We start from the raw sequence: 143776 nt of genomic DNA, 5'->3' as shown, positions 1-143776 counted from the left end.
TAAACATATATCTTTGGCCTCATTCAGACGTCTGTTTTTCATGTTTGTGTCCTCTCCATATTTGTTACGGATAGATCACATACACAATATAATCTGTGGAGTCGTCCACATGTCATTTTTTTTTTGAAAACCGCGTAGTGTCCGTTTTTTATCCTAGTGGTTGATGAAAATTCTCCCGTCAGATCTATGGGTCCATGACATCGCTGACAGCTGGCATTGCCATCCATGTGCTGTCTGGGATAACCCTGTTACCAGAGGAGAAGCTTCTCAATTTATGGATTTATTTTGCATACAAGAAAAGCTGATGAAACGCTGAAGATAAAAACTGACCACTTTCAGACATTTTTTGCATATACGATAAGTCACTGACATCTGATTAAGGTCTAAGGCCCCGTTCACATGTCAGGTTTTAATCAGTGTTTTTTTCTCATTTTCATCTGATTTTGGTCAGTGTGGCAGTTTTTCTCCTCAGTGGGGCATATTTTTTTATATGTAAAGTAAAAAGCTAAAGGTTTCCTAGCCTCGCTTGCCCGGCCTATAGACACTGGAGAACAGGCAGTACAGGCAACATGGTTGGTTCTGGCCATTTTTCTGACAGACTCATTGACTTCAATAGATGATCTTTATCTACAAATCGGATGAAAATCGGACCGGTCTCAGTTCTGATTTGCAGATCAATCGTCCACAATAAATAGAGCTGTAAACCTGTCCCCGGTCTATAACGGAGCATTTTCTACCTGTTAGAGAAATAACCAGACGTGAAAAGAGCCATGTGCTATTCTTACAGGGAAGGGGCCACCATTTTATGTTTTGTATTAATAATTATGTAATCAATTATTTTTAATACAAAATTAAATGTACCACTTTATTAGTTTTTTATTTATTTATTTTTACATTGGCCACTAGGGGCTGCCATTTTTATTTGGGGGGGGGTGTAAGAAGCGCTCTTACACACCTCATTTACGGCAGCCCTGGCCATAAGAGAGAGTAGTCTGTCACCGACCCTATCTCTAACATTACAGGCCGCTCCTCCTGCCTCTAGCTATGACCTGGGCACGCCCCCTTGGCTGTTCAGGCCGCAGCCGTGGGAGGAGATTGCAGCCATCTTTGTGGAGCCTGCAGTGTAAGCTGTACATTCCCCCTGTCGTTGCACGCACTGCTCAGTCAGAGCGTGCCATGACAGGAGCTGCCGGGGAGGAAATGCCTGGGAGTGGAGGCCCCGAGTGAGTATCTGCGGCGGCGCCGTGCGGTGATCTCAGCTTCTCTGCTGTTATCACCGCCGACATCTTCAGGCAACACAGACACAGCGCTGCGTGGAAACGTGGAAGGTGAGTAGAAGCGTTTATTGTTTTGATTTTTTTTTCCTTTGCATTGAATATATGGGGGCATAAAACCATAAGGATGGAGGAGGAGTCATAAACCCACCAGGATGGAGGAGGAGGCATAAACCCACCAGGATGTAGGGGGCATATACACACCAGGATGGATGGAGGGGAGGCATATACCCACCAGGATGGATGGAGGGGGCATATACCCACCAGTATGGAGGGGGGGTATATACCCACCAGGATGGATGGAGGGGGGGGCATATACCCACCATGATGGATGTAGGGACATGAAGGACATGTGACATACACTGCCAATGACACATGCCCTTGCTTGTGTGAAAAAAATCACTTCGCTCCGTGTGTGCGCTGCTGATAGGCTGACAGATTACACCTCCCCACTGTAAATGCGGGAAAGAGAAAAAAAAATGGAGATCTTCATTGTTCCTGCAGAGATCCATCCCCTGCCCCTCCCCCCGCCCCTCTGTACACTCAAACTGCGTATTAACATTAATTTTCATCATTACTGAGAAAAAATCCAGTTATGATTTTGGAGCACGAACAGTTATCGAACATAACCTCGAACAGCCGAATTTTTCTCAAATCGTTCGTGTTCGCCGAACGGCTCAAACACCGCCCAAAACAGCTCGAATTTGAGATTGGCGAACAGTTCGAGTAGAACAACGCTCATCTCTAGTTGTCTCCGTCTGGTGGAACACTGACTTCTTTCATTTAACGCCTGCAGACTATAAAAAATAACCCAACCCAAAAAGTTTGGTTGATTAGTCTGTGGCATTCTTTTAAACAGTTGCTTATGGCAGTCTCTGTGAGCTTGTCAGTGCCGTTCAACCAGCCAGGTATCCTGCCTGCAGTAGATGGAATGTGGCAATGGAACACTGGCTGCGCGTGTCATAATAGGCTCTGAGCCTTTATATACCAGCGCACGGCAGCAGCCACCTTCAGTCTGCTGCTGGACAGCCAGCAGCAGCAGGAGAGGTAAGTAATCAGCAACACTCCTGCTAAGGGTAGACAGCTGCTCGTCCCCCCCTTAATTGGTTCTCCTCCCTTCCACCGGTGTTGAGGCGGGTGGGAACAGCAGGGGGTGAGGGTGCTGTTGTAAAATAGTTGGAGTCATGCAGATCTAAAACGCGTGGATTGCTGCAGCAGCAAGCCGAAAAGTGCAGGCATGTAAGGGATCTAGAGGTTGACAACATGTCTTCTTAACGGGAGTCCAGGTGGCCATCTCCACAAATGCACTTTTCAGGATCCGAGGGTGGCACCGTAGGCCGAAACCAATTCTGGTTATCGCTTCTCGGCCTTTTGGCTAAGATTAAGTGTAGTATCTGTTCTTATCAGTTTAATATCTGATACGTCCCCTGTCTGGGGACCATATATTAAATGGATTTTTAGAACAGGGAGATGGTAAAAGAGCTTGCTCTGTCCACTCCACGCATTGACCTGGTATTGCAGCATTTCCAGGACCAGTGCACTCATTCTTTAATGCAGTTTCTAAAATCAGAAAGAATTGAATTCAATGGTTTTTTGTTGCTTTTGCTTGTTTGTCGGATTTTTGGATGGACTTTTTGGCTTTGCTTTTCTTCTCCTCATTGTATTTTTCATGTTAAAAGTTGCAGAAGCCAGATGACAAACTCATTTTGGTTCAACTTCAGCAACTCTGCATTGCATAGCCATGTACTGTAATGCAATGCTATCTATCTAGCTCTCCCTCTTTACTTCCTTTTGGATAAACAGCCATATTAGGCAAGCATTTAGGAGCTTTCACCTAACTAATTACAGGTGGTGAGATAAGCTGCACAATATAATTGTTCTTTCAGTATATTGTTGCACACACACCATCTATTTAGCAAATGCCCTTGTTATCAACAGCAGCCATTTAAACTCACCTGAGCTAACAGGTATGTGCGCTGGTTACTCTGCTGCACTTAAAATGTCTTTTTTGGCTTGCTCCAATGCCTTTTCTGAAACGTTGTCTCCCTCTGGTGGAACACTGACTTCTTTCATTTAACGCCTGCAGACTATAAAAAATAACCCAACCCAAAAAGTTTGGTTGATTAGTCTGTGGCATTCTTTTAAACTGTTGCTTATGGCGGTCTCTGTGAGCTTCTCAGTGCCGTTCAACCAGTCAGGTATCCTGCCTGCAGTAGATGGAATGTGGCAATGGAACACTGGCTGCGCGTGTCATAATAGGCTCTGAGCCTTTATATACCAGCGCACGGCAGCAGCCACCTTCAGTCTGCTGCTGGACAGCCAGCAGCAGCAGGAAAGGTAAGTAATCAGCAACACTCCTGCTAAGGGTAGACAGCTGCTCGTCCCCCCCTTAATTGGTTCTCCTCCCTTCCACCGGTGTTGAGGCGGGTGGGAACAGCAGGGGTTGAGGGTGCTGTGCTAAAATAGTTGGAGTCATGCAGATCTAAAATGCGTGGATTGCTGCAGCAGCAAGCCGAAAAGTGCAGTCATGTAAGGGATCTAGAGGTTGACAACATGTCTTCTTAACGGGAGTCCAGGTGGCCATCTCCACAAATGGACTTTTCAGGATCCGAGGGTGGCACCGTAGGCCGAAACCAATTCTGGTTATCGCTTCTCGGCCTTTTGGCTAAGATCATGTGTAGTATCTGTTCTTATCAGTTTAATATCTGATACGTCCCCTATCTGGGGACCATATATTAAATGGATTTTTAGAACAGGGAGATGGTAAAAGAGCTTGCTCTGTCCACTCCACGCATTGACCTGGTATTGCAGCATTTCCAGGACCAGTGCACTCATTCTTTAATGCAGTTTCTAAAATCAGAAAGAATTGAATTCAATGCTTTTTGTTGCTTTTGCTTGTTTGTCGGATTTTTGGATGGACTTTTTGGCTTTGCTTTTCTTCTCCTCATTGTATTTTTCATGTTAAAAGTTGCAGAAGCCAGATGACAAACTCATTTTGGTTCAACTTCAGCAACTCTGCATTGCATAGCCATGTACTGTAATGCAATGCTATCTATCTAGCTCTCCCTCTTTACTTCCTTTTGGATAAACAGCCATATTAGGCAAGCATTTTGGAGCTTTCACCTAACTAATTACAAGTGGTGAGATAAGCTGCACAATATAATTGTTCTTTCAGTATATTGTTGCACACACACCATCTATTTAGCAAATGCCCTTGTTATCAACAGCAGCCATTTAAACTCACCTGAGCTAACAGGTATGTGCGCTGGTTACTCTGCTGCACTTAAAATGTCTTTTTTGGCTTGCTCCAATGCCTTTTCTGAAACGTTGTCTCCCTCTGGTGGAACACTGACTTCTTTCATTTAACGCCTGCAGACTATAAAAAATAACCCAACCCAAAAAGTTTGGTTGATTAGTCTGTGGCATTCTTTTAAACTGTTGCTTATGGCGGTCTCTGTGAGCTTCTCAGTGCCGTTCAACCAGTCAGGTATCCTGCCTGCAGTAGATGGAATGTGGCAATGGAACACTGGCTGCGCATGTCATAATAGGCTCTGAGCCTTTATATACCAGCGCACGGCAGCAGCCACCTTCAGTCTGCTGCTGGACAGCCAGCAGCAGCAGGAAAGGTAAGTAATCAGCAACACTCCTGCTAAGGGTAGACAGCTGCTCGTCCCCCCCTTAATTGGTTCTCCTCCCTTCCACCAGTGTTGAGGCGGGTGGGAACAGCAGGGGGTGAGGGTGCTGTGCTAAAATAGTTGGAGTCATGCAGATCTAAAACGCGTGGATTGCTGCAGCAGCAAGCCGAAAAGTGCAGGCATGTAAGGGATCTAGAGGTTGACAACATGTCTTCTTAACGGGAGTCCAGGTGGCCATCTCCACAAATGGACTTTTCAGGATCCGAGGGTGGCACCGTAGGCCGAAACCAATTCTGGTTATCGCTTCTCGGCCTTTTGGCACGATCTATCAGGTTTACCTGTGTGGTCTTGCCTGTGAGGTGCTCTTGGTACCCTTTCTCTCGGCCTGGGGGGATCGTTCCTCTTCGGAGGGACTTAACCCCCCTGCTGCTATTGGGAGGAAGGATTAGTCCGGGAGCAACGGGAAGGGATCCCATGAAGGCTTGCGCCTTTCAGAGAGAAGAGTCGGTACGTTCCTGAGTGAAGGATGCCGGCAACGCTCACATATTCATCGGGTGATGCCCGGAAGCGGAACACCGTGAGGATTGAAGTTGGAGCAGGATCGAGGACGGAGAAGAATTTGGACTACATCTGCCATAGGATTCTGCTTGGAGTCCTGGAGTTTCGGCGGGAAGACATATTCTGCTTCCAGGACAATGAGTACAAGGGGACTTACACCATCACCTTCAAGAGCCAGGGATGCTGTCACCAACTCGTACAAAAGGTAAATGAGAAAAACTACTTAGATGAATTGGATGGACTAACCTTTTGTCTCTTGTATGCCTATGACGAGATCCCTATCGTGGTGCATTTCCCGAACCCCTTTGTGGAAGCTGCAGACATCTCGACCTACCTTATCCGTTATTGTGACGATCTGAGATACCTGGGCACTGTGAAGAACGCGGTAGGCTTCTGGTGCGGCAAGAGGAGGTACATAGCCCGTCTAAAGAGGGACCCAAGCGGAGTGGGAGGAATGCTACACCCTCCCTCAACATTTGTGATCGGTAAGAGCAGAGGCTACTTATTTTACCCTGGAATGCCGGTATGTTGCAGGAACTGTGGACAAATGGGTCATACCCAAACGTCCTGCACGGGCAGGAAAGTAGACCGCTGCAATAATTGCAGCTGTTACGAACATTTAATGAAGGACTGTCCCGCTGGGAGGAAATGCAATCTCTGTGGTGAGGTGGGGCACATGTTCCGAGGATGCCCCAACAGGACCAGGACCAGGACCTACGCAGAAGCTGCATCTTCTGCAGCTGAGCCGATGCGCCCGCCGGTCTTCACTGGCGGGCCGGCGTCAGAGGGCGGTTCGAAGGGTGAGAAGGCTGGGATGGAGCAGGGAGCCGGAGGCCCCTCTGGGGCGGCCCCTGCATCGAAGTCCCTTAACGATGGGCGGACCTCGCATGGACCGGAGCGGAGGGGTCCTCCTTCTGGGAGGGTATCCTCCGTGTCGATGGTTCCCGATACCGATCCTGTTGGGCTGGAGGGTGGTGCCCCTGTGCGGTTGGCTACAGGGGACCACGCAGCGATGGCCTCAGGATCTTCCAGGGCGATTAGCCAGCCAGATGAGGGGGCTTTGCTTCTAGGTGGCGAACATCAGGGAATCTGTGTTGGTGATCTTATCCTGATGGACCAGTCTCTCCCCCTGGAGGAGGTGGAGGAAGAGGAGGACTGCACCAGTGACCTAGTGGAGTCTGCCCCGAAAAAGAGACGGAATGTCGAAGCCCCAGCGTCTCCTGGAATGTGGCTGGGAACCGTGACCTACGAGGGGGCAACCGCCGGCTCACAGAATATCGAGTCGTTTGGGTCCTCTAGCCCGGATGTCCTGGAGCAATTTGACATACAGGGCTTTGAGTCAGGTGTCCTCATGGAAGATCCACCACCCTGACCTATGAATGCCCACATTAAGACTTGTCTCACTGAATGTGAGGTCATTAAAGAGCCCAGTTCGTAGGGCTGCTCTATTTAAGTACTTAGAAACCACTGACTTTGACATATGTTTATTACAAGAATGCGGGATACAACATGCACTAAATTATAATGACATCAAGACAGATTGGAGACTGGGGCCCTCCATCTGGTCTGGCTCCAATGACAACAAGTCAGCGGGGGTGGGCTTCCTCTGTCGTGGGAGAAATATTACTATAAATACTGTCACAGAAATAGTACCAGGCAGAGTGGTTTTAGTGCATTTTAAATTTAATGGTTTTACCCTACGTGTAATGAATGTTTATGCTTCCCCTGATAAGCAAGAGAGAATTAATTTATTTGGGATATTGCCATTGTACTGTACTGGGTCATCTCCCCTGATCGTAGGGGGTGATTTTAATTGTCTTTGTGCTAGTGAACAACGAGCGGGGGGTGACCCTTTACGCAAATTGGATAAATCATGTCATCTATTGAAAGATTTTATAACTGATTTTAAATTATGCGATGCGTGGAGGTCACTTCTGCCGACGGACCCTGGTTATACGTGGTCCGGAAGAGGGGTGTCTTCCAGGATCGATTTTATTTTCCTATCAGATGATTTTAACCCTGTAAAATGTGTTTTAACATCAAATATATTTTCTGACCATAAGGGCTTGGAGGTGCACCTAGAACACCGGGATGAACAGAGGGTCAACAGGGGCCTCTGGCGTCTAAGTACTTACCTGCTGGAGGACCCTCTGATTCGACAAGACTTTGGTAAAGCCTATCAAGCCTGGCGGCGACAAAAACCTTCTGATGCCCCTATGGTAACCTGGTGGGAAAATTTGAAAAAAAAAGTCAGAATGTTTTTTATAAAAGCAGGGAGACGTAAAGCTAGAGAGAAAAAAAGATGTTTTAGTGATCTTAACACCAAACTACAAACACTTTTTAAATTCAAAGAGCTAGGGGTGGAGGTGGGAGATGATATTGCTGGCCTAAAAGCTGAAATCCAGAACTGCATAGACACAAAGGGGAAAGAGATTATTTTTAACTCTAGAGTGCAGCACTTGGAGGAGGGGGAGAAGTGCTCTCGCTTCTTCTTCAAAAAAGTCATGGATAAAAGAGAAGTGATCACAAATCTAGAGGGTGAAACATCTATGCAGGGAATGTTGAATGCTACTTTTAACTTTTATAAGCATCTTTTTAGTAAAAAGTGTATAGATGAGTCCTTTTTATCTGAAGCTCTTAACCCCTTAATAACATCTGACGTACTAATACGCGTCTGTGCCCTGGGACTTAAGAGCCAGACCCGTATTAGTACGTCATCGCGATCGCGCGCGCACACAGGCTGTGCGGGCGCGATCGCCGCCGGGTGTCAGCTGATTGTCACAGCTGACACCCGGTACTATGTGCAGGGAGCGGTCCTGCACCGCTCCCAGCACATTAACCCCCGCGATGCTGCGATCGAAGTCGATCGCGGCATTGCGGGGGCAAGGGGAGGTGATCGGCGATACTCACCTCCTCTTCCGGCTTCCAGCGCAGTCTGCAAAGGCTTCCCGGGTGTTGCCATGACGACCCGATGTCGTCATGACAACATCCGGGTCACCAGACAGCAGGAAGATTGCTTGGACATGCGCAGTGCATCTCCAAGCAATCTTCACACTGTGCACTTCTGACAGCCTTCATGGCATAGGGATGGTGCTCCATTCCTGTGCCATGCAGGCGATCAGAAAAAAAAAAGTGAAAGTCCCAGAGTGGGACAAAGTAATAAAGTGTATAAACTGTGTGAAAGTGGGAAAAAAAAAAAAAAAAAAGTGCAAAAATATTATAAAAAAATAAAAAAAATAATACACCAAAAATAAAAATATAATGTACCCATCAATAAATATTATTATAAAAAAAATAAAAAAAAAACAATAAAAGTACACATATTTGGTATCGCCGCGTCCGGAACAACCTGACCTATAAAACTGTCCCACTAGTTAACCCCTTCAGTGAACACGGTAAAAAAAAAAAAAAAAAAACGAAGCAAAAAACAATGCTTTATCACCATACCGCCAAACAAAAAGTGGAATAACACGCGATCAAAAAGACGCATATAAATAAAAATGATACCGCTGAAAACGTCATCTCGTCCCGCAAAAAACAAGCCAACACACAGCTCCATCAGCCGAAAAATAAAAAAGTTATAGCTCTCAGAATAAAGTGATACTAAAAAATATTTTTTTCTATAAAATAGCTTTTATTGTGTATAAGCGCCAAAACATAGAAAAATGATACAAATGTGGTACCGCTGTAAACGTACTGACCCGAAGAATAAAGCTACCTCATCAATTTTACCACACGCGGAACAGAATAATAAAAAAAAAAAAAACAATTCCTGAATTGTTGGTTTTTGTTTATTCTGCCTCCCAAAAATCGGAATAGAAAGCGATCAAAAAATGTCACGTGCCTGAAAATGGCACCAATAACAACGTCAAGTCATCCCGCAAAAAACGAGCCGTCACATGACTGTCTGCCAAAATCTGGAAAAATTATAGCTCTCAAAATATGGCGATGCAAAAACTAGATTTTACAAAAAATGCGTCTTTTAGTGTGTGACAGCTGTCAGTCATAAAAACCCCATATGATTCTGGCATTGCTGTAATCACACCGACCTGAAGAATAAAGTCGTCTAATCACTTATACCGCACAAGGAACGGCGTCAAAAATAAACTCTTGGGTTAGGATTGGGCTATGGTTAGGGCTGGGTTTGGGGCTAGGGTTGTGCTGGGGCTAGGGTTGTGCTGGGGCTAGGGTTGTGCTGGGGCTAGGGTTGTGCTGGGGCTAGGGTTGTGCTAGGGCTAGGGCTGGGGTTGGGATTTTTTTCAAAAGTAAGAAAAAAAGATGACGATATGGCGACTAGTGTTGAGAGCAAGTGCTCGCTACTTGAGTTTGCATCGGGTGCTCTGGTATGCATTGAGTATCGTGGGTATTTGAGTGACATGCTCGAGTCTCTGTCCCATATGCTTTGCGGCCAAAAAACTTTACGGGGATTGCCTGCCATGCACGAGCGATCCCCGCATGGTTTTTTTTGGGTGTCTAATAACCGTGAAACATGCGGAGCAGGGACTCGAGCATGTCACTCGAGCACACGCTGTACATGGTGCATACCTGAGTACCCGATGCAAACTCAAGTAGCGAACACTTGCGCTCAAGAATAATGACAACTTATTCAATATGATGACCTAATGTAAACAAATTCTGTGCCGTACCTCTGGGTTCAAAATGTTCACTATACACCTTAATAAAATCCTTGAGGGGTATAGTTTCCAAAATGGGGACACTTGTGGGGGAGCTCCACTGTTTAGGCACATCACGGGCTCTCCAAACGCGACATGGTGTCCGCTAACAAATTGAATGGAAAATCGGCTCAAATTGTTAGCGGACGCCATGTTGCGTTTGGAGAGCCCCTGTGTGCCCAAACATTGGAGCTCCCCCACAAGTGACCCCATTTTGGAAACTAGACGCCCCAAGGCACCTATCTAGATGCATAGTGAGCACTTGGAACCCCCAGGTGCTTCACAAATTGATTCGTAAAAATGAAAAAGTGAAAAAAAAACACTTTTTCATTTTTATGAATCAATTTGTGAAGCACCTGGGGTTCCAAGTGCTCACTATGAATCTAGATGGGTGCCTTGGGGGGTCTAGTTTCCAAAATGGGGTCACTTGTGGGGGAGCTCCAATGTTTGGGCACACAGGGACTCTCTAAATGCAACATGGTATCCGCTAACAAATTGAATGGAAAATCGGCTCAAATTGTTAACGGACACCACATTGCGTTTGGAGAGCCCCTCTGTGCCCAAACTTTGGAGCTCCCCCACAAGTGACCCCATTTTGGAAACTAGACCCCCCAAGGCACCTTTCTAGATGCATAGTGAGCACTTGGAACCCCCAGGTGCTTCACAAATTGATTCGTAATAATGAAAAAGTGAAAAAAAAAACACTTTTTCATTTTTATGAATCAATTTGTGAAGCACCTGGGGTTCCAAGTGCTCACTGTGAATCTAGATAGGTGCCTTGGGGGGTCTAGTTTCCAAAATGGGGTCACTTGTGGGGGAGCTCCAATGTTTGGGCACACAGGGACTCTCCAAATGCAACATGATATCCGCTAACAAATTGTCGGCTCAAATTGTTAGCGGATATCATGTTGCATTTGGAGAGTCCCTGTGTGCCCAAACATTGGAGCTCCCCCACAAGTGACCCCATTTTGGAAACTAGACCCCCCAAGGCACCTATCTAGATGCATAGTGAGCACTTGGAACCCCAGGTGCTTCACAAATTGATTCATAAAAATGGAAAAGTGTTTTTTTTTTCACTTTTTCATTATTACGAATCAATTTGTGAAGCACCTGGGGGTTCCAAGTGCTCACTATGCATCTAGAAAGGTGCCTTGGGGGGTCTAGTTTCCAAAATGGGGTCACGTGTGGGGGAGCTCCAAAGTGTGGGCACAGAGGGGCTCTCCAAACGCAATGTGGTGTCCACTAACAATTTGAGCCGATTTTCCATTCAATTTGTTAGCGGATACCATGTTGCATTTAGAGAGTCCCTGTGTGCCCAAACATTGGAGCTCCCCCACAAGTGACCCCATTTTGGAAACTAGACCCCCCAAGGCACCTATCTAGATGCATAGTGAGCACTTGGAACCCCTAGGTGCTTCACAAATTGATTCGTAAAAATTAAAAAGTGTTTCTTTTTTCACTTTTTCATTATTACGAATCAATTTGTGAAGCACCTGGGGGTTCCAAGTGCTCACTATGCATCTAGAAAGGTGCCTTGGGGGGTCTAGTTTCCAAAATGGGGTCACTTGTGGGGGAGCTCCAAAGTTTGGGCACAGAGGGGCTCTCCAAACGCAATGTGGTGTCCGCTAACAATTTGAGCCGATTTTCCATTCAATTTGTAAGCGGATACCATGTTGCATTTAGAGAGTCCCTGTGTGCCCAAACATTGGAGCTCCCCCACAAGTGACCCCATTTTGGAAACTAGACCCCCCAAGGCACCTATCTAGATGCATAGTGAGCACTTGGAACCCCTAGGTGCTTCACAAATTGATTCGTAAAAATTAAAAAGTGTTTTTTTTTTCACTTTTTCATTATTACGAATCAATTTGTGAAGCACCTGGGGGTTCCAAGTGCTCACTATGCATCTAGAAAGGTGCCTTGGGGGGTCTAGTTTCTAAAATGGGGTCACTTGTGGGGGAGCTCCAAAGTTTGGGCACAGAGGGGCTCTCCAAACGCAATGTGGTGTCCGCTAACAATTTGAGCCGATTTTCCATTCAATTTGTTAGCGGATACCATGTTGCATTTAGAGAGTCCCTGTGTGCCCAAACATTGGAGCTCCCCCACAAGTGACCCCATTTTGGAAACTAGACCCCCCAAGGCACCTATCTAGATGCATAGTGAGCACTTGGAACCCCTAGGTGCTTCACAAATTGATTCGTAAAAATGAAAAAGTGTTTTTTTTTCACTTTTTCATTATTACGAATCAATTTGTGAAGCACCTGGGGGTTCCAAGTGCTCACTATGCATCTATAAAGGTGCCTTGGGGGGTCTAGTTTCCAAAATGGGGTCACTTGTGGGGGAGCTCCAAAGTGTGGGCACAGAGGGGCTCTCCAAACGCAATGTGGTGTCCACTAACAATTTGAGCCGATTTTCCATTCAATTTGTTAGCGGATACCATGTTGCATTTAGAGAGTCCCTGTGTGCCCAAACATTGGAGCTCCCCCACAAGTGACCCCATTTTGGAAACTAGACCCCCCAAGGCACCTATCTAGATGCATAGTGAGCACTTGGAACCCCTAGGTGCTTCACAAATTGATTCGTAAAAATGAAAAAGTGTTTTTTTTTCACTTTTTCATTATTACGAATCAATTTGTGAAGCACCTGGGGGTTCCAAGTGCTCACTATGCATCTATAAAGGTGCCTTGGGGGGTCTAGTTTCCAAAATGGGGTCACTTGTGGGGGAGCTCCAAAGTGTGGGCACAGAGGGGCTCTCCAAACGCAATGTGGTGTCCACTAACAATTTGAGCCGATTTTCCATTCAATTTGTTAGCGGATACCATGTTGCATTTAGAGAGTCCCTGTGTGCCCAAACATTGGAGCTCCCCCACAAGTGACCCCATTTTGGAAACTAGACCCCCCAAGGCACCTATCTAGATGCATAGTGTGCACTTGAAACCCCTAGGTGCTTCACAAATTGATTCGTAAAAATGAAAAAGTGTTTTTTTTTTCACTTTTTCATTATTACGAATCAATTTGTGAAGCACCTGGGGGTTCCAAGTGCTCACTATGCATCTAGAAAGGTGCCTTGGGGGGTCTAGTTTCCAAAATGGGGTCACTTGTGGGGGAGCTCCAAAGTTTGGGCACACAGGGGCTCTCCAAACACAACATGGCATCCGCTAATTATTCAAGCAAATTTTACAATCAAAAAGTCAAATGGCGCTCCTTCCCTTCCGAGCCCTGCCGTGCGCCCAAACAGTGTTTCTTCCCCAAATATTGGGTATCTGCGTGCCCAGGGGAAATTGCACAACAAATTTTGGGGTCCATTTTTTCTTGTTACCCCTGTGAAAATAAAAAAAATTGGGTCTAAAGTAACATTTTTGTGAAAAAAGTTAAATGTTCATTTTTTTCTTCCACATTCAAAAAATTCCTGTGAAGCACCTGAAGGGTTAATAAAGTTCTTGAATGCGGTTTTGAGCACCTTGAGGGGTGCAGTTTTTAGAATGGTGTCACTTTTGGGTATTTTCTGTCATAAAGACCTCTCCAAGTGACTTCAAATGTGATGTGGTCCCTAAAAAAAATGGTTTTATAAATTTTGTTGGAAAAATGAGAAATCACTGGTCAACTTTTAACCCTTATAGCTCCCTAACAAAAAAAAATTTTGGTTCCAAAATTGTGCTGATGTAAAGTAGACATGTGGGAAATGTTATTTATTAACTCTTTTGTGTGACATATCGCTCTGATTTCAGGGCTTAAAAATTCAAATTTTGAAAATTGCTAAATTTTCAAAATTTTCGCCAAATTTCCGTTTTTTTCACAAATAAACGCAAGTGATATCGAAGAAATTTTTCCACAATCATGAAGTACAATATGTCACGAAAAAATAATCTCAGAATCAGGGAGATCCGTTGAAGCGTTCCAGAGTAATTACCTCATAAAGTGACAGTGGTCAGAATAGTAAAAATTGGCCCGGTCATTAACGTGCAAACCACCCGCGGGGCTTAAGGGGTTAATGATCTCGATTTTAAGTTAAATTTTACAGACCAGGAGTTTTTAGAACGCGATATTGTTTTAGAGGAATTATTTTATGTTTTTAAAAGTTTCTCTAAGGGTAAAGCACCTGGGTGTGACGGACTACCTGTAGAATTTTACCTTACTTTTTGGGACATTTTAAAAGAGGACCTTTTTATGCTTTTTAAAGAAGTTTTTATTTGTGAACAGTTGCCATTTTCGTGGAGGAGAGGAGTGGTGTCTTTGATATATAAAAAAGGTGACCGCAGTACTCTAGCGAATTGGAGACCCATAACTCTCCTAAATGTTGATTACAAGGTACTTGCTAAGGTGGTTGCTGACCGGCTCAGGAGTGTCATTGCCAAACTAATCCAGCCTGAGCAGGTTTGTAGTGTACCAGGCAGAAGTATTTCAGAGGTTTTAAACGTATTAAGGGATGTAATTTGGTATTCCAGAGACCGGGGTCAAAATGTAGCTCTTTTAGCCCTAGATTTTGAAAAAGCTTTCGATAGAGTCTCTCATAGATTTCTTTTTAGAGTTTTAAAAAGAATGGGTATCCCTAATATGCTTTTAAATTGTATTAAGATTTTATATAAAAATTGTTTTAGTCAAATTTCTCTTAATGGCTTTTTAACAGATGGAGCTCCCCTTGAGTCCGGAGTGAAGCAGGGATGCCCCTTGTCGCCCATCCTGTTCATCTGCGCCATGGAGCCCCTGCTGAGCGCAATAAGGAAAGACAAAGTGATTAGAGGGGTTCCTGTTCCTGGCGGAGGTGGCAGTGATGTGAGGGTCTTTGGCTACATGGATGACGTGACGGTTGTGTGCGTGGACCCTGCTTCCCTCCGGAGGGCGGTGTTGCGCATTGATTTTTTTTCCCAGGCATCCGGTTTTAAACTTAATTTAAATAAATCTGAATGTCTGACTTTGGGATCCTGGGACACCGCCCAACTCCCGCAGCTCACTATAAAACGAGACAATGTAAAAATTCTTGGAGTTGTTTTTAACGAGGAGAATGTGGGAACTCAAAGCTGGGAGAATGTCATAGAAAAAATGTCAAAGAAAATATCATTTTGGGGTTTGAGGTCCCTAACAATGGAGGGGAAAATTTTAATTATAAAATCAGTGTTGTTACCCCTCATACTGTATATAGCTATGGTGTACCCCCCCTCTGATGTTTTAATTAAAAAAATGACTAGGATGATCTTTATGTTTTTATGGAACTCCAAAATGGAAAAATTAAGGCGAGAAATAATGAGGAAGAATAAAATGAACGGCGGAAGGGATGTCCCCGACTTACATATTTATTTGTATTTAAATTATTTCTGCTTTTGTTTCAAACATTTTAATGGTAATAGTGCGCTAAGTTATTTTTTAAAATATACTTGTGGGATGATTTTTAAAAGATGGTTTAAGTTGTCGTTGAATTCCCCTGTTTTACTATGCCCCCCCAAACACCAAGCAATCTTAGAAAAGACTGTTCGATTTTATAGCCTTGGTGATTTTAATATGGACATTTTTAAAGACCGCAAGAAGCTTTTATCTTTTCTGAGGAGGAATGAAGATGTGACCCCCATAGTAAATTTCTCAGAAGAGAGATCGAAGCAAGTTTGGAAGAATGTCTTCGGGAAATTCTTAGCAAATGGACATAAGGACATCGCATGGATGGTGGTCCACCAGTGCCTCCCCACCAGAGAGTTTCAACACAGGAGAGGCCTGGTGGCCAGAGCAAAATGCCCCAGAGACTCATGTGTTTATGACGAAACCACCTTGCACCTTATGTGGAATTGCCCATTTGCACAGGAACTTTGGCACAAAGTTGGGATTCTTTTAAAATGGACTTGCGGTTTAAGAGATTTTAACCATGAATATGTTTTATATGGCCTTTTTAAATGTCCGACCCCTCAACAGTATTGTATATGTTGGTGTATGATTAACTGTTTTAAAGACGCCCTTTGGAAGGCACGCAATATTTTACTTTTTAAACGTGATGCTATTTCTGTGAAGGATTGTCTTAAAATTGCTTTTAGCCAGATGTATATTTATTACTTGAGTGATGTCAAATGTATTGGGAGGAGGGATGCTAATCGTATATGGGGTTTTTATGGTTGGAATTCTGTGTTTTAATAATGTACTGTTTGTGTTGTTGTTTTTGATTGTAAACCATCTTTTACGCACTTAATAAAATATGTTGAAACCTGATCTGTTCTTATCAGTTTAATATCTGATACGTCCCCTATCTGGGGACCATATATTAAATGGATTTTTAGAACAGGGAGATGGTAAAAGAGCTTGCTCTGTCCACTCCACGCATTGACCTGGTATTGCAGCATTTCCAGGACCAGTGCACTCATTCTTTAATGCAGTTTCTAAAATCAGAAAGAATTGAATTCAATGCTTTTTGTTGCTTTTGCTTGTTTGTCGGATTTTTGGATGGACTTTTTGGCTTTGCTTTTCTTCTCCTCATTGTATTTTTCATGTTAAAAGTTGCAGAAGCCAGATGACAAACTCATTTTGGTTCAACTTCAGCAACTCTGCATTGCATAGCCATGTACTGTAATGCAATGCTATCTATCTAGCTCTCCCTCTTTACTTCCTTTTGGATAAACAGCCATATTAGGCAAGCATTTTGGAGCTTTCACCTAACTAATTACAGGTGGTGAGATAAGCTGCACAATATAATTGTTCTTTCAGTATATTGTTGCACATACACCATCTATTTAGCAAATGCCCTTGTTATTAGTGTTGAGCCACCCCCGTAGTGTTCGAGTTCGGTTCGGTTCGTCGAACACCCGTGTGTTCGTCGAACTGTTCGTCGAACACCTTCGAACACCGTTAAAACCAATGGCAGGCAAACAAAAACACATAGAAACACATAGAAAACACCTTCAAAGGTGTCCAAAAGCTGACAAACTGCTCAGAAGACACAACTAACACATGGAAAAGTGACAAGTACATATAGTCATGCGAAAAGAAAAGAGGTGGAGGAGTAAAAGGAGGGGGAGACACAGATATAGGCATGTCATGCCCTTCTAAAATCCAAAAAGTGAGAAGCCGACACGTTCAGTCCGCTCCTGCCCGTGCCACCTCCGTGTCGCCGGGTTTGTGCCAGAGCCGCGGTGAACCCTGACGGCCAGCCCCCCTCTCCCAATACTGGTGCCTGTCCGCTGGTGGGTCGAGCGAGCCCCCCTGTGGTGGAGGCAGCTCTAAGCTTTTTAATTTAAATTGTCTCTCTAATTTGAATGAATACACTTTAAATCCATTTACAAGGATCTATTGGAGGGCAAGTCTCATGCCAGCAGCCGCGTAATTCCAGCTCCAGTAGCGTCTACTAAAGCTGCTGCAGTTAAAAAGCTTTTATAAGGATCGAGCTCGGCTGTCCACCGCAAGGCATCCTACTGCCAGTCCCAGCCCCTATGCCTTGGGGTGCCTCCTGATGCTCTTCACTGAGTATCCCGTGGTCCCGAAGCATTTCCTTTGAAAAAATTAAGTGTCCAAACTACAGGTGGTGTAGCTTGCTTAACAGCCGGGATAATCCGCTGACTAGCAGACACTGCTACTAGGCACAAAGTATTTCCTGGGCTAGATGCAGTTAAAAATTTGTAATTAGATACTCTCGTTGGATGCTGAGAAAGCATTCCATAGAGTCTCCTGGCACGCCATATATGATTCTCTTAAAAAGCTTGGGGTAGGGGTCTAGGGGACCCTTTTATAGCCAAAATCACGGCCCTGTATCACAATACGTCACCTAGGCTGAAGATAAATGGAACTGTAGCACCCTGAGGGCTCGGTTGCTACAGAGGTATTGCACCTCACCCAGAGGTGTGATATCTCACTCTCAGGTAAGGATGGAGTGTGGATCAGGACCCGACACCTGCATGCATTACACCACATTGCCGTGGGGCAGGGCGACCAATATGCCTCTGAGATGGGCACGACAGTCACTGTCCCTGGCTGGAGTGGGGGGAGGGAACACTGAGGAAGGGGAACCCTGTAGTGCAGGAGCAGGGAGGAAGCAGTTCCTGGGTGCATTGAGAAGGGAGTATAAAAGGTGGGCACCATCTTAGTTCAGTGCAGAGAAGTCTGAGCAGAAGTGGCAGGGAGCAGGGGCTCTGTATGAGCTCTGCTCCGGAGGCGGGCCTAGTAACAGAGGCCCAGGCCTGGAAGAGGGAGAAGGAAGGAAGAGGAGCGGAGAAGGCTCCAGGAACGAGGAATGAAGGGATCCCAGGGGTGCGGACGGGCAAGTCGCCACCGCACGCCCGAATCCACCTGCGTGGAGGGGTCAGGCCAAAGGGGGAGACCGGTCCCCGAAACTAGTGGAGGCAGGAAACGACCCTCAGCTAGAAACCGGAGGCTGTGACATTTTATGTGGCGCAGCCCCTCGCTACACCCGCTAGGAAGGCACCACATAGGGTCAGGGAAACTGGCGCCAAGTTTACCAAGAGGAGGCCCGAGGCAGCCGGACAGAAGGTTTGGTAAGAAAGGCCAGACAAAGGACACACAAAGGGGGTCCTGTGAAGCGCTCCAAAGTTATCTGGGAGTTGTCTGAGCCCCTCACCTGGTGAGCACAGTACGACGTGGGCAGCCGTTACCTGCAGACGTGGTCTGGATAATAAGAACTGTGAGTAAAGGCCCTGGACTGCATCACTGACTCCGTGTCGTTACTGCTGCTGCCCTGCACCATCACCCCCATCCTCCGCATACACTGCCCTGAGGCTATACTCCTCCCGTGGGGAGTTATGCTATGCTCTGCTGCACCCACAACACCAGCCTCAGCGGTCTGCCCTGCAGCGGCGGTTCACTCTGACCGCAATCCACGGGTGGCGTAGTCGGACATTTAAACATCAAAACCACATAAATAGTTCCGCCACTGGTTTGACCACCCTGAGCCACGGAACCGGGTCGCCGCCACGAAGACTACAACCACCAGCATCCACCAAAAAGGGACCGGCTCCGGGTGTCCCAAGGCCCAGGGGGTGCATCAGAACATTTTCATCACCTTTCACAATCACCAATGGGACAAGGCAGGGATGTCCTCTGTCCCCTCTCTTATACATCCTAGTGACGGAGCACCTGCTCTCATCAATTCGCCATAACCCCAATATTAGGTGGATTGAGGTGGGAGGCACCGAGTACAAGTGCTCTCTATTTGCTGATGATGTCCTAGTATATATCACTCAATCACATATATCCATCCATGCTGTTATGGCTGAAATAGATCACTTTCTTACATGGTGAAATTTTAAAATCAATGCAGCGAAGTCTGAGGCCCTCGATGTCTCCCTCCCCAAATCCATATAGGATTCCATCCAGTCCAACTTTCCCTTTGCCTGGCCCTCACAGGGTATCAAATACTTAGGAATTCCTATTCATAGAGACCTCTACCATCTATGTTATCTTAATTTTGGACCCTTTATTGAACAACTCCATACAGACCACGGTTGGCAAGTTAGAACTGTAAGATTCACTACGTGAACCACTGGTGTTTTGTGGAAAAGCACATGTACACTGTGTTCCAAATTATTATGCAAAAAGTGTTTAGGAGTGATAAGGGAAGAATTTGTTTGTTTGTCAGTTAAACTCATTGATGGTGATGTGTGTCAGGGCTCTTTATATCACTGTAAGCAATTGCAGACACCTGTGCTAATTAGTTTGGCAGGTGTGTCCAATGAAAGGCAAGACTACTTAAGAAGGCTGTCTCACATTATTAAGCAGCCTACATTTTCTGCCAAAATGGGAAAGAAAAAGGATGTGTTGGCTGCTGAGAAGCAACAAATTGTGGAGTGTTTAGGTCAAGGCATGACTACAATCAACATTGTGCGATGATCAGGATGAAGTGTCTTGGCAATCAAGAAGTATGTAGCTGATTCACAGTACACACGTGTGCGTGCTGATAAGGGCAAATTGAGGACTCTTTCCTACAGGCAGTTACGTCAGGTTAAAAGAGCAGCGGCAAAAAAGCCTTGTCATAGCAGCAGACAAGTTTTTGAAGCTGCTGGTGCCTCCAACGTCCCCCGAACAACAAGATGCAGGGTCCTTCAGAGGTTTGCAGCTGTGCATACGCCATCCTGTCGACCTCCTCTATCCACTTCACACAAGCAGAAACGGCTCCAGTGGGCCAAACATTACATGAAGACTGATTTCAAAACTGTTTTGTTCACGGATGAGTGCCGTGCAGCGCTCGATGGTCCAGATGGATGGAGTGGAGGATGGCTGGTTGATGGACACCCCACGCAAACACGGCTACAGCGCCAACAAGGAGGAGGTGGAGTAATGTTTTGGGCTGGAATCATGGGGAGAGAGATTGTCGGCCCCTTTAGGATCCCTGAAGGCGCTAAAGATGAACTCCATAATGTATGTGGATTTTCTCAAACAGCACTTCCTGCCATGGTTCAAGAAGAAGAACCGTGTATTTCACAGCAAGATCATTTTTTTGCATGATAATGCACCATCTCATGCTGCACATAAAACATCTGCATCTCTGGCTGATATGGGCATAAAAGGGGACAAACTTATGGTGTGACCCCCATGCTCCCCTGACCTCTACCCAATACAGAACCTCTGGAGCATCATCAAAAGGAGTGTCTATGATGGCGGGAGGCAATTCACATCTAAGCAACAGCTCTGGGAGGGTATTCTGTCCTCATGCAAAACAATTGAAGCAGAAACCATCCAAAACCTGACAAATTCAATGGACGAGAGAGTTCAGAAGCTCCTTTCGAACAAGGGGTCCTATGTGAAAATGTAACATCACCTAGAATAAATTTTTGAGTTGAAAACTGTTTGATTTCAGTTTCTAATAACCTGCTAATGCTTATAATTTCAAAAATGACCATTTTTTTGGTCTTTATTAAAATGAAAAGGTTGATCGAAAAGTTTGGGGGATCTAAGAGTGTGGCAACCCAGTAGTCATGATTACTTCGAATTCTGACAATATGAAGGTCATGTTGCAGGTAGTGCAGCAAGAAGGCACTTATGTGTCTTGCGCATCTCAGAGCCCCAAAATTATTTTCCAGGCTAGATGCAGCTAAAAATTATTATTAATTTTAAATCTGGTGGAGCTTAGTATAGATGGCCTAATAGGATCAGTGCTGCACACTGCTACAAAGCCCAAATTATTTTCCAGCCAAGATACAGATAAACATGATTAGTAATTTTAAATCTGGTGGAGCTTATTATAGATGGCCTAATAGAATCAGTGCTGCACACTGCTACAAAGCCCAAATTATTTTCCAGCCAAGATACAGATAAACATGATTAGTAATTTGAAAGCTTAAAACGGTTGGTAGGGTGATTTTAACCAATCATCAAGCTTTTACTCTCCCCAGGATGACACAGGGGTAGAAAAGTCGTTTCGGATCCATGATTTGTTCATCTTTATGAACGTGAGTCTGTCTACATTATCAGTGGAGAGCCGCTTATCTGTCAGCACACCACCAGCAGCGCTGAACACACGTTCAGACAGAACGCTGGCTGCGGGGCATGACAAGATCTCCAAGGCGTAAGTGGCTAGCTCCGGCCATTTATCCAGATTGGAAGCCCAAAAAGAGCAAGGGTCCAGTGACACAGTCATGGCTTCAATGTTTACTTGGAGATACTCCTGTACCATCGTCTCTAGGCGTTGATTATGTGTCAGACTTCTTGTCTCCTGTGGCCTTGCAAAGGATGGGCTAAAAAAGTGGTGAAATGATTCCGCAAAATTGATGTTACCAGCAGATACTGTGGTTCTGTTACGGTTTGAGTGCTGAACACTTGACGGTCCCACGGTTGGCAAGTTGGAACTGTGAGATTCACTACGTGCACCACTGGTGTTTTGTGGAAAAGCACATGTAAGATTCTGCAACAGTCTCTGCTGATACTCCTGCATGCGTGCATCCCTTTCTATGGCAGGAATAATTTCTGCAAATTTACTTTTGTACCGGGGATCTAACAGTGTGGCAACCCAGTAGTCAGGATTATTTCTAATTCTCACAATACGAGGGTCATGTTGCAGGTAGTGCAGCAAGAAGGCACTCATGTGTGTTGCGCATCCAGGAGCACCAAGTCCCTGTTGTGTTGGTGGCAAGGTAACAATCATGCTTCCTTCCTCTGTCCTCTCCCCCCAACCTCGCACAACAGAAATGTGATCAAGGTCTCCCTCATCTGATGAGTCTTCCATCAGTTCGTCCTCCACTTCTTCCTGGGCTCCTGCACCTTCCTCACTAGTTTGGCTGCTCCCATGCGCCCTGGTAAAACCATCTCCCCCACCCTCACATGCCTGCCGCCTTGGTGCTGCCGACCGTCTGGACCTTGCAGATGTTAGCCCTTCCGCATACAACTCCTCCTCTTCTACTTCCTCCACCTCCTCTTGTGCCACCACCTGACTCCGAATTCTGTTTAACATGTGCTCCAGCATGTAAATCACCGGAATAGTCATGCTGATAATGGCATCGTCAGCACTAAACATCTTTGTCGCCATTTCAAAACTGTGCAGAAGGGTGCATAGGTCCCTGATCTGAGACCACTCCTCCAGCGTGATTTGCCCCACCTCTGGATCTCGTTGGCCCAGGCTATACGTCAGAACGTATTGCACCAGGGCTTGTCGGTGCTGCCACAGTCGCTGCAACATGTGCAGAGTTGAATTCCACCGGATAGGCACATCGCATTTTAGCCGGTGAAGTGGCAGGCCCAACGACTTCTGTAGAGATGTAAGTTGCTGAGATGCGGGATGCGAACGGCGGAAGTGAGCACACAGTGACCGTGCCCTCTGCAGAAGGCCATCTAGTCTGGGATAGTGGGCTAAAAATTGCTGGACAACCAGGTTCAACACGTGAGCCATACAAGGCACGTGTGTGACATTGCCCCGGCGAAGGGCCGCACCCAGGTTTGCAGCATTGTCGCACACGGCCTTCCCTGGTTTCAGGTCCAGTGGAGACAACCATTCATGAAATTGGTTCTCCAGAGCTGACCACAACTCCTCAGCTGTGTGACTCACATTTCCCAGACATTTCAAAGTAAAAACCGCCTGATGACGTTGAGCCCTACTGCCAGCATAGTAAGGAGGTGTGCAGGATCCCTTCTGCGCAGTTAGAAAGCTTGTGGCATGACCACACAGGCTTTGGGTGCAGGTGGAAGACCGAGAGGAGGTTGAGGAGGCAGAAGCAGTGGAGGAACTTTGACATAAAGAGGATTGACGCACAACTCGTGGGGACGGCAAGACTTGGACAGCAGCCCCTTGTCCTGCTGTCACCATAGTTACCCAGTGCCCAGTCAGCGACATGTAACGCCCCTGTCCATGCCTACTCGTCCAAGTGTCTGTGGTGAAATGCAACCTGTCACACACAGAGTTTCTCAAAGAAGCGATGATGTTGTGTGCGACATGCTGGTGGAGCGCAGGCACACCTTTCTTTGAGAAGTAGTGCCGACTGGGCATCTGGTACTGGGGCATTGCGACGGACATAAGGTCTCGAATATCCTCTGTGTCCACCAGGCGGAAAGGCAGCATTTCTGTAGCCAAGAGCTTGCAGATGGTGAAATTCAACCTCTTAGCTTTCTCATGGCTAGGAGGAAATGGTCTTTTACTTGTCCACATCTGAGGGACCGAGGGCTGGCTATTGTGCTTAGACGGGGTTGATACGGGTGTCCCCGGCAAACTGCCGGTCTGTGAGGAAGATGCAGGTGGACATGTTAGGTTGCCTTGATCCAAAGGTGGTGCTATCGATGTCGGACAGCGCTCAACACCAGCTGGTGTTACCACCTCCAAAGAAAATGATGACCTGCCAATCACGCTGGCTGTTGCGGGTAAAGAGGTGGCAGGTCTGCGCCCCAAAACAGGTGTGACTGCTGTCCCCCCAGTCACAGAGGATGAAGAGGCCGCGGATGCACAAGATATGGCAGACGGTGGTTGGCCCGGCCGGCTAGGCCGCATTGTAGCACACTGAGCTTCCCACTGCAACTTATGCTTCATGTCCATGTGCCGGTTCATGCATGAAGTACTCAAACTATGTATTTTTTGGCCTCTACTTAGCTTTTGCTGACAAATGTTACAGATAACACGAGTTGGGTCATCTTTATCGATCTGAAAAAATGCCCAGGCTATGCAAGGCTTAGCACCCATGCGACCTGAAGAGCCACCACGACTTGTGGTGAGAGGCAGAGTTGTGTTTGAGGATGCAGTTGTTGACGTGCTTCCAGTACTACGTCTCTGTCCAGGAAGGCGCAACCTGACCTCGTCGTCACTAGCATCTTCCTCCACCTCCTCTGCTGACCTCATCTCTTGGCTGACTGTGGGTTGACAGTAAGTGGGATCTCCAACCTCATCATCATCACCCTGTGCGTTATCACACCCGTCGTCCTCAGAGCCAACCTGTTCCTGCCCTGACAAAAAACTAAAGTTGTCGCTCCAATCAGGTATTTGAGTCTCATCATCGTCTTCCTCATTGTCTCCACCAACAGGAGTTACAGTTTGGGAATGAGGGTCTACATTATGGTCAGAACCTTCTGCGTCTGGTCCTGGATCCGACTCATAAAGATTCTGGGCATCAGTGCAGATCATTTCTTCGTCTGGATTCACAGAAGCGCTGGAGTCGACCTCTGATTCCCAGGCTATAGTATGAGTAAACAGCTCTGCAGACTCAACCATCTGTTCTACCTCATACTCAGACGGGCAGCTGGAGATTTGGGAGCTGTGAGGAAGCAAGTGCGATTGGGGTGACACCTTTGAGGACTGGAGTATTTGTGATGTTGAAGTTGATGTGGAGGAGAGCTCACTTAAAGGAGCACTTGATATCCGTTGAAGCAACTGCTGTTTTTGTGCCTCATCTGGAATTCGTAGCGATTGGCGTGGCCGTAAGAAAGGGATCTTATCACATTGTCCGCTAAAAGAAGTAGACATTTTAGTTTGGCTGGAAGATGGTCTTTCTTCTGCAGATGTTACTGTTGCTTTAACACCTACCCCACGGACACAACCTTTTTTCCCCTTCCCAACACGCCTATTCCCCTTTCCACCAGCAGCAGGCCTTTTTCCACTCATTTTGGTGGTTAACTAATTCACAACTCTGGAGTTGTTTGCACAAAAAAACAATGGATGGGAACCGAGCAGAGCTGAGTGGCCAAACTGTGGTATTAGGCCAAAACTATTGGCTGGGTTAGATGCAGAAAAAAATTATATTCAATTTGCAACCTGATGGAGGTCAGTATAGATGGACTAATAGAACAAGTCCCAGACACAGCTAGAAGCCCAAATATTTTTTCAGAGGTAGATGCAGAAAAAAATTGTATTCAGTTTGCAAACTGATGGAGGTCAGTATAGATGGACTAATAGAACAAGTCCTACACACAGCTAGAAGCCCAAATATTTTTTCAGAGGTAGATGCAAAAAAAAAATATATTCAGTTTGCAACCTGATGGAGGTCAGTATAGATGGACTAATAGAGAAAGTCCCACACACTGCTAGAAGGCCAAATATTTTTTCAGAGCTAGATGCAGACAAAAAATTATTTTTAATTTGCAACCTGATGGAGGTCAGTATAGATGGACTAATAGAGAAAGTCCCACACACTGCTAGAAGGCCAAATATTTTTTCAGAGCTAGATGCAGAAAAAAATTATATTTAGTTTGCAACCTGATGGATGTCAGTATAGATGGACTAATAGAACAAGTCCCACACACAGCTAGAAGCCCAAATATTTTTTCAGAGGTAGATGCAGAAAAAAATTATATTCAGTTTGCAACCTGATGGAGGTCTGTATAGATGGATTAATAGAACAAGTCCCACACACAGCTAGAAGCCCAATATTTTTTCAGAGGTAGATGCAGAAAAAAAATATATTCAGTTTGCAACCTGATGGAGGTCAGTATAGATGGACTAATAGAGAAAGTCCCACACACTGCTAGAAGGCCAAATATTTTTTCAGAGCTAGATGCAGATATAAATTATTTTTAATTTGCAATCTGATGGAGGTCAGTATAGATGGACTAATAGGGAAAGTCCCACACACTGCTAGAAGGCCAAATATTTTTTCAGAGCTAGATGCAGAAAAAAATTATATTCAGTTTGCAACCTGATGGAGGTCAGTATAGATGGACTAATAGAACAAGTCCCACACACTGCTAGAAGGCCAAATATTTTTTCAGAGCTAGATGCAGACAAAAAATTATTTTGAATTTGCAACCTGATGGAGGTCAGTATAGATGGACTAATAGAGAAAGTCCCACACACTGCTAGAAGGCCAAATATTTTTCAGAGCTAGATGCAGACAAAAAATTATTTTTAATTTGCAACCTGATGGAGGTCAGTATAGATGGACTAATAGAGAAAGTCCCACACACTGCTAGAAGGCCAAATATTTTTTCAGAGCTAGATGCAGATAAAAATTATTTTTAATTTGCAACCTGATGGAGGTCAGTATAGATGGACTAATAGAGAAAGTCCCACACACTGCTAGAAGGCCAAATATTTTTTCAGAGCTAGATGCAGAAAAAAATTATATTCAGTTTGCAACCTGATGGAGGTCAGTATAGATGGACTAATAGAAGAAGTCCCACACACAGCTAGAAGGCCAAATATTTTTTCAGAGGTAGATGCAGATAAAAATTATTTTTAATTTGCAGCCTGATGGAGGTCGGTATAGATGGACTAATAGAGAAAGTCCCACACACTGCTAGAAGGCCAAATATTTTTTCAGAGCTAGATGCAGACAAAAAATTATTTTGAATTTGCAACCTGATGGAGGTCAGTATAGATGGACTAATAGAGAAAGTCCCACACACTGCTAGAAGGCCAAACATTTTTCAGAGCTAGATGCAGACAAAAAATTATTTTTAATTTGCAACCTGATGGAGGTCAGTATAGATGGACTAATAGAGAAAGTCCCACACACTGCTAGAAGGCCAAATATTTTTTCAGAGCTAGATGCAGATAAAAATTATTTTTAATTTGCAACCTGATGGAGGTCAGTATAGATGGACTAATAGAGAAAGTCCCACACACTGCTAGAAGGCCAAATATTTTTTCAGAGTTAGATGCAGATAAAAATTATTTTTAATTTGCAACCTGATGGAGGTCAGTATAGATGGACTAATAGAGAAAGTCCCACACACTGCTAGAAGGCCAAATATTTTTTCAGAGCTAGATGCAGAAAAAAATTATATTCAGTTTGCAACCTGGTGGAGGTCAGTATAGATGGACTAATAGAACAAGTCCCACACACAGCTAGAAGCCCAAATATTTTTTCAGAGGTAGATGCAGATAAAAATTATTTTTAATTTGCAACCTGATGGAGGTCAGTATAGATGGACTAATAGAGAAAGTCCCACACACTGCTAGAAGGCCAAATATTTTTTCAGAGCTAGATGCAGACAAAAAATTATTTTGAATTTGCAACCTGATGGAGGTCAGTATAGATGGACTAATAGAGAAAGTCCCACACACTGCTAGAAGGCCAAATATTTTTTCAGAGGTAGATGCAGACAAAAAATTATTTTTAATTTGCAACCTGATGGAGGTCAGTATAGATGGACTAATAGAGAAAGTCCCACACACTGCTAGAAGGCCAAATATTTTTTCAGAGCTACATGCAGATAAAAATTATTTTTAATTTGCAACCTGATGGAGGTCAGTATAGATGGACTAATAGAGAAAGTCCCACACACTGCTAGAAGGCCAAATATTTTTTTCAGAGGTAGATGCAGATAAAAATTATTTTTAATTTGCAACCTGATGGAGGTCAGTATAGATGGACTAATAGAGAAAGTCCCACACACTGCTAGAAGGCCAAATATTTTTTCAGAGCTAGATGCAGAAAAAAATTATATTCAGTTTGCAACCTGATGGAGGTCAGTATAGATGGACTAATAGAACAAGTCCCACACACAGTTAGAAGCCCAAATATTTTTTCAGAGGTAGATGCAGATAAAAATTATTTTTAATTTGCAACCTGATGGAGGTCAATATAGATGGACTAATAGAGAAAGTCCCACACACTGCTAGAAGGCCAAATATTTTTTCAGAGCTAGATGCAGAAAAAAATTATATTCAGTTTTCAACCTGATGAAGGTCAGTATAGATGGACTAATAGAACAAGTCCCACACACTGCTAGAAGCCCAAATATTTTTTCAGAGCTAGATGCAGAAAAAAATTATATTCAATTTGCAATCTTATGGAGGTCAGTATAGATGGACTAATAGAATGATGCTATGCCCAAAAGATTTTACTTCACTAGGTGCAGTAAAAAAATTGGTATTCTATACACAGGTGGTATATCTTGCAACACAGATAGGCTACTCCACTGACTAACACACTCTGCAATAGGCCAAAAAGGATTAGCTTTGCTAGATTCAGCCAAATGCTGCGAAAAAAACTTGCACAGCACTGGCACAGACCTGCCTGGCAAAAACTGATAGGAACTGATGTAACCTAGTCCTGAAAAGGACTGCAATTACAATTAGTCTTTACTCCCACAATCTATCTATTTAAGAGCACAGACCTGCCTGATAAAAGTCGTAGGAAATGCTGTAACCTAGTCCTTAAAAGGACTGCAATCACAACTATTCCCTACTCCCAAGCTATCTGTATATTTGTGCGAAAATTGGCTTGAAATTAACAAGGTATAGCGCACACAGCAACAGCGGTGCCGTCTAACACGCAGCTGCAGCAGTGAGAAAATGGTGGCGACGGGGAAAATGGCTTGGTCTTATAGGGCAAGGACATGTGACATACACTGCCAATCACACATGCCCTTGCTTGTGTGAAAAAAAGCACTTCGCTCCGTGTGTGCGCTGCTGATAGGCTGACAGATTGCACCTCCCCACTGTAAATGCGGGAAAGAGAAAAAAAAAATGGAGATCTTCATTGTTCCTGCAGAGATCCATCCCCTGCCCCTCCCCCCACCCCGCTGTACACTCAAACTGCGTATTAACATTAATTTTCATCATTACTGAGAAAAAATCCAGTTATGATTTTGGTGCACGAACAGTTATCGAACATAACCTCGAACAGCCGAATTTTTCTCAAATCGTTCGTGTTCGCCGAACGGCTCGAACACCGCCCAAAACAGCTCGAATTTGAGATTGGCGAACAGTTCGAGTCGAACAACGCTCATCTCTACTTGTTATCAACAGCTGCCATTTAAACTCACCTGAGCTAACAGGTATGTGCGCTGGTTACTCTGCTGCACTTAAAATGTCTTTTTTGGCTTGCTCCAATGCCTTTTCTGAAACGTTGTCTCCCTCTGGTGGAACACTGACTTCTTTCATTTAACGCCTGCAGACTATAAAAAATAACCCAACCCAAAAAGTTTGGTTGATTAGTCTGTGGCATTCTTTTAAACTGTTGCTTATGGCGGTCTCTGTGAGCTTCTCAGTGCCGTTCAACCAGCCAGGTATCCTGCCTGCAGCAGATGGAATGTGGCAATGGAACACTGGCTGCGCGTGTCATAATAGGCTCTGAGCCTTTATATACCAGCGCACGGCAGCAGCCACCTTCAGTCTGCTGCTGGACAGCCAGCAGCAGCAGGAAAGGTAAGTAATCAGCAACACTCCTGCTAAGGGTAGACAGCTGCTCGTCCCCCCCTTAATTGGTTCTCCTCCCTTCCACCGGCGTTGAGGCGGGTGGGAACAGCAGGGGGTGAGGGTGCTGTGCTAAAATAGTTGGAGTCATGCAGATCTAAAACGCGTAGATTTCTGCAGCAGCAAGCCGAAAAGTGCAGGCATGTAAGGGATCTAGAGGTTGACAACATGTCTTCTTAACGGGAGTCCAGGTGGCCATCTCCACAAATGGACTTTTCAGGATCCGAGGGTGGCACCGTAGGCCGAAACCAATTCTGGTTATCGCTTCTCGGCCTTTTGGCTAAGATGAAGTGTAGTATCTGTTCTTATCAGTTTAATATCTGATACGTCCCCTATCTGGGGACCATATATTAAATGGATTTTTAGAACAGGGAGATGGTAAAAGAGCTTGCTCTGTCCACTCCACGCATTGACCTGGTATTGCAGCATTTCCAGGACCAGTGCACTCATTCTTTAATGCAGTTTCTAAAATCAGAAAGAATTGAATTCAATGCTTTTTGTTGCTTTTGCTTGTTTGTCGGATTTTTGGATGGACTTTTTGGCTTTGCTTTTCTTCTCCTCATTGTATTTTTCATGTTAAAAGTTGCAGAAGCCAGATGACAAACTCATTTTGGTTCAACTTCAGCAACTCTGCATTGCATAGCCATGTACTGTAATGCAATGCTATCTATCTAGCTCTCCCTCTTTACTTCCTTTTGAATAAACAGCCATATTAGGCAAGCATTTTGGAGCTTTCACCTAACTAATTACAGGTGGTGAGATAAGCTGCACAATATAATTGTTCTTTCAGTATATTGTTGCACACACACCATCTATTTAGCAAATGCCCTTGTTATCAACAGCAGCCATTTAAACTCACCTGAGCTAACAGGTATGTGCGCTGGTTACTCTGCTGCACTTAAAATGTCTTTTTTGGCTTGCTCCAATGCCTTTGCTGAAACGTTGTCTCCCTCTGGTGGAACACTGACTTCTTTCATTTAACGCCTGCAGACTATAAAAAATAACCCAACCCAAAAAGTTTGGTTGATTAGTCTGTGGCATTCTTTTAAACTGTTGCTTATGGCGGTCTCTGTGAGCTTCTCAGTGCCATTCAACCAGCCAGGTATCCTGCCTGCAGTAGATGGAATGTGGCAATGGAACACTGGCTGCGCGTGTCATAATAGGCTCTGAGCCTTTATATACCAGCGCACGGCAGCAGCAGGAAAGGTAAGTAATCATCAACACTCCTGCTAAGGGTAGACAGCTGCTCGTCCCCCCCTTAATTGGTTCTCCTCCCTTCCACCGGTGTTGAGGCAGGTGGGAACAGCAGGGGGTGAGGGTGCTGTGCTAAAATAGTTGGAGTCATGCAGATCTAAAACGCGTGGATTGCTGCAACAGCAAGCCGAAAAGTGCAGGCATGTAAGGGATCTAGAGGTTGACAACATGTCTTCTTAACAGGAGTCCAGGTGGCCATCTCCACAAATGGACTTTGTAGGATCCGAGGGTGGCACCGCAGGCCGAAACCAATTCTGGTTATCGCTTCTCGGCCTTTTGGCTAAGATCAAGTGTAGTATCTGTTCTTACCAGTTTAATATCGGATACGTCCCCTATCTGGGGACCATATATTAAATGGATTTTTAGAACAGGGAGATGGTAAAAGAGCTTGCTCTGTCCACTCCACGCATTGACCTGGTATTGCAGCATTTCCAGGACCAGTGCACTCATTCTTTATTGCAGTTTCTAAAATCAGAAAGAATTGAATTCAATGCTTTTTGTTGCTTTTGCTTGTTTGTCGGATTTTTGGATGGACTTTTTGGCTTTGCTTTTCTTCTCCTCATTGTATTTTTCATGTTAAAAGTTGCAGAAGCCAGATGACAAACTCATTTTGGTTCAACTTCAGCAACTCTGCATTGCATAGCCATGTACTGTAATGCAATGTTATCTATCTAGCTCTCCCTCTTTACTTCCTTTTGGATAAACAGCCATATTAGGCAAGCATTTTGGAGCTTTCACCTCACTAATTACAGGTGGTGAGATAAGCTGCACAATATAATTGTTCTTTCAGTATATTGTTGCACACACACCATCTATTTAGCAAATGCCCTTGCTATCAACAGCAGCCATTTAAACTCACCTGATCTAATAGGTATGTGCGCTGGTTACTTTGCTGCACTTAAAATGTCTTTTTTGGCTTGCTCCAATGCCTTTTCTGAAATGTTGTCTCCCTCTGGTGGAACACTGACTTCTTTCATTTAACGCCTGCAGACTATAAAAAATAACCCAACCCAAAAAGTTTGGTTGATTAGTCTGTGGCATTCTTTTAAACTGTTGCTTATGGCGGTCTCTGTGAGCTTCTCAGTGCCGTTCAACCAGCCAGGTATCCTGCCTGCAGTAGATGGAATGTGGCAATGGAACACTGGCTGCGCGTGTCATAATAGGCTCTGAGCCCTTATATACCAGCGCACGGCAGCCGCCACCTTCAGTCTGCTGCTGGACAGCCAGCAGCAGCAGGAAAGGTAAGTAATCAGCAACACTCCTGCTAAGGGTAGACAGCTGCTCGTCCCCCCCTTAATTGGTTCTCCTCCCTTCCACCGGTGTTGAGGCGGGTGGGAACAGCAGGGTGTGACGGTGGTGTGCTAAAATAGTTGGAGTCATGCAGATCTAAAACGCGTGGATTGCTGCAGCAGCAAGCCGAAAAGTGCAGGCATGTAAGGGATCTAGAGGTTGACAACATGTCTTCTTAACGGGAGTCCAGGTGGCCATCTCCACAAATGGACTTTTCAGGATCCGAGGGTGGCACCGTAGGCCGAAACCAATTCTGGTTATCGCTTCTCGGCCTTTTGGCTAAGATCAAGTGTAGTATCTGTTCTTATCAGTTTAATATCTGATACGTCCCCTATCTGGGGACCATATATTAAATGGATTTTTAGAACAGGGAGATAGTAAAAGAGCTTGCTCTGTCCACTCCACGCATTGACCTGGTATTGCAGCATTTCCAGGACCAGTGCACTCATTCTTTAATGCAGTTTCTAAAATCAGAAAGAATTGAATTCAATGCTTTTTGTTGCTTTTGCTTGTTTGTCGGATTTTTGGATGGACTTTTTGGCTTTGCTTTTCTTCTCCTCATTGTATTTTTCATGTTAAAAGTTGCAGAAGCCAGATGACAAACTCATTTTGGTTCAACTTCAGCAACTCTGCATTGCATAGCCATGTACTGTAATGCAATGCTATCTATCTAGCTCTCCCTCTTTACTTCCTTTTGGATAAACAGCCATATTAGGCAGCATTTTGGAGCTTTCAACTAACTAATTACAGGTGGTGAGATAAGCTGCACAATATAATTGTTCTTTCAGTATATTGTTGCACACACACCATCTATTTAGCAAATGCCCTTGTTATCAACAGCAGCCATTTAAACTCACCTGAGCTAACAGGTATGTGCGCTGGTTACTCTGCTGCACTTAAAATGTCTTTTTTGGCTTGCTCCAATGCCTTTTCTGAAACGTTGTCTCCCTCTGGTGGAACACTGACTTCTTTCATTTAACGCCTGCAGACTATAAAAGAGAACCCAACCCAAAAAGTTTGGTTGATTAGTCTGTGGCATTCTTTTAAACTGTTGCTTATGGCGGTCTCTGTGAGCTTCTCAGTGCCGTTCAACCAGCCAGGTATCCTGCCTGCAGTAGATGGAATGTGGCAATGGAACACTGGCTGCGCGTGTCATAATAGGCTCTGAGCCTTTATATACCAGCACACGGCAGCAGCCACCTTCAGTCTGCTGCTGGACAGCCAATGCGTGGAGTGGACAGAGCAAGATGTTTTACCATCTCCCTGTTCTTAAAATCTATTTAATATATGGTCCCCAGATAGGGGACGTATCAGATATTAAACTGATAAGAACAGATACTACACTTGATCTTAGCCAAAAGGCCGAGAAGCGATAACCAGAATTGGATTCGGCCTACGGTGCCACCCTCGGATCCTGAAAAGTCCATTTGTGGAGATGGCCACCTGGACTCCCGTTAAGAAGACATGTTGTCAACCTCTAGATCCCTTACATGCCTGCACTTTTCGGCTTGCTGCTGCAGCAATCCACGCGTTTTAGATCTGCATGACTCCAACTATTTTAGCACAGCACCCTCACCCCCTGCTGTTCCCACCCGCCTCAACACCGGTGGAAGGGAGGAGAACCAATTAAGGCGGGGACGAGCAGCTATCTACCCTTAGCAGGAGTGTTGCTGATTACTTACCTTTCCTGCTGCTGCTGGCTGTCCAGCAGCAGACTGAAGGTGGCTACTGCCGTGCGCTGGTATATAAAGGCTCAGAGCCTATTATGACACGCGCAGCCAGTGTTCCATTGCCACATTCCATCTACTGCAGGCAGGATACCTGGCTGGTTGAACGGCACTGAGAAGCTCACAGAGACCGCCATAAGCAACAGTTTAAAAGAATGCCACAGACTAATCAACCAAACTTTTTGGGTTGGGTTATTTTTTATAGTCTGCAGGCGTTAAATGAAAGAAGTCAGTGTTCCACCAGAGGGAGACAACGTTTCAGAAAAGGCATTGGAGCAAGCCAAAAAAGACATTTTAAGTGCAGCAGAGTAACCAGCGCACATACCTGTTAGCTCAGGTGAGTTTAAATGGCTGCTGTTGATAACAAGGGCATTTGCTAAATAGATGGTGTGTGTGCAACAATATACTGAAAGAACAATTATATTGTGCAGCTTATCTCACCACCTGTAATTAGTTAGGTGAAAGCTCCAAAATGCTTACCTAATATGGCTGTTTATCCAAAGGTTAGTAAAGAGGGAGAGCTAGATAGATAGCATTGCATTACAGTACATGGCTACGCAATGCAGAGTTGCTGAAGTTGAACCAAAATGAGTTTGTCATCTGGCTTCTGCAACTTTTAACATGAAAAATTCAATGAGGAGAAGAAAAGCAAAGCCAAAAAGTCCATCCAAAAATCCGACAAACAAGCAAAAGCAACAAAAAGCATTGAATTCAATTCTTTCTGATTTTAGAAACTGCATTAAAGAATGAGTGCACTGGTCCTGGAAATGCTGCAATACCAGGTCAATGCGTGGAGTGGACAGAGCAAGCTCTTTTACCATCTCCCTGTTCTAAAAATCCATTTAATATATGGTCCCCAGATAGGGGACGTATTAGATATTAAACTGATAAGAACAGATACTACACTTGATCTTAGCCAAAAGGCCGAGAAGCGATAACCAGAATTGGTTTCGGCCTACGGTGCCACCCTCGGATCCTGAAAAGTCCATTTGTGGAGATGGCCACCTGGACTCCCGTTAAGAAGACATGTTGTCAACCTCTAGATCCCTTACATGCCTGCACTTTTGGGCTTGCTGCTGCAGCAATCCACGCGTTTTAGATCTGCATGACTCCAACTATTTTAGCACAGCACCCTCACCCCCTGCTGTTCCCACCCGCCTCAACACCGGTGGAAGGGAGGAGAACCAATTAAGGGGGGGACGAGCAGCTGTCTACCCTTAGCAGGAGTGTTGCTGATTACTTACCTTTCCTGCTGCTGCTGGCTGTCCAGCAGCAGACTGAAGGTGGCTGCTGCCGTGCGCTGGTATATAAAGGCTCAGAGCCTATTATGACACGCACAGCCAGTGTTCCATTGCCACATTCCATCTACTGCAGGCAGGATACCTGGCTGGTTGAACGGCACTGAGAAGCTCACAGAGACCGCCATAAGCAACAGTTTAAAAGAATGCCACAGACTAATCAACCAAACTTTTTGGGTTGGGTTATTTTTTATAGTCTGCAGGCGTTAAATGAAAGAAGTCAGTGTTCCACCAGAGGGAGACAATGTTTCAGAAAAGGCATTGGAGCAAGCCAAAAAAGACATTTTAAGTGCCGGAGAGTAACCAGCGCACATACCTGTTAGCTCAGGTGAGTTTAAATGGCTGCTGTTGATAACAAGGGCATTTGCTAAATAGATGGTGTGTGTGAAACAATATACTGAAAGAACAATTATATTGTGCAGCTTATCTCACCACCTATAATTAGTTAGGTGAAAGCTCCAAAATGCTTGACTAATATGGCTGTTTATCCAAAAGGAAGTAAAGAGGGAGAGCTAGATAGATAGCATTGCATTACAGTACATGGCTATGCAATGCAGAGTTGCTGAAGTTGAACCAAAATGAGTTTGTCATCTGGCTTCTGCAACTTTTAACATGAAAAATACAATGAGGAGAAGAAAAGCAAAGCCAAAAAGTCCATCCAAAAATCCGACAAACAAGCAAAAGCAACAAAAAGCATTGAATTCATTTCTTTCTAATTTTAGAAACTACATTAAAGAATGAGTGCACTGGTCCTGGAAATGCTGCAATACCAGGTCAATGCGTGGAGTGGACAGAGCAAGCTCTTTTACCATCTCCCTGTTCTAAAAATCCATTTAATATATGGTCCCCAGATAAGGGACGTATCAGATATTAAACTGATAAGAACAGATACTACACTTGATCTTAGCCAAAAGGCCAAGAAGCGATAACCAGAATTGGTTTCGGCCTACGGTGCCACCCTCAGATCCTGAAAAGTCCATTTGTGGAGATGGCCACCTGGACTCCCGTTAAGAAGACATGTTGTCAACCTCTAGATCCCTTACATGCCTGCACTTTTCGGCTTGCTGCTGCAGCAATCCACGTGTTTTAGATCTGCATGACTAACTATTTTAGCACAGCACCCTCACCCCCTGCTGTTCCCACCCGCCTCAACACTGGTGGAAGGGAGGAGAACCAATTAAGGGGGGGACGAGAAGCTGTCTACCCTTAGCAGGAGTGTTGCTGATTACTTACCTTTCCTGCTGCTGCTGGCTGTCCAGCAGCAGACTGAAGGTGGCTGCTGCCGTGCGCTGGTATATAAAGGCTCAGAGCCTATTATGACACGCACAGCCAGTGTTCCATTGCCACATTCCATCTACTGCAGGCAGGATACCTGGCTGGTTGAACGGCACTGAGAAGCTCACAGAGACCGCTATAAGCAACAGTTTAAAAGAATGCTACAGACTAATCAACCAAACTTTTTGGGTTGGGTTATTTTTTATAGTCTGCAGGCGTTAAATGAAAGAAGTCAGTGTTCCACCAGAGGGAGACAATGTTTCAGAAAAGGCATTGGAGCAAGCCAAAAAAGACATTTTAAGTGCCGCAGAGTAACCAGCGCACATACCTGTTAGCTCAGGTGAGTTTAAATGGCTGCTGTTGATAACAAGGGCATTTGCTAAATAGATGGTGTGTGTGTGAAACAATATACTGAAAGAACAATTATATTGTGCAGCTTATCTCACCACCTATAATTAGTTAGGTGAAAGCTCCAAAATGCTTGCCTAATATGGCTGTTTATCCAAAAGGAAGTAAAGAGGGAGAGCTAGAGAGATAGCATTGCATTACAGTACATGGCTATGCAATGCAGAGTTGCTGAAGTTGAACCAAAATGAGTTTGTCATCTGGCTTCTGCAACTTTTAACATGAAAAATACAATGAGGAGAAGAAAAGCAAAGCCAAAAAGTCCATCCAAAAATCCGACAAACAAGCAAAAGCAACAAAAAGCATTGAATTCATTTCTTTCTAATTTTAGAAACTACATTAAAGAATGAGTGCACTGGTCCTGGAAATGCTGCAATACCAGGTCAATGCGTGGAGTGGACAGAGCAAGCTCTTTTACCATCTCCCTGTTCTAAAAATCCATTTAATATATGGTCCCCAGATAAGGGACGTATCAGATATTAAACTGATAAGAACAGATACTACACTTGATCTTAGCCAAAAGGCCGAGAAGCGATAACCAGAATTAGTTTCGGCCTACGTTGCCACCCTCAGATCCTGAAAAGTCCATTTGTGGAGATGGCCACCTGGACTCCCGTTAAGAAGACATGTTGTCAACCTCTAGATCCCTTACATGCCTGCACTTTTCGGCTTGCTGCTGCAGCAATCCACGCGTTTTAGATCTGCATGACTAACTATTTTAGCACAGCACCCTCACCCCCTGCTGTTCCCACCCGCCTCAACACTGGTGGAAGGGAGGAGAACCAATTAAGGGGGGGACGAGAAGCTGTCTACCCTTAGCAGGAGTGTTGCTGATTACTTACCTTTCCTGCTGCTGCTGGCTGTCCAGCAGCAGACTGAAGGTGGCTGCTGCCGTGCGCTGGTATATAAAGGCTCAGAGCCTATTATGACACGCGCAGCAAGTGTTCCATTGCCACATTCCATCTACTGCAGGCAGGATACCTGGCTGGTTGAACGGCACTGAGAAGCTCACAGAGACCGCTACAAGCAACAGTTTAAAAGAATGCGACAGACTAATCAACCAAACTTTTTGGGTTGGGTTATTTTTTATAGTCTGCAGGCGTTAAATGAAAGAAGTCAGTGTTCCACCAGAGGGAGACAATGTTTCAGAAATGGCATTGGAGCAAGCCAAAAAAGACATTTTAAGTGCAGCAGAGTAACCAGCGCACATACCTGTTAGCTCAGGTGAGTTTAAATGGCTGCTGTTGATAACAAGGGCATTTGCTAAATAGATGGTGTGTGTGCAACAATATACTGAAAGAACAATTATATTGTGCAGCTTATCTCACCACCTGTAATTAGTTAGGTGAAAGCTCCAAAATGCTTGCCTAATATGGCTGTTTATCCAAAAGGAAGTAAAGAGGGAGAGCTAGATAGATAGCATTGCATTACAGTACATGGCTATGCAATGCAGAGTTGCTGAAGTTGAACCAAAATGAGTTTGTCATCTGGCTTCTGCAACTTTTAACATGAAAAATACAATGAGGAGGAGAAAAGCAAAGCCAAAAAGTCCATCCAAAAATCCGACAAACAAGCAAAAGCAACAAAAAGCATTGAATTCAATTCTTTCTGATTTTAGAAACTGCATTAAAGAATGAGTGCACTGGTCCTGGAAATGCTGCAATACCAGGTCAATGCGTGGAGTGGACAGAGCAAGCTCTTTTACCATCTCCCTGTTCTAAAAATCCATTTAATATATGGTCCCCAGATAGGGGACATATCAGATATTAAACTGATAAGAACAGATACTACACTTAATCTTAGCCAAAAGGCCGAGAAGCGATAACCAGAATTGGTTTCGGCCTACGGTGCCACCCTCTGATCCTGAAAAGTCCATTTGTGGAGATGGCCACCTGGACTCCCGTTAAGAAGACATGTTGTCAACCTCTAGATCCCTTACATGCCTGCACTTTTCGGCTTGCTGCTGCAGCAATCCACGCGTTTTAGATCTGCATGACTCCAACTATTTTAGCACAGCACCCTCACCCCCTGCTGTTCCCACCCGCCTCAACACCGGTGGAAGGGAGGAGAACCAATTAAGGGGGGGACGAGCAGCTGTCTACCCTTAGCAGGAGTGTTGCTGATTACTTACCTATCCTGCTGCTGCTGGCTGTCCAGCAGCAGACTGAAGGTGGCTGATGCCGTGCGCTGGTATATAAAGGCTCAGAGCCTATTATGACATGCGCAGCCAGTGTTCCATTGCCACATTCCATCTACTGCAGGCAGGATGCCTGGCTGGTTGAACGGCACTGAGAAGCTCACAGAGACCGCCATAAGCAACAGTTTAAAAGAATGCCACAGACTAATCAACCAAACTTTTTGGGTTGGGTTATTTTTTATAGTCTGCAGGCGTTAAATGAAAGAAGTCAGTGTTCCACCAGAGGGAGACAACGTTTCAGAAAAGGCATTGGAGCAAGCCAAAAAAGACATTTTCAGTGCAGCAGAGTAACCAGCGCACATACCTGTTAGCTCAGGTGAGTTTAAATGTCTGCTGTTGATAACAAAGGCATTTGCTAAATAGATGGTGTGTGTGCAACAATATACTGAAAGAACAATTATATTGTGCAGCTTATCTCACCACCTGTAATTAGTTAGGTGAAAGCTCCAAAATGCTTGCCTAATATGGCTGTTTATCCAAAAGGAAGTAAAGAGGGAGAGCTAGATAGATAGCATTGCATTACAGTACATGGCTATGCAATGCAGAGTTGCTGAAGTTGAACCAAAATGAGTTTGTCATCTGGCTTCTGCAACTTTTAACATGAAAAATACAATGAGGAGAAGAAAAGCAAAGCCAAAAAGTCCATCCAAAAATCCGACAAACAAGCAAAAGCAACAAAAAGCATTGAATTTAATTCTTTCTGATTTTAGAAACTGCATTAAAGAATGAGTGCACTGGTCCTGGAAATGCTGCAATACCAGGTCAATGCGTGAAGTGGACAGAGCAAGATCTTTTACCATCTCCCTGTTCTAAAAATCCATTTAATATATGGTCCCCAGATAGGGGACGTATCAGATATTAAACTGATAAGAACAGATACTACACTTGATCTTAGCCAAAAGGCCGAGAAGCGATAACCAGAATTGGTTTCGGCCTACGGTGCCACCCTCGGATCCTGAAAAGTCCATTTGTGGAGATGGCCACCTGGACTCCCGTTAAGAAGACATGTTGTCAACCTCTAGATCCCTTACATGCCTGCACTTTTCGGCTTGCTGCTGCAGCAATCCACGCGTTTTAGATCTGCATGGCTCCAACTATTTTAGCGCAGCACCCTCACTCCCTGCTATTCCCACCCGCCTCAACACCGGTGGAAGGGAGGAGAACCAATTAAGGGGGGGACGAGCAGCTGTCTACCCTTAGCAGGAGTGTTGCTGATTACTTACCTTTCCTGCTGCTGCTGGCTGTCCAGCAGCAGACTGAAGGTGGCTGCTGCCGTGCGCTGGTATATAAAGGCTCAGAGCCTATTATGACACGCGCAGCAAGTGTTCCATTGCCACATTCCATCTACTGCAGGCAGGATACCTGGCTGGTTGAACGGCACTGAGAAGCTCACAGAGACCGCCATAAGAAACAGTTTAAAAGAATGCCACAGACTAATCAACCAAACTTTTTGGGTTGGGTTATTTTTTATAGTCTGCAGGCGTTAAATGAAAGAAGTCAGTGTTCCACCAGAGGGAGACAACATTTCAGAAAAGGAATTGGAGCAAGCCAAAAAAGACATTGTAAGTGCAGCAGAGTAACCAGCGCACATACCTGTTAGCTCAGGTGAGTTTAAATGGCTGCTGTTAATAACAAGGGCATTTGCTAAATAGATGGTGTGTGTGCAACAATATACTGAAAGAACAATTATATTGTGCAGCTTATCTCACCACCTGTAATTAGTTAGGTGAAAGCTCCAAAATGCTTGCTAAATATGGCTATTTATCCAAAAGGAAGTAAAGAGGGAGAGCTAGATAGATAGCATTGCATTACAGTACATGGCTATGCAATGCAGAGTTGCTGAAGTTGAACCAAAATGAGTTTGTCATCTGGCTTCTGCAACTTTTAACATGAAAAATACAATGAGGAGAAGAAAAGCAAAGCCAAACAGTCCATCCAAAAATCCGACAAACAAGCAAAAGCAACAAAAAGCATTGAGTTCAATTCTTTCTGATTTTAGAAACTGCATTAAAGAATGAGTGCACTGGTCCTGGAAATGCTGCAATACCAGGTCAATGCGTGGAGTGGACAGAGCAAGCTCTTTTACCATCTCCCTGTTCTAAAAATCCATTTAATATATGGTCCCCAGACAGGGGACGTATCAGATATTAAACTCATAAGAACAGATACTACACTTGATCTTTGCCAAAAGGCCGAGAAGCGATAACCAGAATTGGTTTTGGCCTACGGTGCCACCCTCGGATCCTGAAAAGTCCATTTGTGGAGATGGCCACCTGGACTCCCGTTAAGATGACATGTTGTCAACCTCTAGATCCCTTACATGCCTGCACTTTTCGGCTTGCTGCTGCAGCAATCCACGCGTTTTAGATCTGCATGACTCCAACTATTTTAGCACAGCACCCTCACCCCCTGCTGTTCCCACCCGCCTCAACACCGGTGGAAGGGAGGAGAACCAATTAAGGGGGGGACGAGCAGCTGTCTACCCTTAGCAGGAGTGTTGCTGATTACTTACCTTTCCTGCTGCTGCTGGCTGTCCAGCAGCAGACTGAAGGTGGCTGCTGCCATGCGCTGGTATATAAAGGCTCAGAGCCTATTATGACACGCGCAGCCAGTGTGTTATGTTCTGCTACCAGAGCTAAGGAAAGAGAGGAGATCTGTCCCTACGATAGAACTCAGCTGAATCCCTACGATGTAACAGGGGACCTGATCCTGCGATCAGACCTGCTAAAGTCCTAAGCTAGTCTGTACGGAGACCTATAGATGTGGGGATGGAATCCCTACAAGTACTAAGGACTGGGAGGAAAATGGACACCTCCTACAGAAATAGTAGCAGACAGACGAACATACAAAATACATAGAACATAGAGGTCCGTAGACCAAGCAAACTAACAGAGCAAGACACAGAGCACAGGCTAGCTAGAAAGTAGATATACAATGAAGTCCAGCAAAGCCAGAAGGGCGGAGCAGGATTAAATAGGCCAACAAGGTCATGTGACCAGCAAAGGAAAAAAAACCTAAGAGCAAGGTTCTAACAGTACTCCCCCTTCTAAGAGGATCCTCCGGATCCCCTAGGACCAGGCTTATCAGGAAATCTCCTGTGAAACGCTCTGATAAGTCTGGACGCGGAAACATCATCCGACCTCACCCAAGAGTTATCCTCGGGACCGAAACCTTTCCAGGCCACAAGATACTGCAAACTACCTCTATACCGTCTAGAGTTAAGGATGCGAGAAATTTCATATTCCCCGTCCTCCACCACCGGAGGAACAGAGGCAGAGGCGTCACAATCCGATGCAACAGCTTTTTTCAACAGAGAGACATGAAATACCGGATTAATTCTCCAGGAGGTAGGAACCTCCAACCTAACAGCAGATTGGTTGACAACCTGAAGCACCTTAAAGGGCCCTACAAACTTGGGACCCAATTTCTTTGAAGGAATCCTCAACCGCAGATTCCTAGAGGACAACCAAACCATGTCACCAACAGCGAACAAAACCTCCTGTCGTTTCCTATCAAAGTAGTCTTTAGATTTTCTGTTGGCCTCCTGAAGATTACCACGCACATCCGTCCAAACTCTCTCCAAATCACCGGAAAAATTCTCCTCCTCAGGCACGGCAGATCCCAACTTGGAGAACGACCCAAACGACGGATGTCTCCCAGAACAACAAAAAAAAGGCGAACAACCAGCAGAAGAAGATGCATGATTGTTCAGAGCAAATTCAGCAAGTGGCAGAAACTCAGACCACCCCTCTTGATTGTCTGCCACAAAACAACGCAAGAACTGCTCAACATCCTGGTTTTTCCTTTCTGTCTGGCCATTAGATTCAGGATGATATCCGGACGAGAACGACAAATGAACTCCCAACCTATCACAAAAGGCACGCCAAAAACGAGCCACGAACTGAGGACCCCTATCAGAAACAATGTCAGTAGGAACGCCATGAAGTCTGACAATTTCCTTGACAAAGGCCTTAGCGAGAGTTTTAGCGCAGGGCAGTTTGACGAAAGGAACCAAGTGACACATCTTGCTAAAACGGTCCACGACCACCCAGATGACAGTAAAACCCTCAGAGGGGGGAAGGTCAGTTATAAAGTCCATAGCCAAATGTGTCCAAGGAGCACTGGGAACCTCCAAAGGACAAAGCAACCCCGCAGCAGGAGTATGTGAGGACTTAGATCTAGCACATATAGTACATTGACGCACCCACTTAATGACTTCCTTCTGCCATCCAGGCCACCAAAAACTGCGACCCACCAGTCTCTTGGTCTCAGAGATTCCGGGATGACCTGCCAACCGAGATTCGTGACACTCAACAAACAAATCTCTCCTAAAGGTCCCAGGCACAAACAACCTCCCATGAGGAGTGTTAGAAGGGGCATTCACCTGTGCTTTAAGAATCTCATTTTCCAAAACGGAGTCCAAAGCAGCTATCACAACACCTTCTTGTAAAATGTTCTCCTCTTTCTCAGCACCGACTATGGGAGAAAAACTGCGAGACAAGGCATCCGCCTTAACATTCTTAGTACCAGGGATGTAAGTAACGGAGAAATTAAACCGCGAGAAAAACAGTGCCCACCTAGCCTGACGGGCATTCAGGCGCTTGGCAGCATCAAGATATATCAGATTTTTATGATCCGTAAGAACCTGAACGGGAAATTCCGCACCTTCCAAGAAGTGGCGCCAGTGTTCAAATGCGAGTTTAATAGCCAATAATTCCCGATTACCAATATCGTAATTCAGTTCAGTCTCCGAAAATTTTTTTGAAAAAAAGGCACAGGGATGTAATCCATCCCCGTTATCCTGAGACAATACTGCGCCAACCCCCACAGAGGAAGCATCAACCTCAACCAAAAACGGCCTAGTAACATCAGGCTGCATAAGGATGGGAGCAGAGGTGAACCTCTCCTTGAGATACACAAAAGCTTCAATGGCCTCAGAAGACCACTGAACCGCATCAGCACCTTTCCTGGTGAGATCAGTCAGAGGTTTGACAATACTAGAAAAATTTTTTATGAATTTTCTATAGTAATTGGCGAAACCCAAAAACCTCTGTATCGATTTCAAACCAATAGGCCTAGGCCATTCCTGCACAGCCTGAACCTTAACCGGATCCATCTCAAAACCTTTGCTGGAGATAATGTAGCCCAAAAAACTAATTCTCTGTACAGCGAACTCACATTTCTCCAGCTTAGCAAAAAGCGAATTGTCCATTAATAACTGTAATACCTCACGCACGCTCCGCCAATGAGACTCCAGATCCGGCGAATAAATCAAAATGTCATCCAAATACACAACCACATTTTTACTGATCAAAGGTCTAAGGATGTCATTAATCAGATTCTGAAAAAATGCCGGAGCATTAGTAAGACCAAAAGGCATAACCAGATTCTCAAAATGACCCACAGGAGTGTTAAAAGCAGTCTTCCATTCGTCACCCTCCTTCATGCGCAACAGATTGTATGCCCCCTTAAGGTCAATTTTAGAGAACCACTTGGCCCCCATTAACTGGTTAAACAGATCAGGAATCAATGGCAGTGGGTAAGGATTGCGTACAGTAATTTTGTTAATCTCACGAAAATCCAGACAAGGACGTAAACCGCCGTCCTTTTTTTTTTACAAAAAAAAATCCAACCGCCACAGGAGACTTAGAGGGCCTAATGTGACCGGCGGCCAAACTTGTCTGTATGTATTCCTCCAAAGCCTTCCTCTCAGGAATAGTAAGGTTAAATAAACGACTTTTAGGAAGAGTCGCTCCAGGGACAAATTCAATAGAACAATCATAGTCTCTATGGGGAGGCAAAACCTGCGATTCCTTCTCAGAAAAAACTCTCCAAAAATCCTGAATAGGAACAGGCAATTCTCCCCTATCCAAAGCTGCAATACGCCCGTTACAACACTTGTCATAACATTTATGGCTCCAGGATTTAATTTCACTGGTAGACCAATCCAGTACAGGATTGTGAAATTTTAACCAGGGCAATCCCAATATTACTGGAGAAGGCAAGTTATTCAACACTACCAAATCCAATTTCTCATGGTGAACACCATTAATAGTGAGAGGAAATTCACAGACCTTGAGAGTAATATTCTTCAAAGGGGAACCATCCACAGAAATCACAGCAATGGGGGATGATAAAGGTTCAGGTTTTAAATTGAGTCTTTCCACGAATCCCCCATCAATAACATTCAGAGTAGACCCACAATCGACAAACACCCGAAATTCCATTAATTTTTCCTGAGCAATCGTGGAAGCAGCTAAAAATACACCCTTGGAATTTAAACAGGCAATACGGGCATGACTGACCATTTTTTTTTCTTTCTTCATACGAAGCTCACAGCTTTTAATCAAATGACCAGATGTTCCGCAATAGAAACACAAGCCTTCAAAAAATCGACGGTCTTTTTCTTGAGAGCGAGGTGCCACCGATCCAATCTCCATCGGTTCACCACTGTTAGTACACTCATTCTCATAACCAAAAACTGACATAGCAGAGGATTTGCTCTCATTAACCCTAGCACGCAGTCTTCTATCCACCCGTATAGCTAATTGCATAGCCTGTTGCAAATCTTCAGGTGTAGGATAAGCAATTAGCAGGTCTTTAACCCTTTCACTGAGCCCAGCAAGAAATAGACTTTTCAGAGCAGAATCGTTCCACCCTGTTTGAGTAGACCATCGACGGAAATGAGTACAATATTTTTCCACATTACCTGATCCCTGTTTTAAACGTCTCAACTCAGTCTCAGCTGATGCGACACGGTCAGGATCATCATATAATAGTCCCAAAGCAGAAAAAAAACTATCCACTGATCTGAAGCATGTATCACTAGGTTGCATAGAAAAGGCCCACTCCTGAGGCTCTTTGCGCAAAAGTGACATTATGAACCCTACGCGCTGGGATTCATCCCCAGAGGACTTAGGTCTCAAACGAAAATACAATAAGCAAGCATTTTTGAATGAAAAAAATTCTCGGTGTTCACCAAAAAATAAATCCGGCAAACATACCTTAGGCTCCAAGAAATGTGCTCCAGGACAGTTACTCACGTGCTGACGGAGCTCGGCCACCTCCAGAGAGAGTCCCTGCAGGCGATGAACCAAATCCTGAACCGACACCATGATGGAACAGAAAAATCTTTCCTTAGAGAATTTGCTGGCTGGACTTACTGTTATGTTCTGCTACCAGAGCTAAGGAAAGAGAGGAGATCTGTCCCTACGATAGAACTCAGCTGAATCCCTACGATGTAACAGGGGACCTGATCCTGCGATCAGACCTGCTAAAGTCCTAAGCTAGTCTGTACGGAGACCTATAGATGTGGGGATGGAATCCCTACAAGTACTAAGGACTGGGAGGAAAATGGACACCTCCTAACAGAAATAGTAGCAGACAGACGAACATACAAAATACATAGAACATAGAGGTCCGTAGACCAAGCAAACTAACAGAGCAAGACACAGAGCACAGGCTAGCTAGAAAGTAGATATACAATGAAGTCCAGCAAAGCCAGAAGGGCGGAGCAGGATTAAATAGGCCAACAAGGTCATGTGACCAGCAAAGGAAAAAAAACCTAAGAGCAAGGTTCTAACACAGTGTTCCATTGCCACATTTCATCTACTGCAGGCAGGATACCTGGCTGGTTGAACGGCAGTGAGAAGCTCACAGAGACCGCCATAAGCAACAGTTTAAAAGAATGCCACAGACTAATCAACCAAACTTTTTGGGTTGGGTTATTTTTTATAGTCTGCAGGCGGTAAATGAAAGAAATCAGTGTTCCACCAGAGGGAGACAACGTTTCAGAAAAGGCATTGGAGCAAGCCAAAAAATACATTTTTAGTGCAGCAGAGTAACCAGCGCACATACCTGTTAGCTCAGGTGAGTATAAATGGCTGCTGTTGATAACAAGGGCATTTGCTAAATAGATGGTGTGTGTGCAACAATATACTGAAAGAACAATTATATTGTGCAGCTTATCTCACCACCTGTAATTAGTTAGGTGAAAGCTCCAAAATGCTTGCCTAATATGGCTGTTTATACAAAAGGAAGTAAAGAGGGAGAGCTAGATAGATAGCATTGCATTACAGTACATGGCTATGCAATGCAGAGTTGCTGAAGTTGAACCAAAATGAGTTTGTCATCCGGCTTCTGCAACTTTTAACATGAAAAATACAATGAGGAGAAGAAAAGCAAAGCCAAAAAGTCCATCCAAAAATCCGACAAACAAGCAAAAGCAACAAAAAGCATTGAATTCAATTCTTTCTGATTTTAGAAACTGCATTAAAGAATGAGTGCACTGGTCCTGGAAATGATGCAATACCTGGTCAATGCGTGGAGTGGACAGAGCAAGCTCTTTTACCATCTCCCTGTTCTAAAAATCCATTTAATATATGGTCCCCAGATAGGGGACGTATCAGATATTAAACTGATAAGAACAGATACTACACTTGATCTTAGCCAAAAGGCCGAGAAGCGATAACCAGAATTGGTTTCGGCCTACGGTGCCACCCTCGGATCCTGAAAAGTCCATTTGTGGAGATGGCCACCTGGACTCCCGTTAAGAAGACATGTTGTCAACCTCTAGATCCCTTACATGCCTGCACTTTTCGGCTTGCTGCTGCAGCAATCCACGCGTTTTAGATCTGCATGACTCCAACTATTTTAGCACAGCACCCTCACCCCCTGCTGTTCCCACCCGCCTCAACACCGGTGGAAGGGAGGAGAACCAATTAAGGGGGGGACGAGCAGCTGTCTACCCTTAGCAGGAGTGTTGCTGATTACTTACCTTTCCTGCTGCTGCTGGCTGTCCAGCAGCAGACTAAAGGTGGCTGCTGCCGTGCGCTGGTATATAAAGGCTCAGAGCCTATTATGACACGCGCAGCCAGTGTTCCATTGCCACATTCCATCTACTGCAGGCAGGATACCTGGCTGGTTGAACGGCACTGAGAAGCTCACAGAGACCGCCATAAGCAACATTTTAAAAGAATGCCACAGACTAATCAACCAAACTTTTTGGGTTGGGTTATTTTTTATAGTCTGCAGGCATTAAATGAAAGAAGTCAGTGTTCCACCAGAGGGAGACAACGTTTCAGAAAAGGCATTGGAGCAAGCCAAAAAAGACATTTTAAGTGCAGCAGAGTAACCAGCGCACATACCTGTTAGCTCAGGTGAGTTTAAATGGCTGCTGTTGATAACAAGGGCATTTGCTAAATAGATGGTGTGTGTGCAACAATATACTGAAAGAACAATTATATTGTGCAGCTTATCTCACCACCTGTAATTAGTTAGGTGAAAGCTCCAAAATGCTTGCCTAATATGGCTGTTTATCCAAAAGGAAGTAAAGAGGGAGAGCTAGATAGATAGCATTGCATTACAGTACATGGCTATGCAATGCAGAGTTGCTGAAGTTGAACCAAAATGAGTTTGTCATCTGGCTTCTGCACCTTTTAACATGAAAAATACAATGAGGAGAAGAAAAGCAAAGCCAAAAAGTCCATCCAAAAATCCGACAAACAAGCAAAAGCAACAAAAAGCATTGAATTCAATTCTTTCTGATTTTAGAAACTGCATTAAAGAATGAGTGCACTGGTCCTGGAAATGCTGCAATACCAGGTCAATGCGTGGAGTGGACAGAGCAAGCTTTTTTACCATCTCCCTGTTCTAAAAATCCATTTAATATATGGTCCCCAGATAGGGGACGTATCAGATATTAAACTGATAAGAACAGATACTACACTTGATCTTAGCCAAAAGGCCGAGAAGCGATAACCAGAATTGGTTTCGGCCTACGGTGACAGCCTCGGACCCTGAAAAGTCCATTTGTGGAGATGGCCACCTGGACTCCCGTTAAGAAGACATGTTGTCAACCTCTAGATCCCTTACATGCCTGCACTTTTCGGCTTGCTGCTGCAGCAATCCACGCGTTTTAGATCTGCATGACTCCAACTATTTTAGCACAGCACCCTCACCCCCTGCTGTTCCCACCCGCCTCAACACCGGTGGAAGGGAGGAGAACCAATTAAGGGGGGGACGAGCAGCTGTCTACCCTTAGCAGGAGAGTTGCTGATTACTTACCTTTCCTGCTGCTGCTGGCTGTCCAGCAGCAAACTGAAGGTGGCTGCTGCCGTGCGCTGGTATATAAAGGCTCAGAGCCTATTTTGACACGCGCAGCCAGTGTTCCATTGCCACATTCCATCTACTGCAGGCAGGATACCTGGCTGGTTGAACGGCACTGAGAAGCTCACAGAGACCGCCATAAGCAACAGTTTAAAAGAATGCCACAGACTAATCAACCAAACTTTTTGGGTTGGGTTATTTTTTATAGTCTGCAGGCGTTAAATGAAAGAAGTCAGTGTTCCACGAGATGGAGACAACGTTTCAGAAAAGGCATTGGAGCAAGCCAAAAAAGACAATTTAAGTGCAGCAGAGTAACCAGCGCACATACCTGTTAGCTCAGGTGAGTTTAAATGGCTGCTGTTGATAACAAGGGCATTTGCTAAATAGATGGTATGTGTGCAACAATATACTGAAAGAACAATTATATTGTGCAGCTTATCTAACCACCTGTAATTAGTTAGGTGAAAGCTCCAAAATGCTTGCCTAATATGGCTGTTTATCCAAAAGGAAGTAAAGAGGGAGAGCTAGATAGATAGCATTGCATTACAGTACATGGCTATGCAATGCAGAGTTGCTGAAGTTGAACCAAAATGAGTTTGTCATCTGGCTTCTGCAACTTTTAACATGAAAAATACAATGAGGAGAAGAAAAGCAAAGCCAAAAAGTCCATCCAAAAATCCGACAAACAAGCAAAAGCAACAAAAAGCATTGAATTCAATTCTTTCTGATTTTAGAAACTGCATTAAAGAATGAGTGCACTGGTCCTGGAAATGCTGCAATACCAGGTCAATGCGTGGAGTGGACAGAGCAAGCTCTTTTACCATCTCCCTGTTCTAAAAATCCATTTAATATATGGTCCCCAGATAGGGGACGTATCAGATATTAAACTGATAAGAACAGATACTACACTTGATCTTAGCCAAAAGGCCGAGAAGCGATAACCAGAATTGGTTTCGGCCTACGGTGCCACCCTCGAATCCTGAAAAGTCCATTTGTGGAGATGGCCACCTGGACTCCCGTTAAGAAGAAATGTTGTCAACCTCTAGATCCCTTACATGCCTGCACTTTTTGGCTTGTTGCTGCAGCAATCCACGCGTTTTAGATCTGCATGACTCCAACTATTTTAGCACAGCACCCTCACCCCCTGCTGTTCCCACCCGCCTCAACACCGGTGGAAGGGAGGAGAACCAATTAAGGGGGGGACGAGCAGCTGTCTACCCTTAGCAGGAGTGTTGCTGATTACTTACCTTTCCTGCTGCTGCTGGCTGTCCAGCAGCAGACTGAAGGTGGCTGCTGCCGTGCGCTGGTATATAAAGGCTCAGAGCCTATTATGACACGCGCAGCCAGTGTTCCATTGCCACATTCCATCTACTGCAGGCAGGATACCTGGCTGGTTGAACGGCACTGAGAAGCTCACAGAGACCGCCATAAGCAACAGTTTAAAAGAATGCCACAGACTAATCAACCAAACTTTTTGGGTTGGGTTATTTTTTATAGTCTGCAGGCGTTAAATGAAAGAAGTCAGTGTTCCACCAGAGGGAGACAACGTTTCAGAAAAGGCATTGGAGCAAGCCAAAAAAGACATTTTAAGTGCAGCAGAGTAACCAGCGCACATACCTGTTAGCTCAGGTGAATTTAAATGGCTGCTGTTGATAACAAGGGCATTTGCTAAATAGATGGTGTGTGTGCAACAATATACTGAAAGAACAATTATATTGTGCAGCTTATCTCACCACCTGTAATTAGTTAGGTGAAAGCTCCAAAATGCTTGCCTAATATGGCTGTTTATCCAAAAGGAAGTAAAGAGGGAGAGCTAGATAGATAGCATTGCATTACAGTACATGGCTATGCAATGCAGAGTTGCTGAAGTTGAACCAAAATGAGTTTGTCATCTGGCTTCTGCAACTTTTAACATGAAAAATACAATGAGGAGAAGAAAAGCAAAGCCAAAAAGTCCATCCAAAAATCCGACAAACAAGCAAAAGCAACAAAAAGCATTGAATTCAATTCTTTTTGATTTTAGAAACTGCATTAAAGAATGAGTGCACTGGTCCTGGAAATGCTGCAATACCAGGTCAATGCGTGGAGTGGACAGAGCAAGCTCTTTTACCATCTCCCTGTTCTAAAAATCCATTTAATATATGGTCCCCAGATAGGGGATGTATCAGATATTAAACTGATAAGAACACATACTACACTTGATCTTAGCCAAAAGGCCGAGAAGCGATAACCAGAATTGGTTTCGGCCTACGGTGCCACCCTCGGATCCTGAAAAGTCCATTTGTGGAGATGGCCACCTGGACTCCCGTTAAGAAGACATGTTGTCAACCTCTAGATCCCTTACATGCCTGCACTTTTCGGCTTGCTGCTGCAGCAATCCACGCGTTTTAGATCTGCATGACTCCAACTATTTTAGCACAGCACCCTCACCCCCTGCTGTTCCCACCCGCCTCAACACCGGTGGAAGGGAGGAGAACCAATTAAGGGGGGGACGAGCAGCTGTCTACCCTTAGCAGGAGTGTTGCTGATTACTTACCTTTCCTGCTGCTGCTGGCTGTCCAGCAGCAGACTGAAGGTGGCTGCTGCTGTGCACAGGTATATAAAGGCTCAGAGCCTATTATGACACGCCCAGCCAGTGTTCCATTGCCACATTCCATCTACTGCAGGCAGGATACCTGGCTGGTTGAACGGCACTGAGAAGCTCACAGAGACCGCCATAAGCAACAGTTTAAAAGAATGCCACAGACTAATCAACCAAACTTTTTGGATTGGGTTATTTTTTATAGTCTGCAGGCGTTAAATGAAAAAAGTCAGTGTTCCACCAGAGGGAGACAACGTTTCAGAAAAGGCATTGGAGCAAGCCAAAAAAGACATTTTAGGTGCAGCAGAGTAACCAGCGCACATACCTGTTAGCTCAGGTGAGTTTAAATGGCTGCTGTTGATAACAAGGGCATTTGCTAAATAGATGGTGTGTGTGCAACAATATACTGAAAGAACAATTATATTGTGCAGCTTATCTCACCACCTGTAATTAGTTAGGTGAAAGCTCCAAAATGCTTGCCTAATATGGCTGTTTATCCAAAAGGAAGTAAAGAGGGAGAGCTAGATAGATAGCATTGCATTACAGTACATGGCTATGCAATGCAGAGTTGCTGAAGTTGAACCAAAATGAGTTTGTCATCTGGCTTCTGCAACTTTTAACATGAAAAATACAATGAGGAGAAGAAAAGCAAAGCCAAAAAGTCCATCCAAAAATCCGACAAACAAGCAAAAGCAACAAAAAGCATTGAATTCAATTCTTTCTGATTTTAGAAACTGCATTAAAGAATGAGTGCACTGGTCCAGGAAATGCTGCAATACCAGGTCAATGCGTGGAGTGGACAGAGCAAGCTCTTTTACCATCTCCCTGTTCTAAAAATCCATTTAATATATGGTCCCTAGATAGGGGACGTATCAGATATTAAACTGATAAGAACAGATACTACACTTGATCTTAGCCAAAAGGCCGAGAAGCGATAACCAGAATTGGTTTCGGCCTACGGTGCCACCCTCGAATCCTGAAAAGTCCATTTGTGGAGATGGCCAACTGGATAGTGTTGAGCCACCCCCGTAGTGTTCGAGTTCGGTTCGGTTCGTCGAACACCCGTGTGTTCGCCGAACTGTTCGTCGAACTGTTCGTCGAACACCTTCGAACACCGTTAAAACCAATGGCAGGCAAACAAAAACACATAGAAACACATAGAAAACACCTTCAAAGGTGTCCAAAAGCTGACAAACTGCTCAGAAGACATAACTAACACATGGAAAAGTGACAAGTACATATAGTCATGCGAAAATAAAAGAGGTGGAGGAGTAAAAGGAGGGGGAGACACAGATATAGGCATGTCATGCCCTTCTAAAATCCAAAAAGTGAGAAGCCGACACGGTCAGTCCGCTCCTGCCCGTGCCACCTCCGTGTCGCCGGGTTTGTGCCAGAGCCGCGGTGAACCCTGACGGCCAGCCCCCCTCTCCCAATACTGGTGCCTGTCCGCTGGTGGGTCGAGCGAGCCCCCCTGTGGTGGAGGCAGCTCTAAGCTTTTTAATTTAAATTGTCTCTCTAATTTGAATGAATACACTTTAAATCCATTTACAAGGATCTATTGGAGGGCAAGTCTCATGCCAGCAGCCGCGGTAATTCCAGCTCCAGTAGCGTCCACTAAAGCTGCTGCAGTTAAAAAGCTTTTATAAGGATCGAGCTCGGCTGTCCACCGCAAGGCACCCTACTGCCAGTCCCAGCCCCTATGCCTTGGGGTGCCTCCTGATGCTCTTCACTAGGTATCCCGTGGTCCCGAAGCATTTCCTTTGAAAAAATTAAGTGTCTAAACTACAGGTGGTGCAGCTTGCTTAACAGCCGGGATAATCCGCTCACTAGCAGACACTGCTACTAGGCACAAAGTATTTCCTGGGCTAGATGCAGTTAAAAATTTGTAATTAGATACTCTCGTTGAATGCTGAGAAAGCATTCCATAGAGTCTCCTGGCACGCCATATATGATTCTCTTAAAAAGCTTGGGGTAGGGGTCTAGGGGACCCTTTTATAGCCAAAATCACGGCCCTGTATCGCAATACGTCACCTAGGCTGAAGATAAATGGAACTGTAGCACCCTGAGGGCTCGGTTGCTACAGACGTATTGCACCTCACCCAGAGGTGTGATATCTCACTCTCAGGTGAGGATGGAGTGTGGATCAGGACCCGACACCTGCATGCATTACACCACATTGCCGTGGGGCAGGGCGACCAATATGCCCCTGAGATGGGCACGACAGTCCCTGTCCCTGGCTGGAGTGGGGGGAGGGAACACTGAGGAAGGGGAACCCTGTAGTGCAGGAGCAGGGAGGAAGCAGTTCCTGGGTGCATTGAGAAGGGAGTATAAAAGGTGGGCACCATCTTAGTTCAGTGCAGAGAAGTCTGAGCAGAAGTGGCAGGGAGCAGGGGCTCTGCATGAGCTCTGCTCCGGAGGCGGGCCTAGTAACAGAGGCCCAGGCCTGGAAGAGGGAGAAGGAAGGAAGAGGAGCGGAGAAGGCTCCAGGAACGAGGAATGAAGGGATCCCAGGGGTGCGGATGGGCGAGTCGCCACCGCACGCCCGAATCCACCTGCGTGGAGGGGTCAGGCCAAAGGGGGAGACCGGTCCCCGAACTAGTGGAGGCAGGAAACGACCCTCAGCTAGAAACCGGAGGCTCTGACATTTTATGTGGCGCAGCCCCTCGCTACACCCGCTAGGAAGGCACCACATAGGGTCAGGGAAACTGGCGCCAAGTTTACCAAGAGGAGGCCCGAGGCAGCCGGACAGAAGTGTTGGTAAGAAAGGCCAGACAAAGGACACACAAAGGGGGTCCTGTGAAGTGCTCCAAAGTTATCTGGGAGTTGTCTGAGCCCCTCACCTGGTGAGCACAGTACGACGTGGGCAGCCGTTACCTGCAGACGTGGTCTGGATAATAAGAACTGTGAGTAAAGGCCCTGAACTGCATCACTGACTCCGTGTCGTTACTGCTGCTGCCCTGCACCATCACCCCCATCCTCCGCATACACTGCCCTGAGGCTATACTCCTCCCGTGGGGAGTTATGCTACGCTCTGCTGCACCCACAACACCAGCCTCAGTGGTCTGCCCTGTAGCGGCGGTTCACTCTGACCGCAATCCACGGGTGGCGTAGTCGGACATTTAAACATGAAAACCACATAAATAGTTCCGCCACTGGTTTGACCGCCCTGAGCCACGGAACTGGGTCGCCGCCACGAAGACTACAACCACCAGCATCCACCAAAAAGGGTCCGGCTCCGGGTGTCCCAAGGCCCAGGGGGTGCGTCAGAACATTTTCATCACCTTTCACAATCACCAATGGGACAAGGCAGTGATGTCCTCTGTCCCCTCTCTTATACATCCTAGTGACGGAGCACCTGCTCTCATCAATTCGCCATAACCCCAATATTAGGTGGATTGAGGTGGGAGGCACCGAGTACAAGTGCTCTCTATTTGCTGATGATGTCCTAGTATATATCACTCAATCACATATATCCATCCATGCTGTTATGGCTGAAATAGATCACTTTGTTACATGGTAAAATTTTAAAATCAATGCAGCGAAGTCTGAGGCCCTCGATGTCTCCCTCCCCAAATCCATATAGGATTCCATCCAGTCCAACTTTCCCTTTGCCTGGCCCTCACAGGGTATCAAATACTTAGGAATTCCTATTCATAGAGACCTCTCCCATCTATGTTATCTTAATTTTGGGCCCTTTATTGAACAACTCCATACAGACCACGGTTGGCAAGTTAGAACTGTAAGATTCACTACGTGAACCACTGGTGTTTTGTGGAAAAGCACATGTACACCGCGTTCCAAATTATTATGCAAAAAGTGTTTAGGAGTGATAAGGGAAGAATTTGTTTGTTTGTCAGTTAAACTCATTGATGGTGATGTGTGTCAGGGCTGTTTATATCACTGTAAGCAATTGCAGACACCTGTGCTAATTAGTTTGGCAGGTGTGTCCAATGAAAGGCAAGACTACTTAAGAAGGCTCTCTCACATTATTAAGCAGCCTACATTTTCTGCCAAAATGGGAAAGAAAAAGGATGTGTCGGCTGCTGAGAAGCAACAAATTGTGGAGTGTTTAGGTCAAGGCATGACTACAATCAACATTGTGCGATGATCAGGATGAAGTGTCTTGGCAATCAAGAAGTATGTAGCTGATTCACAGTACACACGTGTGCGTGCTGATAAGGGCAAATTGAGGACTCTTTCCTACAGGCAATTACGTCAGGTTGAAAGAGCAGCGGCAAAAAAGCCTTGTCATAGCAGCAGACAAGTTTTTGAAGCTGCTTGTGCCTCCAACGTCCCCCGAACAACAAGATGCAGGGTCCTTCAGAGGTTTGCAGCTGTGCATGCGCCATCCTGTCGACCTCCTCTATCCACTTCACACAAGCAGAAACGGCTCCAGTGGGCCAAACATTACATGAAGACTGATTTCAAAACTGTTTTGTTCACGGATGAGTGCCGTGCAGCGCTCGATGGTCCAGATGGATGGAGTGGAGGATGGCTGGTTGATGGACACCCCACGCAAACACGGCTACAGCGCCAACAAGGAGGAGGTGGAGTAATGTTTTGGGCTGGAATCATGGGGAGAGAGATTGTCGGCCCCTTTAGGATCCCTGAAGGCGCTAAAGATGAACTCCATAATGTATGTGGATTTTCTCAAACAGCACTTCCTGCCATGGTTCAAGAAGAAGAACCGTGTATTTCACAGCAAGATCATTTTTCTGCATGATAATGCACCATCTCATGCTGCACATAAAACATCTGCATCTCTGGCTGATATGGGCATAAAAGGGGACAAACTTATGGTGTGACCCCCATGCTCCCCTGACCTCTACCCCATTCAGAACCTTTGGAGCATCATTAAAAGGAGTGTCTATGATGGCGGGAGGCAGTTCACATCTAAGCAACAGCTCTGGGAGGGTATTCTGTCCTCATGCAAAACAATTGAAGCAGAAACCATCCAAAATCTGACAAATTCAATGGACGAGAGAGTTCAGAAGCTCCTTTCGAACAAGGGGTCCTATGTGAAAATGTAACATCACCTAGAATAAAGTTTTGAGTTGAAAACTGTTTGATTTCAGTTTCTAACAACCTGCTAATGCTTATAATTTCAAAAATGACCATTTTTTTGGTCTTTATTAAAATGAAAAGGTTGATCGAAAAGTTTGGGGGATCTAAGAGTGTGGCAACCCAGTAGTCATGATTACTTCGAATTCTGACAATATGAGGGTCATGCTGCAGGTAGTGCAGCAAGAAGGCACTTATGTGCCTTGCGCATCTCGGAGCCCCAAAATTATTTTCCGGGCTAGATGCAGCTAAAAATTATTTTTAATTTTAAATCTGGTGAAGCTTTAGTATAGATGGCCTAATAGGATCAGTGCTGCACACTGCTACAAAGCCCAAATTATTTTCCAGTCAAGATACAGATAAACATGATTAGTAATTTGAAAGCTTAAAACGGTTGGTAGGGTGATTTTAACCAATCATCAAGCTTTTACTCTCCCCAGGATGACACAGGGGTAGAAAAGTCGTTTCGGATCCATGATTTGTTCATCTTTATGAACGTGAGTCTGTCTACATTATCAGTGGAGAGCCGCGTGCGCTTATCTGTCAGCACACCACCAGCAGCGCTGAACACACGTTCAGACAGAACGCTGGCTGCGGGGCATGACAAGATCTCCAAGGCGTAAGTGGCTAGCTCCGGCCATTTATCCAGATTGGAAGCCCAAAAAGAGCAAGGGTCCAGTGACACAGTCGTGGCTTCAATGTTTACTTGGAGATACTCCTGTACCATCGTCTCTAGGCGTTGACTATGTGTCAGACTTCTTGTCTCCTGTGGCCTTGCAAAGGATGGGCTAAAAAAGTGGTGAAATGATTCCACAAAATTGATGTTACCAGCAGATACTGTGGTTCTGTTACGGTTTGAGTGCTGAACACTTGACGGTCCCACGGTTGGCAAGTTGGAACTGTGAGATTCACTACGTGCACCACTGGTATTTTGTGGAAAAGCACATGTAAGATTCTGCAACAGTCTCTGCTGATACTCCTGCATGCGTGCATCCCTTTCTATGGCAGGAATAATTTCTGCAAATTTACTTTTGTACTGGGGATATAACAGTGTGGCAACCCAGTAGTCAGGATTATTTCTAATTCTCACAATTCGAGGGTCATGTTGCAGGTAGTGCAGCAAGAAGGCACTCATGTGTGTTGCGCATCCAGGAGCACCAAGTCCCTGTTGTGTTGGTGGCGAGGTAACAATCATGCTTCCTTCCTCTGTCCTCTCCCCCCAACCTCGCACAACAGAAATGTGATCAAGGTCTCCCTCATCTGATGAGTCTTCCATCAGTTCGTCCTCCACTTCTTCCTGGGCTCCTGCACCTTCCTCACTAGTTTGGCTGCTACCATGCGCCCTGGTAAAACCATCTCCCCCACCCTCACATGCCTGCCGCCTTGGTGCTGCCGAACGTCTGGACCTTGCAGATGTTAGCCCTTCCGCATACAACTCCTCCTCCTCTACTTCCTCCACCTCCTCTTGTGCCACCACCTGACTCCGAATTCTGTTTAACATGTGCTCCAGCATGTAAATCACCGGAATAGTCATGCTGATAATGGCATCGTCAGCACTAAACATCTTCGTCGCCATTTCAAAACTGTGCAGAAGGGTACATAGGTCCCTGATCTGAGACCACTCCTCCAGCGTGATTTGCCCCACCTCTGAATCTCGTTGGCCCAGGCTATACGTCAGAACGTATTGCACCAGGGCTTGTCGGTGCTGCCACAGTCGCTGCAACATGTGCAGAGTTGAATTCCACCGGGTAGGCACATCGCATTTTAGCCGGTGAAGTGGCAGGCCCAACGACTTCTGTAGAGATGTAAGTCGCTGAGCTGCGGGATGCGAACGGCGGAAGTGAGCACACAGCGACCGTGCCCTCTGCAGAAGGCCATCTAGTCTGGGATAGTGGGCTAAAAATTGCTGGACAACCAGGTTCAACACGTGAGCCATACAAGGCACGTGTGTGACATTGCCCCGGCGAAGGGCCGCACCCAGGTTTGCAGCATTGTCGCACACGGCCTTCCCTGGTTTCAGGTCCAGTGGAGACAACCATTCATGAAATTGGTTCTCCAGAGCTGACCACAACTCCTCAGCTGTGTGACTCACATTTCCCAGACATTTCAATGTAAAAACCGCCTGATGACGTTGAGCCCTACTGCCAGCATAGTAAGGAGGTGTGCAGGATCCCTTCTGCGCAGTTAGAAAGCTTGTGGCATGACCAGACAGGCTTTGGGTGCAGGTGGAAGACCGAGAGGAGGTTGAGGAGGCAGAAGCAGTGGAGGAACTTTGACATAAAGAGAATTGACGCACAACTCGTGGGGACGGCAAGACTTGGACAGCAGCCCCTTGTCCTGCTGTCACCATAGTTACCCAGTGCCCAGTCAGCGACATGTAACGCCCCTGTCCATGCCTACTCGTCCAAGTGTCTGTGGTGAAATGCACCCTGTCACACACAGAGTTTCTCAAAGAAGCGGTGATGTTGTGTGCGACATGCTGGTGGAGCGCAGGCACACCTTTCTTTGAGAAGTAGTGCCGACTGGGCATCTGGTACTGGGGCACTGCGACGGACATAAGGTCTCGAAAATCCTCTGTGTCCACCAGGCGGAAAGGCAGCATTTCTGTAGCCAAGAGCTTGCAGATGGTGAAATTCAACCTCTTAGCTTTCTCATGGCTAGGAGGAAATGGTCTTTTACTTGTCCACATCTGAGGGACCGAGGGCTGGCTATTGTGCTTAGACGGGGTTGATAAGGGTGTCCCCGGCAAACTGCCGGTCTGTGAGGAAGATGCAGGCGGACATGTTAGGTTGCCTTGATCCAAAGGTGGTGCTATCGATGTCGGACAGCGCTCAACACCAGCTGGTGTTACCACCTCCAAAGAAAATGATGACCTGCCAATCACGCTGGCTGTTGCGGGTAAAGAGGTGGCAGGTCTGCGCCCCAAAACAGGTGTGACTGCTGTCCCCCCAGTCACAGAGGATGAAGAGGCCGCGGATGCACAAGATATGGCAGACGGTGATTGGCCCGGCCGGCTAGGCCGCATTGTAGCACACTGAGCTTCCCACTGCAACTTATGCTTCATGTCCATGTGCCGGTTCATGCATGAAGTACTCAAACTATGTATTTTTTGGCCTCTACTTAGCTTTTGCTGACAAATGTTACAGATAACACGAGTTGGGTCATCTTTATCGATCTGAAAAAATGCCCAGGCTATGCAAGGCTTAGCACCCATGCGACCTGAAGAGCCACCACGACTTGTGGTGAGAGGCAGAGTTGTGTTTGAGGATGCAGTTGTTGACGTGCTTCCAGTACTACGTCTCTGTCCAGGAAGGCGCAACCTGACCTCGTCGTCACTAGCATCTTCCTCCACCTCCTCTGCTGACCTCATCTCTTGGCTGACTGTGGGTTGACAGTAAGTGGGATCTCCGACCTCATCATCATCACCCTGTGCGTTATCACACCTGTCGTCCTCAGAGCCAACCTGTTCCTGCCCTGACAAAAAACTAAAGTTGTCGCTCCAATCAGGTATTTGAGTCTTATCATCATCTTCCTCATTGTCTCCACCAACAGGAGTTACAGTTTGGGAATGAGGGTCTACATTATGGTCAGAACCTTCTGCGTCTGGTCCTGGATCCGACTCATAAAGATTCTGGGCATCAGTGCAGATCATTTCCTCGTCTGGATTCACAGAAGCGCTGGAGTCGACCTCTGATTCCCAGGCTATAGTATGAGTAAACAGCTCTGCAGACTCAACCATCTGTTCTACCTCATACTCAGAAGGGCAGCTGGAGATTTGGGAGCTGTGAGGAAGCAAGTGCGATTTGGGTGACACCTTTGAGGACTGGAGTATTTGTGATGTTGAAGTTGATGTGGAGGAGAGCCCACTTAAAGGAGCACTTGATATCCGTTGAAGCACCTGCTGTTTTTGTGCCTCATCTGGAATTTGTAGCGATTGGCGTGGCCGTAAGAAAGGGATCTTATCACATTGTCCGCTAAAAGAAGTAGACATTTTAGTTTGGCTGGAAGATGGTCTTTCTTCTGCAGATGTTACTGTTGCTTTAACACCTACCCCACGGACACAACCTTTTTTCCCCTTCCCAACACGCCTATTCCCCTTTCCACCAGCAGCAGGCCTTTTTCCACTCATTTTGGTGGTTAACTAATTCACAACTCTGGAGTTGTTTGCACAAAAAAACAATGGATGGTAACCGAGCAGAGCTGAGTGGCCAAACTGTGGTATTAGGCCAAAACTATTGGCTGGGTTAGATGCAGAAAAAAATTATATTCGATTTGCAACCTGATGGAGGTCAGTATAGATGGACTAATACAAATAGTCCCACACACTGCTAGAAGCCCAAATATTTTTTCAGAGGTACTGTAGATGCAGATAAAAATTATTTTTAATTTGCAACCTGATGGAGGTCAGTATAGATGGACTAATAGACCAAGTCCCACACACTGCTAGAAGCCCAAATATTTTTTCAGAGCTAGATGCAGAAAAAAATTATTTTTAATTTGCAACCTGATGGAGGTCAGTATAGATGGACTAATAGACAAAGTCCCACACACCGCTAGAAGCCCAACTATTTTTTCAGAGCTAGATGCAGAAAAAAATTATATTCAATTTGCAACCTGCTGGAGGTCAGTATAGAAGGACTAATAGAACAAGTCCCACACACTGCTAGAAGCCCAAATATTTTTTCAGAGCTAAATGAAGAAAAAAATTATTTTTAATTTGCAACCTGATGGAGGTCAGTATAGATGGACTAATAGACCAAGTCCCACACACTGCTAGAAGCCCAAATATTTTTTCAGAGCTAGATGCAGAAAAAAATTATTTTTAATTTGCAACCTGATGGAGGTCAGTATAGATGGACTAATAGACCAAGTCCCACACACCGCTAGAAGCCCAAATATTTTTTCAGAGCTAGATGCAGAAAAAAATTATTTTTAATTTGCAACCTGATGGAGGTCAGTATAGATGGACTAATAGACCAAGTCCCACACACTGCTAGAAGCCGAAATATTTTTTCAGAGCTAGATGCAGAAAAAAAATATTTTTAATTTGCAACCTGATGGAGGTCAGTATAGATGGAGTAATAGAGAAAGTCCCACACACCGCTAGAAGCCCAAATATTTTTTCAGAGCTAGATGCAGAAAAAAATTATTTTTAATTTGCAACCTGATGGAGGTCAGTATAGATGGACTAATAGACCAAGTCCCACACACTGCTAGAAGCCCAAATATTTTTTCAGAGCTAGATGCAGAAAAAAATTATTTTTAATTTGCAACCTGATGGAGGTCAGTATAGATGGACTAATAGACCAAGTCCCACACACTGCTAGAAGCCCAAATATTTTTTCAGAGCTAGATGCAGAAAAAAATTATTTTTAATTTGCAACCTGATGGAGGTCAGTATAGATGGACTAATAGACCAAGTCCCACACACCGCTAGAAGCCCAACTATTTTTTCAGAGCTAGATGCAGAAAAAAATTATATTCAATTTGCAACCTGCTGGAGGTCAGTATAGAAGGACTAATAGAACAAGTCCCACACACTGCTAGAAGCCCAAATATTTTTTCAGAGCTAAATGAAGAAAAAAATTATTTTTAATTTGCAACCTGATGGAGGTCAGTATAGATGGACTAATAGACCAAGTCCCACACACTGCTAGAAGCCCAAATATTTTTTCAGAGCTAGATGCAGAAAAAAATTATATTCAGTTTGCAACCTGATGGAGGTCAGTATAGATGGACTAATAGAATGATGCTATGCCCAAAAGATTTTACTTCACTAGGTGCAGTAAAAAAATTGGTATTCTATACACAGGTGTTATATCTTGCAACACAGATAGGCTACTCCACTGACTAACACACTCTGCAATAGGCCAAAAAGGATTAGCTTTGCTAGATTCAGCCAAATGCTGTGAAAAAAACTTCCACAGCACTGGCACAGACCTGCCTGGCAAAAACTGATAGGAACTCATGTAACCTAGTCCTGAAAAGGACTCCAATTACAATTAGTCTTTACTCCCACAACCTATCTATTTAAGAGCACAGACCTCCCTGATAAAAGTCGTAGGAAATGCTGTAACCTAGTCCTTAAAAGGACTGCAATCACAACTATTCCCTACTCCCAAGCTATCTGTAGATTTGTGCGAAAATTGGCTTGAAATTAACAAGGTATAGCGCACACAGCAACAGCGGTGCCGTCTAACACGCAGCTGCAGCAGTGAGAAAATGGTGGCGACGGGGAAAATGGCTTGGTCTTATAGGGCAAGGACATGTGACATACACTGCCAATGACACATGCCCTTGCTTGTGTGAAAAAAAGCACTTCGCTCCGTGTGTGCGCTGCTGATAGGCTGACAGATTGCACCTCCCCACTGTAAATGCGGGAAAGAGAAAAAAAAATGGAGATCTTCATTGTTCCTGCAGAGATCCATCCCCTGCCCCTCCCCCCACCCCGCTGTACACTCAAACTGCGTATTAACATTAATTTTCATCATTACTGAGAAAAAATCCAGTTATGATTTTGGTGCACGAACAGTTATCGAACATAACCTCGAACAGCCGAATTTTTCTCAAATTGTTCGTGTTCGCCGAACGGCTCGAACACCGCCCAAAACAGCTCGAATTTGAGATTGGCGAACAGTTCGAGTAGAACAACGCTCATCTCTACACCTGAACTCCCGTTAAGAAGACATGTTGTCAACCTCTAGATCCCTTACATGCCTGCACTTTTCGGCTTGCTGCTGCAGCAATCCTCGCGTTTTAGATCTGCATGACTCCAACTATTTTAGCACAGCACCCTCACCCCCTGCTGTTCCCACCCGCCTCAACACCGGTGGAAGGGAGGAGAACCAATTAAGTGGGGGACGAGCAGCTGTCTACCCTTAGCAGGAGTGTTGCTGATTACTTACCTTTCCTGCTGCTGCTGGCTGTCCAGCAGCAGACTGAAGGTGGCTGCTGCCGTGCGCTGGTATATAAAGGCTCAGAGCCTATTATGACACGCGCAGCCAGTGTTCCATTGCCACATTCCATCTACTGCAGGCAGGATACCTGGCTGGTTGAATGGCACTGAGAAGCTCACAGAGACCGCCATAAGCAACAGTTTAAAAGAATGCCACAGACTAATCAACCAAACTTTTTGGGTTGGGTTATTTTTTATAGTCTGCAGGCGTTAAATGAAAGAAGTCAGTGTTCCACCAGAGGGAGACAACGTTTCAGAAAAGGCATTGGAGCAAGCCAAAAAAGACATTTTAAGTGCAGCAGAGTAACCAGCGCACATACCTGTTAGCTCAGGTGAGTTTAAATGGCTGCTGTTGATAACAAGGGCATTTGCTAAATAGATGGTGTGTGTGCAACAATATATTGAAAGAACAATTATATTGTGCAGTTTATCTCACCACCTGTAATTAGTTAGGTGAAAGCTCCAAAATGCTTGCCTAATATGGCTGTTTATCCAAAAGGAAGTAAAGAGGGAGAGCTAGATAGATAGCATTGCATTACAGTTCATGGCTATGCAATGCAGAGTTGCTGAAGTTGAACCAAAATGAGTTTGTCATCTGGCTTCTGCAACTTTTAACATGAAAAATACGATGAGGAGAAGAAAAGCAAAGCCAAAAAGTCCATCCAAAAATCCGACAAACAAGCAAAAGCAACAAAAAGCATTTGACTCGCCCCCTGGGCCGTGGGGCACTTGGATCCGGGCAATAGGGGGACCGATGGGAGTAGTAGTGGCAACCCGGTTCCGTGGCTCAGGGTGGTCAGGCCAGTGGTAGTCCGTTATGTTTTTAATTATGTCCGACTACGCCACCCGTGGATTTGCGGTTATTAGGAACCGCCGCTGCTTGCAGACCGCTGAGGCTGATGAGGTGTGCAGCTAGGGTAGTGTGACTCCCCACGGGAAGAGTGCGGCCCCAGGGCAGTATAGTGGATGGTGGGAGTGATGGTAGTGAGAGTCCCAGTGATGATAGTGCTGGAGGAGCAAGGAGCACACAGACAACAGGTTGCAGTCCAGGGTCTTTACTAAACAGGTAAACTGACCCACAAACAGTCCCGGCTAGGAGGGGACCTGGATGTCTGAGAGCAATGGGGAAATTGGCCCTGGTCAGGGTGAGGGTGTAGGCCTACCGTGCTTTCTGCGCTCCTTCTGACTATCTCCTCCTGATAGGATAACAGCCCACGTTTCCGAGCTTTCGTGCTTTCTCGCCTGTATGGCCTGCGACGTGGGTTCCTTTCTGCTCCCAGCCTTGTACGGCTTTACTGGTCCCTTCGGTTGTGGCAGGGCCTCCAGGCTTCTTAGGCCAAGGAATGTACAGTCCCTTGCGGGCTGGTTCTCTGCTGGGGGATGTGGAATCCTTCCAGCCTCAGACACCAAAGTCTGGTAAAGTTAAGTCTTTTCTCTGCCAAGACAGGCTCTCTTTGCCTCTTGTCTCTGGCTGGTGGCTCTCTCCTACTGCCACACTTCCTCTTAGGTGCAATCAACTTTCTGTCCCTGCTCCACTCTGGGACACGTCTCAGAGCTGAGACAGGCAATCCAGTTCTCCCTAACCCTGTCCCCAGTACCAGCTTTTATAGGGGCAGCCTGCTCCCCCTACTGGCCTGAGACAGGAGGCATTGCATGCTAATGTTCCCCTAACCAGAGAACCTCCCCCTTGCTCTCAGACACAGCTTTATTACACTTGTGGCATCCAGGTAGGGTGACACATTCCCCCCTAGTGCAATTTAGTACTCCGGGACTAAACAATAAACAAAGACAATATGCACAACAATAAAACATTAATAGACAGACGACGCACAAATTGAGTTCTTAAGGTCACAGTGTGGTCTGTGACCGGGTGTCCATATCACCAAAACAACGGGAGCCTTAACCAGGTGGGGGTCTGTCCTACCCCAAGTCCTTCACAGTCTTAGTTCGTTCCTTGGTTAGGCTCAGAATGCAGTCCATACAAGGTCCCGGTTATAAAAAGTCCATAACCTGTGAGTCCTCATGGTAGCTGCAAGAAACTGAAACACACTATTAATAAACATGCAGGTAACTTTGGCAAACATTTCAACATTTGGCAACAGGGTTATTTACAATTTTAGTACACTCTATATTCTCCAGCGAGCGGGTATCTGTCCCTTTGTGCTCCTGGTTGACCTCCTTAACCCACTGTCTGGTGGTGGACTGACTTGGCTTTCCCCACTAGCGTTAGGGGTACAGCTACCAGCTGGGTGTACAGGTAAGGCAGGCAGCTGTCTGCGGGTTCTTTGGCTTACCGCAGGCATGGCAGGCTCACTGTCAGCAGAGGGTTGACTCTCCTGGGCTGCTGGTACAGGCTCTTCTGCCTCTGGAACTGCTTGCTCCTCTTCACCTTCCGGCTCTGGTGTTGGTTGTTGCTGGGCCGGTTGCAGGAAATGCAGGACGGGTACCACTATGGCATCATTTATGCGAGTCCAGGACTGAGGGAACTCTCCGAGAACGGTGCTGATCATTTCTTCCTTGTCCTCTGCGGGTTCAAGGTCACTCGGATCCTCTTCTGCACTACGGAGTTGCTCGGGGCATCTTTTGAGGTGGTCCCTGGAGACGACACTAGTGGTTTCTCCTCCGTCCTTGGTGATTACGCACACCTTTGGGTTGTCGTGGTCAGACTGCAGTACGGTGTAGGGTTCCCTTTCCCACTGGTCGTCCAACTTATGTAGCCTTCTTTTCCGCTTCAGGACTTGCTCACCAGGTTCTAGGGGACTAGCAGGGGCGTGTTGATTGAAGAGTCTTTCTTGCTTCTCTCTCACCTGGGCCAGGCTCTTCTCCACACTCTCCTGTACCTTCTTGTACTGCAGTTGCCTTTCCGTATCCCAGTCCGCATCCGGGGAGGTGTCCTCAGGTATTAGGACTCCCATCTCCAGGTCTACGGGCAGCTTACCCGGTCTGGCTCGCATCAGGTAAGCCGGGGTGCAGTTTGTAGCGTTCACCGGGATATTGTTGTACATGTCTACCAGGTCCGGCAACTTTTCTGGCCACAGGCTGCGTTCCTCCAGGGGCAACATCTTCAGGAGATCAATGACTATATTGTTCATCTTCTCACACATCCCGTTGGTTTGGGGGTGGTAAGGCGTTGTCCGAATCTTCTTACAGCCATAGAGGTTGCAGAACTCCTGGAAGATTTCAGCCTCGAACGCTGGACCCTGGTCTGTCAGGACCTGTTCCGGATACCCGTGTGGACGGCAGAAGTATTGCTGGAAGGCTCGGGCCGCTGTTTGGGCTGTCAAGTCCTTTACCGGGACCACCACTAGAAAACGGGAATAGTGGTCCACGATTGTCAGGGCGTAGATGTATCCGGACCGGCTTGGAGCCAATTTGACGTGGTCCAGAGCTACCAGCTCAAGAGGCTGCGTGGTGACGATGGGCCTCAAGGGTGTCTTCTGGCTGGTGCGGTCCTTTCTCCTCAGGTGACAAGGGCCACAGTCTCTGCACCACTTTTCTACTGCTCCTCTCATGCCGACCCAAAAGAACCTTCCTCTTAGTAGGAACTCCAGTTTATTCCAACCGAAGTGTCCCGCTCTGTCATGGTAAGCTCCCAGGACCATAGCTGCATCTCGCCTTGGGACCACGACTTGCCAGGTCAGCTCGTGCGTCCGGTGGTTGACAATCCTTCTGCACAACTTGCCTTCGTAGAGGAACAGCTTGCTCTTCTCCTTCCATAGCTGCTTGGCTTCCTCTGGGGCATCTGGATCTAGGCGGGCGTCTTCCCGGGTCAGCAGATCTTTCACCAGGCGGACTGCAGGGTCACTATCTTGGGTTTCGGCCCAGCTGTGGTGAGGTAGGGGATTCATCATCACAGTTGTTAGATCCTCCTCCTTCACGCGGTGACAGTGTTGAGCGGCTCCATACCGGTGAAACGCGGGGAGTTCTACCTCTTCCAGCTCTTCTGGGTCTTCATCACCTTCAGGTAAGTGAGGCATTCTTGATAGGGCATCTGCGTTGGCGTTGGTTTTGACTGCCCGGTACTTGATCACGAAGTCATAGTTGGAGAGACGGGCCATCCACCGCTGTTCCAGGGCACCCAGTCTTGCATTGTCCAGGTGTGTCAACGGGTTGTTGTCCGTGTACACGGTGAACTTTGCGGAGGCCAGGTAATGCTTGAAGCGTTCCGTCACGGCCCACACCACCGCCAAGAATTCTAGCTTGAAGGAGCTGTAATTCTCCGGGTTCCTTTCGGTGGGCCTCAGCTTCCGGCTGGCGTATGCGATCACCCGTTCTCTGCCCTGTTGGTTTTGGGACAGTACGGCTCCCAGTCCCACATTACTGGCATCTGTGTGGAGAATGAAAGGCTGGCCATAATCAGGGTAGGCCAGGATCTCATCCCCAGTGAGGGCCAACTTTAGCTGGCGGAAGGACTCCTCTTCCGGTTTATCCCACTTGAAGGGTGGCTTTTGACTTCTGGACTTGGACTGTCCGATCAGGAGGTCCTGCATAGGAGCTGCCATCTTAGTGAACCTGGGGATGAACCTTCGGTAGTAGCCTACCAACCCGAGAAACTGTCTCACCTCTTTGATGTTCGAGGGCCTTGGCCAGCTCTTGATTGCCGTGACCTTGTCAGGGTCGGGGCCACTCCTTCCGCGCTTACCACGTGCCCTAGGTACTGGACCTTTGGTTTCAGCAGGTGGCACTTCGATGGTTTCACCTTCAGGCCATAGCCTGCCAGGGCTTCGAACACCTCAGCCAGGTGCTTGAGATGGTCCTCGTAGGTCTTCGAATAGACGATCACGTCGTCCAGGTAAAGGAGGACCGTCTCGAAGTTTCGGTGCCCTAGACAGCATTCCATCAGCCGCTGGAAGGTCCCTGGTGCGTTGCAGAGCCCGAAAGGCATACAGTTGAATTCGCTCAGTCCCATCGGGGTGGTGAAGGCGGTCTTCTCCTTGTCAGCCTCTGCCACAGGAACCTGCCAGTACCCGCTAGTAAGGTCCAAAGTAGAAAAGAAGTTAGCAGATTTTAGTGCGGCTAAAGACTCTTCTATTCTAGGCAGCGGATATGCGTCTTTGTGGGTGATACGGTTGATTTGTCTATAGTCCACGCACATTCTCATGGTGCCGTCTTTCTTTTTGACCAGAACCAAGGGGGCTGCCCAGGGGCTACAGCTGTCTCTAATGACCCCAGCTTCTTTCATCTCCCTTAGCATACCCTTGGCGTTCTGATAATGTGCAGGGGGTACAGGTCTGTGCCTCTCTTTTATTGGTGGGTAGCTCCCTGTGGGGATGTGGTGTTCTATCCCTTTTACTCTGCCGAAGTCTAGCGGGTGCTTACTAAAGACTCTCTCGTACTCCCGTACCATCCGGTAGACTCCTTGTTTTTGGTGCAGGGGAGTGGAGTCAGCACCCACGTGGAGTTTCTGGCACCAGTCCTCCTTTTGTTTCTGGGAGCCATTACCCTCCGCCTGAGGAGATGGAGGCAAGGGTTCCACGGCCCTGATAGCTTGGTGTTCGACAACAAACAGTTTGGCGAGTGTAGCGTACCTGGGTAAGTGTACTTCCCTCTCCCCAATATTGAGGATGCAGATGGGCACCCTCCCATGACGGACATCAACCACTCCCCGGGCTGTCAAAATGGTGGGCCTGCTGTCTGAGTACACGGGTTCTACCATGGCTTGGTAGTCTCTACCTCTCAACCCGATTGCAGTCCGACACCAGATCATCATTTCACTTTTGGGAGGCATGGAAATGGGGAATGGATCACTGAGTCTTACGCTACTGATCTCACCACCAGACAGTTCTACCTGCTGCCGTCTCATCAGGGCTTTTATCTCCTTGTTGAGGACTCTCTTTTGGCTGGAACTAGCATTCACCGCCACCTGTTGTAGAATTACAATTACTTCTGAAAGACAATTTTCAATTACGTTAGTACCCACAGTTATTTTAGGGTGACTTTCATGACGGTCAAAGTCCACAATAATCACTCCCTGTGCCGGCAGTTCAACTTTACCAATTTTAATGGTCATCTCCTTGAACCCCATCTGCGGCACGGGTAAGCCATTACTGGCGATGATGCTCAAGTTACTGTCTAGATACCGTGTGATATCAGCATCAGTCCAATACTGCTTAAAAAGTACATAAGGGATTGTGGTTACTTGCGACCCAGTATCCAGCAAGGCGCTCATGGGGATACCGTCCAGCACCACGGGTAAAACCGGGCGCCCCCCAACGTACTTATCATGCCAATTATAAGGGCCTGGTGATCTTATGCCTGGGGGTCGGCCCTCTGCCCCAGGTTGGACCCGTTTAAATTACAGTACCTGGAAATGTGTCCGGGCTGGTTGCAACGACGGCAAATGGGCTGTCCATCCTCTGCGTAGCGGTCTGTGGGCCTCCCTCGGAACGACGGGATCCTCCTCTGTCGACGCCACGGGACATCCTCCGGACTTGAAGCCAGCTCGATGGGTCTTGACGGGTCCACTTGCAACGCCTGGACGGTCCTGGTCAACGCCGCGACGCTCCTGGTCAGCTCCTGGACTTGGTGGTGCAGGCCTTTCGATGGGGCTTGGTTCAGGGCCTGTGCATCAGCCTCCACGGGGTCCAAAGAGGAGGGCGCCGCCTCCTGGTGGTAGGTGATAGCAGGGCGCCGGGGGTTTATAGCGCCACTGGTTGCAGATTCACGGAGCACCCTTATGGCCCTGTCCTTAAATTGGGCAAAGGTCAGGTCGGGGTTCTGAAAGAACATGAGGCGCAGTTGGGCCCTGTGGGCGCTAGACAGCAGACCCTCTATGAATTGTTCTGTTAGCAGTTTATCCGTTTCCTGCACACTGCCAGGGTCAGTTTGTTGAATAGCCCTCAAGGCTTCCTGCAGATTTAGGGCATAGTCTCTGATGCTGTCCTGTGCCCGCTGCTTACATCCATAGAACCTCATTTTAATCTCAGTGGAGGTACGTGTATCAAAGGTACCCCGCAGCCGGGCCAGAATACCCTTCACAGTCCCTTTCTCCTCAGTGGGCCATGATTTTACCTCGCGCTGGGCTGCGCCAGTTAACTGCCCTGTTAATATGCTGACCTTCTGTTCCTCTGTCAGGGGGTAAACGTGGAACAAACTGTATAGCCTTTCCTTGAAGTCAGTTAGGGCATGGGGATCCCTGAGTATTTGGGCAGCCAGGCCGCTCCAGGGGTGTAGGGCAGGGAAAAGGGCATCACCGCTGCTGCAGCTGCGTTGGTGGTAGTGGGCGCCTCTGTGTCCGACATCTTCCTTCCCCCCTAGTGAAGTGTGGCCTACCTTCCGACGATCCTCTTCTGTAGGCCGCGGCCCCGCTGCTGCTCCTATGGACGAGGACCTGGCGTCGCGTCCTGATGACGTCAGCATCGCTCTCTCTCCCTTCCAGGACCTTGCGCAGCGTCGGTGCGTGGGGCGGAGCTTCGGATCTCGCGCGGTTTTGACGTCCACGCCCCTCTTCTTCCCGCGCGGCGTCCTGAAGATGGCGTCCGATGGCGGGAAACAGCTGCGGATGGCGGGAAGACGGCAGAAGACGGCGGGAAACGGTCCAAGATGGCGTCTGATGGCGGGAATCGGCTCCGGATGGCGGGAAAAGACTCCGGACGGCGGGAAACTTCGCCACAGGTAAGTTACAAAAGTCTTTTTCAGGCACGCAGTACCCGGTGGTTGCGGGCACGAAATCCTGCCGACTACGCCAAAGCTGACTCGCCCCCTGGGCCGTGGGGCACTCAGATCCGGGCAATAGGGGGACCGATGGGAGCAGTAGTGGCAACCCGGTTCCGTGGCTCAGGGTGGTCAGGCCAAGTGGTAGTCCGTTATGTTTTTAATTATGTCCGACTACGACACCCGTGGATTTGCGGTTATTAGGAACCGCCGCTGCTTGCAGACCGCTGAGGCTGATGAGGTGTGCAGCTAGGGTAGTGTGACTCCCCACGGGAAGAGTGCGGCCCCAGGGCAGTATAGTGGATGGTGGGAGTGATGGTAGTGAGAGTCCCAGTGATGATAGTGCTGGAGGAGCAAGGAGCACACAGACAACAGGTTGCAGTCCAGGGTCTTTACTAAACAGGTAAACTGACCCACAAACAGTCCCGGCTAGGAGGGGACCTGGATGTCTGAGAGCAACGGGGAAATTGGCCCTGATCAGGGTGAGGGTGTAGGCCTACCGTGCTTTCTGCGCTCCTTCTGACTATCTCTTCCTGATAGGATAACAGCCCACGTTTCCGAGCTTTCATGCTTTCTCACCTGTATGGCCTGCGACGTGGGTTCCTTTCTGTTCCCAGCCTTGTACGGCTTTACTGGTCCCTTCGGTTGTGGCAGGGCCTCCAGGCTTCTTAGGCCAAGGAATGTACAGTCCCTTGCGGGCTGGTTCTCTGCTGGGGGATGTGGAATCCTTCCAGCCTCAGACACCAAAGTCTGGTAAAGTTAAGTCTTTTCTCTGCCAAGACAGGCTCTCTTTGCCTCTTGTCTCTGGCTGGTGGCTCTCTCCTACTGTCACACTTCCTCTTAGGTGCAATCAACTTTCTGTCCCTGCTCCACTCTGGGACACGTCTCAGAGCTGAGACAGGCAATCCAGTTCTCCCTAACCCTGTCCCCAGTACCAGCTTTTATAGGGGCAGCCTGCTCCCCCTACTGGCCTGAGACAGGAGGCATTGCATGCTAATGTTCCCCTAATCAGAGAACCTCCCCCTTGCTCTCAGACACAGCTTTATTACACTTGTGGCATCCAGGTAGGGTGACACACATTGAATTCAATTCTTTCTGATTTTAGAAACTGCATTAAAGAATGAGTGCACTGGTCCTGGAAATGCTGCAATACCAGGTCAATGCGTGAAGTGGACAGAGCAAGCTCTTTTACCAACTCCCTGTTCTAAAAATCCATTTAATATATGGTCCCCAGATAGGGGACGTATCAGATATTAAACTGATAAGAACAGATACTACACTTGATCTTAGCCAAAAGGCCGAGAAGCGATAACCAGAATTGGTTTCGGCCTACGGTGCCACCCTCGGATCCTGAAAAGTCCATTTGTGGAGATGGCCACCTGGACTCCCGTTAAGAAGACATGTTGTCAACCTCTAGATCCCTTACATGCCTGCACTTTTCGGCTTGCTGCTGCAGCAATCCACGCGTTTTAGATCTGCATGACTCCAACTATTTTAGCACAGCACCCTCACCCCCTGCTGTTCCCACCCGCCTCAACACCGGTGGAAGGGAGGAGAACCAATTAAGGGGGGACGAGCAGCTGTCTACCCTTAGCAGGAGTGTTGCTGATTACTTACCTACAGCAGACTGAAAGTGGCTGCTGCCGTGCGCTGGTATATAAAGGCTCAGAGCCTATTATGACACGCGCAGCCAGCGTTCCATTGCCACATTCCATCTACTGCAGGCAGGATACCTGGCTGGTTGAACGGCACTGAGAAGCTCACAGAGACCGCCATAAGCAACAGTTTAAAAGAATGCCACAGACTAATCAACCAAACTTTTTGGGTTGGGTTATTTTTTATAGTCTGCAGGCGTTAAATGAAAGAAGTCAGTGTTCCACCAGAGGGAGACAACGTTTCAGAAAAGGCATTGGAGCAAGCCAAAAAAGACATTTTAAGTGCAGCAGAGTAACCAGCGCACATACCTGTTAGCTCAGGTGAGTTTAAAAGGCTGCTGTTGATAACAAGGGCATTTGCTAAATAGATGGTGTGTGTGCAACAATATACTGAAAGAACAATTATATTGTGCAGCTTATCTCACCACCTGTAATTAGTTAGGTGAAAGCTCCAAAATGCTTGCCTAATATGGCTGTTTATCCAAAAGGAAGTAAAGAGGGAGAGCTAGATAGATAGCATTGCATTACAGTACATGGCTATGCAATGCAGAGTTGCTGAAGTTGAACCAAAATGAGTTTGTCATCTGGCTTCTGCAACTTTTAACATGAAAAATACAATGAGGAGAAGAAAAGCAAAGCCAAAAAGTCCATCCAAAAATCCGACAAACAAGCAAAAGCAACAAAAAGCATTGAATTCAATTCTTTCTGATTTTAGAAACTGCATTAAAGAATGAGTGCACTGGTCCTGGAAATGCTGCAATACCAGGTCAATGCGTGGAGTGGACAGAGCAAGCTCTTTTACCATCTCCCTGTTCTAAAAATCCATTTAATATATGGTCCCCAGATAGGGGACGTATCAGATATTAAACTGATAAGAACAGATCAGGTTTCAACATATTTTATTAAGTGCGTAAAAGATGGTTTACAATCAAAAACAACAACACAAACAGTACATTATTAAAACACAGAATTCCACCCATAAAAACCCCATATACGATTGGCATCCCTTCTCCCAATACATTTGACATCCCTCAAGTAATAAATATACATCTGGCTAAAAGCAATTTTAAGACAATCCTTCACAGAAATAGCATCACGTTTAAAAAGTAAAATATTGCGTGCCTTCCAAAGGGCGTCTTTAAAACAGTTAATCATACACCAACATATACAATACTGTTGAGGGGTCGGACATTTAAAAAGGCCATATAAAACATATTCATGGTTAAAATCTCTTAAACCGCAAGTCCATTTTAAAAGAATCCCAACTTTGTGCCAAAGTTCCTGTGCAAATGGGCAATTCCACATAAGGTGCAAGGTGGTTTCGTCATTAACACATGAGTCTCTGGGGCATTTTGCTCTGGCCACCAGGCCTCTCCTGTGTTGAAACTCTCTGGTGGGGAGGCACTGGTGGACCACCATCCATGCGATGTCCTTATGTCCATTTGCTAAGAATTTCCCGAAGACATTCTTCCAAACTTGCTTCGATCTCTCTTCTGAGAAATTTACTATGGGGGTCACATCTTCATTCCTCCTCAGAAAAGATAAAAGCTTCTTGCGGTCTTTAAAAATGTCCATATTAAAATCACCAAGGCTATAAAATCGAACAGTCTTTTCTAAGATTGCTTGGTGTTTGGGGGGGCATAGTAAAACAGGGGAATTCAACGACAACTTAAACCATCTTTTAAAAATCATCCCACAAGTATATTTTAAAAAATAACTTAGCGCACTATTACCATTAAAATGTTTGAAACAAAAGCAGAAATAATTTAAATACAAATAAATATGTAAGTCGGGGACATCCCTTCCGCCGTTCATTTTATTCTTCCTCATTATTTCTCGCCTTAATTTTTCCATTTTGGAGTTCCATAAAAACATAAAGATCATCCTAGTCATTTTTTTAATTAAAACATCAGAGGGAGGGTACACCATAGCTATATACAGTATGAGGGGTAACAACACTGATTTTATAATTAAAATTTTCCCCTCCATTGTTAGGGACCTCAAACCCCAAAATGCTATTTTCTTTGACATTTTTTCTATGACATTCTCCCAGCTTTGAGTTCCCACATTCTCCTCGTTAAAAACAACTCCAAGAATTTTTACATTGTCTCGTTTTATAGTGAGCTGCGGGAGTTGGGCGGTGTCCCAGGATCCCAAAGTCAGACATTCAGATTTATTTAAATTAAGTTTAAAACCGGATGCCTGGGAAAAAAAATCAATGCGCAACACCGCCCTCCGGAGGGAAGCAGGGTCCACGCACACAACCGTCACGTCATCCATGTAGCCAAAGACTCTCACATCACTGCCACCTCCGCCAGGAACAGGAACCCCTCTAATCACTTTGTCTTTCCTTATTGCGCTCAGCAGGGGCTCCATGGCGCAGATGAACAGGATGGGCGACAAGGGGCATCCCTGCTTCACTCCGGACTCAAGGGGAACTCCATCTGTTAAAAAGCCATTAAGAGAAATTTGACTAAAACAATTTTTATATAAAATCTTAATACAATTTAAAAGCATATTAGGGATAAGCATTCTATTTAAAACTCTAAAAAGAAATCTATGAGAGACTCTATCGAAAGCTTTTTCAAAATCTAGGGCTAAAAGAGCTACATTTTGACCCCGGTCTCTGGAATACCAAATTACATCCCTTAATACGTTTAAAACCTCTGAAATACTTCTGCCTGGTACACTACAAACCTGCTCAGGCTGGATTAGTTTGGCAATGACACTACTGAGCCGGTCTGCAACCACCTTAGCAAGTACCTTGTAATCAACATTTAGGAGAGTTATGGGTCTCCAATTCGCTAGAGTACTGCGGTCACCTTTTTTATATATCAAAGACACCACTCCTCTCCTCCACGAAAATGGCAACTGTTCAGAAATAAAAACTTCTTTAAAAAGCATAAAAAGGTCCTCTTTTAAAATGTCCCAAAAAGTAAGGTAAAATTCTACAGGTAGTCCGTCACACCCAGGTGCTTTACCCTTAGAGAAACTTTTAAAAACATAAAATAATTCCTCTAAAACAATATCGCGTTCTAAAAACTCCTGGTCTGTAAAATTTAACTTAAAATCGAGATCATTAAGAGCATCAGATAAAAAGGACTCATCTATACACTTTTTACTAAAAAGATGCTTATAAAAGTTAAAAGTAGCATTCAACATTCCCTGCATAGATGTTTCACCCTCTAGATTTGTGATCACTTCTCTTTTATCCATGACTTTTTTGAAGAAGAAGCGAGAGCACTTCTCCCCCTCCTCCAAGTGCTGCACTCTAGAGTTAAAAATAATCTCTTTCCCCTTTGTGTCTATGCAGTTCTGGATTTCAGTTTTTAGGCTAGCAATATCATCTCCCACCTCCACCCCTAGCTCTTTGAATTTAAAAAGTGTTTGTAGTTTGGTGTTAAGATCACTAAAACATCTTTTTTTCTCTCTAGCTTTACGTCTCCCTGCTTTTATAAAAAACATTCTGACTTTTTTTTTCAAATTTTCCCACCAGGTTACCATAGGGGCATCAGAAGGTTTTTGTCGCCGCCAGGCTTGATAGGCTTTACCAAAGTCTTGTCGAATCAGAGGGTCCTCCAGCAGGTAAGTACTTAGACGCCAGAGGCCCCTGTTGACCCTCTGTTCATCCCGGTATTCTAGGTGCACCTCCAAGCCCTTATGGTCAGAAAATATATTTGATGTTAAAACATATTTTACAGGGTTAAAATCATCTGATAGGAAAATAAAATCGATCCTGGAGGACACCCCTCTTCCGGACCACGTATAACCAGGGTCCGTCGGCAGAAGTGACCTCCACGCATCGCATAATTTAAAATCAGTTATAAAATCTTTCAATAGATGACTTGACTTATCCAATTTGCGTAAAGGGTCACCCCCCGCTCGTTGTTCACTAGCACAAAGACAATTAAAATCACCCCCTACGATCAGGGGAGATGACCCAGTACAGTACAATGGCAATATCCCAAATAAATTAATTCTCTCTTGCTTATCAGGGGGAGCATAAATATTCATTACACGTAGGGTAAAACCATTAAATTTAAAATGCACTAAAACCACTCTGCCTGGTACTATTTCTGTGACAGCATTTATAGTAATATTTCTCCCACGACAGAGGAAGCCCACCCCCGCTGACTTGTTGTCATTGGAGCCAGACCAGATGGAGGGCCCCAGTCTCCAATCTGTCTTGATGTTATTATAATTTAGTGCATGTTGTATCCCGCATTCCTGTAATAAACAAATGTCAAAGTCAGCGGTTTCTAAATACTTGAATAGAGCAGCCCTACGAACTGGGCTCTTTAATGACCTCACATTCAGTGAGACAAGTCTTAATGTGGGCATTCACAGGTCAGGGTGGTGGATCTTCCATGAGGACACCTGACTCAAAGCCCTGTATGTCAAATTGCTCCAGGACATCCGGGCTAGAGGACCCAAACGACTCGATATTCTGTGAGCCGGCGGTTGCCCCCTCGTAGGTCACGGTTCCCAGCCACATTCCAGGAGACGCTGGGGCTTCGACATTCCGTCTCTTTTTCGGGGCAGACTCCACTAGGTCACTGGTGCAGTCCTCCTCTTCCTCCACCTCCTCCAGGGGGGGGAGACTGGTCCATCAGGATAAGATCACCAACACAGATTTCCTGATGTTCGCCACCTAGAAGCAAAGCCCCCTCATCTGGCTGGCTAATCGCCCTGGAAGATCCTGAGGCCATCGCTGCATGGTCCCCTGTAGCCAACCGCACAGGGGCACCACCCTCCAGCCCAACAGGATCGGTATCGGGAACCATCGATACGGAGGATACCCTCCCAGAAGGAGGACCCCCCCGCTCCGGTCCATGCAAGGTCCGCCCATCGTTAAGGGACTTCGATGCAGGTGCCGCCCCAGAGGGGCTTCCGGCTCCCTGCTCCATCCCAGCCTTCTCGCCCTTCGAAGCGCCCTCCGACGCCGGCCCGCCAGTGAAGACCGGCGGGCGCATCGGCTCAGCTGCAGAAGATGCAGCTTCTGCGTAGGTCCTGGTCCTGGTCCTATTGGGGCATCCTCGGAACATGTGCCCCGCCCCACCGCAGAGATTACATTTCCTCCCAGCGGGACAGTCCTTCATTAGATGTCCGTAACAGCTGCAATTATTGCAGCGGTCTACTTTCCTGCCCGTGCAGGACGTTTGGGTATGACCCATTTGTCCACAGTTCCTGCAACATACTGGCATTCCAGGATAAAATAAGTAGCCTCTGCTCTTACCGATTACGAAGGTTGAGGGAGGGTGTAGCATTCCTCCCACTCCACTAAGGTCCCTCTTTAGACGGGCCATATACCTTCTCTTGCCGCACCAGAAGCCTACTGCGTTCTTCACAGTACCCAGGTATCTCAGATCATCACAATAACGGGTAAGGTAGGTCGAGATGTCTGCAGCTTCCACAAAGGGGTTCGGGAAATGCACCACGATGGGGATCTCGTCATAAGCATACAAGAGACAAAAGGTTAGTCCATCCAATTCATCTAAGTAGTTTTTCTCGTTTACCTTTTGTATGAGTTGCTGACAGCATCCCTGGCTCTTGAAGGTGATGGTGTAAGTCCCCTTGTACTCGTTGTCCTGGAAGCAGAATATGTCTTCCCGCCGAAACTCCAGAACTCCAAGCAGAATCCTATGGCAGATGTAGTCCAAATTCTTCTCCATCCTTGATGCTGCTCCAACTTCAATCCTCACGGTGTTCCGCATTCGGGCATCACCCGATGAATATGTGAGCGTTGCCGGCATCCTTCACTCAGGAACGTACCGACTCTTCTCTCTGAAAGGCGAAAGCCTTCATGGGATCCCTTCCCGTTGCTCCCGGACTAATCCTTCCTCCCAATAGCAGCAGGGGGGTTAAGTCCCTCCGAAGAGAAACGATCCCCCCAGGCCGAGAGAAAGGGTACCAAGAGCACCTCACAGGCAAGACCACACAGGTAAACCTGATAGATCGTGCCAAAAGGCCGAGAAGCGATAACCAGAATTGGTTTCGGCCTACGGTGCCACCCTCGGATCCTGAAAAGTCCATTTGTGGAGATGGCCACCTGGACTCCCGTTAAGAAGACATGTTGTCAACCTCTAGATCCCTTACAAGCCTGCACTTTTCGGCTTGCTGCTGCAGCAATCCACGCGTTTTAGATCTGCATGACTCCAACTATTTTAGCACAGCACCCTCACCCCCTGCTGTTCCCACCCGCCTCAACACCGGTGGAAGGGAGGAGAACCAATTAAGGGGGGGACGAGCAGCTGTCTACCCTTAGCAGGAGTGTTGCTGATTACTTACCTTTCCTGCTGCTGCTGGCTGAGAAGCTCACAGAGACCGCCATAAGCAACAGTTTAAAAGAATGCCACAGACTAATCAACCAAACTTTTTGGGTTGGGTTATTTTTTATAGTCTGCAGGCGTTAAATGAAAGAAGTCAGTGTTCCACCAGAGGGAGACAACGTTTCAGAAAAGGCATTGGAGCAAGCCAAAAAAGACATTTTAAGTGCAGCAGAGTAACCAGCGCACATACCTGTTAGCTCAGGTGAGTTTAAATGGCTGCTGTTGATAACAAGGGCATTTGCTAAATAGATGGTGTGTGTGCAACAATATACTGAAAGAACAATTATATTGTGCAGTCCCTCACTGCCTTCAAGTCCACACTTACTGCAGCAAAACAAACATACTTCTCATCTCTCATATCATCCCTGTCTCACAACCCTAAACAGCTATTCAAAACTTTCAGTTCTTTCCTCCGTCCCCCAGCGCCTCCTTCATCTTCTCTCATCTCAGCCTAAGACTTTGCCAAATTCTTCAAGCAGAAGGTTGACACCATCAGACAAATCTTTTGACTAAAGTCCCCACAGCCCCTCCTCACACCTACTCAACCCTCCTCCTCCAAAACCAGCTTCTCCACCATTACAATCAACTCTCCTCTTTACTCTCCAAATCACACCTCACCACCTGCAAACTTGACCCAGTCCCATCCCACCTCATCCCTAACCTTAACACTATTCTCATCCCAACCCTAACCCACCTTTTCAACCTGTCACTAACAACTGGTGTCTTCCCCTCATGCTTCAAACATGCCTCGATCACACCCATCCTCAAAAAGCCCTCCCTTGACCCATCCTCTCTGTCTAGCTATCGCCGCATATCACTTCTCCCCTATGGCTCAAAACTACTGGAACAACACGTCCATTCTGAACTGTCCTCCCACCTCTCCTCTTTGACCGCCTCCAATCTGGCTTCCGACCGCACCACTCCACTGAAACTTCCCTGACTTAAGTCACCAACAACCTACTAACTGCCAAATCCAAGCAACACTACTCTGTCCTCCTCCTCCTGGACCTGTCATCTGCCTTTGACACAGTCGACCATTCCCTCTTACTACAGACTCTCATCTCTTGGCATCACGGACTTGGCTCTATCTTGGATCTCTTCATACCTAACTGACCGGACATTCAGTGTCTGCCACTCACACACCACCTCCTCATCTCGCCCCCTATCTGTCAGTGTCCCCCAAGGTTCAGTCCTAGGACCCCTGCTCTTCTCCGTCTACACCATCGGCCTGGGACAGCTCATAGGGTCCCATGGCTTTCAGTATCACCTCTATGCTGATGACACACAGATCTACCTCTCTGGATCCGATTTCTCCTCCCTACTAACCAAAATCCCACAATGTCTGTCCGCTATTTTATCCTTTTTCTCTGAAGTTTCTAAAACTTAACATAGACAAAACTGAATTCATCATTTTTCCACCGTCTCACTAACCCCCCCCCCCCAACTGACCTATCCATTAAAGTCAATGGCTGCCCAATCTCCCTAGTCCCACAAGCCCGCTGCCTCAGGGTAACCCTGGACTCTAACCTCTCCTTTAAACTACATATCCAAGCGCTTTCCACTTCCTTCCGACTCCAACTCAAAAAATATCTCCCGGATCCGCACATTCCTCAACCACGAATCTGCAAAAACACTAGTGCACGCCCTCATCATCTCCTGCCTTGACTACTGCAACCTCTTGCTCTGTGGCCTCCCTTCTACCACTCGCACACCTCCAATCTATCCTAAACTCTGCTGCCCGACTAATCCACGTGTCCCCCGCCTCTCCTCTCTGTCAATCCCTTCACTGGCCCCCCATTGCCCAGAGACTCCAGTGTAGGGCCAGCAATGGCAGCCCTGGGAGCAGCAGTACAGTATATCACTATAACCATAGTGAGCATCCAGGAGATGTGTGGCTGGCATGGCCGTGCTGTTTCTGTGGCAGAAGCCACATGATATAAAGACAAAGTAGCACTCTGTAGTGATAAAGCATGGAAACATGAAATACGTGGAATTTGAATCTCATTACTGCTTTAGATAATAAGAAAAAATAGAGATGTTTAGCACATAATTTGGCCAATTCATGCAAACCCAGCAGCCAACGACAAGGCACTTTCCGTTTGCTGGGAACTGATCTAATGTGAATCCTCTACTAGGCTAAAGCCTGCATTTATGGGTAGCTAGGATCCTGCTGCAATTAAATCCACCACAGGCTGGAGGGTGGAGCGCTCGGTCAGAGAGACAATATAGAAATAGCAAAAAACTGACTGTCACTTCCAAATCAGAAAACTGGTGTGTACAAGTCCACTCTGGAGCGGAGCTGCGCCCACTAGTCGGGTTCTGCCCGGGAGTATGTATAATGCATATATCACCGCCGTCCCCGGGTCAGAAACCAGCGACTCCGCACAGTGCACAGTCTCTGCGCTGGAGGATTTATAAGTCTGCAGTTACACACTGACCCCACAACCCCTTACAGCAAGCCAACCATTTCCTTTGTGTGTAATACCAGGGTGAAGCCAAGGTTATGGAATGATTTGTACTCACAGAACTATAATAAAACAATATATTTGTCACTTAGTTGATTTCCTTATAGAATGATCAGACTCGCAGAATTGCAAGAAATCAGTTCTACAGTTTTGGAGGAAAGACTTTGCCCATAAATCCAAAAGACTTTGCTAAAACATCTGAAAAGAATTCTGCCACCATCCCTTTCTTTTAGGAAGGATAATGGCCATTCTCTTTCTTCCCTTTCAGAAGGCGTTTAATGTGTCCAGCGACTGCTCTGCACTTATACCGCTGGCAAACACCGCAATGAGGAGCGACGTCCAGGAAAGTCAGGCGCGCGGCTTACTACGTCTGGGGAGGCGCAAAGAAGCGCTGGAGAGCGCAGAACTGCTGGGAATGGAATTGGAGACATTATAGGAAACATTATTTCTCCAACTTGAGAAGAAAACGTTGCTTTATTATGTTTAAAAGTAAAAATGGCTGAAACTTACCCTTTTTTTTTTTTAACTAGAGCATAATAGTATGGAAAAGTTGGCATATTTGCATTGGTCCAGGATCTCCTTCTGCCAGTGCCACCTATGTGAGAATGGAGCTGCCAACACCTGGACCAGCGCTGATATAGTGTTGTGGGAAAACGCTGCAAAGTCAGAATGCTTTACAAAATAAGTGTTGTGTAGGGGGGGCATGTCCGGCAGCTATTGGGTGCGTATGTGTCCAAGGGGGCTCCGAGCTACACAGAGGGCTCATCCCGGCATGGAGGGCCATCAGTGTGACTCCTCTTGGTTACAAGAAGCTTATGGGCCCATTTTCAGATGAGTTTGGCTGAGCTCCATTAGCATGGCCTACGCGATGCTCAGAGTTGCGGCCTCACTTGAGCTGAGGTGGGAGACCAGAGGACCTTGTCTGCCATTGTCCTGTTACGAATGGGCCCCAGACTGTGAGACCCGACTCAGAAACACATGGCCCCTTAGCAGCGCTTCACTAATTGGTACTGTCCCTTACCACAAGATGGCGTAGTTGGCCCAGACCAAGGGTGCAGTTCTAGGTAGACATTGTTCCCCCTGATACCATCACCTATTTACCAGCGCTCAGAGGTAGAGCGAGAGGAGACTGAGGAACAGGGCACAGATACGCCCTCACAGACATTATCGGGCGCACGTACAGTCTGATGTCAGCCATACCAGTGCAAGTGGCAGTATCTTTCATTAGTCAGCACATGTAATATGCAGGTACTGTTATGTCTGACCTTATTCTGTGCATAGTACTCTGCTGCCCTCATGTGGTGAATGTGAAAACTGAAACATCTCTGCACATATAAATAAAAATGATTATTCTATCATAGCACCAACATATTCTGCAGCACTTTCCAATTAAGTAAGGACCAGTACAGACAATAAAAACAATACAATGTAACACATTTTATCCGTTACAGGAGGAGTGAGGGCCCTGCTCGCAAGCTTACAATTTATATACTGAACTCTCTCAGTATCTTAAGCTGTGCAAAGCCCCCCGCTCTCATTGTCTGATGCCGGTGACATCTGCAGCATTAACTCTGGCTTTGTGGGGTCCGTCCTTTTCAGGCTCATTATAGCTCATTTGCTAATTCTACTTTGGCTACATGAATCCAGTTCTCTATGAATTTGTCTGTCACCCCTCCCCCATCAGATCCTCTTGTTGGTGTTTCTGGAGTAGATCATTAGTGATCCGGTCTCCTTGGGAAACTGTGCGATCTCCTTTTCCGTTGGATTCTATCCTTCTCTTCCTGCCCCTCTTGGAGTTGTACACCCCCGGTAGCACACCGGACCCTTACCTTATTCTGTGACAGAGACCCTCTACTACACGGCTCATTAGAAGGGGAGATGTAGTGTCCGTCCTTTGCTCGGCTTCACCTGCATCCGGCTATTGCTAACCCGGGCTGTGGAGTCAGTAAGCCAAACCTCCGACTCCTCCATTTCCATGCCTCCGACTCCCTCATACATGGCTCATGTGTAAGTGATAAATTTACTGTAGCACAGATTCATCTCAGCTAAAAGTCTAGACCCTTAGATCAGGAATAGGACAGACATTTAAAGGACATTTCATAACTTTACCAAATTCTTGTGACAAAAAATATTCCCCACAAACTACTGTACCCAATTTATTATATATTTTAGGAGTCTGAGTTCATCCATTTTATATGGACTCCACCAAAATGGGCTTCATCTCACAACAGAACAGCAAATAAGCTGCAACTTGTTAGGGTGCTTTCACCTTGCATTCTGTGTCCCCATCGGGGCATACTTCCAAAGTTCCCCAAAAAACAGGGTCCATGCGTATTCACTGATTGGACATAGTAGACTGGGTCTGGGTGTCTGTCTCCGGGAGGCGTATACTGGACGTTCGCTCAGTTTGCATCATTACAGTCTATGGCCCCTTCGGCGCATACTCCTGGACCTTGTTTTGTGGGGGTATTTCAGACATATTCCCAAATATCCACGGCTCTTTTTAGGGAATGTACTGATCTCCACCTATGGCCGGGATAGTTTCTCGGCTATGTACATTGCAGAGGGCATATCACATCCCTCCATCCCTTGCCCCTTGGGTCTGCACCTTACACCTTCATTGCAAAATTCTTCAACTGTAGGGACAGAGAGTTTCTTCTTTGCTTGTCTCGAAAAGACCATATTTAGTATGAGAATACTCGCTCAGTTCTGTCAAATTCCTGAAGGAACTCAACCTTATATACTCCATGTTCTCTCTGTCTCGCCTGAAGGTCATTGCTGACAACCAGTCTGACTTCTTTGAAATCCCACTGGAGGCGTTTTCACGTTATCTGTCTTCAGGTGGGCTTACTATTCAGTCTTTTGTACATATGCCCGGGGAGTTTCTATCCTAGTCATGCGCACCCTAAATTGTACCCTTTACAACATTGAAATTTATATAAAGAGGGTATGTGTGTATTCTTGTACTGTATGGAACTTGTGTGTCCTATTACCCATCTGGATATTTATTTACCCCCTCCATTTATACCAGTCGTCATGCACAAAGCTGTTGCTTTCATGCTACTATATAGTTCCCCACTAGTAATCTGGCTCCAGTATTTTAACTGTACTCGTGGTATAAATAGGGAGCGGTCCCGGCTGTTGAGCCCTGACACTGATGTGGACTCCTCTGTAATATTGCAGTGTATGGGGACTGGGTCTGGTGCTCTTCCATCTCCTCGTCTAGGACACACTCCTGTTATCCTTTCACTCATGACTGCCTCTCCCACATAGAATAAGAAAGCACAGCAGCACTCTGTAAGGGCCAAGACATATGCAAGCACTAAGAAAATAAGATCTAAACTGCACTATTGCTAAATAAAATGTACTTAAAAAAAAATCAAGGTTCTTAGCGCATAAATTGGCCAATTCATGTGTGCCCATCAACCACGGCAAGGTGACCTCCGCATGATGGGTAACTATTTTCCTAAACATGCCTCTCTTGGGCTATAAGCCTACAATTTTAAGTGGGCAGTTAGAAAGCAACACTAATTAAAAGCACCCTTGGGTTGATGGGTGGAGTGCAGAGTCAGAAAAGGAGGCAGTCAAAACCTCCATGGTAAACTGCAAGAAAACAAAAAATCTGACCACCACCTCTTGGCCCTTACAGAGTGCTGCTGTTCTTTCTTATTTTATGTTATGCAGTCATTACAGCGTGCACCTGTTCACACTATATGGAGGTTGTTAGGGATCCGGGTGATGGAATCTCTGTGCTGCGGTGCAAGGAGGGACCAGAGGGGGCGTAACTAGGTATCAACTCGGACTGACCAAGGTCGCACGGCGGCTCAATCAACTCCATGAACCAGGGAAGGACCGAGCAGAGGGACCAGGTGCTACTCTGGGCCAGTCCTTGTATGAGAGCAGGTGACTCCCACGGGTCAGAAGGCAGGGACTGACCGGTACAGCAGATGAGCACGGCAGGCAGACTGACGGGTGATCTGGGTAGACGGACTGGCGGACACCACAGGTAACTGGCAGGAGCATCCAGGTAGGCTGGCTGGTAGGCACGGCAGGTAACTGGTACTTTCTCCGGGTAGGCAGGCAAGCCTGGCCCATAGACAGACTGGCGGGTTTGGACTATAGGCAGACCGTCGGGCTGGAGACTGTACTTGGCTGGCGGACTGGACTGGTAGTAAGGCTGGCGGACTGGACAGGCTGGCGGACTGGACTGGTAGTCAGGCTGGCGGACTGGACAGGTAGTCAGGCTGGCGGACTGGACTGGTAGTCAGGCTGGCGGACTGGACTGGTAGTCAGGCTGGCGGACTGGACTGGTAGTCAGGCTAGCAGCAGGACCTGAGGGCTGAGGCAGAGTTTAGAACACAGAGCTACAATCTTGCACGGGTACCTCCATTTTGGAGGAGGTGCCTTTTTATATGAGAAGTCCTCTTGTCACTGGCCAGGGACTCTTTAGGACGGCACGCGCGGCCCCTTTAAGAGGGAGGGAGCGCGTGCTTGTGCCCTAAGCACAGTGCCCGGGAAGCTGCGCGTGCCAGCAGCAGCAGGAGAGCTGGAAGACGCCGGGAGCACGGCGGTAAGAGGGACGGCGTCTCTGCCTGTCAGGGGGCAGAGACGCCGATGCTACAGTACCCCCCCCTTTATGCCCCCTCTTTTTTAAGCCTGAAAGAAATTTTTTAAGGTGAAGCGGGGCTTGGATGTTCTCCCTGGGTTCCCAAGTTCTCTCCTCTGGGCCAAACCCCTTCCAATCCACCAGAATAAAGGTTTTTCCTCTTACCCTCTTGGTGGCCAGAATGTTCTCTACCTCATAGACATCCTCAGCGGAGACCGGAGCTGGGGAGGTACCTGGATTGTCGGAAAAAGAATTAAGAACAACTGGTTTAAGGAGAGATACGTGGAAGGAGTGGGGAACCCGAAGGGGGCCGGGAGTTTTAACTTGTAGGCCACTGGATTGATTTGCTTGAGGACTTCAAATGGACCAATGAAACGTGGACCCAACTTATAGGAAGGTATTTTGAGACGAACATGTTTGGAGGAGAGCCAAACCTTGTCTCCCGGGCGGAATGGAGGCGGATCCAGACGTCTCTTGTCGGCATGTCTCTTCATCCGCTTGTAGGATTGAAGAAGTGCGGATCTAGTGTCCTCCAAAAAAAATTCGCTGACCAGAGACTCTGCGGCACGGTTGTCCACTGAAGCGGAGATGGGAAACGGAATCCGGGGATGTTGACCGTAGACCACAAAGAATGGGGACTTGGAAGAAGATTCCCTGTCATGGTTGTTATAGGAGAACTCTGCCCATGGTAGGAGCTCTACCCAATCGGTATGGTGAGCGTTGACGAAGTGCCGGAGGAAGCTGGTAAGGATCTGGTTGATACGTTCCACTTGGCCATTGGATTGTGGATGATAAGCAGAGGAGAAATACAGGGAGACATCCAGCAGCTTACACGTAGCTCTCCAGAAGCGCAAAGTAAACTGGACCCCGCGATCAGACACGATGTGGAGAGGTAGGCCGTCGAGACGAAAGATGTGATGGATGGAGTCCTTAGCCAGCAAAGATGCAGACGGGAGACCAGACAGAGGGATAAAGTGGGCCATTTTAGAAAAGCGGTCAGCGACCACCCAAATGACACTACAACCGGCAGAAACAGGGAGATCAGTAATAAAGTCCATAGCAATGTGTTGCCACGGGGCAGCAGGTACGGGAAGAGGCAGGAGACGGCCAGCTGGAAGACGTATGGGGACCTTTTTGCGGGCACAGGATGAACAGGCCGTGACGAAGTCTACAACATCCTCGCGAAAGGAAGGCCACCAGTAATCCCGGGTAATGAGCAGGAAGGTCTTCCTCTGGCCAGCATGGCCGGCTAGTTTAAATGAATGGCCCCAGTGAAGAACCTTCTTACGATCCGGAACCGCTACAAATGTCTTACCGGGTGGGAGACGAGACTGGCTCCCTTGGACCTCATTCATCACTTTGGAGGGATCGATGATATGCATAGGCTCCTCCTCTTGATCGGAAGACAGGAAGGATCTCGACAAAGCGTCGGCTGTAACGTTCTTGTCCGCAGGGCGGTAATGTAGGGTAAAGTTGAAATGGGCAAAGAACAAAGACCACCGGGCCTGACGCGGATTGAGTCTTTGGGCATTTTGTAGATATGCCAGGTTTTTGTGGCGGACTGGACTGGTAGTCAGGCTGGCGGACTGGACTGGTAGTCAGGCTAGCAGCGGGACCTGAGGGCTGAAGCAGAGTTTAGAACACCGAACTACAACCTTGCACAGGCACCTCCTTTTTGGAGGAGGTTCCTTTTATATGATAAGACCTCCAGCCATTGGCCGGGGACTCCTTAGGACGGCGCGTGCGGCCCCTTTAAGAGGGAGGGAGCGCGCGCCCTAAGCACAGTGCCCGGGAAGCTGCACGCGCCAGCAGCAGCAGCAGGAGAGCCGGAAGACGCCGGGTCGGGAACACGGCGGTAAGGTGGACGGCGTCTCTGCCTATCAGGGGGCAGAGACGCCGATGCTACAGAGGTTCGGGTCAGGTTTTTGTTTTCTTGCCTCTCCCACATAGATCTTGCCCTGGTGCCGGACTCTGCCTTGGCTGCAGTCATTTTCTATTATTACCTCTGTCACTCCATCCCAGATCTTACTCCTCTCCCTGTTCCCCTCTTGGGAGGGTCCATTTCCAAGGCCACTGTGACATATAAATCCATCTTGTGTCTCTCTCCTTCTCCTCTTTTTATTATTTTAAAATAACAATGAGGACCGTATAATACAACAGGTATGGGATACTTTTGAAGCATTTGCTCATGATATCCTGGCTCCTGCTGTGAGGGATGTGGAGATGACTGAGGTATCACAGGAGCTCCAGTACCTGTGGAGCATAAGTCCCAGTGGCCGGCAGCCTTACTTGTTACACTCCCTTTGCTTAGAGATGATGAGCAACATGGTCCTTTTATGTATGACAGGAATACTAAATGGGGACAAATGTGGTAAACTACTTACCTATATGGCAAATCGTTACTGTGACCCCATGGTAATCAGGGCACTTAGGGGCGAGGAGAGGAGAACTAGAGGGGACCCTAAACATGTTCTGTCGGAGTTTGATAATTTTTACCAATCTTTATTCCTCATACAGGCCTGTTTATTACTTCAGTTTGATGTAAAAATTCTAGATAAAGTATTGGAAATTCCTCTGCGTTCATATATTCGGCAAATTATTCATTGTGACCAAACTGACATTGTGCCAGGAAAGTCGACAACCCTCAACCTCCAGCGTTTTTATTTATTTTTCTCTAAGGAGGACACGTTATGGTCTCACTTGATGCCAATAAAGCCTTCAGCTCTATTGAATGGTCTGTTCTTTGGGCGACCAAGCGTTGGATGGGCTTTCGGCCAGTGATTACTAAATGGGAGAAGCTCCTATACGCGGACACTGATCCAGGGCGCGCAGCAGGGATGTCCGCTGTCCCCAATGCTGTATGTGACTGTAGTGGAGCCACTGGCCGCCCTTATCCGCTCCACCCCAGAGATTCAGGGGTTTATCCAGGCCCCAACACACAGCAAACTTAGTCTCTACACAGACAACACTTTCCTGTACCTGCAAGGTGCTAAAGTGTCAGTACCAGCAGCGCTGAATGTGATTGATGAGTGCGGCCTCTTCTCAGGTCTAAAAATCAACTGGGATAAGTCTTTTGTCTTCCTGTAGACCTGAAAGTCACCTCCAGACAAGCCTCCCTCCTATCTTTGATATGGGTTTCAAAGTTCTCTTATCTAGGAGTCCAAGTATCTACATATTTAGGTGAATTCGCTACACACGCTCTTTTGTTGATTATAAAAGCTAAGATAAGGAGATAAGAGAAGTTACTCCTATCGGTCGCAGCTCACATAAGGTTATATTGGGGTTATATCCCCAATATATGTGAACTTCAATACCTTCAATAAGCGTAACTCCATCTTTTCCTCATTCATTTTGCAGGGTCACAGAACTGGGATCCATCGCCCGGTCCTGTAATATGCTCGGGTGAGGGGGTGGCTTTATCGGACCCTAGACTGTATTATTGGGCGTATTATTATCCTTTTGCGCATTATTGGTTTGTTCAGCTTTCCTGTATATGTAGGTGGAACAGGGATGACTTCCTGAGAGCCCTTGTGGCCATTGTTTGACCCTATGACCCAGAGATTAAACACCCTTTGCACATACTTTTTTGCTCCTCCAAGAGCATACATGGAAAGCTCTGGCCCACAGGGTGATTTATATTTATCTTGCGGCACCAGAACCGCCACCCCTATGTGGGGCCCATTACCCTGTATGGAGGACTATGTGGGGCACATTATACTGTATACTGATTGGCTCACGACTTTGTCCAAGTTTTTCATTTTGGCCCTCTGTGTGTTTGAGTTTGACATCCCTGTTCTAGAGGGCCCCTTCAATACATAACTGATTTTCATGCAGGCTATATCAATCTAGACCATGGTATGGAAACTTTTCTGTGCTCCTTTTTCTCACAATCATACCCCTCTCTGGCATAGCAGCACTCTTATTGAATTATTAGATTTGGAGTGAGGGCCTTTATGGGAAGAGGCAGGCTCGGTTTACCTGGGTCAGGTCTATGTGGCTGGTGACCCATTTCATGTTCTGAAGTGAAATCTTCTTTACCCTTCCATTTCCTACAGCTTTGACAAACTAATTCCTAGCTATTCCGAGAGAGCGGCTCAACTCTGTATTCTACATTGCACATATTACACCACAGCCAGGATGAGTAGGGTCCAGCCCCAGTTCCTGGATGTATGCCTCATGTGCCGCAAGGGCCGGGGGACGTTCCTCCACCTTCTGTGACACTGTCCAGAGATTTGGGCTTACTGGCCAAGTTGGTTCGATTCCTACATGACAGTATGGAGAAGCCTGTCGCAGAGGACCCTGTAACCTGCCTTTTGGTTCTTGACTTTGAGGAGTGCCCGGGTCACTCCTAACTGCCTGCACTCTTTTGGGGCTGGTGGAAGGGTGAGAGCGTCGATCTTCATATCTGGTGGCAGAGTTTGTGGTATGGTGGAGTGTTCGGCATTTTTTTCCTTCTTACTGTTCCTGGGTCTCACCCCCGGCCCATTCTCTGTTTCCGGGCCCCCAGTGGGAGCAGTTTATTTTTATTTTTTTATTATTAAAATTGTTTGATCCCAGGCCTTCATAATGTACAATCTCATGGCAGTGCACTTGGTATACGTGATATTTTCTTTGCACATCGGTCCCTCCTAGTTGTACACTGCATGTTCGGTTGACTTGTTCTTTTGCTGTACTGTAGTATGTACTTCATTCTGTATTTTCTTAATGACATTGCCTGTATCGTTGTTGTCCGGCTGCAGAATGATTTTGGCACCAGTCAGACACCTCCGTAATGGTACTGAATGGTGGATAAGAATCTGCCTGTATTTCTCAACATCGAGGACACCAAGAAATGGGCAACGTTAAGTGCTGTAGATGCAATGGTCAAGCAAGGAAACGTAGTGCAGCAGATGAAAGATATAACAGGATCACTTCCCTTCAGTGTTGGAATATGTCCAGCAGTGTCATCAGCTCTAAGCTCAGTTTGTTTGTTTAGTTAAATCTCCATTTATTATGCCATACCTCTGTCTTTTTTTTGTGCATATATTTGTGTTTCTTCAGATATTTTGTTATACCATGCCTGAGGAAGAGACCTAAGAAGCTTGCTTTGTAACATCGTTTATTTTATTATTTTTGTTAGCCATTAAAAGATATCATAACTACAAGATTATCTTGTTTTTTCCTACTGAGAGCAATCTTTTTTTTTTTTTTTTTTTAATTAGTTAACAAGTAGAGATGAGCGAACATTTCAATGTTCGGTTCGGAAATGTTCATAGAATATTTAGACATTCGCCGAACATTTCCGAACACCATACTGTTCAATGGGGGGGATGGGACAAAAAAAAAAAAAAGCAGATGCAACACCTTCACTCTGGCCCAAAAGCTGTACAAAAAACACATCAAATTAAGGGTGTAGACACCAGGAAAGTGGGTCAATTGATGCCAGAGTACAAATACTATATTTATTATTACTATTGCAGCGACATTTATTCCGTGGTGCTTTGCATGTGAAAAGGGGTCACCGACTGGTACAAGAGGAGAGAGGACCCTGTCTGCGAGGGCGCACAAACAATCTGCAAGGGATGGTTGAGGATACAGTAGGTCAGGGTACAGCTGGTTGTGCAAAAGTACGCTGGAGTGAGGGTTACCACATATTGTACGCTTGTCAGAAGAAGTGGATCTTCAGCTTCCTTTTCAAGGTTTCCATGGTAGGTCGACAGTCTGATGTGTTGGGGTACAGCGTTATCACAGTAGGGGAGATGCATGGAACAAATCTGCTGAGAGCCTAAATCACGGTAAGCTTCCAAGAGCTCACAACTGAGCAGATAAACTCCTGCACTGATTAATATGAAGGCGAAAGGCTTCTAATGACTGCAGGAGTGGGGGGAATCAGACGCTTCTGGCTCCTCTCTGTGACGGTAAACCCATAACACCTTGCAAGCTTCAACACAATGGTCAAAAGGTAGACAGCAGTGGTGGTCGGTCTCCTACACAACGAGCTAACTCCATGATGATAGAGGACAACATCTGCAAATAGTTTGTATGTTCTCCCCGTGTTTGTGGGGATTTCCTTCAGGTTCTCCGGTTACCTCCTCAGTAAAAAAGCAGCCATACAGCAGTGTTCACAGTTCAAAAAATTATGGACTGACACCACCATTTGCGTGGCCAACAGTTTGGAGATGGTGGGGTTCGACCTCTTAGCTTCGTCATGTGTGGGAGGAAACAATCTTTTACGTGACCACAAATGCGGCACTGAGGGCTGGCTGTGGTGCTGATAGAGGGCGGAGTATGGTGAAACGGACAAACTGCTGGACCGTGAGTGAGGTGCAAGCACAGATGTAACGGTGGATTGAGAAACGTGGTGTGCTCAGTGAAACAAACACAGCAGGCATGTCTGCTTCTGATACTGCTGACAGGCTCTCTTTCAGCCTGACTGGAGCGGGTACAGAACTAGAAGTTCTGCGGTGGGAGACCTGCGTGACAATACTTGGCACGGTAACAGAGGAGGAGGAGGAAGAAGCAGCTGATGCGGTTGATGGGGCTGCTGATGGTTGTTGAGGTCCGCATTTTAGCGCGGTAAGATTACCAGCGTAACACATGTTGTGTGCGCATGTGAAGGTTCATGCATGTAGTAGTCAAATTATTAGCATTTTTTCCCTCTACTGAGTTTTTTATCGCAAACTTTGCAGATAACCCGATCTGGCTCATCCTTTGCGGTCTCAAAAAAAAAAAAGAAAAATGCCCAGACTAGGCAACCTTTGCCGCCCCTGCGAGCTTCAGACCAGCGACCGCTGCCGGTCACTGCCACGGTTGTTGCGAAGGATGCAGTGCTCCTCGTGTTTGCATTACTTTGTGTCTGCGCCATAGGACGCAACGTAACCTTCTCGTCTTCCTCCTCCACCTCCTCAGATGAGCTACTCAGCTGCGTGCCTCTGGGTTCACATCAAGTTGGATGAACAATCTTATCATCCCATGTGCTATCCCATTCCTCACCTTCAGAGTCACCCTCCTCCTCTACTTGCAACGACCGCACAGTACAGTCGAGGGTCACGGAACTACTCTTACTCAACTCCCCCCCCCCCGTATGGAGAACAATATCTGTCCCAAACAATTTTAAGCGGAGATGTAGCCTGCTTTATATACGAATTTTGAGTTTATCAGGTCTGTGTACCCCTTTTGTGGAGAACCAATATCTGCACCAAAAAAATTATTTCACTAGAGTATAACTATTGTAAAGGAGACCAAAACCTCTTCGAATACAGCCAACCTAGCACATCGAGATCCAATCAGGAGTGTTCACATTTCCCTAAATTAGGGCCTAAAACCACCGAAGTGGCATCAATTTCACTACAGTAGAAATTGTAGAATTAGGAAGGACACCCCTTCCCCTACAGCCAACCCAGTAGATGGAGATCTAATCAGGATTCCCCACATTTCCAAAAATTAGGGCCTAAAACCTGCAGCAAGAGCAGGCACACAACCCACATCACAGACGCAATTCCGCAAGATCAATGCAGCACACTAAAAACTACAACATCGCCTACTCTGTACAGTCTGCAGTTATGGTGCAAAAGTCCTTGGAGATCCATGACTTGTTCATCTTGATGAAAGTTAGGTGGTCAACACTTTCATGGGACAGCCGGCTGCGCTTATCCGTCGGGACACGACCAGCAGTGCTGAAGACACGTTCTGAGGGAATGCTAGCTGTCGGGCATGATAAAACCTCCAAGGCGTGACAGGCGAGCTCAGGCCATTGATCCATTTTTGAAGACCAAAATCCTCCCTGATGGTATTCATATTGAGCTCTAGATACTCCTCCACCATCCTCTCGAGTCGTTTACCATGTGTCAAACTTGTACTCTGTTGTGCTGGTGCATGAGCTGGTCTAAAAAAATGTGTGAAAGGACTCAGAAATTTGCTTCTGCCACTTACGCTGCTGCTGCTAAAGTTTTGGCGTTGACAAACTGACGTGCTGGAGGTTGAAAGACTACAGCTGCGACGCACACTGTGTGCCTCACTCCTATCTTGGGGAAAAGCTCTATTAAGGTTGCTTAAAAGCTTGTTTCAAAACTCCAACATTAGCAGGTCCCTTTCCAGGGCGGGAAGCATCTGGCAAAATTTAGCCTTATAACGTGGATCTAACAAGAGTGGCAACCCAGTAGTCAGCATTATTTCGAATCCTAACTATACGGGAATCATGTTGCATATAGTGCATCAAGAAGGCACTTGTATGTCAGGCTCTTCCAGGTGGTCCAAAGCCAGGCTCTGTTGCTGGCTGCGTAACACTGATGATTTTTTCCTCCGTCCCCTCCTGCAAACCACGTTCAACAGAGAGGGGATGATTATCCTCTTCATCCTCTGACAGCTACTCGCCCATCACCTCTTCCTCCTTCTCCTCCATTTGTTCCTCGGCTCTTGCACCTTCACTAACAGTATGTCTGGTGTCACCAAACCCCTCGATCGCCGGAATCCACCGTCACTTGGCATCCGCCTGTGTGACGATAGTCTGGAACTTTGAGACATTCTTATCCCTTCCGCATCCTCCTCTTCTTCTGGGACAACCACTTCGTGCTGCACACTATTCAAATTCTGCTCCAGCATGTGTATGACCGGAATAGTGATGCTGATGATGGCATCGTCAGCGCTAACTATTTTAACCCCTTTCCGACCTTGTCAGTAATAGTACGTAGCTGTGCCCTGGGACTTATGGACCAGCTACATATTATTACGCGAGCTGCGATCGCGCCCGCACACAAGCGGGGCAGGGCGATCGCCGCCGGGTGTCAGCTGATTGTCACAGCTGACACCCGGTGCTATGTGCTGGGAGCGGTCCCGCACCGCTCCAGGCACATTAACCCCCGCAATACTGCGATCGAAGTCGATCGCAGCATTGCGGTGGCAAGGGGGGGGAGGTGATCGGTATCCTCGCCTCTCCTGCCGGCGTCCAGCGATGTCTGCAGCGGCTTCCGGATGTTGCCATGACGATCCGATATCATCATGACAACATCCGGGTCACCAGGAGGCAGGACGTTCCTTTGGTCATGCGCAGTGCGCGACCAAATTAATGTCTCCCCGGTGTGCAGCGCTGACAGGCTGCATGACAAAGAGAGCTGCTGCTCTCTATGCCATGCAGCCGATCAGGCTGCAAAAAGTGAAAGTCCCATGGTGGGACAATGTGTAAAAGTAAAAAAAAAAAATGTAGAAAAGTGAAAAAAAAAATAAAAAAAAAATTGTAAAAATATAAAAAAAAAAAAGAAAAAAATAATCCCCCCAAAATAAAAATATATTGAACCCATAATATTTATTATTTATTTATTTATGAAAAAAAAAATAAACCAATAAAAGTACACATATTTTGCATCGCTGCGTCCGGAACGACCTGACCTATAAAACTGTCCCACTAGTTAACCCCTTTAGTGAACACAGTTAAAAAAAAAAACGAAGCAAAAAACAATGCTTTATCATCATACTGCCAAACAAAAAATGGAATAACGCGTGATCAAAAAGACGAATGTAAATAAAAATGGTACCGCTAAAAACGTCATCTTGTCCCGGAAAAAAACAAGAATAAAGCGACACAAAAAAATATTTTTTCTAGAAAATCGTTTTTATTGTGTAAAAGCGGCAAAACATAAAAAAAACTATATAAAAATTGCACTGACCTGAAGAATAACGCTGTATTATCAATTTTACCACACGTGGAATGGCATAAAAAAAAACGCAAAAAAACAATTCCTGAATTGTTGCTTTTTGTTTATTCTGCCTCCCAAAAATCAGTCTTTGCAAATAAGCGTCTTTTAGTGTGTGACCGCTGTCAGTCATAAAAACCCTATCTGAATCTGGTATTGCTGTAATCACACCGACCCGAAGAATAAAGTAGTCTAATCACTTATACCACGCGAGGAATGGTGTAAAAAAATAAACTCTAGGGTTACGGATGTGCTAGGGTTAGGGTTGGGGTTAGGGTTGGGGCCAGGGTTGGTTTTTTTTCAAAAGTAAAGAAAAAAAAAAGATAATATGGCGACCAGTGTTGAGCGCAAGTGCTCGCTACTTGAGTTTGCATCGGGTACTCGGGTATGCACTGAGTATCGCGGGTGCTCGAGTGACATGCTCGAGTCTCCGCCCCATATGCTTCGCGGCCAAAAAACAAAGTTGCTGGGATCGCCTGCCATGCGCGAGCGATCCCCGCATGTTTTTTTTGGGTGTCTAACAACCGTGAAACATGCGGGGCGGAGACTCGAGCATGTCACTCTAGCACCCGCGATACTTGGTGCATACCAAAGTACCCGATGCAAACTCAAGTAGCGAGCACTTGCGCTCAAGACTAATGACAGCTTATTTAATATGTTGACCTAATGTTATCAAATTCTGTCGTACCTTTGGGTTCAAAATGTACACTATACCCCTTGATAAAACTCTTGTATCTAGTTTCCAAAATGGGGTCACTTGTGGGGGGTTTCCACTGTTTAGGCACATCAGGGGCTCTCCAAACGCAACATGGCGTCCGCTAATTATTCAAGCAAATTTTACATTCAAAAAGTCAAATGGCGCTCCTTCCCTTCTGAGCCCTGCTGTGCGCCTAGTGTTTTTTCCCCACGTATGGGGTATCTGCGTACTCAGGGGAAATTGCACAACAAATTTTGGGGTCCATTTTTTCCTGTTATCCCTGCAAAAATAAAAAAATTGGGGTCTAAAGTAACATTTTTGTGAAAAAAGTTAAATGTTCATTTTTTTCTTCCCATTTCCAAAAATTCCTGTGAAGCACGTGAAGGGTTAATAAACTTTTTGAATGTGGTTTTGAGCACCTTGAGGGGTGCAGCTTTTAGAATGGTGTCATTTTTGGGTATTTTCTGTCATAAAGGCCCCTCAAAGTCACTTCAAATGTGATGTGGTCCCTAAAAAAAAAAATGGTTTTGTAAATTTTGTTGGAAAAATGACAAATCACTGATCAACTTTTAACCCTTATAGCGCACTAATAAAAAAAAAAATTTGGTTCCAAAATTGTGCTGATGTGAAGTAGACATGTGGGAAATGTTATTTATTAACTATTTTGTGTGACATACAGTACAGACCAAAAGTTTGGACACACCTTCTCATTTAAAGATTTTTCTGTATTTTCATGACTATGAAAATTGTACATTCACACTGAAGACATCAAAACTATGAATTAACACATGTGGAATTATATACTTAACAAAAAAGTGTGAAACAACTGAAAATATGTCTTATAGTCTAGGTTCTTCAAAGTAGCCAAGAGGTAGTCACCGGAAATGGTTTTCACTTCACAGGTGTGCCCTGTTAGGTTTGATAAGTGGGATTTCTTGCCTTATAAATGGGGTTGGGACCATCAGTTGTGTTGTGCAGAAGTCTGGTGGATACACAGCTGACAGTTCTACTGAATAGACTGTTCGAATTTGTATTATGGCAAGAAAAAAGCAGCTAAGTAAAGAAAAATGAGTGGCCATCATTACTTTAAGAAATAAAGGTCAGTCAGTCCGAAAAATTGGGCAAGCTTTGAAAGTGTCCCCAAGTGCAGTTGCAAAAACCATCAAGGGCTACAAAGAAACTGGCTCACATGAGGACCGCCCCAGGAAAGGAAGACCAAGAGTCACCTCTGCTTCTGAGGATAAGTTTATCCGAGTCACCAGCCTCAGAAATCGCAGGTTAACAGCAGCTCAGATTAGAGACCAGGTCAATGCCACACAGAGTTCTAGCAGCAGACACATCTCTACAACAACTGTTAAGAGGAGACTTTGTGCAGCAGGCCTTCATGGTAAAATAGCTGCTAGGAAACCACTGCTAAGGACAGGCAACAACAGAAGAGACTTGTTTGGGCTAAAGTACACAAGGAATGGACATTAGACCAGTGGAAATCTGTGCTTTGATCTGATGAGTACAAATTTGAGATCTTTGGTTCCAACCAACGTGTCTTTGTGCGACGCAGAAAAGGTGAACGGATGGACTCTACATGCCTGGTTCCCACCGTGAAGCATGAAGGAAGAGGTGTGATGGTGTGGGGGTGCTTTGCTGCTGACACTGTTGGGGATTTATTCAAAATTGAAGGCATACTGAACCAGCATGGCTACCACAGCATCTTGCAGCGGCATGCTATTCCATCCGGTTTGCGTTTAGTTGGACCATCATTTATTTGTCAACAGGACAATGGCCCCAAACACACCTCCAGGCTGTGTAAGAGCTATTTGACCAAGAAGGAGAGTGATGGGGTGCTACACCAGATGACCTGGCCTCCAGTCACCAGACCTGAACCCAATCGATATGGTTTGGGGTGAGCTGGACCGCAGAGTGAAGGCAAAAGGGCCAACAAGTGCTAAGCATCTCTGAGAACTCCTTCAAGATTGTTGGAAGACCATTTCCCGTGACTACTGTACCTCTTGAAGCTCTTCGATATCACGAAATTTTACCACTATCACGAAGTACAATATGTCACGAAAAAACAGTCTCATAATCAGCGGGATCCGTTGAAGCGTTTCAGAGTAATTACCTCCTGAATTGACAGTGGTCAGAATTGTAAACATGGGCATTAACGTGCAAACCACCCTGGGGGGTAAAGGGGTTAATAATAGCCATTTCAAAACTGTGCAGAAGGGTGCAGAGGTCCTTAATCTGTTCCCACTCCGTAAACGTGAAAAGCCCCACGTCCGTACTGCGTTGGCACAGGCTATACGACATGACATACTGCGTCAGGGCTCGTTGCTGCTGCCACAGTCGCTGCAACATGTGCAGAGTGGAATTCCACCGCGTTGGCACATCACTATCAACCTGTTAACTGTCATGGAGAAAGACCTCTGTATCAATGCAAGTCGATGACATGAGGGGTGCGAACGGCGGAAGTGAGCACACAGCTTCCGGACTTTCTGAAGCAGCTCATCCAGGCCGGGATAGTGGCGGAGAAATCGCTGTACCACCAGGTTGAGGACGTGAGCCATGCAAAGCACGTGTGTGGGTTCGCCTTGGCGTAGAGCCGCAATCAGGTTGGCACCGTTATCGTACATGGCCTTCCTTGGCTCCAGGTTCAGCGGAGACAGCTATTGCTGAAACTGAGCCTGGAGAGCTGTCCACCACTCTTCAGCTGTATGACTGCCATCTTCAAGGCATATTAATTTGAAGGCTGCCTGATTGCTGTGCTGCGCAGTATGGAGGTGGTGTGAATTTGCTCTGCACTGTTGGAACGCGCGTCTCGTTAAGGCAGAGGTTGATTGCCATGTGAAGCACAGTGGATGGTCCATGCAATTTAGCAAATGGAGTTAGGGATTTAGTCAGGATTGATGGCTAATTATCTGCCTGTATTTTTCAGCATTAAGGACTCCATCATACAATTCCATCAGGGAGGCGTCTGATTGCTTCCAACATTATTGTGCAGCAGCAAAACGACCACAAATATACAGCCATAAAGAAGAAAAAGGAGTCCTGGAAGTGATGATCTGTCCCCACAGAGCCCTGATCTCAACATCAAGTTTGTCTGGGATTACATGAAGAGACAGAAGGTTTTGCGAAAGCCTACATAGGATCTGTGGTTAGATCTCCAAGATGTTCGGAACAATCTCCCTGTCGAGTTCCTTCAAAACTGTGTAAGTGCATCCAGAAGAATTGATGCTTTGATGATGTATTGTGTTCATTCACTTTGTATTTTGTTAATTGATAAAAATAGACACTTCTACTTTTTAAACCATTTTCACTATGCAGCATTTTTCCACACCTGCCTGTCTAGTTGATTGGAGGGGTTTCGGTCCTGAGGAAAGGTCTTGGGAGCCTACCGACAACATCGTTCTCCCCCCTGCGATTTTTGAGCAGTTTCTCCGTCGGGTTGGCGTAAAGAACAGTGGGGCGTCAGGGGGGTGCTGTCACAGCAGTAACTCACGTGCCTCCTCAGCGTCGTCCTACTCTCCATCGTCAGCGTTCGGCGTCTCCTCCCATCAGGTCGGCTCACTGAGGTTTGCCTCTTGCCGCTCTCCTCTGCACAGCTGCAACAGCATGGAGTTTTCCATTTGGCCTTAGGGGGCGTGGCCGGTCTCTGCAGGAATTTAACCCTGCTTGTCCTGCAGAGATCAGGAGTGGTACCTGGCGACTACCTGCGGCCAAGACTATCCTCGCCAACAGAGGCTCTAGTGAAAACCAGTTAGTTGCTTAGTCACGCCACTCCAGGGTAAGCCCGGCCCCAGGAGCAGTGGGTCCACACCCAGCCGTGTTACAGGAAGTTTCAGCAGTTTTTATTTTAAGTACATTAAGACTTTTTCTGTTGCACAACTTCCTTTGTAGAGAAGCTGTCACTTGACATAAATGTGTAATTTTTTCCGTTCTCATGAATCTGCGTCATTTTGTTTTCCTTTCCTGTGCCCCTTCGTTTCTAAAATATGGCACTTTACGCCTTGTGTAAAGTAGTCTTTTCAGCCAACTCGGAGTGGTCTTTAACCCCTTACTGGCCACGGGCGTATTAGTACGCCCCAGGCCATCACCCCCGGTTCAGCACTGGCTCCGGCGCTGAGCCCGCACTGAACCAGGCACATGTCAGCTGATTCTTACAGCTGACATGTGGCTGCAACAGCCGTTGGTGGAATTGCGATCCACCCGCAGCTGTTAACCACTTAAATGTCAATCTCCGACAGCTGCATTAGCCCCGCCCATCAGTGACCTGTCACGTGATCGCGGGTTACCGATGCGTGGGCATGGCAACCCGGGGTCTGCAGCAGACCCCTGTGGTTGTCATGTCTTGCTTGCTATGAGCGCCACCTAGTGGTTGGCGCTCATAGCACATGAGCATTTCTGCTACATAGAGGCAATCTGCTCATCGCCTTTCTGAAGCCGAGCCGATCAGGTAACTGCAGCTTCTGGTCTCCTGTGGAGACTATTGAAGAGGCAGAAAGTGGAAAAAAATGTTTTTAAAAATATGAAAAAGGTAAAACAATATATAACAGTTTAAATCGCCCCCCTTTCACCCCATTCAAAATAAAATAATAATAATAAAGAAAAAACACATACACATATTTGGTATTGCTGCGTTCAGAATCGCCCATTCTATCAATATAAAAAAAAGAATTAATCCGATCGGTAAACGGCGTAACGAGAAAATTCTAAACGCCACAATTATGTTTTTTGGTCGTCACAACATTGAAATAAAATGAAATAACGGGCGATCAGCTCGACACGCAAAAAATAAGCCCTCACTTGGCCCCAGATCCCGAAAAATGGAGACTCTACGGGTCTCGGAAAATGGCGCCATTTTTAGCAAACTTTGGATTTTTTTTCACCACTTAAATAGAAAAGAACCTATACATGTTTGGTGTCTACAAACTCGTAATGACCTGGAGAATCATAATTGCAGGTCAGTTATAGCATTCAGTGAACGTGGGAAAAAAAAAACAACCGTGGAATTGCATTTCTTTTGCAATTTCACCGCGCTTGGAATTTTTTCCCCGTTCTCCAGTACATGATATGGTAAAACCAGTGATGGCGTTTAAAAGTACAACTTGTCCCGCAAAAAATAAGCCCTCACATGGCAATATTGACCTAAAAATAAAAAGGCTATGGGTCTGGGAAGAAGGGGAGCAAAAAATGAAAATGCAAAAATGGAAAATGCTCCGGTCATTAAGGGGTTAAAAAGACCCCCATGTAGAGGAGTTTTGTATCACTACCACTTAGCTAAAGGGACAAGATCTAATATATAAGTAAGAGGAGTGGAGTGGCCGATGGAAAAGGGAATAAAACCAATCCCAGATCCAGAAGAACAGCGGCATTTACACCAAATAAATGTTCTAGATTTATGACAAGTGACAGATCCTATTTAATGTGATTGTTTCTGTGACAAAACAGACATTTTCTGCTATTCTAGAACTCCTTTCCATATAAATGTATTGTGGGCTGTAGATGGTACCGTGTCTGCTATCATTGTAATCTCCATTACTGGATAGAATTAGAGAAGAAAGACTAAGGCTCGAAGCTGTGACAAACAATTATCAAAAGTGACTGCAGATTTTATTAGTATTTTTTTTAGGCAAAAGGAGTTAATAACAGCGATCACCTGACCGGGGTCTTACATCTTCAAGCAACTATTCCCAATCATCTGGGAATCTACAAGAAGAAATGTCTTGTTTGCAGCCACTGATTTCTCTGCCTCCATTCAGTCCACAGTTGTGGATTTGTCCGGCTGAATCTTCCATGAGGCTTTTCCTCCATCACTGACTGCGAGGATCCATCACAGAACTGCCATAGATTCAGCTTATGTGCTCAGACATCACTGGGAGCCCCCCAGCAATGTATACATGACATTGCCAGAGCAGACCACCCCACTGTATCCAGAGCTGATCACTCCGTACTAGGACCCTGGAATAGAAGTGGACGGCCCCCACACACAGGGGGCAGCTGTGGACGTGGTCCTGTGCCGGCTTCATTAGGGCAAGGTATATAGAGGATCTCATCTGTACCGAGAAGCCGGACGAGCAGTCCTGCAGCAGAAGTGACCGAACACTGCGAGGGTCAGGACCTAGGACCACCTCTTGGGAGGAGGAGGATGTTTTAATGAAGTATAAAAACTTAGGACACTATAGTCCTGATTGATCAATGCAATTATGCCAGAATTCTGGTGTAAATCACTTTGAAAAGTCACAATTTTTGTGCATTGTTGAGTTGATTAAAAATGTTGTGACGTTTGGTGTTTTCACGTCAGTTTTGCCCAGCTTCACCAAAATGGGCAGAGTTGGGGCAGGATGGAAGTGTGGCACCACAGCTTGTCTAATTCATAGCGAACTGTGGCTTCCCTTACACCAGAAATCTTACTCCAGTCCGTGACTGGAGTAAGATTTGTGGCAAGGTGCACACACCACTTGTCAGAAGTGCATAATTCATGCGCCACTTAATGAATGTGGACTGTCTGACTCCAGCACGCTCCCTCATCAAGAGCAGCTTGAATATGGCCAGTCTTAATGAATCCGTGTCCTAAGTGCTTTATTAGTTAAAGAATAATTAATTAATTTTTGTTTTGTAAATTAATATTACACATGAAAATAAGTAATTTTATAATCTTATCAGAGAAGTCTTCTTTTTCCTGCTGGATTGATCTTTCAGTCTCAATTCGCGGTAACATCTGTAAAATCTGTATTCAGTGAAGACAAACTTTCCTATTAGTGAGATAGATGACAGTTAGTGCTATTAATACTCTTTACAGAAGGAAGGGGAGGAGCTAGTGGAAGGGGGAGGAGCTAGTGGAAGGGGGAGGAGCTAGCGGAAGGCACAGACCTTCTGCTGCAAGTTCTCCTGAAACCACAGTTACTTCTCCATGGAAGATTGCAGCTGGTGTTTATACATAGAATCCTAGAACATTAGAATTGGAGGAACCTCCAGGGTCCTAGTGTCCAACCCCTGCTCAATGCAGGATTCACTAAACCACCTCAGACAAATGTCTGTCCAGCCTCTGTTTGAAGACTTCCATTGAAGGAGAATTCACCACCTCTCGTGGCAGCCTGTTCCATTGAAAAACGCACCAAATCTGCAGCGTGTGCACACAGCCTTGTTCTTTTGGTCACAGGCAGGTCTTTGCACAGTCCTGAATGATAAGTACAGCACATACACGCTAAGGCTATGTGCCCATGTAGCAGATTTGATGCAGAGCGTTTTTGCCTCTCTGGCAGAAAAAAACGCATGCAGATTTACATGCAGATTTACATGCATTTTTCCTGCCAGAGAGAAGTGTTTTTTCAGCATTTTTTCAGCGTTTTTCAGCATTTTTTCAAGCACTTTTCCAAGTGATTTTGAGCATCACTTGGAAAAGTGCTTGACAAGTTGGTTGCACAATATAAATCCATGCAACCGGTATGGATTTATATTGTGTGACCAACTTAGATGCTTTAAATGCTGCATCTATAGTAAAAATAAAATAAACCCTGTATACTCACCTCTCCAGTCTCCTCCCGGCGGCGTTCTCTCTCTTCAGCGTCCCGCGGTATACTGGCAGGACCTGCGGTGACGTCATTTAGTCAGCTGATGGTCACGCGACCATCACCTGACCTCTGACGTCAGCGGTCGCGTGACCATCAGCTGACTAGATGACGTCACCGCAGGTCCTGCCAGTACACCGCTGGACGCCGAGGAGAGAGGATCGCCGCCGGGAGCAGACCGGAGAGGGGAGTATACAGGTTTATTTATTTTTAACTTATTTATTTCTTTTTTTCACCTCTTGGTAGCCGGGATGAAGAGGAGTTGTAGTCTCTTCTTCATCCTGGGTACCACACGCACCCCGATTACGCTGCAAATTCTCGGCCATTGAATTTAATTGAAACGCAGTAAATCCACATATACCTGCGGGTTTGCTGCTTTTCAATGGCCGCGTAATCGCGGTAGAAATGGTCATGCTGCGTTTTGCAACGCAATGTAAATTTGGCGCGCTAATTAGCGCATCATGTGCACAGCACATCCCAATTCACATTGCTTTGCATGGCAGACGGTTTTACATGGGCACATAGCCTAAGAGCGGGGAGCAGCTCTAGTGTCACCGGCTGGGATGGCACAATCACTGTCACCAGGATACAGGGGACATTATCAGAAAGGAGGAGATGACGTCTCTTCCCTCTCGCCTATCAGAGAATAGATTGCTGTATACGGGGGGCCTTATCCTCCTCTATTACACAGCACTCAGCTCCTAAAGGGAATGATTTGACCATAATACAATATATTTGAGTGGGGCCAGTGCTCCAGTTTTACCTTCATAATGTTGAATAGAGATTGATCAGTTCCGGTGTGTCTGAACAGGGTCCGAGCCCACATCTCCTGAGCTCAGGCTTTACACTGAGCATCACTGTCACGGAGGTCAGATTAGAAGGGCATGGAGCACGATGTGGATGGTTGCCTCCGTATCCGCCATTACCTGGACTGCTAGCTTTACCTGGACACTCTGGATCAGCTCCTCCGTCTTGTCGAGACCTCTAAGGGCCTGTTCACACAAGCAGATAAAATATCATTCAGAGTTTCATCCAGAAAAGTGGGAGAATTCTTTTCTCACTTGTCGTCCATGTGCAGTCCAGATCTAATCTGGCTTTTTAACCATTTACAGTTTCCAGGGCTACAGGATTGCAATGTATCTGTAAAAAGCAGATTTTTTTCTGTACCCATAGACTTGAATGGGTGAATCTTGTCTGACGGATGAAACGAGGACATGCTGCCATTTTCTTTCTTTATTTTTTGCTCACACACAGATTCGATCAGTGACAAAAAAGAAAAATGACTCCTCTGCACTTTCCCATTGAATCGCATTGGTCTGAGTGCCGTCCATTTGTTCCACAGACAACTTTCCTACTGAAAATACATTCGTGTGAACGAGTCCTAAGAAAGACCTTGTAATTGGTTATTAGATGTTGACTGAAGTTTGGCTCTGAAAATGCAGGGCTCTTAAAGACGTTCTCTAATACTTTAATGCTGATGATTTATGCATAAAATAGGTGGTCTATATCAGATCGTTGTAGGTCCGACTCTTGGCTCCCCACCAATAAGCTGTTTATAGCTCTGGCAACGGCCGGATGTAACTTGTGAACAGAGCGCACCCCAGTGGCCACTGCCTGGTGCTGCAGATCACCTCCGGTACTCCTCAATAGCTGGTCTGCACCCGGCAGCGGCCGCAGTGTACGGAGCGGTTTTGTTCCACTTTGAACATTGCCTGCATCTTGCCAGAGGTGATGACAGCTGATCATCGGGGGGCCGATGGTTGGACCCCCACCTATCTTATATTAATGACCTATCCAGTGGAGTATAAAAGTGTTTGATAACTCCTTTTAAAATCTTGTTTCCATCCCATTGTCTTATACAGCGTGTATCTGTGTTCTTTCTGTAACCAGATGGGCCTGACCTCTGATGGTTCTTCTAGGCTTCTATTACAGCTCTTACAGCCCCAGCATGCATCATTTGTGCTGGAGAGGAAAATGAAGACGCAGGAGCAAATAGAAGAACAATTAGGAAAGCTTGGATTATTAGAAGAGCAAAAAATGCTCATAGTGGAGGTGAGACTATTATTATTTTTTATTTTTATTTTTTAACTTTTTTTTATATTTTTTTATTTTTAGGACATTTGTTTCCTCTCTTCAGAAAATAACAGCAGATAAGATTGATTAAAGCTTCTGGAAAGGTGTTCAATAACGTCTGATCAGGTGGCTGGTTTGTAATGGTTGTCCCATCTTACCAATCCCTCTCTTCTACCATGAATGGGACATTGTGGGATGAATATATATATATATGTATATGTGTATGTGTGAAAAGTTGTTTGCCCCTTCCTGATTTCTCATTCTTTTGCATGTTTGTCATACTTAAATATTTCAGATCTCAAAACAAATTTTAATATTAGACAAAGATAACACAAGTAAACACAAAATGCAGTTTTTAAATGAAGATCCTAATTATTAAGGGAAAAAGAAATCCAAACCTACAGGGCCCTGTGTGAAAAAGTGATTGCCCTCTAAACCTAATAACTGGTTGAAGCACCCTCAGCAACAACAACTACAATCAAGTGTTTGGGATAATTGACAATGAGTCTTTTACAACACTCTGGAGGAATTTTTGCCCACTCATCTTTGCAAAATTGTTGTAATTTAGCCACATTGGAGGGTTTCCAAGCATGAACCGCTTTCTTAATGTCAGGACTTTGACTAAGCCACTGCAAAGTCTTAATTTTGTTTTCCTTAAGCCATTCAGAGGTGGACTTAATAGTGTGTTTTGGATCATTGTCCTGCAGCATAACCCAAGTGCACTTCAGCTTGAGGTCATGAACAGATGGCCGGACATTCTCTTTCAGGATTTTTTGGTTAACCAGCAGAATTCATGGTTCCATTTACCACAGCAAATCTTCCAGGTCCTGAAGCAGCATAACAGTCCCAGACCATCAAGCTACCGCCACCATATTTTACTGTTGGTATGATGTTCCTTTTTTGAAATGCAGTGTTACTTCTACGCCAGATGTAATGGGACATACACCTTCCAAAAAGTTAAACTTTTGTCTTGTCAGTCCACAGAGTATTCTCCCAAAAGTCTTGGCGATCATCAAGATGTTTTCTGCCAAAACTGAGATGAGCCTTTGTTCTTATTGCTCAGCAGTGGTTTTCGTCTTGGAACTCTGCTATGTGTGTAATTTTTGCCCAGTCTCTTTCTTATGGTGTAGTCATGAACACTGTCCTTAACTGAGGCAAGTGAGACCTGCAGTTCTCTGGATGTTGTTGTGGGGTCTTTTGTGACCTCTTGGATGAGTCGTTGCTGCGCTCTTGGGGTAATTTTGATCAGCCGGCCACACCTAGGAAAGTTCACCATTGTTCCATATTTTCGCCTATTGTGGATAATGACTCCCACTGTGGTTCGCTGGAGTCCCAAATCTTTAGAAATGGCTTTAGAACTTTTTCCAGACTGATAGATCTCAATTACTTTGTTTCTCATTTGGTACTGAATTTCTTTGGATCGCAGCATGATGTCTAGCTTTAGAGGATCTTTTGTTCTACTTCACTTTGTCAGGCATGTCCTATTTAAGTGACTTCTTGATTGAGAACACGTGTGGCAGTAAACAGGGCTGTGTGGGGCTACGGAAATTGAATTCAGCTTCCCAAAGATGTGACAAATTACAGTTAATTTATGTTTTAAGGAGGGAGGTGCATCACTTTTTCACACAGGGCCCTGTAGGTTTGGATTTCCTTTTCCCTTAATCATAAAAACCTTCCTTTTAAAAATTGCATTTTCTGTATACTTGTGCTATCTTTGTCTAATAGGAGTCTGCTGCTGACATTGGTATTGGGGTAATGTCCCCCAAGTCTGTTAATATCCTCCATCCTGGTATATATGGTCCCTCCTTCCTGGTTATATGTGGCCCCCATCCCATCTTGGTATACGTGGCCCTCATCCCCATCCTGGAATGCATGGCACCCCTTGATCCCCCATCCTGGTATTCATGGCACCCCTTTGATCTACCATCCTGGTATGCATGGCACACCCTGATCCCCATCCTAGTTTTCATGGCACCCCTTGATCCCCCATCCTGCTATGCATGACACCCGTTGATCCCCCATCCTGGTATGCATGGCATCCCTTGATCACCCATCCTGGTATGCATGACACCCCTTGATCCCCCATTCTGGTATGTATGGCACCCCTTGATCACACATCCTGGATATATACAGTAACAGACCAAAAGTTTGGACACACCTTCTCATTTAAAGATTTTTCTGTATTTTCAATGACTATGAAAATTGTACATTCACACTGAAGGCATCAAAACTATGAATTAACACATGTGGAATTATATACTTAGCAAAAAGTGTAAAACAACTGAAAATATGTCTTATATTCTAGGTATTCAAAGTAGCCACCTTTTGCTTTGATGACTGCTTTGCACACTCTTGGCATTCTCTTGATGAGCTTCAAGAGGTAGTCACCGGAAATGGTTTTCACTTCACAGGTGTGCCCTGTCAGGTTTAATAAGTGAGATTTTTTGCCTTATTAATGGGGTTGGGACCATCAGTTTTGTTGTGCAGAAGTCTGGTGGATACACAGCTGATAGTCCTACTGAATAGAATTTGTACTATGGCAAGAAAAAAAAGCAGAAAAACACTTCTCCAGCATGAGACACCCATTCAGGGCCGATGTAAGGGCAGGCAGACTAGGCATCTGCCTGGGGCCTCCAGCCCGTGGCGTGCCGCTATAGGGCCCGTGAGTTCGTTCCCCCGCATTGCGCATTGAACTGTATCGGTAGCGGGGCAATGACTGTGCCTGCAGAGTGGAGCTGCTAAGACGCTCTGCAGAGCATGGAGCAGCTGGAGAATGAGGAGAGGGGAGTATTGTATGTATTTGTTTTTTATACGTGGTGACCATAATACTGCAGAACTGGGGGGCTGCATTATACTGTATGGAGTGGCTGAATTATACTCTATGGTTGGGGCCGAATTATACTTTACGAGGACTATGGGTTGCATTATATTATATGTACTATATGTTTGGCTGCATTATACTCTATTAAGGACTGAGGAGAAAGCATTATACTATATGAAGGACTATGGGGAGTGCATTATACACTATGAAGGACTATGGAGAGTGCATTATACTATAGGGAGGGCTATGGGGAGTGCATTATACTATAGGGAGGGCTATAGGGAGTGCATTATACTATATGGAGGGCTATAGGGATTGCATTATACTATATGGAGGACTATGAGGTGCATTCCATTCTATGGAGGACTATGGGGAGTATAATATACTATATGGAGGGCTATGGGGAGTGTGTTATACTATATGGAGGACTATGAGGTGCATTATACAATATAGAGGGCTATGGGGAGTGTATTATACGATATGGAGGGCTATGGGGAGTGCATTATACTATATGGAGGGCTATGGGGAGTGTATTATACTATATGGAGGACTATGAGGTGCATTATACTATATGGGGGGCTATGGGGAGTGTATTATACTATATGGAGGGCTATGGGGAGTGTATAATACTATATGGAGCTCTATGGGGAGTGTATTATACTATATGGAGGGCTATGGGGAGTGTATAATACTATATGGAGCTCTATGGGGAGTGTATTATACTATAGGGAGGGCTATAGGGAGTGGCATTATACTATATGGAGGACTATGAGGTGCATTCCATTATATGGAGGACTATGGGGAGTAAATTATACTATATGGAGGACAATGAGGTGCATTATACTATATGGAGGGCTATGGGGAGTGTATTATACTATATGGAGGGCTATGGGGAGTGTATTATACTATATGGAGGGCTATGGGGAGTGTATTATACTATATGGAGGGCTATGGGGAGTGTATTATACTATATGGAGGGCTATGGGGAGTGTATTATACTATATGGAGGGCTATGGGAAGTGTATTATACTATATGGAGGACTATGGGGAATGTATTATACTATATTGAGGAATATGGGCCACATTATACAATATGGAGGGCTGTGGGGCACATTATACTATATGGAGGACTATTGGGAGTGCATTATACTATATGGAGGACTATGGGGAGTATATTATACTATATGGAGGACTATGGGGAGTATATTATACTATATGGAGGACTTTGGGGAGTGCATTATACTATTTAGAGGGCTATAGGGAGTGTATTATACTATATGGAGGACTATGAAGTGCATTATACTATTATGGAGGGCTATGGGGAGTGCATTATACTATATGGAGGGCTATGGGGAGTGTATTATACTATATGGCGGACTATGAGGTTCATTATACTATATGGAGGACTATGAGGTGCATTATACTATGTGGAGGGCTACGGGGAGTGTATTATACTATTTGTAGGAATATCTGTCACATTATACAATATGGAGCTCTGTGGGGCACATTATACAATATTGAAGACTTTGGGGGAGTGCATTATACTATAGGGAGTGTATTATACTATATGGAGGGCTATGGGGCAGTATATTATACTATATAGAGGGCTATGTGGCAGTGTATTATACTATATGGAGGGCTATGGGACAGTGTATTATAGTATATGGAGGGCTATGGGGCAGTGTATTATACTATATGTAGGGCTATGGGGCAGTGTATTATACTATATGGAGGGCTATGGGGCAGTGTATTATACTATATGGAGGGCTATGGGGAGTGTACTATACTATATGGAGGACTATGAGGTGCATTATACTATATGGAGGGCTATGGGGAATGTATTTACTATATTGAGGAATATGGGCCACATTATACAATATGGAGGGCTGTGGGGCACATTATACAATATGAAAGACTATGGGGAGTGCATTATACTATATGAAGGACTATGGGGAGTATATTATACTATATGGAGGGCTATGAGGTGCATTATACTATATGGAGGACTATGAGGTGCATTATACTATATGGAGAACTATGAGGTGCATTATACTATATAGAGAGCTATGGGGAGTGTATTATACTATTTGGAGGAATATGGGCCACATTATACAATATGGAGGGCTGTGGGGCACATTATACAATATGGAGGACTATGGGGAGTATATTATACTATATAGAGGGTTATGGGGAGTGTATTATACTATATGGAGGGCTATGGGGAGTGTATTATACTATATGGAGGACTATGGGCCTCATTATACAATATGGGGGGCTGTGGGGCACATTATACAATATGGAGGACTATGGGGAGTATATTATACTATATAGAGGGTTATGGGGAGTGTATTATACCAGAGGTCCCCAACCGCCGGTCCGCGGACCAGGACCGGGCCGTTGGGGTTTTTCAGCCGGTCCGCGGGGAGAGGGGGCCCCTCCAGCCTCCAGCAGGGCCGCCATCAGGGCATGACTGCCCTGACTCCAGTATGGGGCCCGGCCGGTAGGAGCCCCCTCGGAGCCCCCCTCTTGTGCGTCTCTCTCCTCATGGGGCCCCCGGCCGCATGCTAAGCGCCGGGTCCGGGACATCTTAGCGCTGCGCTGCTGCGGCAGCACCTTCATGATTCCCCTGACTTCTGGTCATGTGACGGCGCCGTCACATGGCCGGAAGTCAGGAGAACCTGGTGTCAGCGATTTGGACGAGCGCCAGGATTCTGCAGGGATCGCATGGGGGTAAGTATAACAAGTTTTATTTTTTTTTAAATACAATTAACTAGGAGTGGGGGGAATGGGAGATGCACATGGGGGGAGGGGAGAGATGAGAGATGCACATGGGGGAGGGGAGAGATGAGAGATCCACATGGGGGGGAGGGGAGAGATGAGAGATGCACATGGGGGAGGGGAGAGATGAAAGATCCACATGGGGGGGAGGGGAGAGATGAGAGATGCACATGGGGGAGGGGAGAGATGAGAGATGCACATGGGGGGAGGGGAGAGATGAGAGATGCACATGGGGGGAGGGGAGAGATGAGAGATGCACATGGGGGGAGGGGAGAGATGAGAGATGCACATGGGAGGGAGGGGAGAGATGAGAGATGCACGGGGGGGTGAGAGATGCACGGGGGGGATGAGAGATGCACGGGGGGTGGATGAGAGATGCACGGGGGGGTGATAGATGCACGGGGGGGATGAGAGATGCACGGAGGGGGATGAGAGATGCACGGGGGGGTGAGAGATGCACGGGGGGTGGATGAGAGATGCACGGGGGGGTGAGAGATGCACGGGGGGGATGAGAGATGCACGGAGGGGATGAGAGATACACGGGGGGTGGATGAGAGATGCACGGAGGGGGATGAGAGATGCACGGAGGGGGATGAGAGATGCACGGGGGTGAGCTGCACATGGGGGGGATGAGAGATGCACGGGGGGGTGAGAGATGCACGGGGGGGATGAGAGATGCACGGGGGGATGAGAGATGCACGGGGGGGTGAGAGATGCACGGAGGGGATGAGAGATGCACGGGGGGTGGATGAGAGATGCACGGGGGGTGGATGAGAGATGCACGGGGGGATGAGAGATGCACGGGGGGTGGATGAGAGATGCACGGAGGGGGATGAGAGATGCACGGAGGGGGATGAGAGATGCACGGGGGTGAGCTGCACATGGGGGGGTGAGAGATGCACATGGGGGGGTTATGTTTACATAACTTTGTTGCCTTATGAAGGGCGGGGGGGGCCCCCAAAAATTTCTTGCACAGGGGCCCACTACAGTCTGTGTCCGCCCCTGGGATGAAGTAAATGCAGCTGAACAGCAGCTGTCAGGACAGCTGCCCTGTCCTGCTGCAGGGCGTGATGGGGCCTCAGTGATGCGGCTCCTGGCACAGCACATTATGTGGGGCTCCTGGCATAGCTCCTGGCGGGGACCTGGTCTACACTATATGATAAGTATGCACTAAACTCCAAATCCCTCCATTACCCCGCCCCCATATGACCAAAGCCCACCCCACCCCCTCCTTGCTGGGCCATGGAAAAATGATCTTGCTTCAAGCCGGTCCCTGGTGCAAAAAAGGTTGGGGACCACTGTATTATACTATATGGAGGACTATGGGGAGTATATTATACTACATAGAGGGTTATGGGGAGTGCATTATACTATATGGAGGGCTATCGGGAGTGTATTATACTATATGGAGGACTATGGGCCTCATTATACAATATGGGGGGCTGTGGGGCACATTATAAAATATGGAGGACTATGGCATGTATTATACTAAACAAGCAAAATGCTGCCTATTCATCGAGTAATTGGATTGTTTATGCCAGAACAAAAATCCTTGTTCTCAGCAGCACATCGGCCGGTGTAACCTGCAGATGTGCTGCTGATAACATGATGCTGTATGGGGACAGATTGATCTATTAGTGATTGTTCTGTATCCATCATTCTTCCTCAGCTGGTGTAAATAGGTCGGGAAACAAGCGTTGAACGGCTTCAGTATTGTGGATTGCGCTCGTTTAGCGGCCTGATCTCAGCGCATGTAAATACAAGCTAAATGTTTGTGCGGTGCTGTATGTCAGCATTTGGGACCCCACTTTAAACTTTTCCCCAGTGCCCCACTGTATCTAAAATCGGCCCTGCACCCATTTAAATGGTTCCCGTCCGCTGCACAGACTGGGAGAGAGAGGGGAGACTATTTGGGGCTTATGTAGTGGCGCTCAGTTTTGTGGACATCGGAGGGAAAGTTTTCTTTTAATTTATGAAATTCAATTCATGCGCTAAATGTAAAAAAATATTAGGAACAATTCAACTTTATTTTAATCCTTAGGTTATGGGTGAGGATCTTTTGGCAGAAAGAACAGAGGAAGGACAAATGGACACAAAAACCGCTCAGACATTGGCCTCTTACATAATGGCGTCTGACGCCGAGTTCAGAGTCAAATGGTTTCAGAAAGCGACCACTTTCCTAATGAGCAGCGAGTAAAGATGATCAGCTCTCCGCCATCACTGACTGTCTGCAGACTGGAGCTTGTCCATCTCTAATCATTCCTGCTCAATGGGGGCCACAATATTTTGACTTCACAGTAATCACTGACATCTTTTCGGAGTATATTGTATACATAGTGATCTTTATACGGCTGGAGCACTTACAGTAGCCAATCAGATGGCATGCAGGTAGCGTTGTGCGAGATCCAGTATGCCGTCCTGCTTCTATCATTAGAGGGTCCTGCTAGAGAACAGCGGCCACACTATTATACTGTGTCCAGAGTTACAGGAGTCGGTCAGATGTGGACTGCTATGTTGCAAAAAATGCTTAATGAGTTATTTTTTTTCGAACTGGATTGATATGCAAAATATTTTTAATAAAATCATTTTCTTATACTTGCAGGGTTTCTGTTTATTCAGTAATGTTGTAGCTGTTTTCTCTCACACTGTGGATGATTGTAAATGAATACAGTTTCCTACATAATCAATGCAGCGGATCAGTTAAAAACGGGTGTCGTATGTGTTGTACCCAGGGCCGGCATCACCACCCGGGCAAGTGCCTGGGCCCTGAGCGAGCAGGGGGCCCACTCACCCTCTGGGACACCAGCGCGCTATGGGGCCCATGAGTCGGCGGGGCCTGATGCCAGCGAATGGGCACTTGCACTGGGCCTTCCCCAGTGCTTTAAACTGTTTGCAATACTTACCTCTCCCTGTTCCTCTGCTGCTCCTCTGTCTTCTGCGTCTTCTTACTCTGTGACATCTCAGGGCAGAGGGCGCGATGACGTCACTACATAGCGCCCTCTGCTGAGCAGTCCCAGTGCAGAGAGTCGGAAGACGCTGATGAGACAGGCCTGCTTCCAGCAAGGAGCGGTGAGTATTTGATTATTTTTTTTATGTTATGAGTATTATATGGGGCTCATTATCTATTGAACAATATATGGGGCCCATTATGTATGGAGTATTATATAGGGCTTATTATCTATTGAGCAATATATGGGGCTCATTATGTATGGAGTATTATATGGGGCTCATTATCTATTGAACAATATATGGGGCTCATTATGTATGGAGTATTATATAGGGCCCATTATCTATGGAGCATTATATGGGGCCTATTCTTTATGGAGCAATATATTGGGCCCACTATTTATGGAGCAATATATAGGGCCCATACTGTATGGAGCAATATATGGGGCCCATACTGTATGGAGCAATATTTGGGCTCCATTATTCTGTATGGAGCATTATATGGTACCCATTATGCATGGAGCAATATATGGGGCTCATTTTACTTTACAGAGCAATATATGGGGTCCATTATACTGAATGGAGCAATATATGTTGATCATACTGTATGGAGCATTATATGAGGTCCATTATTCTGTATGGAGTAATATATGGTGCCCATAGTACTGGATGCAGGACCATGTGCTGCCCATAATACTGTATGGAGGACCATGTGGTGTCCATAATACTGTATGGAGGACCATGTGCTGCCCATAATACTGTATGGAGGACCATGTGGTGTCCATAATACTGTATGGAGGACCATGTGGTGTCCATAATACTGTATGGAGGACCATGTGGTGTCCATAATACTGTGTGGAGGACCATGTGGTGCTCATAATACTGTACATGGAGGACCATGTGGTGTCCATAATACTGTATGGAGGACCATGTGGTGTCCATAATACTGTATGGAGGACCATGTGGTGTCCATAATACTGTATGGAGGACCATGTGGTGTCCATAATACTGTATGGAGGACCACGTGGTGCCCATAATACTGTATATGGAGGACCACGTGGTGCCCATAATACTGTATATGGAGGACTACGTGGGGCCCATAATACTGTATAGAGGACTATATTGTCTGGTCTGAACTGTGCGCTGGGAGGATTCGCCGGTTTCTGAGCTGTTGTAGACTTTACAATAGATATCACTCATGAAATGTGAGAAGTAAGTGAAATCTTTAGCATTGTACTATACCTATATTTCTGTGCATCATGAATCGTGGTAGGTGTGAAAGGGGCCCACTGAGACTTTTGCCCGGGGCCCATGAAATCCTAGAGCCGGCCCTGGCTGTGGCATCTATGTCTTTTTTTACTGTATGCATGAGTTTTAATGGCGAATTTCTTTAAAAAAACAGTGGGATAAACAGTGATCTGAACTTGTCCCTTAACTTACATTGGTCTGTGAGGTGATCTGAAAGCAGAAAATCCAATGCTGACTTCTAGAACATTTGGGTTAACTTTCCCGCATTGGTCTCTACATAATCTGTGAATTCAGGGAACTGCTAATGTGGCACCCCAGGGGCCTGGTTTCCACAGTAACAGCAATGTTATGTCTGAGAGCAGGTGGGAGGTCTCTTGGTCAGGAATCCTATGCATGCCACACCTCCTGCCCAGTCCTGGGAGGGGAAGGACTTCCCCTATATAAACCTAGGGCTGAGGCAGGGTTAGTGAGTAGAGAAGAAGTAGAGACAGAGAAGAGAAGCAGATATAGGAAAAGAACATCAGGAGCTCTGTGGGAGCAGTGCTATAAGGAGTCAGGGGCTGGCAGCTGCAGAGATCGCCCTGACTGAGAAGCTATCACCGGACCCGGAGTCCGAGGCTGTGGGGACTAATCTTTACCCAGCAGCAGAAACCGCCCGGCAGGGGATTTCAGGTCCTCTGGCCAAGAAACCCGAAGGCACGGTCACACGCGTGGGACCAGCACCGCCGTCGTGGAGCGGACGCCACTAGAAGGCCCCGAGTCACCGGCCATACGGGTGAGCACCACACGATACACTCAGGGACGTGGGCTACTTATACCCGCCTCTAGCAAGGTAGCCAGAAGAGTACAGTCAGTTTGGGAGGCCTACAACTCCGCCTGGCCAGGGGAGATCCCATCTGCTCAAGGACTGACCAGGCCCCGATCGCTAGCCAGTACTCCGGGAGGGTCTATCTTTATCACTAGTAAAGACCCTGAATTACACCGCATCGTCTCTGAGTGATTCCTGCTACCCCATCATCCACGTCGGCTGCCCTGAGGCCATACCCCTCCCGTTGGGGGTGATACTATCACGCTGCACAATCCTACCACCGGCCTCAGCGGTCTGCCCTGCAGCGGCAGCTCCTTCGCTGCATTCAACGGGTGGCGTAGTCGTCCAACATCTACCGCTAATACAGCGCCACTTAGTCTGACTCCCTGGGCACGGACCGGGTCACCGCCACGAGACTACAACCCTCAACAGATCCGGCTCCGGGTAAGCTCCCGCGTGCGCAACGCTGCGCGACACAGGCCCAGGGGTGCGTCAACTTTTGGCGTAGTCGGCAGGATCTCGTGCCCGCAACCACCGGGTACTGCGTGCCTGAAAAAGACTGTTCAAACTTACCAGTGGTGAAGATTCCCGCCATCCGGCGCCATCTTCTGTCTTCTTCCCGCCATCCGCGAAGTTTTCCCGCCATCCGGCGCCATCTTCTGCCTTCTTCCCGCCATCCGTGGAGTGTTCCCGCCGTTGGACGCCATCTTGAAGACGCCGCGCGGGAAGAAGAGGGGCGTGGACTCCGAAAGCGCGCGAGAACTGAAGCCCCGCCTCACGTCCGGACGTTGTGTAAGGTCCTGGAAGGAGCCCAGCAGACGCCGACGTCACAGGAGCGCGACGGAAGGTCCTCAACCCTGACGATCCACTGCGGAGCCGCGGCCTACGGAAGAGGATCATCGCAAGGTAGGCCACGGTCCACTAGGGGGGAGAAGGATGTCGGATACGGAGGAGAGCTTCACCGCTTCAACCCCCGCCAGCGCCACTGCTGTTGCGGTCATGCCTTTCACCATGCCCTATATCCCGGGGGCAGCCTGGCTACCCCAGTACTCAGGGGAGTCACATACCCTGCATGACTTTAGAGAAAAGCTGGATAGCCTCTTCCAGGTGTATCCCCTCACAGAGGAGCAAAAAGTGAGCATCCTGGTGGCCCAATTAACCGGGGCAGCCCAAAGGGAGGTAAAGTCCTGGCCACCTGGGAGGAGGACTGTCGCAGAGATACTAACCCGGCTGAGGGACACCTTTGATACCCGCACCTCAGCCGAGATCAAGCTTAGATTCTACGGGTGCAAACAGCGGGCACATGAGAGTATAAGGGACTATGCCCTGAACCTACAAGAGGCCCTGAGAGCCATTAAGCAGACCGACCCTGACGGCGTGGGAGACGAGGACAGGCTGTTGACTGAACAATTTATAGAGGGTTTATATTGCAATGCACACCGAACCCAGTTGCGGGCAATGGCCTTACAGGACCCTCATCTGGGATTTGCACAGTTCAAGGACAGAGCCATCCGGGTGCTCTGAGAACCGGCACCAGGTGGCGTTGTGACCCACAGACGCCCCACTACCACTTACCACCAGGAGGCGGCACCCTTGTCGGCAGGGCCTGTGGGAGCTGATGCGCAGGCTTTGAACAATGACCCGGCTCCAGACCTGCACCATCAGGTCCAAGAGCTAGCTAAAAGCGTTGCCGCGCTAACCCGAACTGTGCAGTCTTTACAGGTTTCCACTCCAGGGAAGATCCAGCTGGCATCCGGACCGGAGGACATCCCGTGGCGTCGACCAAGGAGGACCCCACCGGCCAGAGGAAGACCCAGCGACCGATACAACGAGGACGGACAACCCATCTGCCGCCGCTGCAATCCACCCGGACATATGGCAAGGTACTGTCCTTTAAACTGGCACAACCTGGGGTAGAGGGCCAAACCCCAGGAAAAAGATCATCAGGCCCATCGAACTGGCGCGACAAATATGTGGGAGGACGTCCAGTCTTGCCCGTGGTACTGGATGGCATCCCCATGAGTGCCCTACTGGACACCGGGTCACAGGTTACCACTATCCCGTACGTGCTCTTCAAGCAGTACTGGAATGACTCGGATATCACCCGCTACCCTGACGACGACTTGAGTATCATCGCCAGCAATGGTCAGCCCGTGCCACAGATTGGATTTAAAGAGGTGACCATTAAAATCGGTAGAGTCGAACTGGCAGCACAGGGACTGATCATTGTAGACATTGACAAACACGAGAGTCACCCAAAGATAACTCTAGGAACTAATGTAATTGAAAATTGTCTTGCAGAGGTGATTTTCCTTTTACAACAGGTTGCCAAGAACGCCAGCTCCGGCCAGCAGCGAGTGCTCCAGAAAGAGATCCGGGCACTGATGCGACGGCAACAGATAGAACTCTCCGGTGGTGAGATTGGTAGCGTAAGAATGTGTGACCCTTTCCCTATTGCCATGCCCCCAAAAAGTGAAATGATGATTTGGTGCCGGGCAGCTATTGGTCTGAGAGGTAGAGATTACCAGGCAATGGTAGAACCAGTTTACTCAGACAGTAGGCCCACCATTTTGACAGCACGGGGGGTGGTCAATGTACGCCATGGGAGGGTGCCCGTTCGCATAATAAATATCGGGAAGAGGGAAGTGTACCTGCCCCAGTATGCCACGCTAGCCAAATTGTATACCATCAATCAAAATTCCATACAGTCCGTAGAACCCTTGCCTCCATCTTCCCCGGAGGAAGGTAATGGCTCTAAGGAAACAATGGAGGACTGGTGTCAGCAACTACATTTGGGTACTGACTCCACTCCCTCACACCAGAAACAGGGAGTCTATCGGGTGGTTCAAGAGTACGAGAGAGTGTTTAGTAAACACCCGTTAGACTTCGGGCGAGTCAAGGGGGTAGAACACCACATCCCCACGGGAGACCATCTTCCTATAAAAGAGAGGTATCGACCCGTACCCCCTGCACACTACCAACACGCCAAGGGGATGCTTAGGGACATGAAGGAGGCTGGGGTGATCAGGGATAGCTGTAGCCCCTGGGCAGCTCCACTAGTCTTAGTCAAAAAGAAAAGACAACACCATGAGGATGTGTGTAGATTACCGGAAAATTAACCGTATCACACACAAGGATGCGTACCCCTTACCAAGGATAGAGGAGTCTTTGGCTGCTTTAAAATCTGCTAACTTCTTCTCTACCTTGGATCTCACTAGCGGGTACTGGCAGGTTCCTGTAGCAGAGGTGGACCGGGAGAAGACCGCATTCACCACCCCGATGGGACTTAGCGAGTTTACCTGTATGCCGTTCGGACTCTGCAACGCACCGGGAACCTTCCAACGATTAATGGAGTGCTGTCTGGGCCACAGAAACTTCGAGACGGTCCTGTTGTACCTGGACGATGTCATCGTATATTCCAAGACTTATGAGGACCACCTGAAACACCTGGCGGAAGTGTTCGAAGCTCTGGCAAGCTACGGCTTAAAGGTAAAACCCTCCAAGTGTCACCTCTTGAAACCAAAGGTGCAGTACCTGGGACACGTGGTGAGCGCTGACGGAGTGGCTCCCGACCCTGATAAGATCACCGCAATTAAGGAATGGCCAAGTCCCTCCAGTGTAAAGGAAGTGCGGCAGTTCCTCGGGTTGGTAGGCTATTACCGCAGATTCATCCCCGGTTTCACCAAAAAGGCATCTCCTATGCAGGACCTCCTGATAGGCCAGTCCCGGAAGGCCAAGAACCAGAAGCCGCCCTTCAAATGGGAGAAGTTAGAAGAAGAGTCCTTCCGCCAGCTAAAGATGGCCCTCACGGGGGATGAAATCCTGGCGTACCCTGATTACAGCCAGCCCTTTATCCTCTACACCGACGCAAGTAACATCAGGCTAGGAGCCGTACTGTCCCAGATCCAGCTGGGGAAAGAACGAGTAATCGCTTACGCTAGCCGAAAACTGCGACCCACCGAAAGAAACCCTGAGAATTACAGCTCATTTAAGCTAGAGTTCCTGGCAGTGGTGTGGGCAGTCACCGAACGCTTTAAGCACTACCTCGCTTCTTCCCGGTTCACCGTGTACACGGATAACAACCCGTTGACACACCTGGACACGGCAAGACTCGGTGCCCTAGAGCAGAGATGGATGGCCCGTCTGTCCAACTACGAGTTCACAATCAAATACCGGGCAGGACGCTCCAATACCAACGCGGACGCCCTGTCCAGGATGCCAAACCTACCGGACGTAGGAGAAGATCCAGAGGGATTGGAAGAAGTCGAACTCCCCGCGTTCCACCGTCATGGGACTATCCAGTATTCCCATCGGGTAAGGAGTAAGCAAGCCGCTACGTTTAACCCCTTGCCTCACTACAACTGGGAGGAAACGCAAGACAGTGACCCTGCCGTCCGACTGGTGAAGGAGATGCTCACTCAGCCAGATGCCCGCCTTGACCCAGACGCTCCGGAGGAAGCCAAACAACTGTGGGCTGAGAAGAGTCGACTGTTCCTTTACAAGGGGAAGTTGTGCCGCAGAATGGTTAACTCCCGGACGCATGAACTAATCTGGCAAGTAGTGGTGCCACGGAGAGACGCAGCCATGGTGATGGAAGCATACCACGACGGGGCTGGACACTTCGGATGGAAGAAGCTGGAGTTCCTGCTGCGTGGGCGGTTCCACTGGGTAGGCATGAGGGGAACCATCGAGAGGTGGTGCAGAGACTGTGGCCCGTGCAACCTAAGAAGGAAGGACCGTGCCAGCCAGAAGACTCCCCTGCAGTCCATCGTCACCCGGCAGCCGTTGGAACTGGTAGCCTTGGATCATGTAAAACTGACCCCAAGCAGAAGTGGCTACGTCTACGCGTTAACCATTGTGGATCATTACTCCCGGTTCTTGGTTGTCGTCCCCGTTAAGGACTTAACGGCTCAAACAGCAGCTAGAGCCTTCCAGCAGCACTTCTGCCGCCCACACGGGTACCCGGACCAAGTGCTGACGGACCAGGGACCTGCCTTTGAAGCGGAGGTCTTCCAGGAATTCTGCAATCTGTATGGCTGCCGGAAGATAAGGACGACACCCTATCATCCGCAAACTAATGGACTTTGTGAGAAAATGAACCAGGTGGTAATGGATCTCCTGAAAACGTTGCCCCTGGAAGAACGCAGTCTGTGGCCTGAGAAGCTGCCCGATCTGGTGGACCTATACAACCACATCCCGGTAGGTTCCACCAACTGTACCCCGGCTTACCTAATGAGGGCGAGACCTGGTAAGTTACCTGTTGACCTGGAAATGGGAGTCCTGACACCCGAGGACACTTCACCAGAGGCAGACTGGGACACAGAGAGGCAGCAGCAGTACCGGAAAGTACAGGAGAGCGTGGAGCGAAGTCTCTGTCAGGCTAGGGAAAGACAAGAGAAAACTTACAACCAGTATGCTCCCGCTGTTCCCCTGGTACCCGGAGAGCAGGTCTTGAAGAGGAAAAGACGGCTCCACAAGTTGGACGACCAGTGGGAGAAGGACCCGTACACCGTACTGCCCTCAAGCCACGAGAACCCGAAAGTCTGTACCATCAGTAAAGACGGAGGGGAGACCATAGCCATTGTATCCCGGGATCACCTGAAGAAGTGTCCTGAACAGCTACGGAACCCTGAAGAGGAACAAGAAGACCATCGACCCGTAGAGGAAAGGGAAGATATGGTTAGTACTGTGCTCGGAGACTTCCCTCGGTCCTGGACTCAAGTCAATGGTGCAGTTGTGGTACCCGTCCTCACGTTCCTCCAACCAGCATCCCAAGTGCCTACGGAGCAACAGGTAGAGCTGGAAGAGCAGCCGGTCCAGGAGGCAGAAGACTCCACACAAGCAGAACAGGAGGATCAACCCTCTGCTTATAGTGAGCCTGCCGTACCCCTAGTGAGCCAAACAGCCGGTAGACAGCTGCCCAGTTTACCCTTGACAGCTCCTACACCCTGTAGTTCAGGGCTAGACAGTCAGCTCCGTAGGTCCACTAGGGCCACTAGAGGCCAGTTACCCGCACGTTGGAGGATTTGAAGTGTATAAACTGTTTTATTTGTGGTTACCTGTTTTTCTTGTTGCTTGTGTATAATTATGTGTTTCTAGTTATTTATAGGAGTCCTTGGTGGATTTACCGGGAATCCTTGTACATGGTTGGAGCGTAACCCAGGAATGGACTAAAGACTGTTAAGGACTCGGGGCAGGACAGACCCCTACCTGGTTACGTCTCCCTGTTTTGGTGAAATGGACACCTTTGTTTTCTTCAAAGACTGCACCTGGTTGCGGACACGCCGTAACCATCTTTATGTGTTTTTCTTATTGTATTATTATTTTTTATACCTTGTTATGTTTTTCTAAAAATATGTTTAGTCCCGGAGTACTAAATTTCACTAGGGGGGAATGTGGCACCCCAGGGGTCTGGTTTCCACAGTAACAGCAATGTTATGTCTGAGAGCAGGTGGGAGGTCTCTTGGTCAGGAATCCTATGCATGCCACACCTCCTGCCCAGTCCTGGGAGGGGAAGGACTTCCCCTATATAAACCTAGGGCTGAGGCAGGGTTAGTGAGTAGAGAAGAAGTAGAGACAGAGAAGAGAAGCAGATATAGGAAAAGAACATCAGGAGCTCTGTGGGAGCAGTGCTATAAGGAGTCAGGGGCTGGCAGCTGCAGAGCTCGCCCTGACTGAGAAGCTATCACCGGACCCGGAGTCCGAGGCTGTGGGGACTAATCTTTACCCAGCAGCAGAAACTGCCCGGCAGGGGATTTCAGGTCCTCTGGCCAAGAAACCCGAAGGCACGGTCACACGCGTGGGACCAGCACCGCCGTCGTGGAGCGGACGCCACTAGAAGGCCCCAAGTCACCGGCCATACGGGTGAGCACCACACGGTACACTCAGGGACGTGGGCTACTTATACCCGCCTCTAGCAAGGTAGCCAGAAGAGTACAGTCAGTTTGGGAGGCCTACAACTCCGCCTGGCCAGGGGAGATCCCATCTGCTCAAGGACTGACCAGGCCCCGATCGCTAGCCAGTACTCCGGGAGGGTCTATCTTTATCACCAGTAAAGACCCTGAATTACACCGCATCGTCTCTGAGTGATTCCTGCTACCCCATCATCCACGTCGGCTGCCCTGAGGCCATACCCCTCCCGTTGGGGGTGATACTATCACGCTGCACAATCCTACCACCGGCCTCAGCGGTCTGCCCTGCAGCGGCAGCTCCTTCACTGCATTCAACGGGTGGCGTAGTCGTCCAACATCTACCGCTAATACAGCGCCACTTAGTCTGACTCCCTGGGCACGGACCGGGTCACCGCCACGAGACTACAACCCTCAACAGATCCGGCTCCGGGTAAGCTCCCGCGTGCGCAACGCTGCGCGACACAGGCCCAGGGGTGCGTCACTAGATCTGCAGCAGATAAAAGAGGGATTATATCAAAACTAGCTTTTACCCGCGGCTTCGCTCGCGTGGAATTTGGTCTGCCACATTAAGTTTCGTGACAGATCATTTTAATAGTAAAAAAAAATAATCTTAATAGTAAAAAAAAAATAATCTTAATAGTAAAAAAAAAATAATCTTATTTAGTTACTCGTACATCGAAATATTTGAGATATTTAACTTCAAAACTGACGGATTCCATACAATCTTTGAACCCCTATAATATGAAGAGGGAAACTCTTGAGGGTGAAATTATCAAAATTCCTTTCTTAGTGCTCATTTAAGCTATAATAGAACCTATCTGCAAATTTCAAGATGCTAAGTTCAGTGGTTTCGGCTGTGCGTTGACCGCTAGGTGTGTCAGTCAATCAGGTTTACAGTTTTATATAATCTTCGCCTGTATGGTGTGTTTATAAAAAGTAGCCCTATGTCCTTCCCCAGGCTTGAAATTATCCATATCAAATTTCATCACAAACGGATTACTAAACACTGATTAATAAACAGGACGGACTGAAGCTACTTGCGTTTAATATTGTTCGTGTTAGTAAAGAATTAGTATGTAATTGGAATAATGGACATCTGCAGGTAATTTATCTATGTGTTTTTACTGCAATATACTCCTGTAAACTATGTTATTTGATTTCGTTCGTTCAGCGAAAATATGTAGATTTTGCGATTTAGAAACACGTGAGCAAGCTACGTATAGCTGACCGTGGGAAAAACAGGGCGTGCCTAAATGTATCCACCGCTACCTTCAAAGTTTGCCCTTGCGATTTATTGATGGTCATTGAAAATGCAACTTTAAGTGGGAACTGCAAACGTTTGAAATTAAAGGGTAAGTTATTGGGTATTATTGGGATGCGTGGTATAAGAATATTTTCACCCTTAGCTTCTCCAGTTAAAATTGTGGCCTTTACAACGTGCCTGCCTAGTTCAGTGACTCGCAATCTAGTGCCATTACATAATCTCGGGGCGTCCAAGTTGCGCATTAAAAAAACGGGTATACCGACCTTTAATTCGAGCTTATGAGATGGGACCCCGGATAGCTCCAAAGAGTTAAGATAGTCGACGGGGTAGCTCGTACAGTCTTCAGATGACATGACTGTGTCGATGGAGTTGTAGGTTGTTGCATCGCTGGTTACTTGGTCCAAGATAATTTTATTGATTTTCGCAACTGTTTCATTTCTTGGTGCTAGTATAGTTCTTTCACATAGCCAATTTTCATCGTGGATGTTTTGTTGCAAATTTGGAAAAACTTGAGCAATAAGTGCGTCTTCCGAATCCACAACATGACAAAATTGGTTAGTGAATAGAACCATACCTTCTTCGTCAGTTTCGATTCGACCTTCACCGATCTCGAGCAGTTTCTCAGCGTACGCGCCCGACTCTAGATCACTGAATAACTGGACACGCATGTTGGTGGTGAGGTGCAGCTTTTCAACTTTGGTCCATAAATATGAGGATTTCAGACATGCGTTAATTTCGTCTGCTGCAGTGCCTCGCTCGATGACAGGCAAAGTTTGCCTAAAGTCCCCAGCCAATAAAACAACCACACCTCCCATTATTGTTTGTTTACTGTGTAAGTCTTGTAGACAACGATCAAGAGCTTCGATGGCGCGTTTGTGTGACATTGTGCACTCGTCCCACACGATTACTTTGCACTGTTGCAACAGGAGGCCACGGGCGCTGCTCTTGCTGATATTACACGATGGGGTTTCTTCGTTCACCAGATTAAGAGGTAATTTAAAGACTGAATGTGCCATCCGTCCACCGCTTAGCAATGTTGCAGCAATTCCAGAGGAAGCCACAGCTAATGCAACGTTATGACCGCTACGAATTTTTGCTAAAAGTAAATTAAGCAAGAAAGTATTTCCTGTACCACCCAGGGCATCAAGGAAAAAAAGTCCGCCTTCACCATTCTCAACTCGTCCTACTATTTTGTGATAAATCTCTCTTTTATCAGGTAGCAAACGTGGCTCAGTTTCGCAAACGTGAGCGTCTAACTGGTTGGTATCATAGCTTAGCTCTTTTATCAACTCGTTCGACAGCTCTCCTCTACGCCGCGGTGAGGGTAGACTAAAATCGGACAATTTCTTTCCAGAAATTATTAATATTTTGTCCTCGATAAGCCCCAACGCCTCATTGAAACAGAGATCATCGTTAACGTGATCCATTCTTTCAAATCTGTGCATGATATCCTCTGATAACGCAGTTTTATACTTGTGCCAGAGTTGTAGAGGATTGGATAAACCGCAAGTGCATATCAATATGGCAAACAGCTCTCTTATTTGCGCCGGGGAGCGACATAGCACGGCCTCTTCTAAGGTGGTATCCTAGTGGTTATCATCTTCCAACAACCCCATCTTCTCACACACCTGCCGAAAAGTTGCAAGTTCTTGACCTTCAAATGTTTTTAAATCCGAGAAGTTGGTTGGACCCCTTATTACATTCAGCAGCATACGCAAGCAATAACATTCAAAATTGCTAACGTGCACCGTGTAAATGCGACCTAGAGCGTCTCCTGCCTTCACACCTGGCCAGCCATCGACAGGTGTTCCTTGTAAACGACGTTTTCATTGCTTCCGAGCCACATTCCAAGTATTGTAGCGAGGCACGTCAATGTAAAGTAATGTTTTTGCAAACGTATCACTTTGGCACAACAGGAAAAATGCAGTTAGTGTAGTTTTAGGTGGTGCTTCTAATCTCTCTCTAAAATTATTTTCCATAAAGTAAACCCTCTCGCCATTGGGTAAATGAATCACGAGATGAGTGACGGTTGGGTGTCTCTCGTGCAGAGGCAGACCTAAGATCCGCCACGTTGCTTCGTTACTACTAACATATCGGCCGTTTCTAAAGGTCTGCACCTCATCTCTTGGGTCAATGTTAACATTCCCTATCTGGCGGATGTTAAAAATAGCCTTGTCGCTACCCTTATTAATATATTTACAAATATATTTTATCGCCTGTACCGTATTACAGAACTCTACATTTAAATGAAAATTAAAATTTTTTGATAAGAGTGGAGAATATGGGACCACCCAGCTATTGTCCACCAATATTTCCTGTGTTCCTCTACGGGTTTTTATAATCGTCGTGCGTCCACCATTCTCTGGTGCTCTGCGCCTGTACAAAGAAAGGATAACCTTTGTCATTGGTTTGAGTATCTTTTAAAAGCTTCCTCGGATATTTTTTGGTACATTTTGTAACGGGTCTGGGAGGCGGAACCTCTGAGCTACTATACAAGGGGGCGGTCCTTGTAAGGGAGCGGGTGGCGACCAGGGAAGATGGGCAGGCAGTCACAGCAGGTGACCGGGACAGTCTCTGAGTGAACGGGCTGGAGGTCACGGCAAGTGACCGGGGCAGTCTCTGGATGAACGGGCAGGAGGTCACGGCAAGTGACCGGGGCAGTCTCTGGATGAACGGGCAGGAGGTCACGGCAAGTGACCGGGGCAGTCTCTGGATGAACGGGCAGGAGGTCACGGCAAGTGACCGGGGCAGTCTCTGGGTAAAGGGTAGGTACGACCTGTGATGGCAGAGCCTCCAGGTAGGCTAGCAGGCAGATGGTAGATGTGTGCTCCCAGGTGAGCAAGCGAGAGTCTCTGGAATGGCAGGCGGTCACAGCACGTGACGGCGGAGCCTCCAGGTAGGCTAGCAGGCAGGTAACAGGTGTGCACTCCCAGGTGAGCGGGCAGGAGTCTCTGGAATGGCAGGTGGTCACAGCACATGATGGCGGAGCCTCCAGGTAGGCTAGCAGGCAGGTAGCAGGTGTGCGCTCCCAGGTGAGCGGGCAGGAGTCTCTGGAATGGCAGGTGGTCACAGCACGTGACGGCGGAGCCTCCAGGTAGGCTAGCAGGCAGGTAGCAGATGTGCGCTCCCAGGTGAGCGGGCAAGCTGGTCCATAGACAGACTGACAGGAGTAGGAAGGCAGACCGTCGGACCTCAGGCTAGCAAGCAGGTAGGAGGAATGTCAGGCAGGAAACAGACAGCAAACTGGCAGGATTCTGGCAGGTAACTGGCTGGTAACTGGCAACGGGACCTGAGGGCTGAAGCAGAGTAGTGAACAGTGCAACAACACTGCTCGGGCACCTCCATTTTGGAGGAGGTGCCTTATATATGGTGAAGTCCTCCGGCCATTGGCCGGGGACTCCTTAGGACGGCGCGCGCGGCCCCTTTAAGAGGGAGGGAGCGCGCGCGCCCTAAGCACAGTGGCCGGGAAGGAGCGCGCGCTGCCAGCAGAGCGGGAGGAGGACGCCGGGCTCGGAGCAGAGGGGTGAGGGGAACAGCGTCCCTGCCTAGCAGAGGGCAGGGACGCCGGCGCTACACATTTTCCTTCCTTCATGCATGGCGATGAAGAATTGAATGTACCACATGGCACGTGAATCATATTCTTTTTCACTGTATCATAGAGCTTTTGATCGGTTTCTGGGTTTGGTATCTCAGCACATATGATTTCGTCAATTTGGTTCGGATGCAATTTTTCCTTTAACCACAGCAGTAAGTGCACATGAGGCAAACCTCGCTTTTGCCACTCGATCGAGTACATGAAGCATTGCATATCACCAAATATGTTACCTTTTGTAAGTAGAGCTACCAACTTCTGTACTTTTATTCTAAATACTCGAGCTGTTAAGTCTTGTCTGTCCGTTGAATTTTGACCAGCCATAAGCTCTTTGGTGATTTCTGGCCAAGCGGGGTTGCAAGTCATTGTAATAAATAAATCAGGCCTCCCATAATTACGTACGTATGTGAACGCATCTTGTGTGTATTCGTGTAGGTATCTCGGGCTATTTACAAATGATGACGGGAGAATCACCATCTGACCTAAGTTATTTGGATCCAAATCCGCATCATTTCTTATTGCATCTTGCAAGTGAATATAATTTTCTGCGCGCAGTTTTTTTTGATTTAAAGAAATGAACCTTAAGCGCTCACTTTCCATCTTTACATACATGTCGACCAGAAACTGATGAAGTAGGAGCCTACACTTAAGCATCAAATTAAAATCGCTGCGACGGACCATCAAGTGAAAGGCATAAAAATCTTTGCAGGACACCTTTTTGCTTGGCATTGCTTGTTTGGTAATTGGATTTATCTGAGGAATATCAATGCTGTACCCCTCTTGTCCTTTCCAAAAAATTATTGGGTACTCGAGAGCGTCATAGAATCTATGTGTATCGGGAACCCTAGTGAGCATGCCATCGCGCGGCTGCACAACGATGTCCCGAGACATAGTTTGTTCGCTACTAACTATTACAGCAGCTATTTCATTTGTAGTAGGGGCATTGAATCGTCTCTCATGTTGACCACGTGGTACACGGTCTGGGTGAATCACTACTTTGAAATGATCGTCATTGATCATTCTGTCTCTAGCCGTTTTAAATTCATGCACCAAAATGTTGTGGTCTTGAAGTACTCATTGTAATTTTTTAACTATGTTTCTATCTACGCTTTGCACGCACTCAGTACGCCTGTTGATTTGTTCTTCTTCGTCACCTATGAAATAAACTTGTAAAAATTGTGGTTGCGAAATGGACGTAGGAATTAAAGAACCGATACGGTGGTATACTTGTCCTTGTATTGTAAAGGTCGGGCAAAACCCTGGCATTGAGACAATTTGATCTGCTCCAAAAGACGTCATATGAAAGCACATGTTGTATTTTCTTATATTATTTAGAAAAAGGCGAGATTCATCAGTTTCATTAGAGAAAAGCTCTTTTAAAGGTTGAACTGGCTCGTCTATATAAGGAAGAGCTACTTTCCCGCCCAAACAACACATACCTGCTGCTTCCTCTTTCCACTTAAGAGCTCCGCAATATTTGCAATCTATGGTCATTGCTTCTATTTTTATAAGCTTGTGAGTTTCATAATAAAGAGTCTCGTCATAGTCAAATGCAGCTTTATTAAACAATATCCATGTTGTTTGACGTCGCTGTGCTGCCCTTTCAGCAACAGTGTGTCTGCGAGATTCGGCCATTTCATAAGTTTCAGTGGTTCTTTGGGACGCCATGTAAGTCGCTTGCTGCTGACGTCGAGCTTGGGACTGTTCTGGAGTTTCAGCAGCCCGTTGAGACGCCAGATACTCCGCACGCTGTTCACGTCGGGCTTGGGACTGTTCTTGAGTTTCAGCAGCCCGTTGAGACACCAGATACTCCGCACGCTGTTCACGTCGAGCTTGGGACTGTTCTTGAGTTTCAGCAGCCCGTTGAGTCACCAGATACTCCGCATTCCGTTCACGTCGGGCTTGGGATTCTTCTGGAGTCTCTGCAGCTCTATGTGCCGCACAACGCACCGCCTGCTCAAGCCTTCGTTGCTCGGCTTGTTGAGACGTCTCATCACGTCTAATTATTTTCAGAGCTCGGGCTTTATTAGAGCTTTGCGAAATGTTAGACTTACGCTTTCGCGGCATTTTTATAAGTACTAATTACAAAATAGGTACTTAGTAAAGTTCAAACAAAATACTAAAACAATCTAATTAGTTATATTACGATCGCTGTACAGACGATATCAGTTGTATATGACTGGTCTATGAGGAGCAGCTGTGGCGCGGTTACCCATAGCAACCATTCCCAGTGCTCTGTGGGAGCTGAGAGCAGCCTGCTGGTGCTGTGGGTGACATGCTGCGCTGCACACACACAGGGCTGTGCTGCACACAGGAGGGGAGGATGCCATTTGTGTAGCGCTGCTGCCGGTGCTGTCAGGCTGCAGTGTGTGCATCCTCCATGGAGCCGCGCTCAGGTTACTGCTCCTCCCCGTGTGTGAGTCACTTCCCCTCCGCCCAGGTGAGGCGCTCGGAACTTTCCCGGCTGCAGCAGCTGGCGCAGGTGAGCGCATGTTTTATTATACGGTGTTATGTGGGGGGACAATGGCGGCGGGGACCCCCTGTGTGAGGACAATGACGGCCCGGTGCCCCCGGGCAACCTGCAGGAGGAAGCCTCACACTCCCCCCGGGCTGTGGGCACGGGCAGGCCGTGCTGGGACGTGTAGTTCCCTAGTAACCTGTTCCTGACATATGGGCTGTTTTCTGGGCTATTTTTTTTTTTTTTTAAGTCTGAGAAAATGTCATAAATTATCCTTCTCCCTTCAGCTGTTTCCAGAGTGTAATGTATCAGGGTGAGCTCATGACTGACAGCTGCCAAAGTTTCTAGGAAATGTCAGTCCCTGGGGGTCGTGTGTGAACCCCCTGTGCCACACTTGTACCTGGCCACGGTATATGATCACCCCTGTATTCTGACTGTGGACAGGCGGCAACTGTGACCTCACTATACAATGATCCACTATGGGCAAATGATTGTATTATCAATCTCTTCTGACTGCTGTAAATCAGCCATTTAAATATCACCTGTGTATGTGTGTATATAAGAGTTTGATAAATATACTAAAAAGTTTGATAAATATACTAAAATGTGCATTGTAAAATAGTATCTAATTTAATTAAATTTATGGTTCACAATTTTGGTCATAGTGGCTTCCACATAAAAGGTAGATATATGCTGTCGCGGACTTTTATTTAGAACTATTCAAGACAAACAATTCTACGGTACATCATCTTTGTGTAACTCCAACGGTTTAGGCAGCGTACGCCAAGATAGCTCTCAGAGGCCAGATTTTTTTCCGACTTAATTGACATGTATCGTTATATTACGACCAAAATTACATAAAATCATTACAAATTGTAGCCTATATGTTATTCCGATGTATAATCTATATTACTGTAAAGTTTCATGCAAATCCGTCCAGTAGTTTTTTCGTGAAAGAGTAACAAACATACATACTCACAAACTTTCGCATTTATAATATTAGTAGGATGTTAAAGTTTGTGACGCCACCTGTGGATTGCGGCTAAAGGGAGCGGCCGCTGCGGAGCCGTCCTCTGAAACTGATGTTACTGCAGCAGGGATGGTGTGGCTCTCCACAGGAAGAGCTAGCTCCAGGGCAGTGTAGATGTTGTTGTAGGTTGCGCTGGGCGTTGTAGTGCAGGGAGTGATGGCGCTGCAAGAAACACAGACAAGGTGGTGCAGTCCTCTGGATCTTTACTCACGGTTATTGCAGTCCAAGTTACAGACGTCAAGGTAACTTCCCGTGCCGTGCAGCATTTACTCAGTGAGGGGTTCAGTCCACCCCCAGGTAACTCCGGAGTTCATAGCAGGACCCCCTTCTGTGTACTCTCTCTGGCTGTCTCCCCGAACCTCATACCAAGTGTCCCAGTCCAGTACCTGCGGGCCTTGGCGGGCGACGTCTGTTCCGTCCCCTGGGTCCTATATAGCTACCTTCCTGGTGAGACTGGTATGGAATGTTGGCTACTGGACATGAAATACTGCAGCCTCCGGTTTCTAGTTAAGACGTGCAATCTTCTACTAGTTGAGGGACCAGTTCCCTGTATGCAGCCTGACCGCTCCACCTCCCGGCAGATTCCGGCGTACGGATGGCCTCTCGCACTGCCTGTACCCCTGGGATCCTTTCTTCTGGTTCCTGGAGCCTTCCTGCTCCCTCTCCTCTCCTTCTCTTCTTCCTCTCAGCCTTGGGCCTCACTGGCTAGGCCCGCCTCTGCAAAAGAGCTCCTACAGAGCCTCTGCTCCTGGCACTTTCCTCCTCAGACTAATCTGTCTTTCTAAGATGGTTTCTCTTTTTATATCTTCCTTCTATGTGCTCCCCTTAACTACGTCCTCCACCCACACCCCTTTACTAGGTTCCCCCCACTCCAGCCAGGGACCAGGGACTGTGCTCTCCCGTAGGAGCAATCTCGCCCCGCCCTCTGAAGTGTGGTGTAATGAATGCAGGTGTTAGGGTCCTGAGCTGTACTCCTTCCTTACCTGAGAGTGAGATACCACAGCTCTGGGTGAGATGCAGTACCTCTGTGGTGACCGAACCCTCAGGGGCGCCACATATATATGTGTGTGTGTATATAATATGTGTGTATGTATATAATGTGTGTGTGTATATATCTATATATATCTATATATACACAGCTCATTTTCATTCTCTCTGATTTTTCTCTTTATAGGTCTATTTTTGAGTAAAATGTACATTGTTGCTTTATTCTATAAACTACTGACAACTTGTCTCCGAAATTCAAAGCTAAAAATTTTGTATTTATTTGCAGCAAATGAGAAATCGTCAAAATAATAAAAAAGAAACAGAGAACCAGAGAACCAGTGCTGTCAGACCTCAAATACTGCAAAGAAAACAAGTTCTTATTCATTTAGAAACAACAATACTAATGTTTTAACTCAGGAAGAGTTCAGAAATCAATATTTGGTGGAATAACCATGATTTTTAATCCCAGCTTTCATGTGTCTTGGCTGCTTTCCACCAGTCTTTGATGCTGCTTTTGGGTGACCTTATGCCACTCCTGGCACAAAAATGTAAGCAGTTCTTCTTTGTTTGATGGCTTGTGACTATCCATCTTCCTCTTGATTATATTCCAGAGGTTTTCAATAGGGTTCAGGTCTGGAGATTGGGCTGACCATGACAGGGTCTTGATGTGGTGCTCCTTCATCCACACATTGATTGACCTAGCTGTGTGGCATGGGGCATTGCCCTGCTGGAAAAAACAGTCCTCAGAGTTGGGGAACATTGCCTGAGCAGAAGGAAGCAATTGTTTTTTCAAGGATAACCTTGTATGCGGCTTGATTCATACGTCCTTCGCAAAGATTAACCTGCCCAATTCCAGCTTTGCTGAAGCATCCCCAGATCATCACCGATCCTCCACCAAATTTCACAGTGGTGCAAGACACTGTGGCTTGTATGCCTCTCCAGGTCTCCGTCTAACCATTAGAAGACCAGGTGTTGGGCAAAGCTGAAAATTAGACTCATCAGAGAAGATTACCTTACTCCAGTCCTCTATGGTCCAATCCTTATGGTCTTTGGCAAACTTCAGCCTGGCTCTCCTTTGCTTCTCATTGATGAAAGGCTTTTTTCTAGCTTTACATGACTTGAGGTCTCTAGGAGCCTGTTATGAACTGTTCTTGCCGTGCACTTCACCTCAGCTGCCATTTGCCATTCCTTTTGTAGGTCACTTGATGTCATCCTGCGGTTGCTGAGTGACATTAGAATAAGATGACGGTCATCCCGGTCAGTGGAGAGTCGCTTTCGCCCTCTGCCGGTCTGTAGCTTTGTTGTCCCCAATGTCTGCTGCTTGACCTTGTTGTAATGGACTGCCGTCTTTGAAATTTTAAGGATGGAGGCAACATGACGCTCACTGTATCCCTCTGCTAGTGAAGCCATAATTGAGCCCTTCTTTTCCTCACTCAAGACTTTTCTTTTCAACTCCTTTGGCATGGTTAAAAGTTAGTTTTTCATTCAAATTACTTTTGGGCTGTTCCTAGCACTTGTTTTGCCATCCAGCTTGTCCTATTGCAAGAGGACTGTGAAGCCCACAGCAGTGTTTTTTATCCTTTCCCTCGTTACATAAGATTTGGTTCAGGTGATCACCTAATCAGAAGCACATTAAGTAGAATGAGGTGGACTGTGGTTGGAATTCAACTGACGCTGGAATAGAATGGCTGTCAGACATGTAGAGATGGGGATTTTTTCCATTGATTTGAACAAAGGCAAACCGAGCCTAAAGTCTGAATCTTCAGGCTCCATTTGCTCTGCTTTCAGATGTCTCATTTCAGACAGCACAATCCTGAATTTCAGGGATTCAGTTGTAAGCCTTGTGTAAAGACCTGAATGCAGCGCTGAATGTAGTGTGAATAGGTCCTTACATCCTACACCACCTCAGGGGATTGTTGTTATGGAGTATTGCCCCTGGGTGGCCGCAGTTATGACCACCACCAGGGCTTGCGGTCACCCACCCTAGCTTTGGTATTCTGGGGAGCTGGTATAATGAATATCTGAGAAGAGCCCTAGAGAAGCAAGAACATTGGACAACCAAGAGGTGGTGGCCTCAAGTCAGGTGTAGCGTTCAACAGGGCAAGACTTTCTACCTTGTATCTATTGTGTATGGGGATCGTGGTTGTGGGGGACTTCATGTGTCCAGTAACCATAGTGGATGCCCATTCCTAAACTAATCAAGGATTCCTGTGGACCTATTGAGCTAATAGAACCAGCAGTCAAATTAATGTCCCAAATGATCCCCACAAATTAATAACTAGTAGGGAATTAGGTAATGCACACGGAGCATGATGCTTCGCACTTGTCTTTGGTTTGCTGCTGATTGCAGGAGGTTTATGGACTAGTTGATGTGCGGCCCCACAACTTGTCTATAGTAGATACCAGCCCCATCATCTTTTTTTCAACCTTTGTATGTGAGGACCCTGCACACGACTGCTCCCATTTCCATACATTTTCCATTAATAGCCGGTCATAATAGAGTAAACCAGAGATGTGGGTCATCCATTTCAGGTGTTGTAGGTGTTCTCAGTCTTCTGAAATCCCTTTAAAGAGAACCTGTCACTTTCCATAACGATGTAATTTTTTACCTGGTGTAAATGCCCCTGTTCTGAATACGGCGTTGCTTTTCTTGTGTTCCTGCCCCTCTGTACCTCTTCCCTGGATGTAAATCATCTTTTTAGCCAAGTGGACTAAGAGTGGGATATATCAACCAATTCGTCTCCACCCACCTGTCAGACAGATATGTTACATCTCCTCAGATGGATGTGACGCGCCCCTGGGCCTGCTGTGTCGCGCAGCGTCTCGCGCACGGGGGCTTACCCGGAACCGGATCAGATGAGGGTTGTAGTCTCCGAGTGGCGGGGACCCGGTCCGTGCCCAGGGAGTCAACTCAGTGTGTGGCAGTCTTGATAGATGTTATTGGAGTGTCGACTACGCCACCCGTTGATTTGCAGCTATGGAGCTGTCGCTGCAGGGCAGACCGCTGAGGCCGGTGTAGAATTGTGCAGCGTGATAGTATAACCCCCAACGGGAGGGGTATGGCCTCAGGGCAGCCGACGTGGAAGATGAGGGTAGCAGGAACCACTCAGAGACGGTGCGGTGTAATTCAGGGTCTTTACTGGTAACAACGATAGACCCTCCCGGAGTACTTGCTAGCGAACGGGGCCTGGTCAGTCCTTGAGCAGATGGGATCTCCCCTGGCCAGGCGGAGTTGTAGGCCTCCCAAACTGATTGTACTCTTCTGGCTACCTTGCTAGAAGCGGATATAAGTAGCCCACGTCCCTGAGTGTACCGTGTGGTGCTCACCCGTATGGCCGGTGACTCGGGGCCTTCTAATGGCTTCCGCTCCACGATGGCGGCGCTGGTCCCACGCGTGTGACCGTGCCTTCGGGTTTCTGGGCCAGAGGACCTGCAATCCCCTGCCGGTCGGTTTCTGCTGCTGGGTAAGGATTAGTCCCCACAGCCTCGGACGCCGGGTCCGGTAAGAAAGCTTCTCAGTCAGGGCGAGCTCTGCAGCTGCCAGCCCCTGACTTGTAGTAGTAACCTGCTTCAGCCCCGGGTTTATATAGGGGAAGGTCTTCCCCTCCCAAGACTGGGCAGGAGGTGTGGCATGCACAGGATCCCTGGCCAAGAGACCTCCCACCTGCTCTCAGACATAACATTGCTTGTTACTGTGGAAACCAGACCCCTGGGGTGCCACATTCCCCCCTAGTGAAATTTAGTACTCCGGGACTAAACATATTTTAGAAAAACATAACAAGATATAGCAATAACAATACAATAAAGAAACACATAAAGGTGGTCACGGCATGTCCGTAACCGGGTGCAGTTTTTGAAGAAACAAAGGTGTCCATTTCACCAAAACAGGGAGACGTAACCAGGTAGGGGTCTGTCCTACCCCGAGTCCTTAACAGTCTCTAGTCCATCCTGGGTTACGCTCCAACTAATTGTACAAGGATTCCCGGTAGATCCACCAAGGATTCCTAAAAATATCTAGAAACACAAAATTATACACAAGCAACAATACACAGGTAAACATAAATAAAACAATTTATACACTTTAAATCCTCCAGCGTGCGGGTAACTGGCCTCTAGTGGCCCTAGTGGACCTACGGAGCTGACTGTCTAGCCCTGAACTACAGGGTGTAGGAGCTGTCAAGGGTAAACTGGGTAGCTGTCTACCGGCTCTTTGGCTCACTAGGGATATGGCAGGCTCACTGCAAGCAGAGGGTTGATCCTCCTGGTCTGCGGGTGTGGGGTCTTCTGCCTCCTGGACCGGCTGTTCTTCCAGCTCTACCTGTTGCTCCGTAGGTGCTTGGGATGCTGGTTGGAGGAAGGTGAGTACGGGTACCACAACTGCACCATTGACTTGAGTCCAAGACCGAGGGAAGTCCCCGAGCACAGTACTAACCATATCTTCCCTTTCCTCTACGGGTCGATGGTCTTCTTGTTCCTCTTCAGGGTTCCTCAGTTGTTCGGGACACTTCTTCAGGTGGTCCCGGGATACAATGGCTGTAGTTTCCCCTCCGTCTTTACTGATGGTACAAACCTTCGGGTTCTCGTGGCTTGAGGGCAGTACGGTGTACGGGTCCTTCTCCCACTGGTCGTCCAACTTGTGGAGCCGTCTCTTCCTCTTCAAGACCTGCTCTCCGGGTACCAGGGGAACAGCGGGAGCATACTGGTTGTAAGTTTTCTCTTGTCTTTCCCTAGCCTGACAGAGACTTCGCTCCACGCTCTCCTGTACTCTCCGGTACTGCTGCTGCCTCTCTGTGTCCCAGTCTGCTTCTGGTGAAGTGTCCTCGGGTGTCAGGACTCCCATTTCCAGGTCAACAGGTAACTTACCAGGTCTTGCCCTCATTAGGTAAGCCGGGGTACAGTTGGTGGAACCTACCGGGATGTGGTTGTATAGGTCCACCAGATCGGGCAGCTTCTCAGGCCACAGACTGCGTTCTTCCAGGGGCAACGTTTTCAGAAGATCCATTACCACCTGGTTCATTTTCTCACAAAGTCCATTAGTTTGCGGATGATAGGGTGTCGTCCTTATCTTCCGGCAGCCATACAGAGTGCAGAATTCTTGGAAGACCTCCGCTTCAAAGGCAGGTCCCTGGTCTGTCAACACTTGGTCCGGGTACCCGTGTGGACGGCAGAAATGCTGCTGGAAGGCTCTCGCTGCTGTTCGAGCTGTTAAGTCCTTGACGGGGACGACAACCAAGAACCGGGAGTAGTGATCCACGATGGTTAGTGCGTAGACGTAGCCACTTCTGCTTGGGGTCAGTTTTACATGATCCAAGGCTACCAGTTCCAACGGCTGCCGGGTGACGATGGACTGCAGGGGAGTCTTCTGGCTGGCACGGTCCTTCCTTCTTAGGTTGCACGGGCCACAGTCTCTGCACCACTTCTCAATGGTTCCCCTCATGCCTACCCAGTGGAATCGCTCGCGCAGCAGGAACTCCAGCTTCTTCCACCCGAAGTGTCCAGCTCCGTCGTGGTATGCCTCCATCACCATGGCTGCGTCTCTTCGTGGCACCACTACTTGCCAGAGTAGTTCATGCGTCCGGGAGTTAACCATTCTGCGGCACAACTTCCCCTTGTAAAGGAACAGTCGACTCCTCTCTGCCCATAGTTGTTTGGCTTCCTCCGGAGCGTCTGGTTCAAGGCAAGCCTCCGGGCGAGTCAGCATCTCCTTCACCAGTCGGACGGCAGGGTCGCTGTCTTGCGTTTCCGCCCAGTTGTAGTGAGGTAAGGGGTTCAACGTAGCAGCCTGCTTACTCCTTACCCGGTGGGAGTACTGGATAGTCCCATGACGGTGGAACGCAGGGAGTTCAACTTCTTCCAGTCCCTCCGGATCTTCTCCTTCGTCCGGCAGGTTGGGCATCCTGGACAGGGCGTCCGCGTTGGTATTGGAGCGTCCGGCCCGGTATTTGATTGTGAACTCGTAGTTGGACAGACGGGCCATCCACCTCTGCTCCAGGGCACCGAGTCTTGCCGTGTCCAGGTGTGTCAACGGGCTGTTATCCGTGTACACGGTGAACCGGGAAGAAGCGAGGTAATGCTTAAAGCGCTCGGTGACTGCCCATACTACGGCCAGGAACTCTAGCTTAAATGAGCTGTAATTCTCGGGGTTCCTTTCGGTGGGTCGCAGCTTTCGGCTGGCGTAGGCGATTACTCGTTCCTTCCCCTGCTGGATCTGGGACAGTACGGCTCCTAGCCCGATGTTACTGGCGTCGGTGTAGAGGATAAAGGGCTGGCTATAATCCGGGTACGCCAGGATTTCGTCCCCCGTGAGGGCCATCTTCAGCTGGCGGAAGGACTCTTCTTCCAGCTCCTCCCATTTGAAGGGCGGCTTCTGGTTCTTGGCCTTCCGGGACTGGCCTATCAGGAGGTCCTGCATAGGTGCTGCCTTTTTGGTGAAACCGGGAATAAACCTTCGGTAGTAGCCTACCAACCCGAGGAACTGCCGCACTTCTTTTACGCTGGAGGGGCTTGGCCATTCCTTAATTGCGGTGATCTTATCAGGGTCGGGAGCCACTCCGTCAGCGCTCACCACGTGTCCCAGGTACTGCACCTTTGGTTTCAGGAGGTGACACTTGGAGGGTTTCACCTTTAGGCCGTAACTCGCCAGAGCTTCGAACACTTCCGCCAGGTGTTTCAGGTGGTCCTCATACGTCTTGGAATATACGATGACATCGTCCAGGTACAACAGGACCGTCTCGAAGTTTCTGTGGCCCAGACAACACTCCATTAGTCGTTGGAAGGTTCCTGGTGCGTTGCAGAGTCCGAACGGCATGCAGGTGAACTCGCTAAGTCCCATCGGGGTGGTGAATGTGGTCTTCTCCCGGTCCGCCTCTGCTACAGGAACCTGCCAGTACCCGCTAGTGAGATCCAAGGTAGAGAAGAAGTTAGCAGATCTTAAAGCAGCCAATGACTCCTCTATCCTTGGTAAGGGGTACGCATCCTTGTGTGTGATACGGTTGATTTTCCGGTAATCTACACACATCCTCATGGTGTTGTCTTTTTTTCTGACTAAGACTAGTGGAGCTGCCCAGGGGCTACAGCTATCCCTGATCACCCCAGCCTCCTTCATGTCTCTAAGCATCCCCTTGGCGTGTTGGTAGTGTGCAGGGGGTACGGGTCGATACCTCTCTTTTATGGGAGGATGGTCTCCCGTGGGGATGTGGTGTTCTACCCCCTTGACTCGCCCGAAGTCTAACGGGTGTTTACTAAACACTCTCTCGTACTCTTGAACCACCCGATAGACTCCCTGTTTCTGATGTGAGGGAGTGGAGTCAGTACCCAAATGTAGTTGCTGACACCAGTCCTCCATTGTTTTCTTAGAGCCGTTACCTTCCTCCGGGTGAGATGGAGGCAAGGGTTCCACAGATTGTATAGCATTTTGGTTAATGGTATATAATTTGGCTAGCGTAGCATACCGGGGCAGGTACACTTCCCTCTTCCCGATATTGATTATGCGAACGGGCACCCTCCCATGGCGTACATTAACCACCCCCAGTGCTGTCAAGATGGTGGGCCTACTGTCTGAGTAAACTGGTTCTACCATTGCCTGGTAATCTCTACCTCTCAGACCAATAGCTGCCCGGCACCAAATCATCATTTCACTTTTTGGGGGCATGGCAATAGGAAAAGGGTCACACATTCTTACGCTACCAATCTCACCGCCGGAGAGTTCCACCTGTTGCCGTCGCATCAGTGCCCGGATCTCTTTCTGGAGCACCCGCTGCTCGCCGGAGCTGGCGTTCTTGGCAACCTGCTGTAAAAGGAAAATCACCTCTGCAAGACAATTTTCAATTACATTAGTTCCTAGAGTTATTTTTGGGTGACTCTCATGTTTGTCAATATCTACAATGATCAGTCCCTGTGCTGCCAGTTCGACTCTACCGATTTTGATGGTCACCTCTTTAAATCCGATCTGTGGCACGGGCTGGCCATTGCTGGCGATGATACTCAAGTCGTCGTCAGGGTAGCGGGTAATATCCGAGTCATTCCAGTACTGCTTAAAGAGCACGTACGGGATGGTGGTGACCTGTGACCCGGTGTCCAGTAGGGCACTCATGGGAATGCCATCCAGTACCACAAGCAAGACTGGACGTCCTCCCACATATCTGTCGCGCCAGTTCGATGGGCCTGGTGATCTTTTTCCTGGGGGTTGGCCCTCTACCCCAGGTTGTGCCCGTTTAAAGAACAGTACCTTGCCATATGTCCGGGTTGATTGCAGCGGCGGCAGATGGGTCGTCCGTCTTCGCTGTATCGGTCACTGGGTCTTCCTCTGGCCGGTGGGGTCCTCCTTGGTCGACGCCACGGGATGTCCTCCGGTCCGGATGCCAGCTGGATCTTCCCTGGGGTGGAAACCTGTAAAGACTGCACAGTTCGGGTTAGCGCAGCAACGCTCTTAGCTAGCTCTTGGACCTGATGGTGTAGGTCTGGAGCCGGGTCATTGTCCAAAGCCTGCGCATCAGCTCCCACAGGCCCTGCCGACAAGGGCGCCGCCTCCTGGTGGTAAGTGATAGCTGGGCGCCTGTGGGTCACAACGCCACCCGGTGCCGGTTCTCGGAGCACCCGGATGGCTCTGTCCTTGAACTGTGCAAAGCCCAGATGGGGATCCTGTAAGGCCATCGCCCGCAACTGGGTTCGGTGGGCATTACAATATAGTCCCTCTATAAATTGTTCGGTCAACAGCCTGTCCTCGTTTCCCACTCCATCAGGGTCGGTCTGCTTAATGGCCCTCAGGGCCTCTTGTAGGTTTAGTGCATAGTCCCTTATACTCTCATGCGCTCGCTGCTTGCACCCGTAGAATCTAAGCTTAATCTCGGCTGAGGTGCGGGTATCAAAGGTATCCTTCAGCCGGGTTAGTATCCCTGCGACAGTCTTCCTCCCAGGTGGCCAGGATTTTACTTCCCTTTTGGCTGCCCCGGTTAGTTGGGCCACCAGGATGCTCACTTTTTGCTCTTCTGTGAGGGGGTACACCTGGAAGAGGCTATCCAGCTTTTCTCTAAAGTCATGCAGGGTATGTGACTCCCCTGAGTACTGGGGTAGCCAAGCTGCTCCCGGGATATAGGGCATGGTGAAGGGCATAACTGCAGCAGCGGTGGCGCTGGCGGGGGTTGAGGCAATGAAGCTCTCCTCCGCATCCGACATCTTCCTCCCCCCTAGTGGACCGTGGCCTACCTTGCGATGATCCTGTTCCGTAGGCCGCGGCTCCGCAGTAGATCGTCAGGGTTGAGGACCTTCCGTCGCGCTCCGGTGACGTCGGCGTCTGCTGGGCTCCTTCCAGGACCTTACGCAACGTCCGGACGTGAGGCGGGGCTTCAGTTCTCGCGCGCTTTCGGAGTCCACGCCCCTCTTCTTCCCGCGCGGCGTCCTCAAGATGGCGTCCAACGGCGGGAAAACTCCACGGATGGCGGGAAGAAGGCTGAAGATGGCGCCGGATGGCGGGAATCTTCACAGATGGCGGGAAGAAGGCTGAAAATGGCGCCGGATGGCGGGAATCTTCACCGATGGCGGGAAAACGTCACGGATGGTAAGTTTTAAAAGTCTCTTTTTCAGGCACGCAGTACCCGGTGATTGCGGGCACGAAATCCTGCCGACTACGCCAAAGTTGACGCGCCCCTGGGCCTGCTGTGTCGCGCAGCGTCTCGCGCACGGGGGCTTACCCGGAACCGGATCAGATGAGGGTTGTAGTCTCCGAGTGGCGGGGACCCGGTCCGTGCCCAGGGAGTCAACTCAGTGTGTGGCAGTCTTGATAGATGTTATTGGAGTGTCGACTACGCCACCCGTTGATTTGCAGCTATGGAGCTGTCGCTGCAGGGCAGACCGCTGAGGCCGGTGTAGAATTGTGCAGCGTGATAGTATAACCCCCAACGGGAGGGGTATGGCCTCAGGGCAGCCGACGTGGAAGATGAGGGTAGCAGGAACCACTCAGAGACGGTGCGGTGTAATTCAGGGTCTTTACTGGTAACAACGATAGACCCTCCCGGAGTACTTGCTAGCGAACGGGGCCTGGTCAGTCCTTGAGCAGATGGGATCTCCCCTGGCCAGGCGGAGTTGTAGGCCTCCCAAACTGATCGTAATCTTCTGGCTACCTTGCTAGAAGCGGATATAAGTAGCCCACGTCCCTGAGTGTACCGTGTGGTGCTCACCCGTATGGCCGGTGACTCGGGGCCTTCTAATGGCTTCCGCTCCACGATGGCGGCGCTGGTCCCACGCGTGTGACCGTGCCTTCGGGTTTCTGGGCCAGAGGACCTGCAATCCCCTGCCGGTCGGTTTCTGCTGCTGGGTAAGGATTAGTCCCCACAGCCTCGGACGCCGGGTCCGGTAAGAAAGCTTCTCAGTCAGGGCGAGCTCTGCAGCTGCCAGCCCCTGACTTGT

The 143776-nt window shown here is 47.1% G+C and overlaps 20 non-coding genes across 20 annotated transcripts; 6 read left to right on the top strand and 14 right to left on the bottom strand.

The window, feature by feature from the left end:
* The first annotated feature begins 2629 nt into the window (after nucleotides 1–2629).
* Nucleotides 2630–2820, top strand: LOC141220342 (U2 spliceosomal RNA). The gene has a single exon (XR_012288647.1). It is a non-coding gene; the product is annotated as a U2 spliceosomal RNA (small nuclear RNA).
* A 1099-nt stretch (nucleotides 2821–3919) lies between these two features.
* LOC141220334 (U2 spliceosomal RNA) lies at nucleotides 3920–4110 on the top strand. The gene has a single exon (XR_012288640.1). It is a non-coding gene; the product is annotated as a U2 spliceosomal RNA (small nuclear RNA).
* Nucleotides 4111–16289: 12179 nt separating this feature from the next.
* LOC141220350 (U2 spliceosomal RNA) lies at nucleotides 16290–16479 on the top strand. Its single transcript, XR_012288655.1, has one exon. It is a non-coding gene; the product is annotated as a U2 spliceosomal RNA (small nuclear RNA).
* Nucleotides 16480–29931: 13452 nt separating this feature from the next.
* On the top strand, nucleotides 29932–30122 carry LOC141220339 (U2 spliceosomal RNA). Its single transcript, XR_012288644.1, has one exon. It is a non-coding gene; the product is annotated as a U2 spliceosomal RNA (small nuclear RNA).
* Nucleotides 30123–31185: 1063 nt separating this feature from the next.
* Nucleotides 31186–31376, top strand: LOC141220346 (U2 spliceosomal RNA). The gene has a single exon (XR_012288651.1). It is a non-coding gene; the product is annotated as a U2 spliceosomal RNA (small nuclear RNA).
* Nucleotides 31377–32474: 1098 nt separating this feature from the next.
* LOC141220335 (U2 spliceosomal RNA) lies at nucleotides 32475–32665 on the top strand. Its single transcript, XR_012288641.1, has one exon. It is a non-coding gene; the product is annotated as a U2 spliceosomal RNA (small nuclear RNA).
* A 727-nt stretch (nucleotides 32666–33392) lies between these two features.
* LOC141220348 (U2 spliceosomal RNA) lies at nucleotides 33393–33589 on the bottom strand. The gene has a single exon (XR_012288653.1). It is a non-coding gene; the product is annotated as a U2 spliceosomal RNA (small nuclear RNA).
* Nucleotides 33590–34687: 1098 nt separating this feature from the next.
* LOC141220340 (U2 spliceosomal RNA) lies at nucleotides 34688–34878 on the bottom strand. The gene has a single exon (XR_012288645.1). It is a non-coding gene; the product is annotated as a U2 spliceosomal RNA (small nuclear RNA).
* A 1098-nt stretch (nucleotides 34879–35976) lies between these two features.
* LOC141220352 (U2 spliceosomal RNA) lies at nucleotides 35977–36167 on the bottom strand. The gene has a single exon (XR_012288657.1). It is a non-coding gene; the product is annotated as a U2 spliceosomal RNA (small nuclear RNA).
* Nucleotides 36168–37265: 1098 nt separating this feature from the next.
* On the bottom strand, nucleotides 37266–37456 carry LOC141220351 (U2 spliceosomal RNA). The gene has a single exon (XR_012288656.1). It is a non-coding gene; the product is annotated as a U2 spliceosomal RNA (small nuclear RNA).
* A 1096-nt stretch (nucleotides 37457–38552) lies between these two features.
* LOC141220336 (U2 spliceosomal RNA) lies at nucleotides 38553–38743 on the bottom strand. The gene has a single exon (XR_012288642.1). It is a non-coding gene; the product is annotated as a U2 spliceosomal RNA (small nuclear RNA).
* A 1098-nt stretch (nucleotides 38744–39841) lies between these two features.
* On the bottom strand, nucleotides 39842–40032 carry LOC141220344 (U2 spliceosomal RNA). Its single transcript, XR_012288649.1, has one exon. It is a non-coding gene; the product is annotated as a U2 spliceosomal RNA (small nuclear RNA).
* Nucleotides 40033–41130: 1098 nt separating this feature from the next.
* On the bottom strand, nucleotides 41131–41321 carry LOC141220347 (U2 spliceosomal RNA). Its single transcript, XR_012288652.1, has one exon. It is a non-coding gene; the product is annotated as a U2 spliceosomal RNA (small nuclear RNA).
* Nucleotides 41322–47394: 6073 nt separating this feature from the next.
* On the bottom strand, nucleotides 47395–47585 carry LOC141220353 (U2 spliceosomal RNA). Its single transcript, XR_012288659.1, has one exon. It is a non-coding gene; the product is annotated as a U2 spliceosomal RNA (small nuclear RNA).
* Nucleotides 47586–48683: 1098 nt separating this feature from the next.
* On the bottom strand, nucleotides 48684–48874 carry LOC141220337 (U2 spliceosomal RNA). The gene has a single exon (XR_012288643.1). It is a non-coding gene; the product is annotated as a U2 spliceosomal RNA (small nuclear RNA).
* A 1098-nt stretch (nucleotides 48875–49972) lies between these two features.
* On the bottom strand, nucleotides 49973–50163 carry LOC141220333 (U2 spliceosomal RNA). Its single transcript, XR_012288639.1, has one exon. It is a non-coding gene; the product is annotated as a U2 spliceosomal RNA (small nuclear RNA).
* Nucleotides 50164–51261: 1098 nt separating this feature from the next.
* LOC141220343 (U2 spliceosomal RNA) lies at nucleotides 51262–51452 on the bottom strand. Its single transcript, XR_012288648.1, has one exon. It is a non-coding gene; the product is annotated as a U2 spliceosomal RNA (small nuclear RNA).
* Nucleotides 51453–52550: 1098 nt separating this feature from the next.
* LOC141220341 (U2 spliceosomal RNA) lies at nucleotides 52551–52741 on the bottom strand. Its single transcript, XR_012288646.1, has one exon. It is a non-coding gene; the product is annotated as a U2 spliceosomal RNA (small nuclear RNA).
* A 19852-nt stretch (nucleotides 52742–72593) lies between these two features.
* LOC141220345 (U2 spliceosomal RNA) lies at nucleotides 72594–72784 on the bottom strand. Its single transcript, XR_012288650.1, has one exon. It is a non-coding gene; the product is annotated as a U2 spliceosomal RNA (small nuclear RNA).
* A 1074-nt stretch (nucleotides 72785–73858) lies between these two features.
* Nucleotides 73859–74048, bottom strand: LOC141220349 (U2 spliceosomal RNA). Its single transcript, XR_012288654.1, has one exon. It is a non-coding gene; the product is annotated as a U2 spliceosomal RNA (small nuclear RNA).
* Nucleotides 74049–143776: the final 69728 nt, after the last annotated feature.

The sequence above is a fragment of the Phyllobates terribilis genome, unplaced genomic scaffold (assembly GCF_046119375.1).
Source record: "Phyllobates terribilis strain yellow unplaced genomic scaffold, ASM4611937v1 Scaffold_282__1_contigs__length_2493038, whole genome shotgun sequence".
Lineage (NCBI taxonomy): Eukaryota > Metazoa > Chordata > Amphibia > Anura > Dendrobatidae > Phyllobates > Phyllobates terribilis.
Note: the sequence above shows the minus strand (reverse complement) of the source record. Positions and strands in the feature narration are given on the sequence as shown.